The sequence below is a fragment of the Haemorhous mexicanus genome, chromosome 19 (genome assembly GCF_027477595.1).
Source record: "Haemorhous mexicanus isolate bHaeMex1 chromosome 19, bHaeMex1.pri, whole genome shotgun sequence".
NCBI lineage: Eukaryota > Metazoa > Chordata > Aves > Passeriformes > Fringillidae > Haemorhous > Haemorhous mexicanus.
In genome coordinates this window covers 1225743-1347638 of record NC_082359.1, presented here as the reverse complement: position 1 = coordinate 1347638, position 121896 = coordinate 1225743, and the positions used below count along the sequence as shown (strand labels likewise).

The following is a 121896-nucleotide window of genomic DNA, read 5'->3' as shown; positions in this document are numbered from 1 at the left end:
TCGGGATCGGGACCGGGATCGGGACCAGGATCGGGATCGGGACCAGGATCGGGATCGGGACCGGGATCAGAACTGAGTGCGCTGCAGGGGTGGAGGCCGCCTGGGGCCGGCATCCCCCAGTAACCGACTCCTGAGACACCCCGTGCAACCCCCGGGATGCCCAGGGCCGCTGGTCCCACAGACCCCCCGGATCCTCCCGTACCGACCTCGAGCCGCCCGCCCCTCGCACGGGGTCTCCCCACCCGGCATCACCGCCCGACCTCTGACTGTTCCCCAGTCTCTGGATCCTCCTGCTGTCCCACACCCACACCGAGGGGACACTCCACTCCCTGTCCCCATCTCCTCCCCTCCCCTCTCTCCTCCTCTTGCTCTGTCCCTGCCAGTCCTGCCAGATCCCCTCTCCCTCCTCCTCCCTCTGACAGGGACAGCCCTGGAAGGGTAGAGGTTTCCCATAGAGGTTTCCCACTAGGAACCCTACCCTTCCCTCCAGGGTGGCCCCAGGGCTCTCCAAACCCCTCTCCACACCCCTCTGGGGACTGCAGAGCTGCAGCTTGTGCTGCTCTACCTCAGCTGCTACTCAGAAGCTGTTGGGAGCTTTCCCCCCACCACCGTTCAAAGCCAGGAATCTATCACCCCCTTCCCATGGGTGTTTGACAGCTGCTCTGGGACAGAGACCAGCTCTAATCTACAACCCCATGTCCTGACCCCCTGCCCAGACTCAGAGAGAACTCCAGGGTAATCTCAGACTCTCATGTTTTCCCAAATTACATCGTTTCTCTAATGCTGTCACTGTGTTTTCCTTTTAGAGAGAAAATCCAAGAAGGGAGATTATGTGACAGCAGCAGCACAGGGACCTCCATTTTCTCCAGAGTCTCACCCTGTCTAAGAGCTGCCGTGTCTTTGCTCGACCTCAACCAACCCAGGCCACTGGTGTTTAAGTGAATCCATGGCAACAGAGGATCCAGCTACATTCCAAGCATCCTCATGAAGTAAAGAACCTTGGTGAAGGGCATGGCAACTCCAAGGAAGGCAGGGATCCCATTAGGTGTCATGAAGGTGTTAGATCCACGCCAGCTAAAGCCTGATAGCACGGAGACAGAAAGAATCCTAACTGTCTTAGATGAGACCATTGTCAAGCTGGAGATCACCAGGTTGATCCCACGGATTACTAGCTCCCTGGACAGGTATGCAAGGATGCTGGGACCTGAGATCACAAGCAGCCTTTTGGAGCATCAGAAGCTTTCAATGGAAATACAGCACCTGCTCACCAGCCCTGGAAATGCGAAGAGCCTGAGAGCTGCGGAGCAACGCCTGAAATGCTCCCTGAGAAACATCCTGAGGCTCTTCCTGGCCAACCCCTTGCTTTACCACGGGCTGAAATTCGAAGTTCGGGTGAGAGAGTCACCAGTTGATGTGTTCATCAAAGCCTTCATGGAGTTCCGGGACCTCACGCTTGAGAGGCTCCTGACCACTCCTGATGAGGAGAGGGAAATGATTCAATTTATGAAAGACATTTCCCTCCTGGTTGAAAAAAACACAGAAATTATCTCAGCTCTACAGGGAGAGCTGGAAGGAGTCATCCAGACTCGAGATGAAGAGGTATGACCTTGTGGGAATGTGTTTTCCAACCAAGTGGAAACTTGCTTTTTACTGGAGCAAAACCTTGCTAACTATAAACTGATCCCTTTATTGCTGTTCCTAAAGGGCAAGCTCCAGAAATCCTTTCTAAATCAGATCAAAAACTTAATAATAATATTTTAATTGTAAAATATAATGAAAAATGTGTATTGCATGCTTGATTTTTCTAAATTCAATCTTGGCATGTTTTGAAGCTGTTGTCACTAGCCAACTTAAACAACATAAGTCGCTGAGTTCCAGAGGAGTGGCAGGACTGGCACAAACTGCTGTGGTGGTATCCTGGCAGGGTGACAATGGCAGCTGCTTCATTCTCTGCTGCCGAAAGAATGAAAAATCATTACAGGGAGAGATTGCTCTGATTAAAATCCATTTTTAATATTTGCTCTGTCTTCACTCTCGCTTAAAACCAATGTTTCTGTGACTCCCGACTCTAACAGCTGCCTCGGAGCATTTGTGATTAATCAGTGATTATACAAATTACATGAATCTTTAATTTTATCTGCAGCTGAGGTGCAGATAATCGACTGGGCACTTCCCAGGCACTTTCCCAGCTTGTGTACCAAGCCCAGAGCTTCTGACAACAATCCTTTGTTTTCTACCTGGGTTTCTCTTTCTCCTCCCTGCAAGAGGGGTTGGCTGAGAAGGTTTTGTCCTGCTCACTGGTGGCAGAGCCAAGGACCTGCTTTCCCCTTTCCTTCTGCTCCCTGGAGTTTGGGAATCGAGATTTTTATGTGCAATTTGGCAGCTTGTCCAGGACACGGGGAATAAATCTGTTTCACTGATCCCAGCTGGGGATTTCCCTCCCTGAGCTGTGTCCCCTAGACAGTCACTTGGATTCAGCCCTTGAGGGAGTCACAGGGCTACTCCAGGGAATCTGTTTTGGCTGCTACTCAGGTGGCAGTGCCAGTGGGGCTTGGGATGGTTTGTTCTGTGCCTTTACTAACAGGTCCCCAGAGGAGCCAGGGGAAGGTTTCCAAAGCTCCTGGGTAAATCTAACTCTTCCCTCAGCTGGCAGTGGCAGGGTCTTGGTGCTACCTGAGCTGGCCCCTGGGGGTCCCTTCTTGGATCTCCTCCAGCTTCGCAATGTTTTTTCTTCTCCTGCTCACCTTATGCCTCAGGGGCATTTCCCAAAGGTATTTCTCTTGTTTTCTGGTCTAGGTTAGCAGGAAGGACAAAACAATCGAAAACCTCAAAACCACCATGGAAGATCTGGCCAAGAACTGCAAGGCTGACATCCGGCTGATCATGAAGGAAGGGGAAAAGCAGAAAAAAGAGGATGAGGAAGCCTCCCAGGAGAGGTGTGCCAGGATGAAGCAGGACATTCAGCGCCTGGGAACACAGTTCAATGCACTGGTGCTGGAGCACCGAGCCTCAGAGCTGGTTCTCAGGAAGGTAAAGGGGAGGAGAGCCCTGGGCAGGAGGTTAAAGCCTTTTTACAGAGCTGTCAGCTCTGGCTGCTGCCTGCTGCAAGGAGTTCCTTGGTCCCTGCTTGTTCCTGTCAGGATACACATGGTGTTTGTCAGAGCACACCCGCCCTGTCCTCATGCTCTGCTGATTCCAGTGGAAAGCAGCCCTGCAGTGACAGCAGGGACAGAGCTGTCACAGGTCCTGCTCCTGCTGGCTGCCTCGGCTCTGGGAACACCTTCCCACTGAGCTGTGACAGCGGGCAGGGCTCAGGGCAGCCAGGCTGGAGCAGGACACGTGTGAGAGAGTGACAAACCAGGGATCTGCTGTAGGGGCAGCAGAGCAAACAATATTGGCTTGGTAGAAGGAATCTTTTAGAGCTGATTTATTGTTCAAGGTGGAATGGAGCTGATGCTGAGGGCTCATCAGGTCCTGCTCTGCCCAGCTTGGCAGAACATACAAACCAAGGAGTCAGGCTGGGCTGAATGGGGGGGAAATGTAATTTCATAGAATCACCCCAGAATAGTTTGGGTGGGAAGGGACATTAAAGCCCATTCAGTGCCACCCCCTGCCATGGCAGGGACACCTTCCATTATCCCAGGCTGCTCCCAGCCCCAGTGTCCAGCCTGGCCTTGGGCACTGCCAGGGATCCAGGGGCAGCCACAGCTGCTCTGGGCACCCTGTGCCAGGGCCTGCCCACCCTCCCAGGGAACAATCCCTAATTCCCAATATCCCATCCATCCCTGCCCTCTGGCAGTGGGATCCATTCCCTGTGTCCTGTCCCTCCATCCCTTGTCCCCAGTCCCTCTCCAGCTCTCCTGGAGCCCCTTCAGGCCCTGCAAGGGGCTCTGAGCTCTTCCTGGAGCCTTTTCCTCTCCAGGTGAGCACCCCCAGCTCTCCCAGCCTGGCTCCAGTCCCTGGAGAATCTCCATGGCCTCCTCCGGACTCTGTCCAGCAGCTCCAGGTCCCTCCTGTGCTGGCCCCAGGGCGGAGGCAGCTCTGCAGGTGGGGCAGAGGAGCAGAATCCTCCCTTCCCTGCTGTACATGCTGGGGGCTCAGCCCAGGGCTGAGGGGGTTTCAGGGCTGGGTCAGGTGCAGCCCTCACCCAGCAGCACCCCAAAGTCCTTGTCCCCAGGGCTGAGCAGATACAGGAGGAGGAATGGGACCAGCAGGCAGGCTCAGGCCCCTGCAACAACAGCTCTGCCCCGAGCAGAACACACTGGTGACACAGAGAACTGAGAACTGTAAAAAGAGCATTTTCCTTCTCATTTTGCTCTTTTTGAGTATTCTCTCCAAAACAGTGCAGCCTCCCATGGGCAGGAAGCCCACGTGGTGATGGGGCATCTGTCACTCTTGCATTGGGCGGTACAGCTCAAAGGGCTGGGCACTGACAAAACATCAGACCCAAGTTAGAGCTGCAGTACAGGCCCCAAAATCTTTGGCATAGGGGCTGTGTCAGGCAGTTCCTGCTGCAGTTCCTGTCACAGCAGGACTGCTCAGCTCATTCCAGCACCCCAGCAGATGCATTTACTGACCACAGAAGCCTCCTTTCCTCAGCAAGTACAAGTTGTACTTGTGGTCTAAATAGCACAGGTGGGACCTCATGATGGCCTGGGAGCCCTTGGGCCATCCTGGGGTAGTGCCACACAGGAAATGGAGCAGGAATGATTCCACAGAGCACACATCCAGAGCTGGAGGTAAAACTGCCCCAGACTGTACAGGAGTACAGCCACTGTTAAACTGTTTTACAGCCAGAAAGATCTCTTTCTTCTAAAAGGCATCATCTTCTGAGTACTCTCTGTCCCACATTCATGTTTTGCAGTTCTCTTGTGCTTCAGTTTCAAGCTGGTTGCCTCAGTTTGTCGATGACTTGCCACATTCCATCAGACATGTTCATTTCCTCCTACAGAAAGCAACTTCCAGGTGCTGCTCATCCCCCCAGCTCCATGCTGTAAACCCAATAAAGCCCTCTGGAAATGTCCCAGGAGAATCCTTAAATCAGGGCAAACCACGTATGTGTCAGTTGAGGGAAGCTTGTCACAGGGAGGAGGTGAAATATTCAGATATAATGATGCTGTGGCTCAAATACTTAGATATAATGATGCTGTGGCTAAAAGTTTCCCTGTTTTCTCACTCAGGACACTCCTTACCAGGCCTCAGATGTCTGCAAGGATCTGATCTTGTTTTGTCTTTCAGGAAAAGTGCAAAGCAGAGAAGGAAATTCAGATATGGGTCCAGAAATACGACACGGACATGACAGAAAAACAGGTGTTGGTTTTAAGTGCTTTGCTCTGCCATTAAGTGATTTGCTTGGGTAGATTCCTGTCCAAAGGGACGCATGGCTCTTACCCAGGAGACCATGGAACTGAGAGGCAGTTCTGCATCCAGGCAAACCTACAGGAAAGGGATCTTTGTCCTGCCTGTGTGTCCAGGAGTCCTCTGCTGCTTTGGCTTTAGGAGAAGTTGCATCCACTAAATCCCGCAGTAAATCCCACAGTATCTGGGGGCAAATGGGTCACCATGTTCTGTCTGGGATGTCCACCTGATGCCAGGAAACAGGTTTTTCAGTTTTGCTCCAACCCTCAATCCTCATGGCCCTACCTGGTGTCCAAACCCTGCTCCTGTTCCTGCTGAATCTTTGGGGGATGTGCTGGGTGTTATGAAACTCAACAGCCTGCCCCCAGCTGAGCCATAACAGGCTCAGGGTCACACCAGCACCCCCAAAACGTGCCTCTAGGAAGAACCTGGGGGCTTTCCTGTTCTTGCAGTACTTATGGGATTGGACAAAAGCTGCTGGATTCCTTACAGAGCAAAATACAGGGAGGGGCCTGAAAGCTGCTGCTAATTGTAAGGAATGATCCCACGTCAGATGTTTAATAATGGGATTATTTTGGTTTCCTGTCCCTGGAGAGGCAGGAGCCCCATGTTTGGGGCAGAATTTGTCAAGGCAGACCCACCCCCACAATGACAAAACATCAGACCCAAGTTAGAGCTGCAGTACAGGCTCCAAAATCTTTGGCATAGGGGCTGTTCCAGGCTGTTCCTGCTGGAGTTCCTGCCACAGCAGGGCTGCTTTGGAGAGCTCAGCTCATTCCAGCACCCCAGCAGATGCATTGCTGGTTCTCCAAATCTTCCATTGTGCGTGGGAGCATTTTTCAGGGGAGCATCAAGGGGCCCAGCATGTCATGAAACTCCCTGGGTACTGGGCACATGCCTTCCTTTTGAGTCCCTTTGGAAAGGGTCCAACCAGTTGTGATTCCATGGCTTTGGGATGGGTTTCAGAACCCTCACCTGGGGATGTGGGGAGGAGCTGCTGCCAGGCTGTCCCTGATCCCTGCTGTCCTGCCAGACCACATATGATGAGCTCCAGACTGTCTACAACGAGGAGAAGGAGCAGTTGTCCCTGCTGATGGAGAAACACGCCATGCTGCTCCAGGAGTACACCCAGATTGAGGAGGAGCGCAGGATGCTCAAGGAGAAGGAGGAGGAAGCTGCACGGGAAGAGGCCAGGAGGAACAAAGCTGCCACCTGCATCCAGGCCTTCTGGAAAGGCTATTTGGTGCGGTCCATCTACAAGTCAATACTGAAGAAGGGAAAGGGCAAGGGCAAAGGCAAGAAATAAAGCCCTAAATCCATTTTCTCTCCCTCGCAAAGCTGCTGTGTCTGAGCTCTTCCAGATAAAGGCATTGACAATTGTTAAGGTTGGAAAAAGACTTTTAAGATCATCCAGTCAAGCCAGTACCACCATGTTCACCAGTAACCCTTGTCCTCAAGCGTCACATCCACATGTTTTATGAACACTTCCAGGGATGATGACTCTACCAGTTCACTTGGCAGTCTGTCCCACGGCTTTAGGACCCTTTCCATGAAAAAAAAGTTTTGTTAATATTTAATTTAAACATCTCGTGGCACAACTTGAGGCCATTTCCCCTCATCCTGTCACGTCCTGCTTGTGTGGATTTGATAGCTCACTCCTGACTTTAGGGCCCTTCCTTGCAGCCTCCCTTCCCTGGAGAGAGCAGTGGCACTGGTGAGGCCCCTCTTCAGACACGGCCAAGGAAGGTGTGTTCCCTTCTTGGCAGTCACAAGACATACTGGGATCCATTAGACTTTGAGAAGTTGGCAGCCATGTGGATAGTTTGGGGTGTAGTTACATCAAGAAGGACATTCCCTGTCCAGATAGACTTCAGTTCCCAAAAACCTATTGGGAGTTAGGAATTCCTCCCTGGGAGGGTGGGCAGGCCCTGGCACAGGGTGCCCAGAGCAGCTGTGGCTGCCCCTGGATCCCTGGCAGTGCCCAAGGCCAGGTTGGATGGGGCTTGGAGCAGCCTGGGACAGTGGAAGGTGTCCCTGCCCATGGCAGGGGGTGGAACTGGGATGAATTTTAAGGTCCCTTTCACCCTAACCCATTCCATGGCTCTCTGAAAAGCAGCCTTTGGAGTCCAAAGCCCTCTCAGGCTGTTGCAGACCCAGGAGTGGCCCCACAGGCTGCCTCAGTGTCCCTGGTGCTCCTGCCTGAAGGACTCTCCGGGGAGGAATGGCTCACCCAGCTGCAGAGGGGCCGGAGCTCAGCCCAGAGCAGCACGTGGAGTGTCCTTCACCTTCGGAGCTGCCCAGCCCAGATCCCGAGACTTGGAGCCCAGTGCACTCTCTTGAGAATTCCCAGGGCTGTGGGAGCCTCCTGAGCCCCTGGCACAGCTGTGGCAGTGTGTGAAGGTGATGGCTGAGGATAATGGGATCAGGGGGATCAGAGAGGATCAGGGAGATGAATGAGACGTGATCTATGATGGGGGGGAGAATGAAGAGGAGAGGATAAAGGGGAAGAAGAAAGGGAAAAGGAAAGAAATAATGAAGAAGGAGGAAAAAAGCTGGGAAGAGAAAGGGGAAAGGGAAGAACCCTCAACAGACATGGGAACATCCGGCCAGGTGGCACCTGCCACAGGCCTCCACACCCTGTGGACAGGCACCTCCTCAGGCACAAAATTCAGGCCCGTGTGCTGCTGGAGGGAGCAGGTGAGAGGGACAGTAGCATGGGGCTTCTCCTCCTAGCAGGGGAGGCAGCATTCGGGAGGATTATTTACGGGAAGATTTACATGGAAGAGTTTTTACCGTCCCCCCCGCCCCAGCCCCCTGGCATGAAATGGCGGCGGGGGGCCAAAATGGCGGGGGCGGGGTGAGGGTGGGGGTGGGGGCGGTGCCGCCGTTCCCGCCCCGCCGCCGGGGGGCGCGCGCCTCCGCTCCCCTCCCCGTGGGGCGGTCACGTGGCGGCGGTACCGCCCCCGCTCGGTGCGGACGGGCCGGGGCCGCCCCGGGAGCGGCGGAGCCTCGGCCGGGCCCCGCGGGGTCTATGGGGAAGGCGGCCGCGCTCTGCGGCGGCGGCACCCGCGGGCTGGTCTCGCTCCTCAGCGCCGTCCCCTGCCTGGCCTGCCACGAGCTGCCGGCCATGAGCACCGAGCCGGGCGGCCGCGGCGGCGGGGGCCCGGCGGGGGGAGCGCCCGCCGCCCCCCCGGGTTCCGACACCTACAAGGGTTGGCTCTTCAAGTGGACCAACTACCTGAAGGGCTACCAGCGTCGCTGGTTCGTGCTCAGCAATGGGCTGCTCAGCTACTACAGGTACCGGGGCCGGGGGGCCGGGCAGGGGCCGCCGGGAGCCGGGGACGGACCGCGGGGACTGCGCTGTTGCATAGCGAAAATCGCCTCGTACTGTTTAGTTTGGGCTTTTTTTCCTCTTTTAAAGCCAAACTCGGGTTTGATCCTGCAGCGTCGCGGGGGTCCGGTGGGGGCAGTGGGGCCCCGGGATAATGGAACGCCCTGGATCTCCCATCCTTCTCTCTCTCCATCCCTCCGCTCCTGCTGCAGCAGCTCCGGCTCCTACAGCTGCCCAAATCGCAGCCTTCTATCCAAACACCCCAAACCCTCCTCCCTTAGCTGTGTAACCTGCTCCTGCCGTACCCTGCCAGAGCCTGCGAGTCCTTCCCGCAGCGGTGCCCGTGGCTGCGGTGGCAGGGTGGCCTGGGCTGCTGTGCTGGGAGTGTTGGGCTTGGGGCGTCAGCCCCGGCTGGGGCTGCGCTCCTGGGGCACGGCAGGAAGCTCCAGCAGCTGCTCCCGGCCGTGCCTGGCTCCCGGCGCTGTCTGACGCGCTGGGTTTGTGCAGACGGGCTGTGGGCTCAGCGAGGAGCGTGTCAGACACCCCGAGGCTGAATCCAAAGTGGTGTCATCTTCGTAGCTTCTCTTGTACTGCTTGTCTCACTTGAGTGGTGAAAATACAAATGTGGATGTTGGTGTTTTTATCCTCCAGGAACGTGTGCCTGTGTATGGTAGGAGGTGGAACGACGGGAGCTTTAAGGTCCCTTCCCACCCAGACCATTCAGGGATTCTGTAATTTGGATCATGTTTGTTCTTGTCACTTGGAACACAAGTGCTCTTGTCATCCTCAGTGTTGTGCAGCAGATGTTGGCTATACTTCAGACATGGACCCAATCCTGAATATTAAAGGTTAAAAGCTTTATAAAATAGTAAGTCTTTAAAAGTGCCAAACCCCCCGAGACCAGAATTCTCTATAAAGGTTATGCCAAAGCTGTTTTTCCTCCCGACATAAAGTTCATCAGCTGATTTCCTCTCAGCTCCAGCTGCTGACACATAGGCTGAAGCAGATTGCAGAGCTCCAGCTCCCTGTCAGATGTGAATATAAACTCTTCCAGCTCTAAGAGAGACCTGGAACTTGGGTCCCGGGGTCAGACTACAGCAGGTAACAGTGCAGAAGATAAATGATGTGGTTATCTACTTAGAGGTGTTGAAAACTCTCAAAGAACTTAAGCCAAACAACCTCCCCCCCAAAAAATGTAATTACCTCTCAGTAATTCAGCTAATTTACTGTAATCCTTTCTGGAATGCCTTAACTCTGTTCAAGAAGGCCGTTGGAGTTTAACACCCCATTTGTAACCATGTCAGAATCTTATTTTTGTGTGTTGATGCCAAGTCTGTCATGAGTTAACAAGTGGTTTTCTTCAACAATTATTTTAGATGGGAACAACCAGGTTTATTTCGAGACCATTTGATCTGTTTTAGGCTGAAACAACAAACAGAAACACCCAAGGAAATTATTTTGAGCTGCATGTGAAGGAGTTGAAACTTTGTGAAGCTTTCAGGCAGGGCAGACCTTCAGCAGCTGCTTGGGGAAAAGGATGCTGGAGGATTTTGTGCTTCTTTTCATCTCTGGGCTTGATGACAACTGAATTAATTTGGTTGTGAGTCAGGAGTACAAAAATACAGTGCAGAACACGTGGTGAAGTCTTTCTTAAGTGGAGAAAAGCTTCCATGGTACTCTTCAAAACCAGCGCTCTGAAATAGTGGCTGTGTCAGCTTGAATTGCTTATCTGGGAGCACTCCTGGGAGACAGTCTGGGGTGAAAACTGGCAGTTCTGTTTTGATAGGAATTCTAGCTCCATGACAGGAGCCAGGCAGGTGTCAGGCTGCTGCCTGTTCACTGAGAAAGAGCATATATCTATATTTGTCTATCTACATATATTCTATAGAGGTCTCTGGCATTCTGAGAGTCACGGGTCCTGCTTTCTGCTGGCTCTTTGTGCTCAGCCCAGCTTAGCAGGTCCACACCAGAAGTCTCCTTTCCTGCCCTTGCAGGTGAATTGCTGTGCTCTTCTTGTGTTGTCACCTTTGTAGCTGCACAGTCCACCTGATTTAGCTGTGGCTGCTCAGGAGTAGCTTTGTAGAAGCTTCATTTTGCTTGTCTGCTAAAATCATCTAAAGTGGGAAGGCTGCCCTGTGGTGCCCAAGCTGCCTCCTTGAGTGGATTGATTTTGTTCCAGGTTGAAGCTTTCTGTTGCATTTGGATTTCCTGCCTCTCGCTCTTTAGCTTTAAAGCCCAGCCTGTCACGTTGCCTGGAGGATTTTGGTTTGCAGAGCTGAGCTGCTGAAATCCCGGGTGTCCCCTTGGTGTCCCTGGAGGTGCTGGTGTGTGGGTGGGTGCTGGGCCATCCTTTGGAGCTGTTCTGATGGGTTTGCTCCAGCAGCCAAGTGTGATGCCTGTTTGCTGCCCAGTTGGTTTCACAGGGACAGTTTGCTGAATTAAAGCTTCTAATTACAACATTTTTTCCCAAATGGAGCATTTAAAGCCTCCTGTAGCTTTGCTACATCGATGAAGACATCAAGTCTTGCTGCCAGGGAAACTTCATGTGCCTTTGCTTTGTATTCCCTCCTCTGAACCTGTGAAAAATAACAACTGCTGAGGAATTCTGGAGGAGTTCCTGTGCAGTACCCTCCTCTGGAGGGAGATGTGTGGGTTTAGGAAGTTCCTAAAGCCACAGCAATATGGTTGGACCATTTTACTTGCCCTTGATTGGTCCTCCTTGGTTGTTTTTGACCAAGTGTTTTGGCTGATTCAGTGATGCTGGCGTGGGAAGGCAGTTTGGGGATGCAGGACTAGTCTGCTTGACTTGCTAATGATCCAAACTCTCTCTCTGAACTCCTCTTGCAGGCTGCCACTCAGATTTATCATTATCTATAATTAGCGGCTCTGTATGGGAGAATCTAATCACCTTGAACAGATAAGTGTTTTCAAGGAGATTAGAGAGGATCTTCAGGTGAGTATTAATTCATTGAAGACTGGCGTTGGCTCATGTGACCATGGATGCTCCCGAGTGTTGTGTTCTTCCAGCAGCTCCTTGACCTTTCTAAGAGCTCTGGGATGTGTTGGCTCCTCTGTGGGATGGGCTGGAGCTGGGTTCCTGTGGGTTGGGTGTCTGGAGGGCCTTCAGCAGTGCTTTGTGTGGGCACGGGGTGTAATGATGAAAGCAATGACAAATGGAGAGGGGAAAACCGTGTTATTGTTGGGAAGGGAAAGGCTTCTCCATCAGGCAGCATTAACTCCCTTCTTTGAGCAGTGATGGGTGCCTAGGGCACTTTAGCTGTCTTGTCTGGGTTATCCTGCAGCTCATTTCCCTGGAAAAGCTGTGTTTCACAGAGCAGCATTCTTCACCAGCTCTGTTTATCCAGCAGTTAACTGGTTGGCATCATGAGGGCTTGAGCACAACCCAGAGGTATTTTCCCTGTTTCTTGTGCTGAGACTTCACTGAAAGCTGAGGAGGGGAGTTCAGAAAGGAGCTTGAAAACCACTGCTGATGATAGAGATGTGGGGGGTTGAGGGAGCCCAGGTGAGAGCTCTGGGAGCCTCTGATCCGAGTGTTCCCCCAGCACTGCCAAGGCCACCACTGACCCATGTTCCCAGGTGCCACATCTACGTGGCTTTTAAGTTGCTCCAGGGATGGGGACTCCAACACTGCCCTGGGCAGTTGTGCCACCCTGACCACCCTTTCCAGAAAGAAATGTTCCCAGTATCCACCCTGAGCCTCCCTGGCACAGCTTGAGGCTGTTCCCTCTCTTCCTGTCCCTGTTCCCTGGGACCAGAGCCTGACCCCCCTGGCTGTCCCCTCCTGTCAGGAGTTGTGCAGAGCCACAAGGTCCTGTTGACCACCTCCAGCTCCCTCAGCCGCCTCTCATCACACTTTTGCTTCGGCCTCTGAAATCTCCAAGGTGTGAGCTTGCAGAGCCTCTCCAGGCCCCTCTTCCAGTGTTGGACCACCCTTGGAGGGGAAAACTTTTCCTTACATTTAGCTTGTACATGAGAAAATGAGGCAACATGCTCTCCTGGAATGATTTCTGTGACACCCTGTCCCTGTGCAGACAAGTCCTGGAGTGTCTGTGTCTCTTTGGGTGCTGGAGCGTGCAGGTTTCCAGGGCAGCTCTGCAGCTCCTGGTGACTTTGAGCTACTTGTTTTTAAACAGTGATGAATAATTGGTGTTCCCAGTCAGCTTGTTTTCCCATGGCACTCTCTGGATCCATATGGTGCTTTGCTGTTGTTCCTTCTTATTTGCCCATTCTGGAGGCAGCTCCTTGCTGTGCTTTGTCCCCCTGGATACTGTGCTGCCACAGCTCCCTGGGGACACTGCATATCCGCATGGCGCTTGAGGGGTGCCATGGGGTGGGGGGGAACGATGCTCTTTGGGCTGCTGGTTCCAGGCTGGGTTGCTCTGCTCCCAGTTAGTGCTGTGGGGGAGGTCGGGCTCACTTCAGTCCAAACAGCAACTGCTGCTGACTCTGCAGGAGGGTGTGAGACAGGGATCTTATCCTTAGGGATGTATCCATCATGGCTTGGTAATTAGTGCTGGCTGAGGGGATTTACAGCTGTTGCCTGGTTCTGTTTGCTGGTTGCAAACTGTGACAAGAGCCATGAACCATCTTTCTTCTTTATTTCTATACATATAATCTTCATTTGAGTAGATGGGATGGTTGTCATCCCTCATCCCATCCCTGCAGGTGTTCCAGGCCATCCTGGACAGGGCTTGGAGCAGCCTGGTCTTATGGATGGTGTCCCTGCCTACGGCAGGGGAGTGGAACCTTTAAGACCCCTTCCTACCCAAACCATTCCATGATTCTGTACTGGCCAAGTACTTAATTTGATGTAATTGTAGAAGAAATAACTGGTTTGTCTTGCACAGAGCTAAACTGTGAGGGGGCAGAGCACTCTGGGTTTGTGTGGAAGTACAGCAGCCTGTGCTGCTGTCTCCATGTGGGCACGTGGGGATCCCTCAGGTAGCTTGGCTCCCACGGCAGTTTTCACTCCTGGAGCTGTTGGCAGGTGGGAGGGCGTTTATGGGCTCAGCTGCCTGGCTCCTTACCTGAGTGAGGTGCCTGTTAGTCCTTTCTGGTGTTCCCTGGTCCAGCTTCCATTGCTGGAGCACACAGTGGTGTAGTTCTGCTTTGCTGTCCCAGGCAAGGGCAGGGGGTCTCTGTCCAGCCCTGCATCTCTCCCCCACAGTGCTGGAGCTCCCTCAGCTCTGCTGGAGTAGGACAGCAGGGGCTGTGCTGACCTTTAGGAGCAGAAATTGGCGTGGACTGGCCCCTGCTCCAGGACATCCCTGGCTGTGCTCAGCCCTGGAAAACCCTTGCCAGCCCTTGGTCTAACTGCTGTCATGTTGCTCCAGGAGCATGATGGCTGTCCTTTGCCTGCAGAGGTGACTGGCATCACCTGCCTCTTCCTGCAGCTCCACTGCCTGTCTTTTTTCCAGGGAAATATGTATTCAGCTCTGACTTGGCTTGCTCCAATTACAGGTTTAAGTTGGTGCTTGTATGGCCTGTCATCCTCTGTACCCACAGTGAGTCATTGAGGAAGGAGCTAATCCTTCTTGTCAGGAGTATTGTGAGGAACCTGCTGTGCTTTTCCATGCAGCATCCCTTGTATCCTGCCTCATTTTTCCCTGAAAAGGAATTTTCAATCAGTGCAATGTGCTCTGAACTCATCTCTGAGCGACGATGATGTTCGTTATCTGTAGGTTGAGTTATGCTGCAGCAGGTCAGACTACTGAGCTTCTCTATATTTTGTGCTTGTGTATCAGTTGTTGTAGCTGAGTAACTCAGCCTGGTAATTTTAGGTGCCTGAAGTGTTATCGGTGATATCAGAGCCCTCTGCTCCCTGTAGGTCTGTTCAGCTGATGGCAAACAGCTCAGGTTGTCACCCTGAAATGTGACTTGTCTCAGCCTGCTGTGAGGAGGGCAGGCAGCATCCTGGAGATTTATCCCTGCATAAGATAGTGCTTCCAAACCTGAGCTAGCTGGGGGTGTTAAATATCCCTTCAGGTCCTCATTATACTGTTCAATTGTTGTAGCAGTTCCTACAGCACCATGGCAGGGATCTTTCTACACTTTGCATCAGCCTTTGTTTGGTTTCGCTCAAAAAGCTTGTTTAATAATTAATGACACAACATTCCCGTGTCTGCTGGCTGGGGCTGGGCTGGAGGAGGGCAGAGCTGGATGTGAGCGTGGTGCTGGGGCAGTGGTGCTGACTCACAGCCCTGAGTGTGAGCGTGGTGCAGGGCTGGTGCTGAGCCTTGGGCTGCAAACGGATCAACGCTGCAATTAAACATGCAGATGGAAGTGTGGGACTGCGTGTCAGTGGAGCTCTGCCATGAAAGCAGAACAAATGGGAGCAATCTCCTCTTTTGTCCCCTTCCAGGCACTTGGGATTTGCTTCCCCCTCTGCAAGCCAGGGCTCCTGGCAGGGCTGTTTTGTACCTGCCTGTGCTGTCCCCAGATGATGCTGCTCCTCGCTGTGAGCATCGCTGCAGGCATGGAGCTGCTCACGGGTCACATTGTGACACGGCTCTGATGGAGCTGCTGCTGTGTCAGCGCTGTTGACTGTGGCCAAACCCTTTGTCACCCCTGTTTTCCCTGCCCTTCCTTTCACACCAAGCTGTGTTAGTATCCACTCTTTCTTGCTTTTTTTTATTTTTATCTAACTCTTCAAGGCTATTTCTGCTTTGAATCACGACCGGATAGATGTATGTCCCTGCAGTGACTCAGGGGGAGGTGCTTCACTCCCTAAAAATAGTCTTAATCCTCCAAATCTTTCTGGATGAGAGCAATGGCTGGGCACGCGTGGCTGTTTAAAGCAGCTTCTGCAATGCATGTGGGGGTAAATATGGTGAAGTGGGAGTCAGTGCCTTTCTCTTTTCCTTCTTTAACACAAAGCAGTGATTCTTAATCTGTTGTTAATAGCTAGAGCAGGTTTCTTCTAGGAACTTTATAAGAAACAGAGCAGGAAAGTGTTGTCCTTGGGGCCTGCTGGTTGTGTATTGCTGTCGTAAGATCTTCTCACTTCAGGCTGGTTGGTTGGCACAGGCACCTAAACACCGTGGCTGGGTGGGCTCTCAAAAACAGTGAACTCTCCTTCCCATGGCACAGCCATGGATGTGACAGCCGGGCTGGGTAGCCTGGATGGGAGCAAAGCTCCTTTGGGGAGTCCTGTGGCCTCCTGGTGCTGGTGCTGTTGAGGTCCATGGTTGGTTTCCTCAGGGATGCTCCCAGAGACGTGGGGCTGTGTGTGCTGTGTTCCAGTGCGCCGTGTTGCTGTTCCCAGCTGACTTGGTGCTTTGTGCCTGTCACTCACCCCAGCACAGAATTAGAGTATTTGTCACAGCAGCAAATATCCATGGCAACTAATTCCTTAGCTCTGGAAATTTTGATTTTTGAAGTTTCTTTTTTCCTGTGAAATGCACAGGGGTGGTTCCACAAACTTTTTTTTTCAGGTCTTCTGCAACTGTCAGGAGTGGTGGCTCTTCTTGGAAGCGCTTGAAAAATACACCGGTCCCAGTTCGGAAGATGGGGTGAGTTTGGGTGGATTTGGCTGGAGCTTGGACATGGATGACTGGGATGTACTCATGGCAGTGGGACACAGACATGCCCCTCCTCTCCAGGACTATGCAAGAGTGGAGACCACAAGATTAAAGAAGCAGATTTTTGTCTTTGAGATGTGCAGCAGGTGGGGGTGGCAGCTGTGCCGGCAGCTTGTGAAGAGCCAGTGAAGGTGTGTCAGGGGAATTTTAGGTTGGACTTTAGGAAAAGGCTCTTCCCCCAGAGGGTGCTGGGCACTGCCCAGGCTCCCCAGGGAATGGGCACGGCCCCGAGGCTGCCAGAGCTCCAGGAGCCTTTGGACAGTGCTGCCAGGGATGCCCAGGGTGAGATTGTTGGGGGGTCTGGGCAGAGACATGTGGTATTGTCTACAAGGGTCCCAGGATGAGGGAAGAGAGGAGAAAGTTGACTCCATGTATCAGAAGGCTTGATTTATTATTTTATGATAGAGAATATATTAAAACTATACTAAAAGAATAGAGAAGAGGATTTCATTAGAAGGCTAAGCTAAGAATAGAAAAGGAATGAATAACAAAGGTTTGTCTCTGACCGAGACAGTCTGGGCAGGTGAACTGTGATTGGCCATTAATTAGAAACAACTGGATGAGACCAATCACAGATCCACCTGGTGCATTCCACAGCAGCAGATAAGAATTGTTTACAGTTTGTTCTTGAGGCCTCTCAGCTTCTCAGGAGGGAAAAATCCTAAGGAAAGGATTTTTCATAAAACATGTCGGTGACAGGGACAGAAGTTGGACTGGATGATCCTTGTGGGTCCCTTCCTACTCAGGGGATTCCATAATTCTGTGTTAAGTGTCAGCCTTTTGTTTGAAGCCCTTTTTTGGAGGAGTCCAGGAATGCTTCGGTGGTGCCTGGTGTCAGGGCTGTGTTCTCCAGCAGCCCCATCCTTTGTTCTTGGAAGACTTGAGACCTTCCATCTTTTTTGTTTCCAAGCATGCACGTTCCTGTGACTGATGCTGGGTGCTGTTTATCCCCTGTTTATTATTCCCAAGTTGCTGCTGTGGTGTTTCCCAGCAGGGCTTGTGCAGCAGAAGGTGCTTCAGGTTTATAGTGTGTGGTCAGGTGGAACTACTCTATGGCTTTGTTTTATCCCAGCAGAGTTTTCCATTCCTTGTCAGCTGGGTCTCTGTGGTCTGTGCTGGGGAGAGTCTGCTTGAGGCTCCCTGGCTTTGCATCTCTGCTGGGATGGAATTTTATAAGCAGGAGGAAGAGAGTGCTCAAACTAAAAGTCATTTTGTGATGGTACAAAGGTGACAATCATCTTAATACTGCATCATTTACATTTGGCACACAGGACACACTGTCAGCTCCCACTTGGAATTGTACACAACGTGCAGGGCTTCCCAGGAGCTGGGGTGGTGGTGGTGCTCTGGTTAAGCTGTATTGTCTTGGGCATTGATTAGGAGTACGTATAATTTGATTGGTTTTGGTAGCTGTGATAAGATCACAGTTCATTAGTCACAGTATTTGCTGTGTAATGTGGTTATTAATGGGTGAGTGCCCTCGCAGCCTGGCTCTGGGTGATGCCAAGTGGAGCAGAGAGGTCACAGGTCTGGAGTTCAGAGGGACTGTGTCAGGCTGGAGCAGCAGGGTGATGGGAGCTCTGTGATGCTCAGCAGAGGCATTGCTGCTGGAGGTAGCTTTGCAGAGGAGCCCTTGGGGACAAAAAGGTGACCAGAGGTCGTTGGTGGCTTTGGTTGTGTTAGCAGAAGTGTTGAGGGAAGAGACTGTCCCCTCTGCGCAGCAGAGGAGTGACCTGGGGTGCCCTGTCTGGGCCATCAGTCTGGTTTGGGGCCTGCCAGGATGGGGCTGGAGCAGAGGAGACAGGGAGACCCACAGCTCCATGGTGGAGGGTGTGAGAGGGGACAGAGCCTGTCTCTGCTTATGGCAGGGTGAGGCACAGGGCTAGGAGAGCACGTGGGAAATCCTGCATGGACACATGGAAGCATGCTGGCTTTGGAGTGAGGACTGAATACTGGGACAGGGATCTGGAGAGGTGCAGGAAACTCATGGCTGTTCCAGCTGTGGATGAGCAGGGTCCTGAGCAGCCTTGTCTGGAGGCAGACGCTCAGAGCAGGGGACTGGACCTGAGGCCTCCTGAGGTGCCTCCCAGACACATTTCTTGAACCATTCTATGATTATTTGTGGCACTTTTTTGTGAGTTTGCCTTCAGCTTTCTGGATGCTGATGGGGGATGAGGAAAAGCCATGTCCTATCTATGGCTTGTCCTGTCAGTGCCAGGGGAGCCCTGGTGATTTCTGTGTCTGAGCCCTTCAGGCTGTTTCACAGAACACCCTGCACTTCCATGGCACTCTGAATTGGTGGAGGAGCTGCCTGACACTGGGACAGCCTGAGGATTGGCAAGCCAAATGTATGGGATTATCTGTGCTTTACTCCTCTATCAGGCTTTTATCTGTTAAAGCTTATTATAAGTACAGTGTTTTGCTGCAACACTTGGGGAGGCAAGGACCTGGTGGTGTTTCTGATCCTTTTAGGATCAGGGCTTGGCTTAGGAGCTGATGGACAGGAATTTTCCTATTTTTTTGCCTGTGCAGTCCCTGGGATGTCCCAGTTGGGTGCTGCCCTGGAACTGTTTTCCCAGGAATCTGCATTTTTTTGTGGGTAAACATTGAGTGTGCACTGGGTGAGGCATCTGCCTCTCCTTCTCTGTCCTCTTCCTTTTCACCACCAGGAAAGAAGTAAAAATTTCTGCTTCAGAGTGGAAAAACCTATGCATGCAAGCTCCTTGGAAATGTAGTTTTAAATTTGAAAGTTGACTTGTAGAGGTCTGGAAATTTGTGCTTTGTTGCTCTGTAACAGGCCTCCTTACAGCTGCAGACATCCAGCCTGGAATTGTCTCTTGTAAGTGCCTTGAGAGGCTGCAGCTCTGTATCTCAGCACAGATAAGGTTTGTCATTACTGGATTGGATTGAATTCTGCTGCACAACTGCAGCCCTAAGGTGCCTTTGCAGTGCAGGAATGAAACCTCTGGCTCCCCATAGCTGATACTCCCCATTTTTGGAATATTGTAGCTTAATTTAAGCACAGAGCCCATGCAGTGAGAACGGGATTGATCCCATCAGGGTTTGTACAGTTGATTTCCAAGTGCACAATGCCTGAACTGGCTTAGTGGTTGTGAGAGTCACGTTCTGCAGGCAGGGGAGGCTGAGAGCTTTACTGAGGAATCCCTGTGGATGCTTCAGGGAAGCAGTGACGCATTGAAGGAAGCAGTGGGATCGTGGTGAGGAGCTTCTGTGGTGCCAGGCCTAGGGTGTCACAGGGTCAGGCTGGGGGGGGGGGGAACAAAATCTTCAATCATAGAATCATGGAATGGCCTGGGTGGGAAAGGACCTTAAAACCCATCCAGTCCCACTCCACCTCCCACTGTCCCAGGCTGCTCCAAGCCCTGTCCAGCCTGGCCTTGGGCACTGCCAGGGATCCAGGGGCAGCCACAGCTGCCCTGGGCACCCTGTGCCAGGGCCTGCCCACCCTCCCAGAGAACAATTCCTGCCCAGTATCCCATCCAGCCCTGCCCTCTGGCAGTGGAAGCCATTCCCTGTGTCTCGTCCCTCCAGCCCTTGTCCCCAGTCCCTCTCCAGCTCTTCTGGAGCCCCTTTAGGCCCTGCAAGGGGCTCTGAGCTCTCCCTGGAGCCTTTTCTCCTCCAGGCTGAACAATCCTAAATATTTCAGCTCTAATGTAGTGAGGTTAATGTTGGCAATTTGGTCCAAGGTGTTTCCCTGAAGATTTACAGTTTCTGTAGTTTTAGGAAGGACAAATTTGTAAAGTAGCTAAAACACCAATATTAAGTCAGGCATTGCCCTGAAGTGAGGCATCCTCATGGGTACAGAGGGAATTAGAGTTTTCTGTTTGTAAAGGGAATAAGTAGTGAGCCCTTTGTCCCATGGGGCAGGGACACAAACTCCACTATTAGCATTAGTGTAGCTTTAATTTCCAAGTTCCAAATATATCATTGCCATTCTACCATATAATAGACCATTATACCATTAGATGTAGTCTTAATTTACAAATTGGTTTATTTATGGAACTGCTGATTTGATGTAAACCCAGCAGAGGCACTTGGGACGTGCCTGTGTGGGATTAGTGCAGTCCTGTGGTGGCAGTTTGTGGGGACACATCCTGCTGCTGCACCTCTGTCCCTTAACAGGACCTCATGAGAAGTGTTTGTGCCATGCCAGGTCTCTATAAAAAGAATCTGCTCCCTTGTGCAAGTGTTGGAGTCAGAACAGCTTAGCTTAAGTGAGCCTGGATGTGATGTGATCCTGCTCCCTCACTTGGGAAAAGGGCATTGTGCTGCTTTTCACTGCTCTGTGCTCCTTCATATCACAGAGTCATGGAATATCCTGACTTGGAAGGGACCCACAGGGATCATCCAAGTCCAGCTCCTGGAATATGTTCCTATGGGAGAATTCCCTTCAGTGGTCTGGCTTCTGTCCCCTCTTACACCATTTTTTAAATCTCTGATAACATAAAAATAGATATAAAATTGAAGGTTTAAACCTGCTTTTCTTTCCGCAGAAGACTGAGGAAATAAAATTGGGTAAAAAAAAACAAAACCAGAGAGTTTTCAATCAGTTTGGTGGATCCTGAGAAGAAAGGAGGAGGATGGTCGCAGCTTTATTTGTCCCCTGCATGAAGTCCTGCTCAGGAAAGCAGCTGAGCACTGGGCTCCGTTCCTCTGCAGCTCAGCTGGCATCTTCCTTCTCTCTTGGGACACTTCCCATGTCCTCCCTTGTGTGCTTTGGGCTCCTTTGGTGGAGTCCTTCCAGCTCCTGAACCTGCCAGGGTGAGACCCCCAGGGCTGAGGGTCCTGCTGGAGAGACAGGCCATGAGCCACTGCTTGGAGTCATTCATGGATGCAGAGAGTGGCTTCTAGGCCAAGACTGACTGGCCTTTTATCTGTGTAAAAATTTGTATAAATAGGTGCTCTTCACCACGTGGGAGTTTAAAATTGGAGAGCAGCATTCATCTGCCTGCTGTTGGCTGGAGAAGATGAAAAGCTCTGTAAAAGCCCTGGATTGCTTGTGGTGCTGGCTGCACTTGTGGTGTTTGTTTGTTGTCTCACACCTCACTGGGAGTGTGGATCACTGCACGGATCCTGCTGGCACACATGGCACATGTCTCTGCTTCTCCTGTTTTCCTGCACTGGCAAAGCAGCCAGCCTGTGTGTGGTACCTCTGCTTCCCTCCTCGGGTGGCCTTTGTCCTGAAGAGCAGCCAGAGCCCTGCATTCTGTCCCAGCAGTCTGCTTTTGCGGTGTTGGAGATGCAGGGGAGGAGGTGTCCTGTGGAAGCGAGCATTGCATGCGGCTCCTACGGAAATGAAAGATGCTGAGGGCTAAAAATAAACCATTCCCAGCCCTGTCCCTTTGACAGGAACTGCTGGACACAAGCTCTCGGGAATGGAGGCTTCTCATGTCCTCTAAGAAGCACCAGGGCCTGGGCTGCAGTGGGGTTTTGGGATCTGCTGGCACAATCCTGCTGCTTCCCAGGAGCCTGAGCAGCTGAGGGGGTTGTGGAGTTGTGTGGCCAAGCAATGTATAAAATTGGTGTTTTTCTCATGAAAAAACAACAGCTACAGAGGCTCGAAAAGAACTGGAGAGGGAGTTCAGACAAGGTTCTGGTGTGACAGGACAAGGGGGAATGGCTTAAAGTTGAAAGAGAGTAGATTTAGATTGGATAGTAAAAGGAATTGTTCCTTGTGAGGTGGGGAGACCCTGGCACAGGCAGCCCAGAGCAGCTGTGGCTGCCCCTGGGTCCCTGGAAGTGTCCAAGGACGGGGCTTGGAACACCCTTGGCTAGTGGAAGGTGACCCTGTCCATGGCAGGGCTGGCACTGGATGGGCTTTAATGTCCCTTCACACCCAAACCATTCCATGCTTCTGTTAAATGCTTTGTTCCAGATATCAATCCTGTGCCTTTGAGAGCCCTAAACCTGCTCACTCTTTGCTTTTTCCATACTCTTCCTCACTCCTGCTGCTCTCTGACTTCTCCAGTTTTTTCCAACCCATTCCATGATTCTGTGGATTGCTTGTTTGCCTTTGTGTGTGCAGCAGGAGCCCCTTGGCTTCCCTGAGTGGCTGCTGGAACGAGAAGGAGTGACTTTGGATGAAGTGCTGGTGCTGCTTTTGCGGATGTGAACCTTTCCTGCGTGGAGCAGAGGGGTGGGATGGCAGATGGCTGTTGTGGGGGGTGTGAAGGGGTCCTGTGCAGGGAGATGATGGCCTGGCTTGGCTGCAGCCAGGGCAGCACAGAGAGGTGAGAGTGAAGGGCAGGACTCGGATTGTGCTGAAACAACTGAAATGTTTCTGCATTGAAACCTCTGAGCATTTATTGCACCACACAACTTGTCTTGCAACACAATGCACTGAAATAACACAGAGAGTCTGGGCTGAGCAGTTGGGAAATTAGCTGAAAGCTGCAACTCATCCTTGTCTACGTGTGAGAGCTGTCCCTTGTGAAGGTCAGTGACTTTGCCTTCCCTCTTGGCTGTTCCTGGTAACCCACAGTCAATATCTGGAGGGTTTTTGCAGAAGATGTGCAGCCCTGAATGATCCCAGAGCGTGTCTTGGATGAGAGATTTATGGAATGGTTTAGATTGGAAAGGAGTTGAAATAGCATCTTGTCCACTCCTACCATGGGACACCTTCCACTGTCCCAGGTGCTCCAAGCCCCGATGCCCAGCCTGGCCTTGGACATGGCCAGGGATCCAGGGGCAGCCACAGCTGCTCTGGGCACCCTGTGCCAGGGCCTGCCCACCGTGCCAGGGAGCAATTCCTGCCCAATATCCCATCCATCCCTGCCCTCTGGCAGTGGGAAGCCATTCCCCCTTATCCTGGCACTGAGACTCAGTGCAGGAGGACGTTGGGTCTCCTGTGAAGCAGCTGGGATGTGCCAGGCCTGTCCCCAAGCTGTTGGCCAAGGTCGCTTGGGCACCTGCAGGATTTGATCCAAAAACACCCTGAGCCCCAGTCATGGCCCAGTAAATGGTTAACTCTTGATTTCTGTTTTAAATAAAGCTCTTGGCATCTTCAGCATCTGGAATGCCAGCTGCCAGCATTTTTTATTTTATGGGTGGTGTTGTAAGGGATGGGAAAGGTCTTGCACTGTGCCACACTGCCCCTTGCACTCACGCTGCTGCCATGGTTTGCTGTGCTGCTTGCATTTCCCTCTGTTTCCTCAGTTCTTACAGGAATCCTGCTCTTCCCAGGATTGCTGACCTCCACACTCCTCAGGAGCGTGTCCTGCAAGGATCAGCTGATGGTTTCCTGGGTAGTGGAGGTCATGGAGGCACCTTGTATGTCGTAGTCAAGTTCATTCTCCCTCCTGCTCTCAAGCAGTGATTTCCTGGAAGCAGGCAGCTGCCTGCACTGCTCACTGCCCCAGGGGTGACTGCTCCCAGAAGCACGATATGCTGATTGTGGAGCTGAGCATGGATTTATCACAGAATAAACTTGTGGGTGGTCACAGGAGGCTGCAGGAGTTGCTGCTGTTGGGTGTTTGCCTTGAGCAGAGGCAGCTGTGTGTCGTGTTCAGGGAGAAGATGGAACTGGAGGAACCTCTCTCCATATCTGCACTGGACACACACCTGGAACCTGCCTCCACATAAACCTGTAGCAAAGTGGTTGTTGAACTGAGGATTTCATAGTCAAGGGCTAAGAAGCAACAGTTCAGCTTTTAAATATGAAGTTTTATCTTTTTTCTCATGCCTTAAAATAGAGGAAAATACGTATTTATGCAGCCATGTGGGCTTTGCATCCAGATATCTATCCTCAAGGAATATTTCATCCAGAAGGAGATTCTGCATCTAGATATGTATCCCTAAGAAATATCTCATCCACACAGAGATCCTGGGCTAGAATTGAGTGTTGTTTGAAAACTGGCAAGAAGTCAGGAGCATGATGATTTTAGAGTGATGTTTGAGGTCACAGACTCTATCTCATATGCTGTCTCTGAGGGAAATTTATTGGCTACTGAAAACATTAACATTGACAGTAACTTGCAGAAAAGAGAGATGCTTACAGCATGGAAAAATTCTTGGAAGTGAGCTTTTCTACCCACCCTCAATCTCTGAAAGATGGGATAAGTCTTGTACTTGAAGCAAATACATCCCTAAAGTCTGTAGTCTGGAAAACCAGGATTTTTTAACCAGTCTGAATATTGTAAATGAGACAGGAATTGATGGTATAGGAATAGAAATTGGGTTTTAGTGTTGACTCTGTGTGCCCTGTGTGCTATTATGTCCTTGGCTGTGGTGGTGAGAAAAAACAAACATGAGTTGACTGTGGCTGATCTTTATGCTGATCATTTAACATAATTCCCAAGGGCTGAAGCACCAGTACAAACGTGAAAGCAGAGGCTGTAATGAGAAAAATGACTGCTTGAGGCTCTCATCTGCTGCAGTGCATTTGTTTCTTGTGTAGTAAAGAGCATTTGTCAAATGAACCTTGTGTGTGGTCACTCCTTTTTCTTGCTTAAAAATGAGCCACCGAGCTCGTGAGTCAGGCCTGGCCTAGGTCTTGGATTATCCTGCTGGCTGTGGAGGTGATGAGATCTGGACCAGACCTTCCATGACTGATGTGATATCACTGATGTGATAAGCTCAGCAGAAGCTGAAAGTCTTTATGGGAATTTAAATCTCCAGCTCTTTGGCATTTTAGTTTGGAAACTAAAGAAAATAAAAAACTGGGGTGACTGGGGGGTTTCCTCTGGCATTTTTGGAAGCTCCATGCCCAGAGCCTGGCTCTAGGAGCCATTCCCAGCTCCATGCCCAGAGCCTGGCTCTCGGAGCCATTCCCAGCTCCATGCCCAGAGCCTGGCTCTAGGAGCCATTCCCAGCTCCATGCCCAGAGCCTGGCTCTAGGAGCCATTCCCAGCTCCATGCCCAGAGCCTGGCTCTGGGAGCCATTCCCAGCTCCATGCCCAGAGCCTGGCACTAGGAGCCATTCCCAGCTCCATGCCCAGAGCCTGGCTCTCGGAGCCATTCCCAGCTCCATGCCCAGAGCCTGGCTCTCCCAGCCATTCCCAGCTCCATGGTCAGAGCCTGGCTCTAGGAGCCATTCCCAGCTCCATGCCCAGAGCCTGGCTCTGGGAGCCATTCCCAGCTCCATGCCCAGAGCCTGGCTCTAGGAGCCATTCCCAGCTCCATGCCCAGAGCCTGGCTCTAGGAGCCATTCCCAGCTCCATGCCCAGAGCCTGGCTCTAGGAGCCATTCCCAGCTCCATGCCCAGAGCCTGGCTCTAGGAGCCATTCCCAGCTCCATGCCCAGAGCCTGGCTCTCGGAGCCATTCCCAGCTCCATGTCCAGAGCCTGGCTCTCGGAGCCATTCCCAGCTCCATGCCCAGAGCCAGGCTCTCAGAGCCATTCCCAGCTCCATGCCCAGAGCCTGGCTCTCGGAGCCGTTCCCAGCTCCATGCCCAGAGCCTGGCTCTAGGAGCCATTCCCAGCTCCATGCCCAGAGCCTGGCTCTCGGAGCCATTCCCAGCTCCATGCCCAGAGCCTGGCTCTCGGAGCCATTCCCAGCTCCATGTCCAGAGCCTGGCTCTAGGAGCCATTCCCAGCTCCATGTCCAGAGCCTGGCTCTAGGAGCCGTTCCCAGCTCCATGCCCAGAGCCTGGCTCTGGGAGCCATTCCCAGCTCCATGGACAGAGCCTGGCTCTAGGAGCCATTCCCAGCTCCATGCCCAGAGCCTGGCTCTCAGAGCCATTCCCAGCTCCATGCCCAGAGCCTGGCTCTCAGAGCCATTCCCAGCTCCATGTCCAGAGCCTGGCTCTCGGAGCCATTCCCAGCTCCATGCCCAGAGCCTGGCTCTCGGAGCCATTCCCAGCTCCATGCCCAGAGTCTGGCTCTCCGAGCCATTCCCAGCTCCATGCTCAGAGCCTGGCTCTAGGAGCCATTCCCAGCTCCATGCCCAGAGCCTGGCTCTCGGAGCCATTCCCAGCTCCATGGTCAGAGCCTGGCTCTAGGAGCCATTCCCAGCTCCATGCCCAGAGCGTGGCTCTAGGAGCCATTCCCAGCTCCATGCCCAGAGCCTGGCTCTAGGAGCCATTCCCAGCTCCATGCCCAGAGCCTGGCTCTGGGAGCCATTCCCAGCTCCATGCCCAGAGCCTGGCTCTAGGAGCCATTCCCAGCTCCATGCCCAGAGCCTGGCTCTCGGAGCCATTCCCAGCTCCATGCCCAGAGCCTGGCTCTAGGAGCCATTCCCAGCTCCATGTCCAGAGCCTGGCTCTAGGAGCCATTCCCAGCTCCATGCCCAGAGTCTGGCTCTAGGAGCCATTCCCAGCTCCATGCCCAGAGCCTGGCTCTCAGAGCCATTCCCAGCTCCATGCCCAGAGCCTGGCTCTCAGAGCCATTCCCAGCTCCATGTCCAGAGCCTGGCTCTCGGAGCCATTCCCAGCTCCATGCCCAGAGCCTGGCTCTCGGAGCCATTCCCAGCTCCATGCCCAGAGCCTGGCTCTCCGAGCCATTCCCAGCTCCATGCTCAGAGCCTGGCTCTAGGAGCCATTCCCAGCTCCATGCCCAGAGCCTGGCTCTCGGAGCCATTCCCAGCTCCATGGTCAGAGCCTGGCTCTAGGAGCCATTCCCAGCTCCATGCCCAGAGCGTGGCTCTAGGAGCCATTCCCAGCTCCATGCCCAGAGCCTGGCTCTAGGAGCCATTCCCAGCTCCATGCCCAGAGCCTGGCTCTGGGAGCCATTCCCAGCTCCATGCCCAGAGCCTGGCTCTAGGAGCCATTCCCAGCTCCATGCCCAGAGCCTGGCTCTCGGAGCCATTCCCAGCTCCATGCCCAGAGCCTGGCTCTCGGAGCCTTTCCCAGCTCCATGTCCAGAGCCTGGCTCTAGGAGCCATTCCCAGCTCCATGCCCAGAGTCTGGCTCTAGGAGCCATTCCCAGCTCCATGCCCAGAGCCTGGCTCTCAGAGCCATTCCCAGCTCCATGCCCAGAGCCTGGCTCTCAGAGCCATTCCCAGCTCCATGTCCAGAGCCTGGCTCTCGGAGCCATTCCCAGCTCCATGCCCAGAGCCTGGCTCTCGGAGCCATTCCCAGCTCCATGCCCAGAGCCTGGCTCTCCGAGCCATTCCCAGCTCCATGCTCAGAGCCTGGCTCTAGGAGCCATTCCCAGCTCCATGCCCAGAGCCTGGCTCTCGGAGCCATTCCCAGCTCCATGGTCAGAGCCTGGCTCTAGGAGCCATTCCCAGCTCCATGCCCAGAGCGTGGCTCTAGGAGCCATTCCCAGCTCCATGCCCAGAGCCTGGCTCTAGGAGCCATTCCCAGCTCCATGCCCAGAGCCTGGCTCTGGGAGCCATTCCCAGCTCCATGCCCAGAGCCTGGCTCTAGGAGCCATTCCCAGCTCCATGCCCAGAGCCTGGCTCTCGGAGCCATTCCCAGCTCCATGCCCAGAGCCTGGCTCTCGGAGCCATTCCCAGCTCCATGTCCAGAGCCTGGCTCTAGGAGCCATTCCCAGCTCCATGCCCAGAGTCTGGCTCTAGGAGCCATTCCCAGCTCCATGCCCAGAGCCTGGCTCTAGGAGCCGTTCCCAGCTCCATGCCCAGAGCCTGGCTCTCAGAGCCATTCCCAGCTCCATGCCCAGAGCCTGGCTCTCGGAGCCATTCCCAGCTCCATGCCCAGAGCCTGGCTCTGGGAGCCATTCCCAGCTCCATGCCCAGAGTCTGGCTCTAGGAGCCATTCCCAGCTCCATGCCCAGAGCCTGGCTCTAGGAGCCGTTCCCAGCTCCATGCCCAGAGCCTGGCTCTCAGAGCCATTCCCAGCTCCATGCCCAGAGCCTAGCTCTCGGAGCCATTCCCAGCTCCATGCCCAGAGCCTGGCTCTAGGAGCCATTCCCAGCTCCATGCCCAGAGCCTGGCTCTCGGAGCCATTCCCAGCTCCATGCCCAGAGCCTGGCTCTGGGAGCCATTCCCAGCTCCATGCCCAGAGCCTGGCTCTAGGAGCCATTCCCAGCTCCATGCCCAGAGCCTAGCTCTCGGAGCCATTCCCAGCTCCATGCCCAGAGCCTGGCTCTAGGAGCCATTCCCAGCTCCATGCCCAGAGCCTGGCTCTGGGAGCCATTCCCAGCTCCATGCCCAGAGCCTGGCTCTAGGAGCCATTCCCAGCTCCATGTCCAGAGCCTGGCTCTAGGAGCCATTCCCAGCTCCATGCCCAGAGCCTGGCTCTCGGAGCCATTCCCAGCTCCATGTCCAGAGCCTGGCTCTAGGAGCCGTTCCCAGCTCCATGCCCAGAGCCTGGCTCTGGGAGCCATTCCCAGCTCCATGGTCAGAGCCTGGCTCTAGGAGCCATTCCCAGCTCCATGCCCAGAGCCTGGCTCTAGGAGCCATTCCCAGCTCCATGCCCAGAGCCTGGCTCTCAGAGCCATTCCCAGCTCCATGCCCAGAGCCTGGCTCTAGGAGCCATTTCCAGCTCCATGCCCAGAGCCTGGCTCTAGGAGCCATTCCCAGCTCCATGCCCAGAGCCTGGCTCTGCAGCCGTGCTCAGGGGCTTTGCTGAAGCTGCTGAGCTTGTGGTTTGGTTTCTGGGCTGTGAGGGACACCAGTGTCCCTGTGCTGTGTCAGCTGCAGGCCAGCTGCCACCAAGGACACGCTCTTAGAGCGTTTCCTTCTGGTCACGTCCTGAGATACTTTTCCCACGCTGAGTTCCTTTCATTCTGCTCTGCAGGAAGGGGAGGAGTGAGAGCCCTTTTTGGAGAGCTGCAGCAGCGTTGGGTGGGAGCTGGGCTGGGGTCACACCAGCTCAGGGAGCTGCCTGTCCCCTGCAGAGCTGAGGGATGGTGGAGCAGGTGAAGCCCCAAACCAGTGCCTCCAGGAGCTTCTTGGGTGCCTGTGTTTGCAGGGCTGATATCCTTATCAGCCAGGGCCACAGCAGCCTCTCCAGAGGTGCAGAGGAGATACCATGGTGTGCTGGGAGAAGTGGGAGTGGTTGCTAGTAATTTTTGTAACATTAGTTTTATCTTTTTTGTTTGTTTGGGTTGTTTTGTTTTGTTTTGTTTTCATAAAAACTCCAACACAAACTCTTTGCCAACCATATCTGCTGACCTGCGCTATGGCTTAGTTTATCTCCTGGCTACTGCTGAGGTGTCCTGGCAGAAAACTTGCAGCATGCACATGAGAGAGGCAGAAATGTGGTATAAAAGGCAATCCCAGAGGTGTGCAGCAGGATGGGCTGGCTTCAGAGTATCTTTGTATTTGGGGTGGGAGTCTTGTCAGTGGGAGCGCTGCAGAAACAGCATTGAGGAACCAGGGGAAGGGAACTGTGCCTTTTGCTGTGATTCTGATCTTGGCAGGGAAAGCATTTTGAGGTCTGAGTGGATTTTTGCAGGTTTTAGACAGGTTTTCAGGAAATGAGCCCCTGTGCTTGGCACCCAGCTCAGCTATGTTGTATATTGGGAGGAGCTTGCTCTGTGCTCCTCAGCCACCCAGCAGCTCAGCCTCGATTTTGTTTAGGAAAAGAGGTGAGGGGTAGCCTGGGTGTTGTTTGCAGAGCCCTTTCAGCTTGGCTGTGGTGGTTTTCCTGCCCTGAGCACGTTCTTTCACCCGTGCACTCCCCCAGCAGGGAGTGTTCTCATGGAACTCTCTCACATCGGAGATGCTTCCGAGTAGGAAGTGCTGGCGTTGGCAAAGTGTCCCATCCTCGTGGGATGGAACCTTCCTAGCAGGCAGTGCCAGGTCCTGCACTGTAGCTCTGAGGGAATTTGTCTGACAAATTGCCTGTCCTGAGCTCCTCTGGAGTTTTCTTTCCCTCTCTGAAGCACAGAGAGACAAGGGCTGTTTGTGAATGATCTGGAGCAGAAGGATCTTCCAGGCTTCTCCTTGTCCTTTTGCTGGGGTGGGTATTGCAGCCAAATGAAACTGGAGAAAGGAGTGTGAATTCCAGATTGCTGTGCTTATTGCTTGCTTACAGAAGAGCTGTATGGCCAAATCTTCCTTAAATCCTTGCCTGGGTGTTGTTGCTGAAGCTCTCTGGTGTTGGGCTCTTTGGTCCCAGTGTGGGCAGGGATTTGTCCTGGAAACCAGTTCGGGAAGCTGCAGGATAGGTTGTGGGGGATATTCCCGTGATCTGTGGAGGTGGTGAGTACCTGAGCTGCAGACATCCCTGTGGCTGGTGAGGGCTGCAACCAGGATTGCAGCCAGGATTGCAGGCTTTCCCTCAGCCCTGATCATTCCCAATCCGTGCCCATCCTGACTGCAGCCAGTTGCAGATTAGTTGGCCTTTAAATAGATCTAAAATGGTGTGTTTTTACAGCAATCTCAGCCCAACACTTGCCATGTGCTTGTTTGGGGTTGGTTTGTGCTTCCTTGCTTTTGGGGAAGGCAAAAAGAGGAAGCAAAGGGAAAATCTGAGCTGTTTGGCACATGGAGCTTGTGGTTTGTGAGAGCCCTGCTGAACCAGCTGTGGTGTGCTGAACTCACTGGGAAAATACCCCTCGAGCCACTCGCCTGCATCCCCGTGGGTATTTGAGTTCTGAGGGTGAGTTGTCATAAACTCCCTTTTTCCTTGAACCCGAGGAGAGTAATAACCCCAAGAGGCTTGGTTTCAATGTTCCATGCCCTGACTTCAAGCATGTGAGCTCAAATTCAAGTGCTTTTTGGGATTTCTCATGTCTAAAAGGGAAGCTGAGATTTCATTGGCTTTATAGCCCCAAAAACTGAACAAATGGGAAATCTCAGTTTTTTGGGAAATGTGCCTTGGAGCCCTTGTGCAGGGGGGCTCATTGTGTCTAATATTTCAAGGCTGGAGTGTGGGATGGGGGTGACAGGGAATTCAAACACCAGATGTGGGCATGGATGCTCTGGAAGTGGCAGCTGAGCCATGAGGGAGCTGTTGTCCTGGGAGGGGGTGGTGGCACAACAGCCTTTTGTTGGCAGGGAGCAATGGGAAGTGCAGCTCCTGTCCTTGCGGGAACGCTGTGAGGAGTGGGAGAGCTCAGCCCAACCGAGGTGGCTGTGGTAGGCTCTGAATTCTGCATGGAAATCCTTGTGCTGCATCCTGTGGGAAGAGCGAGCTGTGCTGCTCAGGCACAGCAGGGACTCAGGGCTGTGGCGTCTCTTGTGCTGCCTCCCACTCTTGGGAAGGAAATAAAACATGGTCCCAGCTATTGAATTGTCCAATTCTGCCTGCTTTGTTCCCTGTCCTTGATTTCTCTCCTTCCCTCTGCCTGCAGCAGTCCTTGCACCTGACTCCAAAGGGCATTTCCCAGTTGGCCATGGTATAAATATTCCTCTAAGGCTGCAGAGCCCTTAATGTTACAATATTTTCCAGTATGATGAAGAAACAAATTTTACAAACTGGTTTCTACGTAATCCATAAAATAAACAGTAGATAAAACAGGTCTTAATCTCTGAGTCTGGAGAGGACAGTGGTGTAAGAAGCAGCAAGGGTGTCACAGATTGGGGTGGATGGAACTTTAAATATCATCTTGTTCCTCCCCCTGCCCTGGGCAGGGACACCTTCCACTGTCCCAGGCTGCTCCAAGCCCCATCCAGCCTTGGACACTTCCAGGGATCCAGGGGCAGCCACAGCTGCTCTGGGCACCCTGTGCCAGGGCCTCCTCTTTCCTCTCACAGGAGAGAAATTCTTCCCAATATCCCATCTAATCCTGCCCCTGTCCATGGGAAGCCATTCCCCTTTGTCTTTCTGGGCCCTTGTCTGAAGCCCCCCTTTGTCTGTTTATGAAGCTGTTGGGTTTGTGCTGTGGATTGTGCTGTTGGTTGCTCCTGGCTGTGTTGGATTGGGTTTTGGGTGTGATCTGCTGCAGTTCAGGAGCCTGGATTTATAATTCTGTTGAGATCTGGCAGCCAAAAGTGTTTCTGAGCTCCAAATACAGCGTGGTGGTGGAGCTCACTGGGAAAGTTCCTCAGTATGTCTGTCTGCCAGCTCCAGGGATGAACCTGGGACTGGAGTCCAGCTCCATCCCACGTGGGTAGTGACAAATGTTGCTGTGAGGTCTCTGTACCTCTCAAGCAGAGACTCAAAACCCACCCCAAAACCCAACAATTTCACTCTCTTCCCTGAGACTTTGTGCCTTTTCCTTTTCAAACTCTTCAGATGTTTCTTATTTTCTCCTTGAGTGCTGCCTGAGGGAGGAGGAGCTGGAAGCATCCCTGCTGCCTCTGCCCCTGTGCTGGCCCATCCAGCTGAAGGGTGGAACCTGCAAGAACCTCTCTGGTCGTGCAGAGGAGGCTGTTGATGGATCTACACTCACCCCCCAAATTTGGACAGCAAAACTTCCTTGGAAAACAAATGTAAGGCAAGGAAAACCCCCCAAGACTGTGCAGCAACAGCAGGAGATTTTCCTGAAAATGCTGTTTAAATTAGGAAACACTTGCTGGGTGAGCAGTGTCCAGGGAGCTCAGTGGTGCCCTGCACATGGTCCGGTGTGGCTGCTGGTGCCTCCTGCTTGTTCCAGGGCTCCCAGCAGGTCCCTGTTGGAGCACTTGGTGCTGCCTGCCCAGGAGAAGGCTGGGTCAGAGGCTGCTCATGAGCTGTTCTGATTCCTCCTGAGCTGTGCTGGTTCCTGGATAACGCTGGTGAAGTCCCTGGAGTGTGTGGCCTGGGGCTGGGGGTTCAGATGCAACCTCTGAACCCCTCAGTGCCCAGAGTTCACTGGTTGTGGTCTAGCAGCAGGGAGTGAAAGCCCAGGGTGAAGGAGACATTTGGATAAGGAAGACAAAACCTCCTTCAGGAGTCTCTCCTGCTCACCTTGTGCTTCTCTGAGCCTGTCCTAGGGAGGTGGCTGAGTGTGAGCCTGACCTACATTTACAGCAGGAAACAGTGGTAAGATGGGAATTCAGTGAGATCCTATGGACAGGCTGGGAGAGCTGGGAGTGCTCACCTGGAGAAGAGAAGGTTCTATGGAGAGCTCAGAGCCCCTTGCAGGGCCTGAAGGGGCTCCAGGAGAGCTGGAGAGGGACTGGGGACAAGGGCTGGAGGGACAGGACACAAGGAATGGCTCCCACTGCCAGAGGGCAGGGATAGGTGGGATATTGGGAATTAGGAATTGTTCCCTGGGAGGATGGGCAGGCCCTGGCACAGGGTGCCCAGAGCAGCTGTGGCTGCCCCTGGATCTCTGGCAGTGCCCAAGGCTGGACACTGGGGCTGTGAGCACCTGGGACAGTGGAAGGTGTCCCTGCCATGGCAGGGGTGGCGCTGGATGAGCTTTGAGGTTCCTTCCAACCCAAACCATTCCTTGATTCTGTGATGTAGAATCAGGTGTGCTGATTTCTGAGGCTTACAGCAAAGCAAGGGTTTTGAGATGATTAGGAAAATCTGCAGGATGAGAGTGTGACCATATTTCAGGATATAACTTACAGTGTATTTGGATTTCCCAGTGGACGTGCCTTAGAGCACGGGTGATACTGGAGACTGGCCTTGCCAGCTTTGAAGGGGACCCTCAGCTCAGTGTTTGTGTAGCTCCCTGCTGGGTTTCAGGTGGATAATCCAGTTTGGAGACCTGTCCTTCACTACCCTGAGTGTTTCTGGCCCCCTCATGATTCTGGATGCTTCCAGCCAGGACAGAATGTCACAATGTCACCTGTCCCTCCAGTTGTCACTCCTGCCCTGCTTGGCTGAACTGGGGCAGCTGTTGGGTTTCCAGGGTTGCAGGAATGCTCTGGTCCCAGGGCTGGGCTGCTGGGAGCTCCCTGAGCCCCTGTGGATGCTCAGGCTGGAATTCTGCTGTGCCTGGGACATGGGGATGGTCTCAGTTCCCTGCTGCATTCCTCTGTCTGATGCTGTTGGAGCTGTCAGACAAGAAGTTGAGTTTTAGAAGGGACAAGGCTACCCAGAGTGGTGCAGAGCTTTGTTGGTAGAAAGAAAATTCTTAAGAGAAATGCTACGGGCATCCTTTGTGCTTGTTAAGTGTTGGGAGCAGAGTGTGAGCTTGGCTTGTTCATTCCTTGCTGTGTCCTGTTAACTTCCAGCAGAGCCACACAGTTTTAATTACTGATCCTGTGTAAGCAGCATCTTCCCAGCATCCAGAGCTCAGCCTTTGGCTGTTGGGATATCACCAAAACCACAACTGTGGAGCTGGCAGCAAAAAGCATTTTTTTATCTCCTTTTTCACTTTCTTCTTTTTGCTCTGTAGATAAACCTGTCCTGTGAGCCCTTGCAGGGAGATTTGTTGTTTTAATCCAGGGAGATTTGGTACAGTTGTTAAAAACTGGGAGCATTTTTCTCTTGCACAGCACTGGTATGCTGAGCAGCCTTCTGGAGCTCAAGTGTCCCTTCAGAAGTAGGAAGCAGGTCTTTAAATTATAATTTGCTGCTCTTTTATGGCACTGCAGTGTGTAGCTGCTCTGTCAGGCTGTAGAATCCAAGTCACTGAAAATCAGACTCCAGGAGTTGTTTTAGACTGAAGCCCTTTTAAGGAACTAATGCTGCAAATTGTCTTGTCAAACTCTCTGTGTTTAGATTTGTGGTATTAAGGAGCTGAAGCAGCTTTTTCAGTCAACAAAAGGGAGAAATGCTATAAATAATATTTTAAAAAGAAAATCTTTCAAGATTTTTGCAAAACCTGTCATTGTGAGTGGCTGTGATACAAGAGCTGTGCTGGGCTGGTGAGTGGGGTGGGTGATGGAGATGCCAGAATTTTCACCAGTCTGAAATTCCTATTATTCTGTTGAAATAAAAAAGGAAAATACATATTCAGAGCAGCAACATCTGCTGGCTTGGACAAAATCCATGTGGGAATTAGAACCTCTGCATCCAGAGGAGATTGGACAGCTGAGAGAGGGTCTTGCTGGCATCATGGTAAAAATATCACTGGTTTTAGAGTAAGGATTCTCCTCTCTGATGATCCTAGCACATCCACAACAGCACTGGTGTTGCCACAAGCCTGATTTTGGGGTAAGCCATGACATCTGTCTGTGGTTCCTGTCCTGCTCTCTCTGGAGCTGGGTGCCTGGGCTGGGCAGGGTTGCCTTGGGCTGATCACTCAGGGCTTCCATGGAGTGTGTCCTGGTGCTTTGGGATCCTGTTGCTGGGAAAAGGGACATATTGATGTTGATATGATGATGTTTGCCATCCTCTGGCTGGGTGGGTGGGTGCTTTAGTCCTCCCTGTGGTGTTCTGGGATATTTTTTCTCTCTGGTGTGTCCTGGCCAGGACTCTACAAGGCTGTCATTCCCCCCAGCCTCCCATGCACAGCTCTAATTCTGGCGCTCCGAGGGCGAATCCCAGCGGTTTTTGCTCCCTCGCAGACTGAAAAATCCCAGAGGCTCGGCTGCCTCCACCTCTGGGTGCTCCGTGCCCAGGTTTAACCCCCCAGCCAGGTGCTCTCCAAATGCAGTGCTCCCAGTGCTGCAGGAAGGGCAGAGCCCGGGATCTGCCGGGATCACGTTACCCAAGAGCCCAGTGCCAGCCCTGAATTAGCAGCTCCTGCTGACCACGAGGGCTCTGAAGGGCACCTCTCTGCTCCTTTCCCAATCTCTGGACACAGGAGGTTGCTGTTGGCTCCAGGCTGGGTCAGGTGCCTGCCTCGTGTGTGGGTGCTGATTGATAGGAATTGATTTCCCATGCAGATTGGCAGGGGAGGGGAGCTGGGAGAGCAAACGTCTCTGTTTCCTTGGGTGGGAGAGCAAGGCTGTTTGAATGTCTGCAGATGATTTAGTGCAGTTCCTTGGGGACCTTTGCTTTGAGGAGAAGAGAAGATGATTTTAGCAGCTCTCTCAAGGTGGGAAGGGATCCCTCCTGGGAGTACAGTATGTGCTGCAGCGTGAAGGGATGACTTGGGAATGAAAACTGGGGCTTGATTCCTTTGAGGCCAACTCATCCCTTGCAAAAAGTGTAACCACATAGTGCACTGGGTCTGAACTTGCCCTGTGGTGCTGAGAGACATGAACTGTAGGTCTTAAGGAGGCACCAGGAGGGTTTAATGTCCTCATGTCAGGCTTGGATATGGCCCTGGCATAAATCTGTCCCACAAAGCAGTGTCAGGGCTGAGCAGGTGAGAGATGTCCTTGAGATGTTTGGGGGTTTGGAGATTTTAAGTTCCTGGTCAGGCAGAGTGGCCTCCTTCTGTGTAAGTAGCAACCTCAGGAATCAGCTTGGCAGTGGGTATCCCTGGATTGCTGCCCATTCTTCCCTGGCAGGGCCCGTATCTCTGTCCTGTAGTGAACTTGATCACCAACACTTTCTGAGAGCAGCTCTAGGCTGTGGCTCTAAGGCCTCCCTGCTCTGATGTTCTTGTGGAATTACAGAGTCACTGAGGTTGGAAAAACCCTCTGAGATCATTGAGGTCAACCATTAACCTGCCACTGGCAAGGCCACCACTAATCCTTGTCCCCAAGTGCCACATCCACATGGCTGTTAAATCCTCCAGGGATGGGCACTCCAAACCTCCTTGGGCAGCTGTGCCAGGGCCTGACCACCCTTTCCATGAAGAAATTATCCCAATATCCACCCTGAGCCTGCCCTGGCCCAGCCTGAGGCCGTTCCCTCTCCTCCTGTCCCTGTTCCCTGGGAGCAGAGCCCGACCCCCCCAGCTGTCCCCTCCTGGCAGGAGCTGTGCAGAGCCCCAAGGTCCCCCCTGAGCCTCCTCTGCTCCAGGCTGAGCCCCTTCCCAGCTCCCTCAACCCCTCCTGGGTCTCCAGCCCCTTCCCAGCCCTGGACAGGCTCCAGCCCCTCCAGGTCTCTCCTGGCAGGAGGGTCCCAGAGCTGCCCCAGCACTGGAGGTGCCCCAGCAGTGCCAGCTCAGGGGACGGGCACTGCCCTGCTTCTGCTGCCACCCCAGGGCTGGGACATACAAGGTCTGACCACACTTGGACAAAAACAATTATGGAAGGGAGAGGATATAAAGAGGCACAGAGTGCTGGATTCTGGAGGTGGGACAGCTGGGGGAAGGGAAAAAAGCAGCAGTGGAAATGAGATGAGAAGTCCAGTGTTGTGTAGTTGGAGCTTTGCTTTTAGAGCAGCCAGAAGCAGTGGATATGGTGGGATGTGAATGTGTAAGGAATGATAGGGTGTTGCTCCTCCAAGGGAACAACCTCCATCTAAACACCTCAGCCTGTCCTTGTTCCTCTGTCTGAGGGCATTTTCTGTCGGGTGCTTTGAAGATCCCCTGACACAGGGAAGAATGATGCACAGAACTCCATGTCAGCAGAAGGCTAATTAATTACTTTATTATACTATATTTATACGATAACTATATTACACTAACAAGAACTATCACTAACTAACTAACAAGAAAACCTGTGACTCTCTGCCTGAGAGTCCTGACACACACACACATGGATCCAATTGGTCAGTGAATCCAAAACACCACCACCAGAATCCAATCAAGCAATCACCTCAGGTAAACAATCTCCAGAACACCTTCCACATGGGCACAAACACCAGAGCAACAAATGAGTTAAGAATTGTTTTGATCATTCTTTTCTCTGCTTCTCTCACAGCTTCTCTCAGGAGAATCCTGAGAAAGCTAAATCTCTCTGTTCAGAGGGCATGTGAATACCAAACCTTTTCCAGCTTTAGTGGATTGCATGTGCGTGCTGCCAGCTTGAGATGTCTCCACAGGTCTGTGCTGGGCAGGAGGGTGCCTTGGAGGTCTTTGAGGTTGGGTACAGCAGCACTGACCCTTCCTTGTCCCTCTGTTCCCATGCAGGACACAGGCAGAGATGGCCCACACGTGCCGGGGCACCATCAACCTGTCCACGGCCCACATCGACACGGAGGACTCGTGCAACATCGTGCTGTCCAACGGGGGCAGGACCTACCACCTGAAAGCCAACTCAGAGGTGGAGAGGCAGCGCTGGGTCACCGCCCTGGAGCTAGCCAAGGCCAAGGCCATCCGCATGCGGAACAACCAGTCAGGTACGGGGCTTTAACCAGACAGGTATTGGGCTTTAACCAGTCAGGTACAGGGGCTTAACCAGTGAGGGAAGGGCTTTAACCAGTCAGGTACGGGGGTTTAACCAGTGAGGGAAGGGCTTTAACCGGTCGGGTACGGGGGCTTTAACTGGACAGGTATTGGGCTTTAACCAGTCAGGTACGGGGATTTAACCAGTGAGGGAAGGGCTTTAACCGGTCAGGTACGAGGGTTTAGCCGGTCAGGTACGGGGGTTTAACTGATCGGGTACGGGGGTTTAACCAGTGAGGGAAGGGCTTTAACCGGTCGGGTACGGGGGTTTAACCGGTCGGGTACGGGGGTTTAACCGGTCGGGTACGGGGGTTTAACCGGTCGGGTACGGGGGTTTAACCGGTCGGGTATGGGGGTTTAACTGGTCGGGTATGGGGGTTTAGCCGGTTGGGTACAGGGGTTTAGCCAGTCAGGTACGGGGGTTTAACTGGTTGGGTACGGGGGTTTAGCCGGTCAGGTACGGTGGTTTAGCCAGTCAGGTACGGGGGTTTAACCGGTCGGGTACGGGGTTTAAGCAGCTGGGTACGGGCACCCTGGGCAGCCAGAGCCCTCCAGCTCTGTGGGAGTGATGGGGGTAGGACAGTGGGGATGGATGGAGATGAGAGATCTCAGAAGCCAGGTTGTGGAACTTGGGGTTTATTGCAAAGGGCCCGGGTGCAGGGCCCTGCTGGGAGCTGCCAGCTGCAGCTCGGAGCAGGCCCAGAGAAGTAAAGAGAGTGGGAAAGAGAAAAAGGGCAAGAGAGTGGTAAAGTGGATGAGAGCGAGGTTCCCATTGCAATACAATAAATCTTCTTCTCTGCTGAATATTCTAATTCTCACTAACCAATCTAGTACAAGATACAAATCCTGTAGCATTTACATACAGCCTATAAGAATCATTACATTCCCATACTGTGTTACATTTTAAACCCTAAAAACTCCTCTTTGGACCCCTTCTGCCAAGCTAGTAGGGTCTGCGCTGACCCTTAGACCTGCCTGCAAGCAGAGGGTGTTGTTCCATCAAAAGGGGATTGCCTTCAGCCAGACATGCCATTGTTTTCCAGTTGTTCAGTAGCTAAGGTATCTCCAAGGTTGCTTTCATTTCAATCTCGCTTACAGTTTCCATATTCTCAAAATCTTTTGCCAGGCAATCATATTTATAAGGCTTTCCTGTTTCATCTTCCCTAACACAGCTCCTGCTGCTCTGCTCAGCTCACACAGCTCTTCTGGGCTGGTTAAATGGTGCAGAACCCACCGAGGGAGGGTTTCCTGCAGAGCTGGAGGTTGCTGATGGTCTCCCAGGGACACAAAGAGTTGGACAGCCCTGCTGCATCTCATCTCAGCTGCCTTCCAGCTCTGAGCAGGTCTTCAGAGGCGCGAGAATGGCTGAGAACTGTGGAGAGCCAGTAACAATGAGCTAATGATGCTACTTCTGGAAGGCAGAATGAGGTGTTTTTCTCCTGGAGACTTTGTGCTGGGAATGCTGTAAAGGCTGTGCTCTGAGGGCTGAGCACCACAAGGGTGGTGTTCCATAGCCTGGGGAGGTTTGGTGGATGAGTGACACAGATATTTAGTTGAGCTGTTTCTGTGTGCATCTCTGCTTCTGCCCCTTTGTGGTGGTGTTCATTGGAGTAGGTTTGGGACAGTTACACTTTGTAAAGCTGTCAGAGCCCTGTGCCCGGTGCACAGCTCCTCCCCAGGGTGACATTGTTCTGCTCTGTAATGGTCAGTTAGGCTTGGCAAACAGAATATTTTAGAATTATTTCAGTGATTCTGTTAGTCTGTATTTCAATGTCTATAACTCTTCTGGGATTAACATTGGGTTTTCTTCTACAAGCAAGCACAGCTTCAAGCTGCAGTAAAGAAACCTCAGAAATGGAAAAGAGAAGGCTCCAGGGAGACCTTAAAGCACCTTCCAGTGCCTAAAGGAGCTCTAAGAGAGATGGAGAGGGACTTGGGACAGGACACAGGGAATGCTGGTCCTGGCTGCACTGAGCTGGCTCTGGGGGCTGTCCAGTCCTTCAGCTGGCTGGGTGTGGGAAGGATCCCCTGGACAGATGGGTGTGGGAAAGGATCTCCTGCAGAGGTGGTGGGTGTGTGGGAAAGGCTCTCCTGCAGAGGTGGTGGGGGTGTGGGAAAGGCTCTCCTGCAGAGGTGGTGGGTGTGTGGGAAAGGATCTCCTGCAGAGGTGGTGTTACCTTCCCTTTGGGACCGTGGGGCTGTGGCAGTGCTGGGTGAGGGTGGAGCAGTCCCAGGCCTGTCAGCCACGCTGCCTCCCGAGTCGGGCACAGCTATTTTGGTTTGTGTCTGCCCATAAAAATAGCAAATGCAGAGGCTGGCTGTGCTGGGGCTGCAGCCCTGCTGAGCTCTGGGCTGAGGGCAGTGCTGTAGATGTGGCTGTGCTGCCCCAGGCTCTGCTGACTCAGCTGTGATCCAGGCCACAGAGCTGATGGAACAGAAAATCCACAGCAGACTCCTGCTTTTCCAGACTTTCCTGATCTGATCAAGGGGATAAGACACTCTGTAAATGGGTGCTGAATCCTGAGCACATCAGTGAATTACTTTACGCCTTAATGCTCACCTGGCTGATGGTTTGTGCCAACTAGAGCTCTTTTAATTATAGTAAAGAGTGACTGTGGGTTTGGCTTGAATCAAAATAGAATTCCTGATGTTGTGTCCCTAATAGGCACTGGGGTGGATGTTTACAAGAAAAGGGAAGAGGTTCTGGATTTGGTGTAGAAGTCCCTAGTCCTTCAAGTCTGCTCATGTGCAGAATTGTCTGAGTTGCCTCCTGAGGGATCCCCAGAAGCTGTGTGTTCCCCAAGGGCTGTTCTGCAGAGCCCAGCTGGGCTCCAGTGAGTGCAAAGGGTGGTGAGCAGCTGAAGGGATTTGTGCCCTCAAGGAGGAGCATCCGTGGCTCTGGGAGGCCAGGAGGTGGGGAGGGGGTGGCAGAGGGGACAGGTAGGGTGGGCAGAGGTCTGGGAAGGGACACAAAAACATCCTTGTGGCCCTCTGTGCTCATGGGCACTGCCTGCTGCCCCACCTGCTTCAGAGGCCATTGCCTCACCACCTTTCCAGGGAACAATTCCTGCCCAATCTCCCACCTAGCCCTGCCCTCTGGCAGTGGAAGCCATTCCCTGTGTCCTGTCCCTCCATCCCTTGTCCCCAGTCCCTCTCCAGCTCTCCTGGAGCCCCTTTAGGCCCTGCAAGGGGCTCTGAGCTCTCCCTGGAGCCTTCTCCTCTCCAGGTGAGCACCCCCAGCTCTCCCAGCCTGGCTCCAGAGCAGAGGGGCTCCAGCCCTTGGAGCATCTCCGTGGCCTCCTCTGGACGCTCTCCAGCAGCTCCAGGTCCCTCCTGTGCTGGGCCCAGGGCTGGGGCAGCTCTGCAGGTGGGGCAGAGGAGCAGAATCCCCCCTTCACTGCTGCCCATGCTGGGGCTCAGCCCAGGCTTGGGGGTTTCAGGGTTGGGTCAGGTGCAGCCTCTGACCCAGCAGCACCCCAAATCCTCCTGCCAGGGCTGCTCTCAAGGAGTTCCTCTCCCAGTCTGTGCTCATGGCTGGGATTGCCCTGACCTGGGTGCAGGACCTGGCACCTGGACTTGTTGAACCCTGTGAAGATCTCCTGGGCCCTCCCCAGCTTTCCACCCCCTGGATGTCTCCATCCTTCTGTTGTGTCAGCTGCACTGCTCAGCCTTGAATCACCCCCAGACCTACTGGAGCCTGGGCTGGGATTCCATTCACTGTTTCTGCAGGAGTCAGTGGTCCCTCAGTGCTGCCAGGGTGTTTGAGATTTGATGGGAAATTTGATGGGTAGCAGTACTGGCAAGTTTCTGCCCATATTTTCACTGCTGGGTCACATTTTTGTGGTGGATGAAAAGGGTCTTTCCCCCAGCAGTCCTCCTGAATTGAACAGCTGTGGAAGTGTTTTTAACTCTGTTTTTAACTTGGCTGCTGGCTGGAGCTGTGCACCCACAGGGGCCATTTCACAGGACTGCTTTTCATGTCTGTTTTTAACAGCAAAAGCTGTCCCCAAACCAAGTATGGGATGGGAGACTTTGCTGTTCTGTGCATGGGGGAGCTCTGGTTCACCCTCTGCCCGCTGTGGAGTCAGGAGGATTTTGGTAACGAGCTGTGACCTGGGACATTGGTACTGGGAGATGTGACCTGAGCTGCCTGTCCTCATCCTGCTGCCCAGGGATGAGCCTGCCCAGGGGGAAACCTGCTCAGGGATTAGTGGCAGAAAGTGAGAGTGGAGCTGAGCTTAGCTTTCTCCTCAATTGCCACATGTGCTTAATTCCTCTAAAACACATGTAGAGTGTGACAGGAGGACAGGACAGTCCCAGACCAAGCTCTGCTCAGCCAAACGTGGCATTCCTGTTTCTAGGTGGGATTGCAAAGTGTTGGTAAAGTTGTAGTAAACTCGATTTGTCCTCATTCATCACCTGCTTTTATCAGTACTGGCTGTGGCCTTGTGCTGTTACCTGGCCTGAAAATCAGATTTCTGTATTCACCCTCTGTATTTGGTGACTGTGGCTGGTGGATTTTCTTTAAACAAATACAAAAACAGATATAAAACTATCCTTTCTTTTTAGAGCAGTATCATGACATCCAGGAATCTGATGAGTGCTGAATATATGATTGTTTTCTTGGCTCTGTAATAAGGGAAGAGTGGAATTCCGTTCCTGGTATTTTAAACACTAGGAAAACTCCCCAGGATGGACTTGGGCTGCTTGGAGAGGGAGTTGGTGACTCCTTTTGGTTCCCTGCTCGGGGATCCCCAGCAGCAGAGAGGGTGAAAGCTGTGTTGTGATGCCAGTGATCACCTGATGAGGAGCAGATTCTGGGCTGACAGAAAGGGAGTTTGGTGTTCGTGGTGCTGAAATCCAGGAGTTCACTGGACAGGTCAGTGCTGGTGTCTGAGCCAAGAACAACTCACCTGCCAGCCACTCTCAAAGGTGTCTGCTTCCTTTGGCTGAGTGCAGAAAAACTGGGAGTTGATAATCAGAGTTTAAAAGAAGGAATGCAGGTTGGCTCTGGGTGCTGCTGAGATCTCTCCCCTGGAGATGCCCTGCCAATGACTCACAGGGTTTTCAGCAGAACTTGAAAAGAAAACCCAAATAACCAAACAGGCACGAGATTAACCAGAGAGATAAAATCTCCTCTGGCAAGGGAAGGAGGGTGATGGAAAGTAAATTTTTCATCTGGGGGAAGGACAGCTGAAGGTGCCACATGGATGATGGTCAGTGGTACAGGAAATGTGCTGGAGCCCCAGGAGAGGCTGAGGGAGCTGGGAAGGGGCTCAGCCTGGAGCAGAGGAGGCTCAGGGGGGACCTTGGGGCTCTGCACAGCTCCTGCCAGGAGGGGACAGCTGGGGGGGTCGGGCTCTGCTCCCAGGGAACAGGGACAGGAGGAGAGGGAACGGCCTCAGGCTGGGCCGGGGGTGGATATTGGAAACATTTCTTCCTGAAAAGGGTTTTCCAGCCCTGGCTCAGCTGCCCAGGGCAGTGCTGGAGTCCCTGTCCCTGTAGGGATTTAACAGCCCTGTGGATGTGGCACTTGGGGACATGGGTTATTGGTGGCCTTGGCAGGGCTGGATTAATTGTTAGACTTGATCTTAAAGGTCTTTTCCAACCTCAACAATTCTGTGACTGTCTGAGTCTAGGAAAAGTTGGGGACAAGTGATGATAACAAGAAAAAGGAGGGAATTATCAGCTCATAGGTGTAAATGGAGCAGGAATAATTAATATTTTGTACAACATCCAATTAAATGGTGGCACTTGCTGCCGGGAGCCAGAAAATCCAGGGAGACAGAGCAGATTTGGGCTCAGTTTCATCCCTTGGGGTACAGGCTGTGACTGGCTCTGTATGGAATGTGACCTGGGGGCTCTGACAGTGAAGGATCAGTGCCCAGAGGCACAAGAGCCTGTGCCCTGTCCCAGTATCCTGTTTCCAAAATACCAATTGCAGTTTGCTTGCTGGGGAAGAGATGGAATTTCCTGGGGTTTTAGGCTGACCTTGTGTGACCATTCTGGGGAGGATTCACTTTGAAACCAACACCCTGTGGTGTGGGTCAGTGATCTGGGATAGCGGGGGTTGATTACTTGGGTTACCTGGTTATCCTTCTGGCATTAATCCATTGTTTTCTTCTTGAAAAACAGGGAGGGATTGCCTTTGGGGGCTTTCTGTGGGCTGCAGGAGGGTGGGAGCTCTGAGCAGATAGGGGGAAGAGTGGAAGAGGGCTGGTGATGCCCTCTGCTCTGGTCCTGGGGTGAATCCCTGTTGCAGGAGAGTGGAAAGGGGCAATCCAGCTCTGGACAGGGACCCTGGAGCCATAGGGATCCCACTTCAGGGCTGGGGTGCAGTTGGGTGGGTGGAACCAAGGGCAGCTCAGGCCAGCAAGGAGTTCCCCTTCAGCATCCCAGATGCAGCCTTCACGGCAGCATTAAAAACTAGCCATAATTAATTCTTCCTCAGCTTTCCCTTTAATCACTCCACTGATATTGTCACTTATGTTACTCTACTCATTTTGGCTGTTTTTTGTCCTTTTTCCAAGGCAGGGGTTTGTTTGCAAAAGCCATTTTGAGTTGGGCCTGTGACACTGCAAAGCATCTGGCACCTTCCCTGCCCTATTCCATGAATTATGCCCTTGTTGCTCCCCCTGGCCTCACAGAAGCTCCTGGCCAGGTGGCCTTGGCTTGTGGCTCTGCTGGGGTTGTGGCAGGACAGCACAATTCCCGTCATTGTTGTCCCAGCTCATGTCTGGCTGTAACAGTCCAGCCATTCCCAGCTCTTTTGACAGCAGCATTCCCTTTTCCCCTCCTCCCTGTGAGTTTCCCCATCACTGTGAGCTGTTTTCCTGTGCTGCAGGGCTCGTGCCTGGCTGTCACCTTGCTCTTCTAATTGTCTTTTTATCCTTGGAGTCTGGATTTTCCCAGGACAGCCAGCTGTTGTTAACTGTGCCCGGAGCTGCTGCTGTGGGAAATGGAACTGACAGGGCTGCTGATGGACTTGTTTGCTTGGATTTCCCATTCCTAATGATTCCTGCCTCCTCTCAGTGCCTTCTGCTCTCACTTGTGTTCCCTCCTGCAGTTGGCAGGATGCTCTGGCCCCAGTCTCCTGATGGATTGGGGTGGGTTGGTCCATCTCAGCCACCCCCAGGGAGCTGCAGCCAGTGCTTCAGCCCCTCCTGCCACAGCCTCAGGGATGCTGGAGGGCAGGAAGGGTTTGCAGAGTGATCTGGATAGGCTGGATCTATGGGAACCTGTGCCAGGGAGAGGGACTATGGACAGAGGCCAGGAGTGACAGTTTTAGGTGGGATACTGGGAAGAAATTGTTCCCTGTAAGTGTGCTGAGGTCCTGGCACAGGGTGCCCAGAGCAGCTGTGGCTGTTCCTGGATCCCTGGAAGTGTCCAAGGCCAGGCTGGATGGAGCTTGGAGCAGCCTGGGACAGTGTCCCTGCCCATGGCAGGGAGTGGGAATGGATGAGCTTTAAGGTCCCTTCCACCCCAAACCAGTGAAGGTTCTCTTATCTACACAGCCTCCAACTGCTCCCTTCTCCTGGCTGCTGCTTGGTGCTGCAAACACGAGGAGGATGGGAGGAATCTTTGGATTTTTCTATTTCACAAGCCAGGAACCACTTCCCTCCCCTCCCTCCCCCGCCTTGTTATTTTTCTAATCTGTTTTTAATTCCCTTGCTGCTGTTTTCCCCTCCCCTTGCATGTGGGGATGGAGCAGCCCCAGGACTGAGCTCCCCTCCTGGTGTGGTGCTGCTGTCCCCTGATCCCAGGTACCACAGCACGTTCGCTGCTGTTGTTGTGCAGATGTAATCCATGATAATCACTGCCAGCCAAGGAACCCAGAAAACAGTACTTACATAACAGCAGGAATTAAACATTCCAGCAGGGGCTCAGAGCAGCCAGCAGTATTTAGGCCATGCCTGCTGCTCCTGCCTCCTCCTCTGGAGTGAGCACAGGAGCTGTGGCTGCTCCTCAGCTCTGCCTGCTGTCCATGGTCAGTGGAAGCTGTCCCTGCCCATGCAGGGGCTGGAACAAGATGAGCGTTAAGGTCCTTTCCAACCTAAACTATTCCATGATTCTATGACAGGACACAGGGAATGGCTTCCACTGCCAGAGGGCAGGGATGGGTGGGATATTGGGAATTAGGAATTGTTCCCTGGGAGGGTGGGCAGGCCCTGGCACAGGGTGCCCAGAGCAGCTGTGGCTGCCCCTGGATCCCTGGCAGTGCCCAAGGCCAGGCTGGACAGGGCTGGGAGCAGCCTGGGACAGTGGGAGGTGTCCCTGCCATGGCAGGGGTGGCACTGGATGGGCTTTGAGTCCCTTTTCTACCCAAACTATTCTGGGATTCTGTAATTCTGAAGTGGGATGGGAATTGATGTCACTCCTACTGTTCCAGTGCTGCTCTTACCCCTGCCCAAGGGCTGAGGCACATCCTCCCTGCCCCCCCTGCCCTGTGCCACTGCCTAGGGAATCCTGGTGCTCCCTCCTCTGCAGTCACCCCATCCTGTCGCACTCTTGGCAGCCTCTTGGAATGTCCATGGGCTCCTGAAGTCCCTCAGCAGGGCTGGCACTCAGCTCTGTGTAGCGAGCCGGGCCCTGGGGCAGTTTCTCAGTGGAGTTTTTTGGGTTCCTGTGTTTTCAGCATTCCAAGTGAGGCTGCAGCAGTAACCCCCTGGAAATAACCACAGGAACGTGACAGAGCAGAGCAGTGCTGGGGGAGGCTCTGGGAAGGGCTGGCCCAACAGGAGCAGAGCGGGGGTGGGCAGGAGGCTCCGTGCCCACGCCGGAGCTGGGAAAACGCTCCTGCCGGAGGAGGGGGTGGATGTGCAGCACGAGGATTCTGGGGGAGGTTTACATTGGATACTGGGGAAAATTCCTTCAGGAAAAGGCTGCTCAGGCTTTGGAACGGGCTGCCCAGATGGTGGAGTCCCCATTCCTGGGGGGATTTAGCAGCAGTGGGCATGTGGCACTTGGGTATGTGGGTGGCCTTGGCAGTGCTGGGGACAGCTGGACTCGAGGACCTCAGAGGGCTTTTCCAGCCTGAGTGATTCCATGATTCTCTGAGCTCTGCTGGCACACCTGGGCCCTTCTTTCCTCACCAGGGTGACCTGGGACAGCTGTGATGAAGGAAAGGCCCTGTTTTGGCAGAGCTGCTGCGAGAGGACTTTGGTGCAGGAACATTAGGAGGAGAAGTCCTCCTGGGTCCTTGCTGAGTCCTGCCTGTGGGAGCTGGGAGGGGGGGCAAAACCCAGGGGCTAATGTGCCCTGTTGTACACAGAGGCCTCAGTTCACTCCTTGTCAAGTTGGATAGCAGATTCTTCTCCAGCAAAAATGGGAGGGAGAGGGATAAATTCCTATGGTGAGGATTATGCTGCTGCTGGAGTTGATGAATAGCAGGGAAAAACTGGTTATAAATTGATAAATACCAGGGCAGAATGGTCTCTGCTGTGCCATGTTTGTAGGTACCACAGATCCATTCTTCTTTCCAAAAATGCTGTGGATTGTGTTACGGGATTGTGTTTCTCCCATGCCCATCTCCTGTGTTTCTTTAAATCTGTTTTTTTTCTCCTCATTTCATTATTTATGGCCCTTTCTCCCTGTACCATGGACAAACACTGTGAGTGTGTGGCCTCACTGAGGGGATTTCCATCATTCCATGTTTTCCACTATTTGTCAGTGTTTCTTTCATTCTCAGTGCCTTTTTTTTGTTTTGTTTTGTTTTTTGTTTTTTGTTGCTCCCACACATCTTTTTGAGCAAAGAATTTCCCAAGGTCACTTGGCAAGGCTGCAAAGCCCAAACCAGTGACCCCTGGGCAGCTGTGGCCACATTTCACCTGAACTCAGGGCTAATTATTTCCCTTGGGGAATTGCAGGTGGTGCTTTGTAACTTCCAGCCAAAGGGGTTGGAGCAGCCTCTGCAGGGGCACAGAACCATGGAATGGTTTGGGTTGAAGGGACCTCAAAGCTCAGCTTGTCCCACCCCTGCCATGGGCAGGGACACCTTTATCCCAAGAGGCAGAGATCCCATTCCCAGTGCCCAGCTGGTGCCCAGCAAGGAGGGACCATCTGCACTGAGTTCATCCCTCCAGTGACAAGTTCCCAAAGTGACAAACCCAGTCAATGTTAGCAAGTGCAGCAGGGAAGGAACAACCAGGATCATCCTTCCCACTTGTGCACCCACACAGGAAGGGGGATTTTTAAGATCCCAGGGAATACACAGTGCTTGCCTGGCAGGGAACCAGGAGACACTCACCCTTGGTGACAGGGTTTTGGTGTTTGAGCAAGAAAACACTTTTATATACTACAAACTTGCTATTTTTCACAACAGCAAAAATTGTGGTTTCCCTAAGTACCAGTGACACACCAGGTTTAGCTTGGGAAGACTTTCAAAAATATTTGTGCTAAAAATAATATCAAAACTTTCAAGCACTTCTAGTGCTGTCTAAAATGGGAGCATGCATTGTATTTATATGCTGGAAAACTTTATTCCCAAATTAAGATTCACAAGTTTCTGGAAAAATGACACATGAAAAGGGACTGGACACAAGATAAAGCAAAACTTTATCCCCTGGGAAAACCAAAGGATGGGAGTACCTGAAGGTAGCCTGCAGGAAAGATGGAGAGGGACTGGGGACAAGGGCTGGAGGGACACAGGGAATGGCTTCCACTGCCAGAGGGCAGGAATGGGTGGGATATTGGGAATGAGGAATTGTTCCCTGTGAGGGTGGGCAGGCCCTGGCACAGGGTGCCCAGAGCAGCTGTGGCTGCCCCTGGATCCCTGGCAGTGCCCAAGGCCAGGCTGGACAGGGCTGGGAGCAGCCTGGGACAGTGGGAGGTGTCCCTGCCCATGGGAGGGACAGTTCCAGCACAGGGGGTGTGGTGTCCTCATGGAGATGGGGCTGCAGGAAGGGAACAGAGCTGGGTCCTTGCTCACCCTGGCTCTTGAGCCCTGACCTCTCTCTCAGTGCTGGAACAGACTCTGCTTACTGACTTTTAAGGCAAATTTCACCTGCAAGTAGTTTTTAATGCCATGTTTAGCAACACAACAGGGATTTTCATACAACTGGGAGCAGCAAGGGGAGGATTCCCAGCTCAAGGAATCAGTTCAGTATCTCACTGTTGCTGTCAGTCATTCAGAATTCCCACGGACTTTTTTCTTTACCTGGCACAGAAAAAGGCTGTTGGAGGTAAATCAGGTTTGAACTCTGGAAACAATATCAGTCCTTGCTAATTAGAAATGAGTCACTGAGTGAAAACTGATCCCTCAGTGGGTCTGAAGGCATCTCTGGAGGGCTGGGCTGGGGCAGAGGGGGAGGTGGCAGGGCTGTTGGGCGCTGAGGAGTGAGGGACTGTCAGGAAACCTTATGATGTTTGTGTCTAATGAAGCCCAACGGCTCCTGCTCCTGGCCACAGAAGGGAAAATGGGATTTGGGTTGGTGGTGGGGTACAGCAGCTCTGTGCAGCCCTGGCAGGGCACAGGGAGCCCCTCAGGGTCTCCCTGCACATGAAGGAATTTGGGTTGGATGTTCATTTGTTACTCAGGTATCAGGGAGTTGCTGGGACTCACAGCCTGAGGGGACACCTGCAGAGCCTTGTGTGCCTTCCATCCCCTAGGGATTTCTGACATCCCTCTGGACAAGGTACTTGGGATATCTGAGCATACTGCAGTCACAGAATCACAGAATTGTGGAGGCTGGGAAAGCCCTCAGAGGTCACCAAAATTCCTCTATTCCCCAGCACTACCAAGGCCACCACTGTCCCCTGTCCCCAGGTGCCACATCCACATAGCTGTTAAATCCTTCCAGGGATGGGTACTTCAAACCTCCCTGGGCAGCTGTGCCAGGGCTGGACAGCTCTTTCCATGAAGAAATGTTCCCAAAATCCACCCTGAGCCTGCCCTGGCCCAGCCTGAGGCCGTTCCCTCTCCTCCTGTCCCTGTTCCCTGGGAGCAGAGCCTGACCCCCCCCGGCTGTCCCCTCCTGGCAGGAGCTGTGCAGAGCCCCAAGGTCCCCCCTGAGCCTCCTTTTCTCCAGGCTGAGCCCCTTCCCAGCTCCCTCAGCCCCTCCTGGGGCTCCAGCCCCTTCCCAGCTCCGTTCCCTGCCCTGGACATGCTCCAGCCCCTCCAGGTCTCTCCTGGCAGGAGGGTCCCAGAGCTGCCCCAGCACTGGAGGTGCCCCAGCAGTGCCAGCTCAGGGGACGGGCACTGCCCTGCTCCTGCTGCCAGCCCAGGGCTGCCACAGCCCAGGTGTCCTTGGCCTCTGGGCCACCTGGGCACGCCTGGGCTGGTGTCCTGCCGCTGTCACCGGCACCCCCAGGGCCTTTCCCGCTGGGCACTGTGCAGGAGTTGTTTGCTCCCTGCTCCCATCCAGGCGCTGCAGCAGGAGCAGGTTGCCCTCTCCTGGCTCGCTGCTTCCGTGCATTCCTGGCTGCCCGGGGAGCTCCGTGTGCTCCCAGCTTTCCCAGCCCTTGCATAAGCCCTGTCCCTGCAGACAGCCGGCTTTGGAGGCACCGAGGTTATTTACTGCCTGTGCTCGACTTTGCAGCTGGCCTTTAATGGATGTCTGGGAAAAGAAGGATTTGCCAGCAGACCTTGCTGGGACACTCCAGTAGGGCAGGAGAGTTGCTTTTCCGTGGGGAAGAGCTGCTCCTCCTGTCCTGGCATCCCAGCCCCAGGCAGAGCCCCCAGGCTGCTCCTAGCGCTCGGGGACCCCAGACTCCCCCTGCCCCGACATTCCCGGCTGGAAGTGGCTCAGCTGGGCTGTGCTGGCACCTTGTGGTGCCTGTGCTCCTTCTGCAGCTCCTCGGCTCCTCCCACTGCTGGAATCTGATGCCAGCAGAGGCTCCACTGGGGCAATTCCCCAGATCTACCTGGGAAATTTAGAATTCTTGTGGAGTTTTAGGAGTTTTTAAGCTAAAGTTTTCACTCTAGGTAGCGAAAATCAACTTGGGGATACAATGCTACTTTCATTCTGCTCAGCTTTTTATTTTATTTGAGGAAATTTTTACTGAGGAGAATCTCTCTTGCCTCCTCCATTGGCTCCATTGGTGAGGGGTGGGATGGGATTCATGGAATATATTTGATGCAGTTTCTGGAAGATGAATGACCTGGTGTTGCTGGGAGATCCAGTCTGGGAGTGTGCTGTGGGATGCTGTGTGTGCCATGAGGGGATGGATGGTCTCCTGCTGGCTCCCCTCATTTTCACTGTGTTTATTTCCCTGTGCCTTTCCCTGGCCCCTCAACAGCCTTGGGTGCTCCACACCCTCACTCCTGTTCCCAGCTGAGTCACCTCCTGAGCTTCAGTTGCTCAGCAAGAAGTAACATCACAATTCCAGCATTTTCCTTGGAAAGAAAGGAGAAAGCTCATCCTGACACAGGGCAGGGATCCTTTCCCAGGCACCTTCTGCTGTTCCTGGGAGCCAGGTAACTCTTGATTTGCAGCAGAACGAGCTAAATCCAGGGTTAAACCTGCAATGTGTTGATTACCAGGGAACTTGAGGAGTGATTCCCAAATGTTCAGAGGAGTGACTGGGGCTGTGACGTAACTATTGTCAGGAGGAGGCTGGGGGCAGCTGGCAGAAAAGTCACAGAGCTTCTGCTTCTGCTGGGAGGTCTGCTGGGGGTCTTGGCTCTGCTGGGCTGAGGATATTTGGTGTCCTGGCTGGGCTCAGCAGCCTGTCCTGGGACAGGTGTGAGCAGGGATCCAGCTCCAGCCTCCCCCAGGAGGTGCTGGAGGTAGAACACAAAGCTAGCATGGAGGGCAGAGCCACTTCTGCAAGGATGGATGCAGCAGCCGAGCTGCCTTTTCCCATGGAAAGTGACTTCTTGTGGTGCTGTAATAGCATCCTGTTGGCAGGCATGCTGCTCCTGGAGATGGATAACCCGGGAGTTTTGACCTCAGTTATTAGATTTGTAGCTTCAACTGAAAATTTAGCTCTAAGGAGTGTTTCCAATTTAAAATGAGTCTCCTCAGGGAGCAGCTCTCCCTCTGGCAGTAACTCATTCACGAGGAACTCAAATATTCATTTGTAGTTAAAGCTGGGCAGGGGAAGGGAAACAAAGAGAGCTGAAAGCATGACAAGATGATAAACACCCAAGTTGAGATTCTCCCTGAAATGTGCTGGTAGGAGCTTAAACTGCTGCCAGAGCCTCACTGAGGGGTGTGGTGGCTGTTGGGTTTAGGAGCACAGTGGTGACAGTGGCACACTGGGTTATCCCGCAGCTCCTGACAGAACGGAGGGAGGAAGGGCTGAACCCTTGGATGGTGGAAGGTGCTGACACTGACTTGGGAGAGGATGGAGGGGTACAAAAGCTGTTAATCCTTTTTAAACAGGGTCCTGGGTGCTGCAGGTGGAGGTTTTCCAGCCATGGAGGTTGCTTTATGAGGAGGAAGTTCAGGCTGCACATCAGGAAAAATTCCCTTCATGGAAAGTATTGTTAAACACTGGCAGGGGCTGCCCAGGGAGGTTTGGAGTCCCCCTCCCTTTAGTGTCCAAGGAGTGACTGGAGGTGGCACTCAGAGCTCTTTGCTGGGGACAGGGTGGGGAGGGGGCACAGCTGGGAATCCGTGGAGGGGGCACTCAGAGCTCTTTGCTGGGGACAGGGTGGGGATGGGGCACAGCTGGGACTCTGTGGAGGTGGCACTCAGTGCTCTTTGCTGGGGACAGGGTGGGGATGGGGCACAGCTGAGACTCGATGGAGGTGGCACTCAGAGCTCTTTGCTGGGGACAGGGTGGGGATGGGGCACAGCTGGGACTCGATGGAGGTGGCACTCAGTGCTCTTTGCTGGGGACAGGGTGGGGATGGGGCACAGCTGGGACTCCGTGGGCTGGGAGGGCTTTTCCAGCCTCAGGGATCCTGGGGTTGTGTGGTGGGGAGGAGGCTGGTGCTCCCAGTGCTGCCAGCTCTGGAGCTGGGACCTGCAGGCAGCCCCTGAGCACAGGCAGCCTCAGTGCTCCCTGTTCCCAGAATGGTGCAGGCTGTGCTTGTTCCTGGCAGGATTCCCTGCTGGTACAGCGTGTTCAGTGGAGAGCCAGGTGGAGCAGGCAGTGCTGCCATCCCAGGGCACTCACTCACCTGGGTGCTGTGTGGGGAGCCTTGGAAAGGGGCTGGATGTAATTCCTGCAGCCTGCAGGGAGTGATGGACTCTGAGGATTTCTGTCCCTGCTCTGTGACTGGCTCTGAAATCCCCAGCTAAGCCACTTCTCTCCTTCTTCAAGACAAGTGGTCCCTCCCTTCTCTGCCCTGGGGAGTCTGACCCAGAGGAGCATTTTCCTGCTCCCTTTCCCTCCTTGGCACCTGGTCAGTGCAGAAGAAATGTGCTGGGGGGTGAATGTCTGGCTTTAAACAAGGAAAGGAGTGAAAAAAACCCCTCAAATTGCCTCCAGGTTCTGCCTCTGCTCTCCAGCCCCTCGAATGAACCAAGTTCCTCCAGTCTGGGAGCAGAACTGCTGGAGTGTGATGGAAAACTCGTGTGTGAGCTCTTCCACCTGCCTGTTTACACTGGTATAAGGATATTGGTTACTCCACTGATCTCCTTTTCGAGGGTGAATTTTGTAACTGAAGAATCCAAGATTTCCATAGCACACAAACCCACCATGGGATTCAGTGTCACCAAGGTGGGGCAGGTGGGGGAGTTTCTTGCACTCCAGCAGCATTTTTGAGAGGAATAAAATACATGGAGTCAGGAGCAAAAAAAAAAAGCTAGTTGTTGGGCTAGCTGTTGAGGACCCTCTGGGGAGCTGTCTGGAGACAGCCTTTGTGGTTGGCCTTGGAGCATGCTGGATTCTGGGCATCCTTGGGTTGAGATTTCCAGCCTGGAGATGGGGCTTGAACTGCTCAGGACCTGCAGTGGTGTTTCCTGTGATATCCAGGGGCTGGAGTTCTTCTCAGTCAGGAAGGAAAATCTCCCCAGTATAACTGGTAGGTTTTTTTCTTTACTTTTTACTATGTAAATAATATTTTCTTTGACTCACACAGGGCAAAAGAGAAGATCCAATGTTATCTCCTTGCCCAAAGAAGGTTTAAAGTTGAATTGTTTGCTTTAGGAAGTCCTAAAAGTTTTCTGACAGTGTAGGCACAGGGAGATTGGCTTTTCCTGGGAGGGAGGAGAGGACCAGGAAGGGTTGGAGAAGAGGCCCTGGCACAGGGTGCCCAGGGAGTTTGTGGATTCCCCTGGATCCCTGGCAGTGCCCAAGGCCAGGCTGGACAGGGCTGGGAGCAGCCTGGGACAGTGGAAGGTGTCCCTGTCCATGGCTGGGGTGGCACTGGATGAGCTTTAAGGTCCCTTCCCACCCCAAACCATGATTCTGTGATATTTCAGACATGTTCACTTCACTCCTGTGTGTGTGAATTTGTGTGGGGTGGTTCTGGGCATCGTACTTCAAACAGGCAGCAGGACTTTGGGGACTTGAGGGACACCCACCCCTCTAGAAACCACTGAAAAGAATCCAATCTTATTAAAAGCCCCAAAAGCAGCAGAGGATGAGGATGTGTTGAGTATTTCCCAATACAATGAAGGGTTTTGCAGAGGGAAGTGGCCACTTCTCCTTTGTGTCTGCAGGGGGCAGAGACAATCCCTGCAGTTGGAGCAGGGAGATAATTTGAGGGTTGGGAATAACTGTTTAAAAACCACAACAATCCCAAAGCAGGAACACCTGGAATCAGCACGAATGTTTTATTTTGGAATATTTGGGCATTTCTGGAAAGAGTGTTTCAAGGCAATACTGAAAAGAGTATTTCAAGGCACTATTAGATTATATACAGTAAATTACTATATTTAGTATCTCATAATTAGTGTATTATAAGGTATCTCAGTGCAGGCACAAGTCCCCAGAATTTTTTTAGGTGGTTTTATCACCATAAGATTTGAAGCAAGGACTTGAAATTGGGCAAGGAATGTCTGTGTCACTCTTGACATGCACCTCTGCCCTGATGTGCTCCAGAAGGGGCTGGTTTTGGGCTTTTCCACTGGAAACTTGTAAAAGGTGAAATTTCCCAAGTTTCTCTTTCTTCTGAGCCTGTTCTCCATGTGCTGGGGCAGCACAGCTGCTGTGGGTGAGGTGAGGAGAGGGAGGAGGAGGAGGAGGAGGAAGAGAAGGAGGAGGAGGCGCTCCCAGCCCTGAGCACGGGGAATGAGAGCTGCGGAGACGGGACGGGAAGGGAAGAAATGAGGATATGGAGCCTGCGGAGAGCAGCCCGGGGGAAGGCTGGCCCGGGCTCGGGGCCATCTGGGGCTGCTCCTGCCCCTCCTGTCCCTGTCCCTGCGGCCCCTCCCGAGCGCTGGATGAGGAAGAGGTGCTGTGGCACACGCAGTATGTAATGCCCTGAACCCGGCCCGGGGGAGGCAGGAGGGAGCTGAGCTCTCTGGGGGCAGGTGTGGGGCTGGGCTCCTTAGGGGTGTGCAGTGTGTTTGGAGGTGTTTGGGACAGCCCCTGGGCTTGGTCAGACACTTGAACTGATTATAAATGGATAAAGTGATGGATTCCCATATGTGAGGGGTTCCTGTGTGGGGCAGCCTTTCATCCCACCCTGCCCCATGTCAGGCTGGAGCAGCCCCACGGGGCTGGAACGAGATGGGATTTAAGGTCCCTTCTAACCCACCCCATTCCATGATTCTGCCTGGTGCAGGGACCAGGGAGAAGTTCTTGTAACTGCTCCAAATAAAGCATTTCCAATCGATTTTAGTGGAGGAGCTGGAGTTTGAGGTGGTTTGGTCCCTCTAATCCTGGCAGGGCTTTGTAACAATCACCTTTGTTTTATCAGTGGGTTTGGGAGGTAGATGGGGCAGAGCTGTAAAGATACCAGAAAATTAGGGGTTATGGAGGCTTTCAAGATTAACTGGATAATGATAAAGGAGATACCAGGCTGAAGAGTGAAGCTGGGAGTTTTGTTGGGAATGGGAAAACAGAATTCTTGAAGTTCTCCAGTTTGTTTTGGACTTCCATCAGACTTGGACGAGAAGTCAGACTAAACCCAAACTGCAGCCATCCTCTAAATTACCCATCTTGTCTTCTTCCAGGCAAAATATTTGGAAGGTAGAAGTTGCATTTTTAAATGGCTCTTTAAATTTGATGCAGTTTCTGGAAGATGAATGACCTGGTGTTGCTGGGAGATCCAGTCTGGGAGTGTGCTGTGGGATGCTGTGTGTGCCATGAGGGGATGGATGGTCTCCTGCTGGCTCCCCTCATTTTCACTGTGTTTATTTCCCTGTGCCTTTCCCTGGCCCCTCAACAGCCTTGGGTGCTCCACACCCTCACTCCTGTTCCCAGCTGAGTCACCTCCTGAGCTTCAGTTGCTCAGCAAGAAGTAACATCACAATTCCAGCATTTCCCTTGGAAAGAAAGGAGAAAGCTCATCCTGACACAGGGCAGGGATCCTTTCCCAGGCACCTTCTGCTGTTCCTGGGAGCCAGGTAACTCTTGATTTGCAGCAGAACGAGCTAAATCCAGGGATAAACCTGCAATGTGTTGATTACCAGGGAACTTGAGGAGTGATTCCCAAATGTTCAGAGGAGTGACTGGGGCTGTGACTTAACTATTGTCAGGAGGAGGCTGGGGGCAGCTGGCAGAAAAGACACAGAGCTGTGTCAGTTTGGGAATGTGATCCTTATGGAGAGGATATTAGGGTTTTTTCCATGATCCTGCCTTGATTTCCTGCAGCAGGAGTGGAGCTGTGTCTCCTCCATCCTTGCTGATCAGGGTTGGGAATTAGGATATAATACAGAATATAAATGTGTGTGTGTCTGTGTATGTATGGCCCTGAATAGGTATTAACTCTGGTCTCAGTGTCAAAACCCAGATCCTGCCTGCAGCTGGTCCTTGGAGCTCATACCAGAGCTGGAAATTTTTGTTTTGAGCTAAATCCTATCAAGACTTTCCTCTTCTCTCCAATTAAATCCAATCTCTTGTGGGAGTTATTTTCCCCTTAAGAACTGCAGATTCTTACCCAAACCATCAATAAATATGCCAATAATATAATGAAATCTTTGTGTGTATGTGCACTGCCAGCATTAGTTTCCCTGGCTTGACTGCACATAGTAAAGGTTGTGTGATCTGAATTTCTCCTTTTTGCACCTGGAATTCTTGCGTAGTCCCTGCCTCTATTTAAATGTGTCCTCAGAAAGTGGTTCCAGCTTAAAAGGTGGAATACAAACCTTTCCTTCTTGCTGTAAAACCTTTGTAATCCAGCTGGAGTGAGAAAGAAATGATCAAACTATTACTCCCTGTGGGTCCTGGAGATTCCCAGTTCCCACTGCTTGCTCTGGGTCCTACTGCACACAGGCAGCAGCTCCTGGCTGCAGCTGCTGGGCTCTGGATTGGGATTTATGCTGCATTTTTCCTCCACATTTTACACATTCCCTCGAGACTGGGCAATTAAAGCTGGGAAAATCCAGTGGTATTGGAATGGAGGGGTGAGAAAGTGGATCTCAGGGAGGACAGGACTGGAGGAGCGTATGCGGTTTGTTACGGAGCTGTTGGGATGTGAAATGTGACCGAGTGACTAAAATGGATAAGGGACTTTCTGATAAAAAAGTAAAGGAATTCTGGTCTTTATTTTAAGCCAATGTCCTAAAAATAACCTCCAGCAGCATTTAAAGGGACAAGCTTTCAAATCTCCCCCTCCCTCCCTCCCCAAAAATGCAGCATCCCTCTGCCTTTGGGGCTGGGTATCCACCAGCACCGCTCCGGAGCCGGTCCCAGCCGAGCCTCTCCGGGCTGGGGCTGCTGCTGCCATGCTCTGTCCCAGATTTGGGGCAGGATGAGGCTGTTTTCCGGCAGGGATGGAGTTAAGGGCTGCTCCGTGGTGCATGCTGGTACGAGGCTGGTTTGACGATGGAGCCGTAGTGCCCTGCTAGCGGCATGTGCTGGGAATGGATGATGGGAAGTGTGGCACTGGGATAAGGACATTGCCCTGGCCGCTCTCTCCATGCCTGTGGGTTTTCCTGCATCCCCAAGCTCGCAGCCATGTAGAAGTCCTGGCAGCCTCGGCAGAGCCATCCCGCGGTGGGGATGAAGGGTAGGGGCTGCTGGGAGACAGGATCGCTCCGCTCCTTCTGCAACGCCGGCTGTCTGAATAAATTCCACAAGGGTTAGTGGCCTTCCCGGCGTTCTGGATGCATCCCTGGGGCTTCCCTGCTGCTCTGCTGGGGTGGGCTGGGGGCCGAGGAGTATTAGGAATGCACGTGTGGAATCTGCCCTGCAGGCGTCATGTGCTACAGCCCTGCTGGGTTTGGTTGGAGATGGACAAAGTGTGGGGCTCCTGCTTTGTCAGGCGTTTAAAAAAATCCAGAATCCAGATTGACTCAGTTTTAATACAAAAAACTCTTTAAATTTGCTGATAATTTGTTCTGTTCAGGTACCTTTAATTGCACAGGGTATTGGGCTGTTTGTCATGGGTAAATCAGTCCCTCTTGGTGTCAGGATGTGTTTTTTAGTTCTAAGCCAAATTCCTTTGAGTGGAGATGGAATGAGAGCATTGCTGTGTTGGTCCTGTGCTGCTCCCTGCCCACGCCGTGGTGAGAGGCAGAGATGTTCTCTGGGAACACTGAGCTGTGTTTAAGGCGTGCACTAAAATGTCCTGTCTCCTACTGCCCTCTGTGTCATTCCAGGTGTTTCCCAGTAGAGCACAGTGCTGGGTGTGCAGGAGCACTGTCATTTATGGGATAAAGGATGCTCTGCCCAAATCTGCTCTGCTTTGGGACAGAAGTCCCCATTTTGGTGTTTTTTCCTGAGTGGGATGAAGCAGGAAGAGGCTGGGGGTGGGTCCTGCCTTTCAGTTCAACTTTTGTGTTGCTTCATGGCAGCGCTGACAGTTCATGGAAGTGTTCCAGGCCAGGCTGGACAGGGCTTGGAGCACCCTGGGACAGTGGAAGGTGTCCCTGCCCATGGCAGGGGGTGGCACTGGATGGGCTCTAAGGTCATTCCCAGCCCAACCCATTCCATGACTCATCAGTGGAGGGGCTGAGCAAAATGCAGTGTCTCACAGTGAAGGCTGATAGTGAGAAATGAGGACTTGCAGGATGTTCTTTGCTTTCCTTGCAGACCAGAGACAGCTCCCCTGGCAGCTCATCACATCCCATGTTTTATTTCTATCCCTGCTGTGTGCTAGGGGTCTGCCTGCAGGGACCTGGGAGCACCTGGTGATTCACACCTGGGCCTTGTGATGGTCAAATCCAAGTGTTACTGCTTTGATGTAGTTTGGGATGAGGGCAGGACACAGGGAATGGCTCCCACTGCCAGAGGGCAGGGATGGATGGGAGATTGGGAATTAGGAATTGTTCCCTGGGAGGGTGGGCAGGCCCTGGCACAGAGTGCCCAGAGCAGCTGTGGCTGCCCCTGGATCCCTGGCAGTGCCCAAGGCCAGGCTGGACAGGGCTTGGAGCAGCCTGGGACAGTGGGAGGTGTCCCTGCCATGGCAGAGGATGGAGCGGATGAGCTTTAAGGTCCCTTCCCACCCAACCCATGTCATGATCCCATGGTCCTGTGTCGCTCTGCTCCCTCCTGTGATCCTGTCCTGCTCTCAAGCATCACTTCACAATAAATTATTTTATCTAAATGCAATTTCCTTCCCCCAGAAAAGGCGAGGAAAGGAGGAATGCAAATAGGTCAAATCAAAATTCAAGCAATTGAGGATTTACAACTAGCTTCAGATGACCAAAAAAAACCAAAAATCTTTTTTATCAAATCCAGATTGTCCTCTTCCCTTTGCTTTCCTTCTCGAGCTGTTTTTCCAGCTGGGTGACGTAAGGACATGCGTGTTCCAGGAGTTCTGCACAGAGCTTTACATAACAAGCCTTCAGTGGAGAATAAAATGCCCCAAACCAGAATTATTCTCATCAAAAGCTGAAACCAGTCTTGTGTGAAAATTTGGGGAAGGTGAGTGGTGAGCACTGGAGAAATGGGGAGCGGGCTTGGGAAGGGCAGGGAAGAACCTGGGGAGAGGTTTCCAAGGGTGTCTGAGGTGAGATTGGGGTATTTCCATGTCTGGCCTGGTCTTTTTCTGCCCCCAAAGCATTTTTCCCCCATTTTATGGTGGTATTTTGGGAGAGCTTTGCAGTGACATGGAAAAATTTTCCCTGTCTGGTGGGGGAACATCCATTTCACACTTGTGGAGCAAATTTGACAAGCCCAGAGGCTTTGGCCCTGGGACATGACAGGCAAATATTTGTCATGTTTTAACAGCAAACTGAACCCCAAAGCTGGGAAAATGTTGGCTTTCAAAACCAATTTACTGTAAAAACTGTGATGTGCAAAGTGTGTCGCTCTGGTAAGCACATTCCCCATTGGAAATGCAATATTTTGGATGGGAAAATACATCCCAAGGAAGCTTTGTTTTTCATTTAGAAGTCCTCTTGCTGTGGATTTTTTTTTTCCTCTGCCAAAATTTTGTCCTTAAATCCACTTATCTCCTCAAAAGGAGCTGTCTGAATTATGTTTAAAATGCTGATGACTTTTAATGAGCAGCCCAGGGAAAAGCTGGGCCTGGCTCTGCTCAGCAGGAGATTCCTTGGGAACACAGGAGCTCAGCCTGGAGGCTTTGGGTGGCTTTAGGAGTTCCTTTTCTGCTTGTAAGATACAACCAATTATTGAATCTTTGGGTTGAGTGATTCAGTATTCCAGAATGATTGGGTTGGAAGGGTCCTTAAAGTGCCACCCCCTGCCATAGGCAGGGACACCTTCCACCATCCCAGGCTGCTCCAAGCCCTGTTCAGGACTTGGACACTGCCAGGGATCCAGGGGATGGCACAAATTGTGCCAGTGCTCTTTTGATTATACAGAGACAAAGGAAGGTGCAGGTGGATTTAAGGAGGTGTTTTGTTCTGTGTTTGTGTGTTAAGGGGCTGGTCTGGTTCAGTCAGGGCTGATGGGATCTTGGGTTTTGGGTTTGTGGCCAAATTAGGGAGGAAGGACTGAGGTGCTGAAGTCTTTAGAGACAGAGCAATGCAGACACTTAACTTGCTGTGCACAGAAAGGTCTGTGGGTAGCTAACAGATTAAGATAATTAGCTTATCATTAGTTAATTTTGAGGATCTCAAAACTCTTGCCAGTAGAAGCAGTGCTGTTGCTGCTTTCAGAGGGCATTTCCATCAGGAATTTCCCTCTCCAGCTCCATGCTGTGTGTTTGGTGCTGGGTTTCTTACCATGCCCAAATGCAGTCTGTCATTAATATTTGGTGGTGACATGGATGATTATCCTCAAGGGAAAGTCAGATCCTGGGCTGCACCTGGCCCACTGCTTCAGCACACAGAGGGGACCATAAAAGAGATGGAAAGATGCATTTCTCTCCCTATAGACATGCAGAGTGTATTTATTCATGGCCCAGCTAGGAACCATTGAAATGAGTGTTTAAAGTCTGCTCAGGAATGAGCTGGCTTAAATTTCCAGGTGGACCAAGCACAGGTGGGGATGGACAGGCTGTATCCTGCTCCCAAAGCAGATATGTTGGTTCAGCCTTTGTCCAGATTTATTTAGAAATTTCTTGAGGTGGGGAGCTCTTTCCTGAGAGTTTTGGCATGAGGAGGTGCTGAATCCATCAGCTGCATCCTGGTTGTTCTGCTGCTGGGTTAAGAGTCTGGAGTTTGGGCTGGGGCTGTGCCTGGCTGAAGCTGCTGAGGAACTGGAGGTGTTTTGTTGCAGCTTTAGCAGTTGTGGCTGCTGATTTATTTGTGAAAAGCACTTAAAATCTGTAATTAGGGCTGGTGGATTCACCTGCTTTAAAATAAAGCCTGGATTCTCCACAGCTGAGTCATGGGTCACTCAGGGTGCATTGACACGGGGCCCAGCCTGCTGTCCTTTGCTGTGGATGGGTTTTCCAGGTGAAATAAGGATGTAAGAATGTCCATGGAGATGTTTGGAGATGTTTCATGTTCTTCATTTCAAGAAGTGGGAGCTTAGGGAGCTCGGTGTGAGCTGGGATGTCCAAGTGAGAAGTGGAAGGAAACCCTCCCCTGGGACTGCCCTTGAGCCCAGGGCTGGGAGAGGTGGGTGTGGAGGTGTCTCTGTGCACTGGGCTGTGCCAGGGGGAATTCAGGCTGGAGAGCAGGGAAAGGCTCTTCCCCTAGAGGGAGCTGGCACGGCCCCGAGGCTGCCAGAGCTCCAGGAGCCTTTGGACAGCACTGCCAGGGATGCCCAGGGTGGGGTTGTTGGGGGTCTGGGCAGGGACAGTGGTGGGCTGGATGGTCCTGGGGGTCAGCTCAGGGGATTCCTTCCATGATTCTGTTCCATGATCTCACTGGGATGAGCTCGTGGGGAAGTGAGTGTCCTTGGGGCCATCAGGGAATGGCACTGCCCAGAGCTGGCCAAGCCCATCCTTCCCAGCAGGGAGCCCTCAACGCTCAGCAGAGCAGCAGATCATGTGCTGAGGGCAGGGAATGTTCATCTTCTTTCCAAAGGTGCCCTCTCTGCCCTGTTCCCTTTCATTTTTAGCAGTTGTGAAGGTGGATTCCTTGCCACAAGCACGTGTGGCTTGGCTGGGAGAGGATGCATCCCAAGGACGTGCAGGTGCCATGGAAATGGTTCAGGGACACGGTTTAGGGTGGGCCTGGAGGTGTTGGAGGTTCACGATTGGACTCAGTGACCTTAAAGGGCTTTTCCAGCCCAAATAATCCTGGCATTCTGTGACATGGATGCCCTGCCTGGGAGCTCCCGGTGCCGGCACAAGGCAGGAGCTGCTCTGCACCTCAGAGCTGATCAGCAGCAATCACTAATAACAGGAGTTTATTAGCTGTATCTTAATTACAAAGCACAGTAATTAGGGAGGAAGTGGCCATCCTGACAGCTTGATGGTGTTAATTAGAGACCAGAAATGCTCTTATAGAATTCAAAGGGAGATGAAGTCCCAGCTCCATCAAGCAGCTCTGCAAATAGAGGCCCTGGCTGCAGCAGGAGTGGATTTCTTTGTCTTTTCCCTTTTTTCCCTGATCTCTCTGCACTGACAGCCAGCACAGCACTTCCTGGGGAGACTGTGCAGCGTGGAGTGCCCTTCTCCCTGTGTGTGCCGAGCTGCTGAGAGATTCCAGGGCTGGATTGGTTGTTCCGAGGAGCTTTTGGCAGTGAATCACTGACAGGACCTGCTGTGCAGGGAGCAGAGCTTGGCCTGGCCTCAGCCCCTCCTGCTCTGTGTTCTGCTGCTGGAGCAGCTGTCGGTGCAGCCAGTGCTGCTGTGCTGGTGCTCCTGCAGGGATCAAACCTGGATTTCCCTGTGCTCCCACAGCAGGCACTAAGCCCAGGAGGGGGCTTGGGGCTGTTCTGGCTGTAAAGGAGGTGGGTGCCAGGCATGGGGCCCATGTGGGATGGTCCATGGCTCACCACAGGCAGTAAACTGTGACTTCCTGCTCTAACCTGGGACATGTGACAGTGCCCTGGCCTCGGGGACAGATCTGTTATCCTGTGACACCCATGAAATCACCTGTCCTTGCAGGGGAGGTGACCTGCTGGTGGGAAAACTCTGGAGGTGCTGGTGACAGTGGCTGGACACGAGCCCAAGTGGGCCCAGGTGGTCCAGAGGCCAAGGACACCTGGGCTGTGGCAGCCCTGGGGTGGCAGCAGGAGCAGGGCAGTGCCCGTCCCCTGAGCTGGCACTGCTGGGGCACCTCCAGTGCTGGGGCAGCTCTGGGACCCTCCTGCCAGGAGAGACCTGGAGGGGCTGGAGCCTGTCCAGGGCAGGGAACAGAGCTGGGAAGGGGCTGGAGCCCCAGGAGGGGCTGAGGGAGCTGGGAAGGGGCTCAGCCTGGAGAAAAGGAGGCTCAGGAGGGACCTTGTGGCTCTGCACAGCTCCTGCCAGGAGGGGACAGCCGGGGGGGTCGGGCTCTGCTCCCAGGGAACAGGGACAGGAGGAGAGGGAACGGCCTCAGGCTGGGCCAGGGCAGGCTCAGGGTGGATTTTGGGAACATTTCTTCATGGAAAGAGCTGTCCAGCCCTGGCACAGCTGCTCAGGGAGGTTTGGAGTGCCCATCCCTGCAGGTGTCCAGGTAGGGCCTGGATGTGGCCCTCAGTGCTCAGGGCTGGGGACAAGGTGGGGATTGGGCACAGCTGGGACTTTATGGGCTTGGAGGCTTTCCCTGCATGTGGGTTCAGAGGGAGCAGGGTGGAATGCAAAGGCAAAAGGGATGGAGGCCAGGAGCCTTTTTGGGGCTGCTGCTGCCCTGCTGCCATCCTCCCCGAGCTTTAGCAGAGCAGGGGGCTGGGAGGCTCCCAGCTCCTGCACGTCTGTGCTGTGTCTTTGGCATGTCCTGACCTTGGGGAATGGAGCAGGGTGGACACCTGACACCCCTGGATCTTCTTACCCCGGGTAAGCTGAGCCCTGCCAGCTCAGGAGGGGTTCAGTGCCCATCAGGAGGTGTCTGTGTCTCCGTGGCCTCTCTGCAGCTCAGCCTGCATGCTCCTCCAAAGCCTGGGATGAGCGGAGCCCTGATTCCTGACCGCTGCTGGATTAGGGAGAAGGGAGGCTCTGGGGCTCTCACTGAGCCTCTCTGGATGGCCCAGCAGCAGTTTGGGTTGGACTGCTTGTGTCCCACCATCCCTGCTGCTGTCCTGCTGCTGCTGGGTTTTGCTGTTCCCCTGTGATCCTGCACAGCCATGGGTGTGACAGGGACAGAGTCAGCCCTGTCCCTTCCCTGCCTCCCTCTCCCTCTGCTCCCCCTCCCTGGGAGTGAGGGCCCTTGTCATCTTCTTGTTCCCAGGGTCAGTGAGCAAGGAGGGAGCTGACAGGAGTGTAGGAGTGTCCTTTGCACATCTCCCACTGCTTTCTGTGAGCTGGAGGAAGCCTAGGGCAGGATCTGTGTTCCCTGCTGATGGGGAGACTTCCAGAAAAAAAACTTAAATGAATCTGGGCCAGATTCACTGTGCTGAACCCCTGGGAGTGGTCCTGGGTACACCAAGGATGATGTTATCCCCAGGGATGGGAGCTCCTGGGAGCTCTCCAAGGCTTCCCAAGTCTCCTTCCCTGATGGATGTCAGGAGGGAGGCCAGCCCATCTGTGAGCTCTCCTCCTCACCCTGCTGACACTGGAGATGGACCTGGGGTGGAAAATGTTTAAGCATCATAAAAAATGGATGTTCAGTGATGCAGGAGGAGACATCCAAGACCTGCCATGGTGTTGGTAGCAGCGTGCCAGGGTTTGCTGTGGTCTGTGGAAGAGCAGGGTGTCACTCCCCAGCTGTGACACTGCTCACTTCTGTGAGTATCTGCACTGAAAATACCTCATTTCCTCCAAAGTGTTGGAATTTGAGTTATTTCTGCCCTTTTCTGGGATTGTTCCTGGCTAAGGTAGCTGCTTGTGCCTGGCTTGGTGTCCTGCTCCCACCTGTCACCCCTTCAGGGACTCTAGGACTTCTTGTCCCCAAGCTCATGGTGCCACCAGGCTGTGGCAGCTGCTCCATTTCATTGTGGGGGAGTGAGGCAGATCCGTAGGAATCACTGGATGCTGAAGGATCCAGTGACTAAAGGAACAGAAACAATTAATGAACAAGTTTTGTACATTTTCTGGCGTGCTTTGGACAAGAACAAGTGACTGAATTATTTATGATGCCACTTGTGTCCCTGGGCTGAATATTCCCTTGGAGATGGCCCTGGAGCTGCAGGCAGGGCAAGTCCTCCCTTCTGGGATGTCTTGGGTCAGGTGTGGGCTGTGAATTCAGGGGGCACAGAGGAATCAGAGCAGGGCTGGTGTGGTGAAGGGCAAATGGGAGATGTTCAGCTGGATGTGGATCTTTCAGAGGCTCAGGAAGGGACACAGAGGTCTGTGCCTCTGTCCTGCTGATATGGATCTATCCAGGGATGAGAAATGCTTTCACAGGCAGCTTTGGAGGGGTGCTGGGGAGGGTAACTGGATATCCAGGCTGACTGCAGGATTTTGGAGTGATGGGGCCTCCTGCAAGGTCACCATAGCTCCCAATCTCCCATCCATCCCTGCCCTCTGGCAGTGGGAGCCATTCCCTGTGTCCTGTCCCTCCATCCCTTGTCCCCAGTCCCTCTCCAGCTCTCCTGGAGCCCCTTTGGGCACTGGCAGGGCCTGCTGGGATCCCTGGACACTTCCTGGGCTCGCAGAGGAAATGAGAAGCTGAAGGTGATGCTGCAGGCACTGTGTGCTTGCCTCCTGCCAGTGGGGCCAGTCCCGGCTTCTCCCGCAGGGATTCCTGGCAGGGGAGCATTTCCCAGGTGTGACAGGAGGCAGTCACTGTCCCCGCCCCAGCTCTGCACCCAGGCTGCTCCTGGAGTTCAGCACTTCGTGTGTCGCTGCTGTTCCGAGCTGGAGAATGAAAAAGTTTCTATTTTTATCGAGCCATTATTTTAATTTTTTTTAAAATTTTCTTTCCTGCCAATGAGCTGTGCTGCCGAGCCCCCAATTATCTGCTAATGAGCCGTTATTTCCCTGTAATCACTCCTTCCCCTCCGTGTTTTTGCTCATTGCTATTCACAAGTGCCCTCAGGGGACAGGACGGACATTTGGCCTGTCCAGCAGCACTAAGTGTGACTCTCCAATGCTCCCACAAAAACATCAGCTGGGTTAATTTGATTTCCTGCTGTGTTGCCTGCCAGCTCTGCCCCTCAGTCTCTGAGATCCCTGTTCAGGAGCTTTCAGGGCTGGGTCTGTACTTTTCCATAGGGCTTCCCAACTCCTTATCCCATTGCAGACAGGGAACAGAGTATTGCAGTCCAAAGGCAGAGCTAAAAAACAACCACCAATCCTCCACCTCCTCCAAAAGCCAGCAACGTGGCATCTTGCAAAGCTTCTTGGCTCCTCCTGAGAGGAGATTTGGAAGGATTGTGAAGAAATCCACTGGAGAGACTCTGGAAGCAGCACTGATGCCTGCCTGTGTTTCAGCCCACATACATATGTATACATGTATATATATGTATTTATAGAATCATAGAATGGTTTTTAGGTTGGAAAAGCCCCCTGAGAGCCTCAAGTCCAAGTGTTCCCCCAGCACTGCCAAGGCCACCACTGGCCCATGTCCCCAAGTGCCACATCCACATGGCTGCTAAGTCCCTGCAGGGATGGGGATCCATCACTGCCCTGGGCAGCTGTGCCAGGGCCTGACCACCCTTCCCGTGTAGGAATTGTCCCAAAATCCACCCTGAGCCTGCCCTGGCCCAGCCTGAGGCCGTTCCCTCTCCTCCTGTCCCTGTTCCCTGGGAGCAGAGCCCGATCCCCCCGGCTGTCCCCTCCTGGCAGGAGTTGTGCAGAGCCACAAGGTCCCTCCTGAGCCTCCTTTTCTCCAGGCTGAGCCCCTTCCCAGCTCCCTCAGCCCCTCCTGGGTCTCCAGCCCCTTCCCAGCTCCGTTCCCTGCCCTGGACACGCTCCAGCCCCTCCAGGTCTCTCCTGCACTCACGGACAGGGACAATGCTCTCCCCCTCAGGGCTCTGTGTCACAGCTGCCCCTCTGTAGCTGCTCCGTTTTCCAGCTTTGTTTCCTGAGTATCTCGAGTTGTTCCTTGTGGATTGTCAAAATGTCTCCAGTTGACTTCTCCCACTTCTGCCCAACCCTGTCCTTCCAGTCACTGTCCCTTTGGGATGTGTTACCCAGCCCTAGTGCCATCAGGGGTGTCCTTTCCTGGGACACTCTGGGAGTGCAGGATCTCAAACTGGCCATGGGCTGGTGAGGCCTTAGCAGAAATCACCTCATGTCTCAAATTTGCCTTCTCTATTTCTATACCCCTGCCCTTCTAGCTTACTTTTCCAGGTTCCACTGGAGTTTGTGTGGTTTCAGGAGCAGCCATGAGCGGCGGCTTCAGGGCTGCCTCTTGGGCTGGGTCTCTCCACTGAGGCCATGTAGAGTCTTGGCTTGATCACATTTCACCTCCATTTCTTAAGTGTGTCCATCCTATTTGTAGTTCAAACCCTGCCTTTTGCTGTGTTTTAAACTCAATCTGTGTGACTCTGTAGCCTCAATTTCATCTTATTGGGGTTGTTTGGGTGTTGGGAAACCCCATTTGTGCTTGGAAGTGCAGGACTGCAGTCCAAAGTGCAGCCTGTGCTGCTCATGATTATTGACCAGGAACATCATCATTTTGTAATTGCAGCAATAAAATGTTCAATTGCCAGGCTGGGAATGCTGCAGTGATGGGAAAGGAGATGCTTTGTGCTTTCTCACTGCCCCTTTTTGTATCCTGCTTATTTTCATAGATCCATGGAATGGTTTGGGCTGGATGGGCTTAAAGCCCATCTCCCTCCACACCTCCCACTGTCCCAGGCTGCTCCCAGCCCTGTCCAGCCTGGCCTTGGGCACTGCCAGGGATCCAGGGGCAGCCACAGCTGCTCTGGGCACCCTGTGCCAGGGCCTGCCCACCCTGCCAGGGAACAATTCCTAATTCCCAATATCCCATCCATCCCTGCCCTCTGGCAGTGGGAAGCCATTCCCTGTGTCCTGTCCCTCCATCCCTTGTCCCCAGTCCCTCTCCAGCTCTCCTGGAGCCCCTTCAGGCCCTGCAAGGGGTTCTGAGCTCTCCCTGGAGCCTTCTCCTCTCCAGGTGAGCACCCCTAGGAGCAGTGACCTTGGAGCTGTGGGTTTGCTCTGTGGAGCCCCATCACCAGGTGGGGCCTCCCCACCTGCTCCCACTGAATGTGACTTCGGGATGTGTCCCAGCTTGTCAGGAGCAGCCAGTTTTCCCTATTTTTAGGCTCCCATTTACCTGCTCCCATTTCCCTTTGCGTTAGTGGGGAGAAGCCACAGCCCTGGCAGGTTGGTGGTAATTGCTGAGCAATTACCCGGATTTGGAATGATTTATGAATGATTATTTTCCCTACTATTTTGTTGATTAATTCTCAGTGTAATTCTTTCTAACCACCAAAATTCCGCCTGTTCCTGCATCTGCAGCTGCTACAAACCTCATCCATCTCCCTGGCAGCCGGGCCATGCTATTAAATATAGATCCCTGCTCCATTTAATATTCATAGCGATTAAAAGTGATGAAAGCAGCTGTGTCTGCCAGAGCCAGGCTGGAAATTGCTCTGCCTCAGGAATGACGGGTGAGCAGCAGATCCCAGAGATCAGGATAATTCCACACAGGAAGGGCTGCTGATTCTGAATCATACCCTTGCTTGGGGTTGGGATAAATGGGGAATCTGGAATGGAGGTGGGATTGATTTCTGTGGGTTTACTGTGAGGAGAAAGAGCTTGGAGTTTTGGCTGGGATGGCTGCAGGATTTGCTGCTGGCTGATCCTCATGGACATCTTCAGTCTGTCTGTGGGAGGAGAAAAGGCTTTTCCCAGTCAGTGGGATACTTTTCATACTTTTAGGTCCTAAACTCCCAGACAAGTGTGGGAAAAGGCAGGAGAAAGTGCACAAGAGGGGGAACTGGGAGTAGGAGCATAACCCGTGCTGTGCTGATGGTGGGACCATCAGGGCATCTGAAGGCAGCTTGTTCCAGGATTGGGAACAGCCAGGGTTGGGACTCTGAGGCTTCCAAGCTCAGCTCCCCTGGTAGATGTGCAGGTCCTGCTGTCAGTAGGGAGATCAGCTGCTGAGATGCCCCATTGTCACTGCCGTGGTCTCTGGTGGCTTTGGAGCAACCCAGGAATGCTGTTTGAATTAATGTCATCAGTGTTTCTTCTATCCCATCAGAGCTTTACGTGTGGACAGCACTCAGGGGGTCTCTGCTCTGGAATCCTTGACTTCACTCCTGCAGTATTGATCCTGCACTTCCAACCCCCCCCATCAGCTCATTCCAGCTGCCTCCAGGAGAAAGCTGGGTTTAATTTCCAGCACAGGGCCAGTCCTGCCTTGGGAGGCTCCAAAGACTGATGCAGTGGTGGGAAAGCAGCTCAGGCTTGCAGGAGGACTGGGGAGAGATTCACAGTGATGTAGGAAGGACAGGGACTGTTGCTGAAAATGAGGATACTTGGAAAGGGAAAGTTTTCCACTCCTGGGGAGAAGGAAGGTGAGGGATGCAGAGTGAGGAGAGCTGTGCTTTACTTGGGGAGGAAGATGAGCAGAGATGAGCTGCCTGGCCCAGGCATGGTGTGGGGCTGAGGAGCTGTGGTTTTTTGGGCTGGAGACATCACAGCCAGACTCTGGATGCAGATTGGGAACTTTGGAATAATTTTGGTCTAATGCTGAACCTTCCAATCCCTTCTCCTCCTGCTGGTTTATCCCTGAAAAGGCTCTTCCCAGCTCTGCTCATCCACAGGCAGCACTGGAGCAGCCCAGCTGTGAGAAGCAGCTCCCTGGGATTGCTCCCTGATGGTTTTGGGGTGGGAGCTCTGCATGGCAGTGCCTCCCGTGGGATCCCTGTCCCTGGGATTCCCGTGGACTGCACTGCAAAGTCCCAGTATGTCCCCAGTGTGTCCCTAAAGCATGGGGACGCTCTGGTGTTGTGTCTCCAGCCAGCAGCTTTCCCACCAGCTCTGGAGAAATTGCAGGCAATGGCAAACATTTATCTGAGGGAAGATTTCAGGATGGAAGAAGGGGTGGAAAGAGAGCTCTCCTTGGTGGCTCTGCTGGGATGCTGCTCCAGGCACTGAGGTTTGTGTTCTCTGGGCTGAGAAACCAGCCCGAGGAGGCTTATGGACGATGGCTGCCGATCCATTCTCCATAGATTAAATTGCATCACAGCTCCAAAAATAATCTGCCCAGCTTATGGTGAGGCTCCTGTTCCTATAGCAACCCTGAGTGCCCGTGCCCTACAAAGCAAACCCAGCCCAAGCTGCTCCTGAGTCCAAACAAAGCAGCAGGGGCTCGGCCTGGGGAGCACTTGGGTTTGGGGGTGGAGGTGTAAAATACCAGCCTGGAGTGTTCCTGGATTTATGAGAAGCTGCTGTGGTTTGTGTCTCTAGGATTTGAGCCTGGGCTTGCAGATATTCCCCGAGTGCATTGTGAGGAGAGCGGGAAGCAGCAGCTGCATTTGTGGAGCCTTCCTGGAGCAAGGGGGAAAGGAGGAGGAGGAGAAGGAGGAGGGTGTTATGTGGGTTACTGCAGTGCCTGGGGCAGCCCTGCTGTGCCACACTTGTGTCGTGGCAAGGGGAAGAAGGTTGGGGTTGGAACTGGGTGGTGATGGCTGCTCGCTCTGCTCAGCCCAAATCCACTGCTCTGGCCCAGGGCCCCAGAGGTGTTGGCACCAGGCCCTGCACAAGTCCAGGGCAAAGCTTGGCTGCAGGATGGAGAGGGGGATGAATTCAAGTCATGAATAGGCCCTCTGTGTCACTGGCAAGCACAGGGAAATCTCCAGAGCACACTGGAGAATCTTAGGAGGATGCTGTGGAGGCTGGGCTTCCTCATCCACAGCACAGGAGCCAGAGGAACCTGGCAATTTGTTGTCAGATTTTTCCTGCCAGCCTTTCATGTTTGTTTTCTTGAGGAGCTTTTGTTCCCTGGGGAAGAGCGACAGGAATTCCTGCTGAATGTCTGCCTTTCATGAGGAGGAGCAGGGTGAGCCGGGGTGAAGCTCCTGAGCTAGGGATGTGCTGCTTCCCGAGGGGATCCAGGGCCACGTGCATCCCAGCATGGGACTGGGAGCCCCCTGCCACCCCCTAAGGGTTTGCTGCTCTAGGGAAGATCTTTGTTCCATGGAGAGCAGATGGCAGAGCTGGAGCACCAGGAGGGATGAGGGTCGGGTGGGAGCACCACTGTCATCCTGCATGGAAAGAGGGGATCCATCCCTGAGCCCTTCCCTCTGCAGGGAGAGGGTGTGCTGGGGGCTGGAAACCGTGGATGGAAGCACTCTGTGTGTCCTTGGAGGAGCTCCCTGTGGGGAGGAGCAGGGAGCCCTTCCTGGCTCCTGCAGGGCCTCCAGGCTTTTTGCTGCTCCTGGACATGGTCCCCATCCACTTTGGCCCTGCCCAGCTGGGGGATGTTGGTTTGAGGTTTAATGGGATTTAGGAGCTGCTGGGAGCTGAGGATCCAAAAGGACCAAACTGGGGGAAAGGAGTGAGGGCAGCATCGAGAGACAAGGTGCACAGAGCATTGGGATAGAACTGCAGAATCATCAAGGTTGGAAAAGTTCTCTGAGATCATCGAGTCCAACCATTCCCCAGCACTGCCAAGGTCACCACTGCCCCATGTCCCCAGGTGCCACATCCACATGGCTGTTAAGTCCCTGCAGGGATGGGGATCCACCACTGCCCTGGGCAGCTGTGCCAGGGCCTGACCACCCTTTCCAGGAAGAAATTTCCCCAAAATCCACCCTGAGCCTGCCCTGGCCCAGCCTGAGGCCGTTCCCTCTCCTCCTGTCCCTGTTCCCTGGGAGCAGAGCCCGATCCCCCTGGCTGTCCCCTCCTGGCAAGAGCTGTGCAGAGCCACAGGGTCCCCCCTGAGCCTCCTTTTCTCCAGGCTGAGCCTCTTCCCAGCTCCCTCAGCCCCTCCTGGGGCTGCAGCCCCTTCCCAGCTCCCTTCCCTGCCCTGGACACACTCCAGCCCCTGAGCATCCTCCACCTCAGCCAGTCCTCGTTTCCCCTGTTTTGGTTCCTGCTCATCCCCTGCATGTTTGGAATCCCCTTCAAAGCCATCACTAAAACTCCTTCTGGGCTGTGCTGGAAAATGTTTCAGCTGGAATCTGCTGGGTCTCCCTCACCATCATCCTGTGGGAGTCGTGTTTCCTCTCTCCCCCTCTTCCCTCTCCTAAATCCTCCCAAGTACTGAGGAATCTGTGTTTTTGCAGCTTCCAGGAGGTTCTGTGACCCTCAGTGCGTGCTGTTAGGACTCCCCCCCCCACCACCCATTCTGGTTGAAGTCCTAGTGCTGTGATCTTGCTGGGCCCACTGCACTTTGGCTTCTTCAAATCCCCTGTGGTCCATCGTCGAATGAGGAGCCCTGGATAGACTGTCTCTGTGGGTATTTCTGACCTTCAGGGTGTTTCCCCAGCCTTAGCAAAGCCAAATCATTTTTTTTCCCTGTCTGAACTGATCTAGAAGCTGGAATAAGGGCAGGATCCCCAAAGCTGTGGTGTTTGGCTGGGGTCCAAGCAGAGACCTCCAGGCAGGGGCTTGTTGCTCTTCCACCTTTCTGCCTGAGTGAATCCTTCATCGTCAGCAATAGGAGAAATATTCCTGCAGCTCTCTCCTCCAGCCCTTCCTGATAATCTCCAGCTGTAACTACAGGAGTTGGTGTTTCATGTGCAAAGGCTGGTCAGAGGTTGGACATGCTGGTCTTGGAGGTCTTTTCCTAAATAATGATCCTGTGATTCAAAGCAGCTTCCCTGAGAACAGCCCTGAGGGGGGAAGGGGGGGATGCCAGAGCTCTGTCCTGTGCTGTGTCATGGCATTCCCATGGCAGTTTGTCCTGCTGGTACAGCTGGGGCGATGCTGGAGAGCTGCTGGGGATGGCCTGGTGGGAGCAGGGCTCCTTCACTGGGATCTGGGGCTGCTGCTCCAAAGCTGGTGCAGATCTGAGTGGCTGCTGCATGCTGCAGGAAACAGAAGGATTCATGTTTCTGTGGATTTGGGATTTGGTCAGCTTTCCTGGGAGCTCCCAGGAGAAAGATGGAAGCACCTTTAGAGCCAGTGTCAGAGCTCCACCTTGGAAATGGCAGTGAGGAGGTTTGGGTGCTCTGTGTGATCATTTCTGCTTTCAGGTACTCTGATTTATTTGACTGGAGCTGTGACATTGGATTTCCTTATTCCCGTGCTTTAATTTGAGATAATTGCAACAAAATATGTCGCTTGAGATACTGAGAGATATATATAATATTATATAATTAATTATATATATCATTAATTGGTTCCTGCTCTAGTGGAAGGTGTCCCTGCCCATGTCAAGAAGATGGAAGGAGGTGAGCTTCAAGGTCCCAACCCAAACCATTCCATGATTCTATGATTGCAGTTGCCCAGGCAGGAGGAGGAGGGTGGTATCCTGCTGCTCACCCTGCCAGCATTCCAGCATCCCACAGCAGCAGCTTTGGGACAGCAGGAGCTGGTGAGGGATGTTCAGCTCAGCCAGCTCAGCTGGAATGAGCAGCGTCACTGGGCTGACCCAGGTTCCTTCCCTCTTTTCCTGGGCTTTGAGGCATTTATATAATTCTGCACAGCGATGAAAAATTGGGCCACGCTGTGTTCCTGCCTCAAGCTGAGCACTTGGGCAGGGACTGTTCCCTCAGCCTCGGTCAATGGGCAGGAAATAATGTCCTGGCAAAGTGCAGAGCCCATCCCTCTCCCTGCTCTGCCATCCCTGTGTTGGCACTGCCCAGGCTCCTCAGGGAATGGGCACGGTCCCGAGGCTGCCAGGGCTCCAGGAGCCTTTGGATAGCACTGCCAGGGACGCCCAGGGTGGGGCTGTTGGGGGGTCTGGGTGATGCTTGTGGGTCCTTCCCAACTCAGGGCATTCTGTGATTCTGGGAAAAATCTCAGGCTGTGATCTGGGATTGTGGGCAAGGTGATGCTGGCTTTGCTCTGGAAATCCCAGAGCACTGACAGCCAGGGCTTTGGGGCAGCATTTTGTGTAAGGCAGGATGGGGGGAAAATTAAAGGGAGGGATTTGGGGGTTAAATGCTGCCTGGAGATAGGCAGAGAGGTACTTTCTCTTGCTTGGCACAAGTTTTGTGGCACTTGTAAGAAGATAAAATGGTCTTTGTGAATTATTTGTGATATTTTTTCTAAAAAGAAAATTGGGAAATTTGGATTGTCCCCTGGAGTCCCTCAGAGATGGGTTTTGCCATGTTCAGCCTCCTATTGGCAGTGACAGCTGAGCCAGTGGGGCTGGCTTCTGCTCCTGGGAGCTTTATAAAACATGGGACTTTGTTATAGACTGGCTGTTAAAGTCCAGCCTCATTCGTGATCAGATCCCAGAGCTGTGGGGAAGAGGTTCTGCCTTCTGGAGTGCAGGCAGCTGGAACAGCCTGCACGGGCTGCTGGGATGCTGTGGGAAGAGCAAAATTTCTCACCTGGAGAGAGAGGTGGTGCAGGAGGCCAGAGAGTGCCCTGGAAAGCCCCAGGGATACAGCTCAGAGCAGCAGGAGCAGCCTGGTGTCCCTCTCCCAGTGGGTGTCTGGGATTTGGAATGCTCTGTCCCTGGAAGCACTGGCTCAGGACAGGTGCAGTGACAATGTCCAAGCCCAGGGAATGTGCCCACCCTGATGGAGATCCTTTGTGTGCCCCAGCCTGGAAGGCACCATGGGAATACTTGAAACTTTTGTATCAGAAGATGGACTTGGAGGAGGTTTTGGTGATTTTCTCTACTGATAGAAAAGTGGCTTTGGTTTTCTTGCCAGATCTTTTGGGGTTGGCCTGTGGTGTGAGCCTGTGCTGTTGCTGTGGTGCCTCTGTGCACCTTCCTGGGATGGAGTCCTTGGAATCCTGCCTGTTCGTGTTCCTGTTCCCCTTCCCCTGCCAGCTGTTCTGGAGACTTTCCTGATTCTGAGTGTATTTTCAAACCTCTGGTCCTGTCCCCTGTGCCTGTCTGTGGGAGCTGCCCAGCTCCCAGCCCCCTCAGCTGCAGCTCACCTTCCTTGGGAAGCTCTCAGCTGCTTTCCCCTGGGTGTCTGATTGTCCTTGGTGGCTGCTTCCTCTCCTGGCTCCGGCAGCTGCTGCTCATGTTTGTGAGCTGGGTTGCAGAGGGGCCGGGTGGTGACACTGGGAGATGCTGTCCTGGTGCTTCATGGGGTTTGCTCCATGCCCTGTTTCCCTTGGATTTTCTCTCCTTGTCCTTGGGCAGTGAGGTTGGTCCTGCTGAGGAGGGTCAGCGCTGTCCCTGAGCTGTGCCTCCTGTCCCATCACATCCACTCTGGGGAGGTTCACCATGAGCCCTGCTGGGACCCTGTGCTGAGCTCTGCTCCTGCTGCCACTCCAGGCTGATGTTGCTGTCACATTTATCCAGATCCTTGACTTTGGATCACAGTCATTGAAGGGTGCTCTTCCTCTGCTTTCCTTCCTGTGCATTCAGTCTGAGCAGTGCCTGAACACCTCTCCCAGTCCCCACAGCATTTGCAGAGCTCCTATCAATGAGCCAGGAATAGCAGCCAAACACCCACCTGCCAGGGAATCACGGGTTTCCTTCTCTCCTCACAGTGCTGAGAGGGAATGTGCTGCTCCCCTGTTACACCAGAGCCTTCCCTGAGCTCTGTGCCTGGATTGTTTGGAGAATGTTCTCACTCCTCAAATCCCCTGGATGGTTTGGAGAATGTTCTCACTCCCCCAATGCCCCCAGACCTGGCAGAGCAGCTGCAGCCAGGTTTTGCTGGTTCCCATCTCTCTGAAATCCTGAAACAGAAGATTGAGGGAGGGGAGGTACAGGAGCAGCTCCCTGCTCTGCTGCCTCACTGGGTTTTGGGAGCACCTGGAAAACCTCTGCCAAACTTTGGAGCATAAGGATGGGGCACAGCCCGTGCCCAGGACCTGCTTTTCTCTCTTTGTGTTTGTTTTGGGTGCTGCTGCCTCTTGGGGCCGATCACCTCCTTCCTGAGGGAGCAGTGGGGTGACAGAAATGCTGTGTTAGTGGATTTGGGTTACTGCTCTTAAGTGTTCTGGAGTTGCAGGAATTTTTGCTGTGGCTGAGGTGCTGATCGTGGAGTTTTCTGCCCTCTGAAGATGTGGTGGTAGTTTTGGATAAAGTGTCACTTTCCTTGGTGCCTGTGTGACCTTTCCCTCAGGTAACACAGTTCTCCCTGCCTCAGGCAGAGCTGGCAGAGCCCCCAGTGCGGGGTGCATCCACCCCGGTGAGCCTGGGAAGGGCAGGTTTGGTGTGTGCACCCCCTGTGCCACCCCAGCACCCAGCCCTGAACCAGATCTCGGTGACAGCGGCTGCTCAGGCTCTGGGTGCCACTCCCACCACGCTGTGCTCCAGGGGGCGTGGTGGCCACGACCCCCAGCCCGGTGCTGGCAGGAGACGCGAGGTCCCTTGTCCCCGTCCCTGTCCCTGCTCCCTGCCCGCAGCGCTGCCGGGCTCAGCGGCCGGGGGTAACCATGGAAACGCTGTTCTCTCCATCCCTCCCTGTGCAGATGACTCGGGTGATGAGGAGCCCGCCTCGCAGTCAGACAAGAGCGAGCTGCACGGCCCCCTGAAGACCCTGTCGAGTAAGCTGGAGGACCTGAGCACCTGCAACGAGCTGATCGCCAAGCACGGCGCGGCCCTGCAGCGCTCGCTCAGCGAGCTGGAGAACCTGCGCCTGCCGGCCGACAGCGGCGAGAAGATCAAGGCGGTGAACGAGCGCGCCACGCTCTTCCGCATCACCTCCAATGCTATGATCAACGTGAGTGCTGCTCCTCTGCCCCTCCTCCTCTTCCTCCTCTTCCTCCTCCATCCTCCTGCCCTCCCTGTTTGCTCCCCGTGCCTTGGCTCGTTACCGCAGGGCTCGGCACGGCTGGGGCTCGGCGCCGCGGTGAGGGCATGGGAAGTTGGGAAGATGCAGCTGGGAAGAGGGCAGGGGTATGGACCCCACTGAGACACAGGTATGGTGCATCCTTCCAGCCTGCTCCATGGAATAGGTCATTTCTGTAAAGCTGGGAGATGGGGATGTTGGCAATGCTGAGGGGCTTTCTCCTGCTCCGTGGGTGGAATCCTGCCTGGCATAGCACTTTAGAGCCCGCTGCGGATTGAGCCCCACATCCCTCACATCCTCATTGCTTCCATGAAGCTGCCGGAGTCCCACATGGCTGTGGGATTTAACCCCCTCGGGGTCTCGTGCTGGCTCTGCTCTCCCAGCTGGGTTGTCGGAGGTCAGGAAGTGCCGGCACCGCCCCGGCTCCTGCCTTATGCAGCCTCACGGTGCTTTCGGTGCTTTTTTGGAGACAGCTCGTGTTTGGAGTGTGGCTCTGCCTCCATGGCAGTGAGACAGCCCTTCCTGGGGAGCCTGGTTTACCCCAGGGAGCTGTGAGAGACAGCAAAACTGAATAAAATATTTAAAGAAAATTTAAAAAAACTATCCCAAGGCTTTACCGGGCTGGAATAATGGATGAAGGCAGAGCTCAGGGAATTGTGAATGGAGCAGTGCTGTTGCTGTGCTGTCCCAGCCTTGAGCAGAAGGAGGTTGGGTGGTGTTTAATGTGGGCTTTAAAAATTAGCAGTAATTCCCAGCAGGAGCTGGAGAGTGCTCAGAGCCCCATGGTCACAGCATCCTCCCCATTCCCACTGCTAGGATTCTGCAGCCACAAGGGGAAAGGGCTTCCTGAGTCTCTCTTTTGTGTTTCTGTGCAGTTTGGGGATGCTTGTGCGGCGCTCTGCCCCACAGAGAGTTTGTCCAAGTTTTGGGAATGGGGTTGGCAGCGTGGTGGGAGGTGCCAGCAGACCCTTGGTGCTGCCCAGGTTTGCTGTCAGGAGGCAGAACAGCAATGGGATGTGGGCAGGGAATTGCCAGAAAGAAGATTCTCCAGCGGCCTTTGGGAAGGGATGAGCAGAGCAGTATTTGCTGTGTCCAGCCCAGAGAGGAGGAGGAGGAAGAGGAGGAGGTTGTGGTGTTTGCAACGTGATAAAAGCTTGGGCAAGGCTGTCTGGAGGGTGGGAAATTCCACAAAAACCATTGTGCTGGGATAAAACAGCAGGAGCGTGGCTTGTCCAAGATCCCACGCAGGTAAGAGGGGCTTGAGGGGTGGCAGGGCACATTCTCACAGCATCCTTTGGTACTTCAGCTTTGGATGGGCATCCTGAGGAGATGCCTGAGGGACAGGCTGTGCCCTGGAAGGGGCAGGACTGGAAGAAGCAGGGTGGGAGCAGGGGGCAGCTCTGGGAGGGGGTTGTGGCTCTCCCAGAGGCCTGCTGAGCTGGTTGTTTTGGGAGGAGGTGACAGAACTGTGGGCAGGGGGACACTTTGAGGTTGGAAAGGCAGGAGAGGGACAAGCAGTGAGGGGGGACCAGGAGGGAGAGGACCAGCCTGACCCCCTGTCACATGGACTGGTGGCAACCAGCCACAGTGTCACCTTTCCAGCATGGATCCCTTTCTGTGCCTTGATTTATCCTTTTAGATGAGCTGATGCCTTCTGGAGCTGCCAGGAGCCTCTCGTCGGGGGATGGGGAGAGCTCTGTGCAGTGCAAAAGTCCCAAAATCTTCTGTGTAGAACAAGAAACATTGCTCTGGGGAAGCATGAGGAGCTTCCTGGTAAAAATACACCGTGCTCGTCCCACCTCCATCCCCAAGCACATTTCCCATGGCAGCACAGGGTGCTTTTGCCAGGCCAGGAGCTGCCTCCAGGAGAAGTTAAAGTGTCCTTGCCTGCCAGGCTTTTCCTGGAGAGATCCCAGCCACAGCACTGGGCTGGTGCTGGCACGTGGATGCTCTGTGTCCAGAGCAGCAGAGCCAAACCTCATGGATCTTCTCTGTGGAAGAGGGAATGGATCTGCGAGGTTTGGTGCTGTGGCTGTGAGCAGAAGGGATGGGTGCTCTGGGGAGGGGTGGATGCTCCAGGGGAGGATTGAGTGTTCCAGGGAAGGAGGGATGAGTGCTTCAGGGAAGGGAGGAGCACTAGGGGAAGAAAGGATGGGTGCTTCAGTGAAGGAATGGGTGCTGTAGGGAAGGGATGGGTTCTCCTGAGAAGAAATGGGTGCTTCTGGGAAGAAGGGATGGGTGCTCTGGGGAAGGAATGGATGCTCCAGGGAAAGAATGATTGCTCCAGGGAAGGAAGGGGTGCTCCAGGAAAAAGAAGGGTGCTCCAGGGAAGAAGGGCTGGGCAATCTGGGGAAGGGCTAGATGCTCCTCTGAAGGATTGGGTGCTCCAGGGAAGGGAAAGGTGCTCCTGGGAAGAAGGGATGGATGCTCCAGGGAAGGACTGGGTGCTCCAGGGAAGGACTGGGTGCTCCAGGGAAGGACTGGGTGCTCCTGGGAAGAAGGGATGCGTGCTCCAGGGAAGGAATGGGTGCTCCAGGGAAGGACTGGGTGCTCCAGGGAAGGACTGGGTGCTCCAGGGAAGGGAAAGGTGCTCCTGGGAAGAAGGGATGCGTGCTCCAGGGAAGGAATGGGTGCTCCAGGGAAGGACTGGGTGCTCCAGGGAGGGGAAAGGTGCTCCTGGGAAGAAGGGCTGGGAGCTCGGGGGCCGGTGCGTGCAGTTCCTGTGCAGCTGCCTCTGATCCGATTATGTAAATGGCCCCAGAGCCGCGGGGAGCGCAGCAAGCACAGGAAATAAATAAATAGAGATGGAAATGCAAGAGCTTTGCTGAGAAGGTGACCTTCCCTCTGTGCTCTGGGTGCTGCCACAGCCAGCACCGGGTACTCCTCTCCAGAGGCTGGGAGCATCACCTGGGCAGGTGGTGCTGGCAGTTATGGGGAAAGGTTTGGACAGAGTGGGATGTGCTGGGCTGTTGGGTACAGGTGAGGATTTCAGATGTGCTGGATTTCAGACTGGCTGTTGCAGGGCTTAAACTGAAGCCCAGAGCTCTGTGAGCCTCCTGTTGGCTCTGCTCCCTGTTGGAATCTCACCAGGCAGAGTCCAGGCTTGCTGGGATGCAGGAGCCCGGTGTCAGCAGGGCTGGGCAGCAGACACGGAGAGCCAAGGCACAGTCTGCACAATCTGCCACGGGGGAGGAGTGGGAGGTGTGTGAAAATAAGAAGCAACAAATTACCAGGATGAGAGGCCCAGAGGATCCGTAGCAGTGAGCCGAGTTGTGTAGACTCATCCAGGAGTGGGGAAAACTCCATCTCATCATTCAGCAGGAGACAGCAGGCAGGAGGGATGTGTGGATGCACTGAGGAAGCCAGTTTGGGCGTTGGGAAGAGCTCACAGGGCTGTGGGTGGTGATGGAAATAGGTTTTTAATGGGAATGGGGATGCTACGGCGGAGCTTTGTGCTTTCTCAAGGAACAGGAGTGTGGGGAGCAGCAGGGCTTGGGCTTGCCTGTGTCATTCCTGGCTTAGTTTGTGTTTTCCGTTTTCCCCTGAGGTTTTGGAGGAGCAGGGGTGGAGGAAGGCTCTGCCAGGCCAGTGCAGCCCAGACAAGGAAGGGTGAGAGGAGGAGGGTTGCGGTGCTGGGTGGGAGATGCTGCTCTGTCAGGATTTGGTGAGAGTGGACCACCTGGAGCAGGCAGTCCCAGGAACAAAGGACACACCTGCCCTTGAGAGGCACTGCTGGCCACCCCAGCCTGTCCTGCAGAGATGCCAGCACCCTCTTTGAGGCAGGCTGATTTCCCACCCAGCTTTTCCATTCCCATGGGAATGAACCTACCTGGAGCAGCAGCACCTGAGACATCAGCACAGAGCGCCCTGGGCTGTGCAGCACAGCCTCCAGCCCAGTGTGTGACTTGTGGCTTTATCCAGTGGTAGATGATGGATACACCCTGTGAGTGTGTCTGTGTCTGCTTGGAAAACTGCTCAAAGCTGGGAGGCTGAGAGTCCCTGGGATCACCTCCTTGGAGTGACCATGGGGCCGGGGTGATGCTGTTGGTCCATACCTTGGACATGTCCCTGTGCTGGAACTGCTTCCTGGTGTGGATGGACATTTGGTCTGTCCCTTGGGGTCCCCAAGCCCATCATGGCCGAGGCAGGATGGACCTGACATCCTCCATCTGGGCAGCAGGGAGGGACCAGCAGGCTGCTGGGCTGTTCCCAGTTTATCCCAGTACAGCCAGTGGGCTGGAGGAGCTCTCCCTGTGCATTCAGGGGTTAATTCCAGCACTGCAGTGAAAAAACTCCATCTTTAACCCCTGGGTTTGCTTCTTCAGGGCAGGGGTTTCTTCTGTGACCACAGGCAGCTGCTCTGCTGCCCAAAACCCCAGCCAGACCCCACAGGGGGCCAGGGCTTGTCCCGTGCCCATGGCGAGGGGGGTGGCACAGGAGCTGTGCTGGCATGTGGCACCGGCTGTGTTAATTATCCGTGCTGCGCTAACGACGCGCACTAATCAGCGCCTCGCAAACCATGTCACCGACCCAGAAAAGCCCCGGCAGTGGGATTAAATCCCTAACCCAGCCCTAATCCCCCTCGGATGAGAGGGCTGCAGCGAGGGCTCCGGGTGTCCTGCATGTTCCTGCTGTGGAGGCACGGTGCTGACCAGGAAATAACTGGTGGGTGCTTTGCTTTTATGGGGGAGAGGGTGACAGTGGCACCGTGGGGTCTGTCCTTGCCTGAGTGGGGCTGGGAGAGTGGGAATAGGGAGATGGCAAGATGGGGAGATGTGGAAATGGGGAGATGTGGAGCCTGGCCCCTGCTCTTGGAGCTCTTGCGCCTTTCCCGGAGCACCCTGTGATGCTTTTAAATGTAGAGGTGTGAGGGTATCTCTGATCAGATCTGTTCAGACAGGCAGTGCCTTCCTCCCACTCCCTCCTCATCATCATTCCCTGAGTGCTTCCAACTGGATTTTATCAGGTGTGTGGGTACTCAGCCCTCGTGTGTGGCCATGGGGCCTCCGTGCTGTCCGGGGCTTTCAGTGGGTGCTGCTGCTCACCCTGCTGCAGGGGTTTTCACCTTTCTTCCCCCTCTTCTCTCTCTTCCTCCTCTTCATTCTGTCCATCTCACCCCCAGGAGGTTTCAGTCTGTCCTGGGGCTCCCCTCAGAACCTTGTGCAAGAGGAGGGAGGATGAATCTGTCCCCAGCACCTGAGGGTGCCTCTTGCAGCTCTTCCCTCCTGGATGTTTTTGGCTGAGAGGGATGACTTTTCCACTGAGGAGAGCTGGGAGTGTTTGTGCTGTGCTGCTGGGTCAGCAGGGCTGTGTTGGTGGGCCCAGCACGGCCCTGCACCGTCAGCATTGCCTGGGCTTGAGCAGCAGCTCTGCTGAGCCAGGAGCCAGCCCAGCCAGGCATCACCTCTGCCATTAACCTGTGCCCAGGGATCCTCCTGGGATCCTCATTCCTGCCTGGAGGCTGGGGCAGGATGGGGCCCTGGGAGGGCAAATATCAAAGCATTGCTGGGTGAATCCCTTTGGGGTCACAAGGGTTGTGTTTGCCTCTTCCCTGGGCTGCTGCCCCGAGATGCTTCATTCCAGCTCCTTCTTCCAGCATGTGTTGTAGGAAAAGGCGCTGGAATGGCCCCTCTGCTCTCCTGTGGATTTACCCAGGAAGAAGTTACAGCCCTGGGAGTTGAGGGGGTTGTGGGGGGCTGCTGCTGCTCCTGTAGCCCCTCTCATACCATGGGGAGGTTTGCACGAGGCTGAATGTGAGGGACAATCCAAGGCAGCTTCCTGCAGATCCCGGGGTCGGAGCCGCCCGTGGGCAGTGCCAGCTGCTCCTGCTGCCGAGCGCTTGGACAGATGCTCCTCCAGCCTGGGATCTGCTCCATCAGGGCATGAGCAAAGCAGCCAGCCAGAGCCTCAGGAAATCTGTCATCCTGGGAGCCGTTGGCAGGACAGAGCTCTCTGGGCACGCCAGCACTGGGACTGGGGCTCTGGGAGCCTGGAAGGAGGGATTGGCTCCTCTCCTCGTATTGGAGGGTCCCCACTGCTGAGGGGGTCTGGGGGCTTGGGCAAGGGAAGGAGAACGAAGAATGTGCAGCAGCCACCTGGAGGTACCTCCCTGCAGGGAAGGAGCCAGTGCTGGGAGCTCCCCAGGGAGAGCATTTTTGGCACGAGTGGCAGCGGAGAGGCCCTGCTGCTGTGCAGGCAGGTGAGAGCACCAGGACAAGCCCGAGGCTTTTTGTGGCTGGAGGAGAGCAGGGAAGCTCTGCAGGGATAGTGGTCTGGGGTGGCCACCCTGCAGCAGGAGGTCCCAGCACAGTCTCAGCTGCCAGAATATCTTTTGTACTGGTCCCAGAGTGCCCTTGGCACCCTCTGGCATGGTCAGTAGAGGCTTGGTGCTGCTCAGTGAGCTTTGGGGTGGAAGGGTTGGCACCTTGGAGTATCCAGCAAATTCCTTCGTTGTTCTCCCTCCAGAAACCAGTCTCAGATCCTTCCCGTGGCACAGCTCCAGGCTGGCACTGCCTTGGACAGTAACCCGAGGGAAGCGTGGGCTCCTTCCCCTTGCCAGAGCCGCACTGACCACGCCCTCCTCTCCTGCCGAGCGCGCTGACTGGGGATCGGTCCCGATTCCTCCTCCACGGAGGCTCCGAGGCTCCGTGGGGTTGGGATTAGCGGCTCTTAGCACAGCCAGCTGGTGGATTTGCCACTATTTCCCACTAATCCCCTCTCTATTGCATGGGGTGGATTCCCCGGCGCTGACGGCGCCGCTGCAGGCGGGGTCTGGATGCTGGGCCAGTCCCAGTGCTTCGGGAGGGGCTTTGGGATGAGCTTAGCTCTGGGGAACCCCTGGGCACAGTGCATCTGATTGGAACACTGGTGTGTCCTTGACCTTTAAACAGGCGGCCCAAAATAACATGGTAAGGTGGGAAAATTCCCAGATTCACAGCCAGGAGATCTGACCCCACACAATGGGGATGTCTCCATCTTGGACATACCTATCCCAGACCTCTCAGTCTTGGACTTCTCTGTCTTGGACATCTCCATCATGGACATCTCTGACTCCCAGGGAATCCATGAACCCCAGAGAGAAGCAGGCACTGCTGGGGTACAAGGTGCCACATGGAATGGGACCGTTGGGGATTTTGGGAGCACCTTGTTCAAGCACTGAGGGTCTGGCTGAGCTGCTGACAGTGGCATCAAGGGGTGGGCTGGAGCCTCCTCCAGTGTCTTCCCATTTCCTGTTGGGTCACTAAGAATCCTTCCCATGTTTGTGCTTTTTTGTAGCACCTATTTCCCCTGGATGCAGAGGGATAATTTTCCATGTTGAACTCACAGGCTTTTATGCAATGTCACCTTGGTTTCTCAGGGTGTCACAATATGCTGAGGCTCAGCCCAGCTCTCCCCACCAGCCCTGCCCCAGGCAGGAGCAGTTCCTGGTGTTTCCACATCCTTCTTTAGACGCTGGCTGAGGGTCACCGCAGTGATTTGGGAAGATTTGCTGTTATTTAAGCAGGCTGGGTTGCTGTGGTGCTGAGCAGCACCTGCCCTTGGGCCCCAGCAGGGCTGTGGGTGACATGGCTGTCGAGCAGATGCTCATACTCCAGACCATGTCTCACTGCCATCTGATACTGTGGGATGATTTGGGATTCAGGTTGGCTCTATCCTTATATTTCCCCTTTGCTTGCTGCTCAGAGTGGTTTTTTGGGGGAGGAAGGACAAATTAACCCTCTCTGGGTGCAGTGGCAGATTGTGACTCTGTGCAGTGAGATCACTGCTCTGAACCCAGATGGCTTCAGCCCCATCCCTGGAAGTGTTCAAGGTTGGACAGGGCTCGGAGCAGCCTAGTGGGAGGTACCCCTGCCCATGGAGGTGGGGGAAGGAGGGAGATGAGCTCCAGAGTTCCTTCCCAGGCAAGCCGTGATGCTGTGATTCTCTGGTTTGTGCTGTGTGCAGAGCCAAACAATGGCCCTTCCCTCGGGGGCTGCTGTGCAGCTCGTAGCAGCCAGCTGTGTCCCAGGCTTTTGATGACTCCAGGAAGGAAGGGAGCACTTATCTCCCAGGCACTCAACGGCAGAGCTTTGTCCCTGCTGAGTGGAGTGATGGCTCCTGCTCTGTAATTCACCCAGGAACAAGAGATGATTGAACGCATCTGGCACTTGCCTCCTCTCCTGTCACTCCTGGGCCATGAAGTGCTCCTTGTCCCATGCTTGAGGAGCAGGAGGTGTTGGTCCCACAACAGCAGGCACTTCTCTGCTGGATTTTTCCTGCCCAGAGGTTGGATTTGTGTGGCTGATGCTTTGGGATGCTGGGACAGGTGGGATTGCAGGTGTGAGCCCATTCCATCACCATCCAGCAGCGTTCTGCTGGAGACTGGGAGTGCTCAGCTGTGCTGGGGCTGCCCCAGAGGCTGTCACCCTGTGGTGACCCCAGAAATGGTTCCCTGGGAGGGTGGGCAGGCCCTGGCCCAGGGTGCCCAGAGCAGCTGTGGCTGCCCCTGGATCCCTGGCAGTGCCCAAGGCCAGGCTGGACAGGGCTTGGAGCAGCCTGGGACAGTGGGAGGTGTCCCTGCCCATGGCAGGGGGATGAGACAAAATAAGCTTTAAGGTCCCTTCCAGCCAAACCATTCTATGATTCTATGAAGTCTGGCAGGCTTTGCTGTGATCATTTACCCTTTCAAGCTAATTAACCTCATCTCTTTGTTCCTTCAATTGGATTTTGACTGTTTGCTCCACTGAGGAAGCCGAGATCCCCGAGGGTGTGTGACACCACCACCTTGGCAGGAGGTGGGTGACCGCGGGTGATTGTTTTCCACTGCATGAATAATCCTGGGGCTGTTAACGACGTTCCCATTAGCCAGCAGCAAGCTGTGAAATCGGGATATTTGCCGTGACAAATGTGTGAAAGGTGCTAAATGTGCCCTTGGCTGGCAGCTGCTGGGCACAGGGAGGGACCACAGAGCTGATGGCACCAAGCGTTGCCTCCTGCTCCCGGCAGGATCTCGATGGCACTTTGCCTCTTCCTCCAGGAATTTGCAGGAGCCTCGGTGGTATTTTTCCATTTCTTTTAGGCACCTTGGCTGTGCCTCCCTGGCTTGGCTGGGATTTACAGTTCCATTGGCCAGTGCTGGATTAGGACCTGCCACAACTTTTTCCAGCCATGGAGAGGAGGAGAAACCGCCTCTGTCCCTCCTGCCACGTGGTTGTAGGTAGCTCTGGGGTTCCCTGAGATCAGGGGCTGCACAGGGATGGAACTTGCTTTTATCTCTGGTCACTGGTGATCTGTCAGCCTGACTGCTGCTCTCCAGCCCCATCTGTGCTGTGATGATGCTGAGGCAGAACAGCCTTCAGAGCTTTAGGATTGGATCCAGCTCTGGCCCTGGGGCAAAATCCTGGTCATGTTCTGTCACCTCCTGTACCTGCTGCCCCTCTTCTAGTGGGAGGCAGCAGTTTGGATGCTGTGAAGGATAAACCCAGTCTCCTGATGGGGTGAGAAGCATGTGGGGATGGGCACAGCATCCTGTGCCCTTTCCTCTTCTCTGCTCTTACAGAGCAACTCTGAGGACGGTGAGTGCCTCTGTCAGAGAGATCTGTACTAGGTGTCAGCTCTCCCCTAGTGCAGTAAGGAAATTCAATGGGGGGGAAGGGCATTCCTACCTGGAACAACAGCACAACGCTCCTCAGTCTGGACTCTAAGCCTAATATCTTTATTTAGGTATAATGAGAGTTAAGTTGCTTAAAAAGAGAGCATGGATCCTGGGAAAGCTTTGAGAAGGGTGGGGCCTCCCAGGGCTGTACCTTCTTGGCCTCAACTCCTCAGCCCCACAGCTCACTGGGGAATCACTTTTCCTGCACTTGCATCCTTCAGCCTGGGCTCTGTGCCCTCCTTTGGGTGCATTCCTCAAGGAGCCTCTTCCTGCTGTCCTGTGTCCCTATGCTAGCTTCTGTGGGTTTGTGGCTGAGTCTTACAGCCCTGGGCAAGTTCAGCTGGAACTAAATTTAGCCACTTCTCCATGAGAATTTTATAAGCTGGATTGTGAGGTGTTGCTCCTGCTCAGTGGCTGGGATTGTTTGTACCTTGGGAACACCAAGGCAGGGGATTAATGCTGGGAATGAGTGATGAGCTGGGATATTCCTGTCTGAGCTCCTCATCCCAGTGCCCTGCAGCCCTTGTTCCATACAGGGATGAGTTTTGGCTCAGGACTGAGCTCAGTCGACAGAGACAGAAAAAATATCCCCTGGTCCCTGTTTGGTGGTGCTCCCACCTTCAGTGAGCATCCCTGTGGAACTTGGCACTGTCTGGTTGTAGGGGGTGTAAACCCAAATTAATCACTTTATTTGCTTGGCTGCTGGTGGCAGCAGTGGGGGCTGAGTTTGGCAGATCCCTCTTGCAGGATATTTTCCCTTCTCCACCCCTGGCATCACTTCTCTCCCAGGAAGCAAACATGATCCTTGTTTGGGTTGATCCAGGTCCTTTGATCTGGGTTTGGATCAAGCCTTTGTCTGAATTACAGAGGAAGAGGCTGCAGAGAGGGGCCCCTAGAGCCTTTCAAAAGCAGGGAATAATCCCTATATGTATCTCAGCTCCTAAATTCACATGGACACCATTGTGGGATGCAGCATGGACTGTGCATTGTCCTGACCTGCTCCATGGAAGCTCCACAGCCCGTGGTGGGATCTGTGGCCTCGTGAGGACCATCCTGCTCATCTTCCCAAAACCTCCCCACGCTCTGCAACACTGACAACCATTCTTCATCACTTGGATTTTTTATATGGCTGTAAATGAAGCCTGCTGGTGCAGGTTTCCCTTTGGGATACTGCATGGAGTCCTCCTTGAAGCTTTGGGATGGGAGATTCTGAGGAGTTACCTGCTGTTTTTCACTAGGATGTTGATTCCCATCAGCTGCTGGAGCAAGTTCTCCTCCCAGCCCTGCCTCCCTGTAGCTCCTCCATAATTACCTCCTTTCCCCCTAATTCCCTGTTCCAGCCCATGGTTAATTGTAGTAGGATAATTACAGGTGATCTCGTTTTAAAGCGCTCAGCCCCTGAGCCTGGAGCAGCTGGCAGTTCCCACCCTCGGTGCCAAACTGGGCATTTCTGTGCCTGCTGCCTGTGAGCTGGACCTTTGGAGCAGATAATGAGCTTTGCTGGGATGGGAAGGTCATGGCCATATCCAATTACTTGCCCTGGTTTCATCCTCTTAGCCCAGTGCATCCGTGGGACACACAGAGCCAGCGGCTGGCCCGGGATGGTGTCACTGGGAAGGGCCAGGGCAGGGTCCCCGTGGGCTTTGGGCCATGGGTGGCTCCCAGAAGGATTTTGGGGTGGGGAGGACCTCAGTTGTTTCTAGAGGAGGAGGTGAAAACCTTGCCCAGAGAATGTGGGGTCTGGTCTGGCCCTCTGAGAGCATCAACCATTCCCCAGCACTGCCAAGGCCACTGCTGACCCCCATCCCCAAGTGCCACATCCACATGGCTGTTTGAGTCCCTGCAGGGATGGGGATCCACCACTGCCCTGGGCAGCTGTGCCAGTGCCTGACCACCCTTCCCATGTAGGAATCATCCCAAAATCCACCCTGAGCCTGCCCTGGCCCAGCCTGAGGCCGTTCCCTCTCCTCCTGTCCCTGTTCCCTGGGAGCAGAGCCCGACCCCCCCGGCTGTCCCCTCCTGGCAGGAGTTGTGCAGAGCCACAAGGTCCCCTCCTGAGCCTCCTTTTCTCCAGGCTGAGCCCCTTCCCAGCTCCCTCAGACTCTCCTGGGGCTGCAGCCCCTTCCCAGCTTCGTTCCCTTCCCTGGAATTGCTCCAGCCCCTCCAGGTCTCTCCTGTCAGGAGGGTCCCAGAGCTGATCCCAGTTTTGAACACGTGAGATGGAAGCATAGCCAGGAGTTTGGGGGGACAGGACCCTGAGCCCTCCCTGCCTTCAGTGGGAAAAGCATCAAAGGGCTGGAGGAGGGGACACATGTAGGGTCTGGTCCCTCCATGTTCCAGGTGTATGTCAAGCAAAACCTTAAAGGAGAAACTTCTTTCCCTGGATACATCTTGAATCCTGCTCCTATCCAAGGGAAACGTTTGATGAAGCACTGATGAATTGGAGCTTTTCTTGGACAAATCCTGGTAAAATCAGAGCAAGTCATGGAAGCTGAAGCCCTGAATTTTCTGCTTGAGGAGTTACCTTGATCATCAGGTGCCATCTGCAGCCCAAATGCTGAGTAACCAAGCCAAGAGCTGGATGAATCATCCGTGGAATCCAAATAGCTGGAAACAGAAAATAAGCAAGGCCTGGGAATGTTGTAGTCTGTCAGACATCCAAAACTCTCTGGATGTCTTTGAATAGGTTTGAGTTTTTCAGCTAGCATTTATCCATTGGATTTCCTTGGTATGACAAGGAGTTGCACAAGCACAGTTAATTTCCCTTCACGCTGCCAGCTCCTGGAGAATTTCCATAAAAATCCTGTTTCTCTACTTTGAAACATAAGAAGAAGTTCAGTGTGTCCCATCTGGCAGGGATTTGGGGCGGGAGGAGCAGCCCTGCCTCCGTGCTCAGCTGCACGTGGTGCTGATGGCAAAAGGAAGCAGCGAGGCCACGGGAACTCAGGATTTCATCCAAAATAGAAAATAACCTAAAAATAGAGCTGTGAGGGCCGGGCTGTCCTGTGAGGCCATTGTCTGGGGTGAGGCAGTGTGGGACAGCCAGCAGTGTCCCCGTGTCCCGGCCCTGGGCGGATGTCCTGCTCCCGGAAAGCTCCTGCTGGGAGTGTGGTAGAGCTGGGCTGGGTGATGCCAGTCCTGGGGGGGCTTTGGGAGGGGGGTTGGTGCCAAGGGGTTCTGCCAGCCTGGATCGTGGTGTCCCAGCTGTCCCCTGCCTGGTGGCACAGGATGGATGCTGTGTGTACTGCAAGACTTCACTTGGAGCACTCCCTTGGAGCACTCCCTGAGCCCTCCTGCCCTGTGCCCTGTGTGTCTGTGGGGTCCCCATGGCTGGGGGGCTCCCCCGGGCTCGTTGGGGAGGGGAATGGGGGTTCTGGCCATGGTGGATGTGTTGTAGGGGCCAGGCCCTGTGCTGTGTCCTGGGCTGTGCAGCTCTGGGGAGGAGCTGGGTATCCTTCCTCTCTGCCTCCCTGGAGCACAGGGATGGCTGGCTCCTGACTTGAGTAGCCCAGAGCAGCTGTGGCTGCTCTTGGATCCCTGGATGTGTCCAAGGCTAGGTTGGATGGGGCTTGGAGCAACCTGTGCTAGTAGACGGTGTCCCTGTCCATGGAACTGGATGATCTTTGGGTCCCTTCAGCCCAAACCATTCCATGATTCTGTGATCCTCTCCTGTCTGTCCCATCCAGCTTCTCCTCATTTGCTGAATTTGGGCATGAAGGTGCCACTCCAAGACCTCTGGGCTTGGCCGAGGGCTGTGAGAGCTCCTGAGGAGCACAGTGGGCTCAGGGATGGGGACAGGGACAGGCTGTGGGCAGGCTGTGGCAGGCCAGGCTGCCATGGCCAGCTGTCCGTGTTGCAGCCACCTCCTTGGGGGTGGTTCAGCTTTGGACGGTTCAGCCAGAGCTGAGCTGTGGATGAGGGGATCGAGCACAGCCCTGGGAGTTGGTAAAACCCCTCTCCTGGGAGAGGAGCAGGAGGGGGTGTCGGGGAGCCAGCCCGGGGTTCCTGCGTGCCGTGACACCTCTGGCTGAGCTGTCCCTTCCTGTGCAGGCCTGCCGCGATTTCCTGGACTTAGCCGAGAGCCACAGCCGGAAATGGCAGCGGCTGCTGCAGCATGAGCGGGAGCAGCGGATCCGCCTGGAGGAGACCATCGAGCAGCTAGCCAAGCAGCACAACAGCTTGGAGCGCGCCTGCCGTGGGGCGCCCGGCCTGGCCGGCGGCTCCGCCAGCACCGCCAGCGCCGCCAAGGGTGAGCGCCAGCCTGGGCTGCTGGGGGGCTGCGAGGGGACAGGGATGGTGGGGCATCCTGGGATGGGACAGGGCCGTTGGGGATCCTTGTGGTGGGATGGGGCTGTTAGGGCATCCTGGGATGGGACAGGGCTGCTCGGGGATCCTGGGATGGGACAGGGCTGCTCAGGGATCCTGGGATGGGACAGGGCTGCTCGGGGATCCTTGTGGTGGGATGGGGCTGTTAGGGGATCCTGGGATGGGATGGAGCTGCTCGGGGATCCTGGGATGGGATGGAGCTGCTCAGGGACTCCCAGGATGAACTGGGGTGTTCCACTCAGGGACCCTCAGGATGAGACAGAGCTGCTTGGGGACCCCTGGGATGGCACAGGGCTGTTCAGGCACCTCTGGGATGGATCAGGGCATTCTGCCTGGCTGCTCCTCATGAGCTGCCAGCCATGGGAAGGGTGCCCAAGGCAATGCCCTGTATCCCCATGGTATTTTTCTAAATGGTTCCCATTATGCCATAATTATTCCTAATTGTCCTTGCTTAGGGACTTGGATGTCCCCAAGATTCAGATGCAGAGAGGGCTGTGTCCCCAGCTCCCTCATGCTATTCCAGGCTGCTTTGGGAGCTTTAACTCGTACTGGTGGGCACATCTGCGGGTGCTGGAGGGCAGCCATGGCACTGGGAAAAGGCTCAGGGTCCCCTGGCACTGCTGAGTGGGCTGCGTGGGATGGCAGTGGAACAGCCAGGACTCGTTTGCAATAAGATCCAACAGCTTTGCAGATTCCTGCCAAATGTCCTTCCCCCAGGGCAGCGTTAGTTACAGCCACAAACACTGCTCATAGTGCCGGGTCTTACTTTTCAAGGAAATACAGACCCGAGGGAGAGAGCAGTGGCTGCTGGAGGTGGGGGAAGATGTTGGTGCCGGGCACTGCCCTCGTTCCCCTGTAGCCTCAGAGGAGGTTTAGTTTGGATATTGGGGAATATTTCTTCATGGAAGGGGTTGTTCAGCCGTGTCCCCGTCCCTGGGGGTATTTAACAGCGGAATGGACGTGGCAGCTGGGGACGCGGGTTGGTGTGGCCTGGGCAGCGCTCGGGAATGGCGGGGCTCGATGTCCTCAGAGGGCCCGAGCAGCCGAAACAATTCTGGGGGGCAGCTGGGGGAAATGGCTGCAGGGACAGGCACAAATCCGCCCGGGGCAGTGACCCTGCTCCTCTGGAGAGCAGCAGTGAGGCTGGGCCAGCGGTAGGGAAGCTGCACCGTGACTCCGCCGGCTCCGGGAGCCGCAGCCATGGATCCGTCCCAGCTCAGCGGAGCGGTGTTTGGGATTGCGGGGCTGGGAAACCTCTCCAGCATCACCTGGGACTTGTGACGTGTTTTTCCTGCTTTCATCCAAACCGGATTTCCCGGCGGACGGGGCAGTGCTGGAGCGGAACCACACCAGGCGGGGGCTGGGCAGGCCCGTGTCACCCTTAGGCGGGCTGGGGACATTTCTGGGGGTGCTCCCGAGCACGGCGGGGTGGCCTTGTGTGCCCGGGCTGGGGAGCAGGGCACATCCTGGCTTCTAGGAGCTGGAAATTGGTACAGCATCCTCGGGGTGTGGAGTGGGATGCAGGGGGGGTCAGGCTGTGGTGGGGGGGGTCTGCAGGGGAGCAGCAGCACGGGATGTCTCAAAGCCTTGTGCCAGCAGGGAGTGTGCAGTCTGCCAAAGGAGAGGCCAGTGATGAAGATGAGGAGACGGAGTACTTCGATGCCATGGAGGACGCACCAGCTTTTATCACAGTAACTGCAGACCCCAAGCACCACAGGTACCACCCCCTGCCTGCCTGGGAATGCGGGAAAAGCTGGGAAGAGCCGGTTTTCCCTCAGCAGCCCCTCCCCCGGGGTCATTCTGAGGGCATGTCCTCCAGACCTTCCCCAGCCTCTGTCCAGAGGTCTGTCCTGCGTCCGGCTGCTCCTGCATTCCTGGAGCAAGGCTGAGGGTGGCCCCCAGTTGTAGTGAAGCAGGTGAGGGTGTCAGGCAGTGCTGTGGGAGAGCTGAGTCCTCTGCCCCTCAGCTGATGGGAGCAGGGACTTGGAAGGAAATCCCTCAGAGTGTTGGACAGAGGCAGGCACCACCTTGCCTTGACAGAATCAGGGAATCATGGGATGGGTAGGGCTGGAAGGGGCCTTAAAGCTCCTCCCATTCCACCCCCTGCCATGGCAGGGACACCTTCCACTATTCCAGGTTGCTCCAAGCCCCATCCAGCCTGGCCTTGGGCACTGCCAGGGATGGGGCAGTCACAGCTTCTGTGAGCACCCTGTGCCTGCACCTCCCCACCCTCACAGGGAAGAATTTGTTCCCAATATCCCATCAAATCCTGCCCTCTGTCTGCTGTCACCTGCTCTTACTCCTCCATGGACCTGGGCTGGAGGAACCTGTGGTCTGACCCATGGTCACATCACTGGGCTTGGTGACAAAAGCAGAATCTCTGTGCCCCCAGGGCTGCAGCTGAGAATCCCTTCCTGAGCATCCTGTCCTTAGAATCCCCTCCTCACACCTGTGCACAGCCTTTGTCACCCCAGTTCCTTCCTGGCAGTGCCCTGGGGGGGTGCAGGAGATGCTCTGGGGGATGCTGCACCAGCCTTGGGTGTTCCCTGCCCTTCCCTGTGCTCCCCAGCTGCTGTTCCTCCCCACAGGCGTTCAGGCAGCAACCTGAGTGGGGCCAGCGAGGGCCACCCCGAGGACTGGAACCTGGAGGACAGTGTGAGTTGGCCGGGCAGGCTGGGAAGGGTGGTCCTGCTGAGGTGAAACCAGGGGAGAGGGGATGGTTGTGTTCATTTGGGTCCAGATGCTCTGCGGTGGTTCCTCTGTGAGTCACAGATGTCAGCAAGCATCAGCATCCTAAGCATTCTCCTAAAGGAAGCAGGAAGGTGTGGGGGAACAGTTGTACCCATATTTCCCTGGAGAACAGGCTTCCAGCAATGCTCCTCAGGTGTCTCCTGGATTGTAGTTGCTGTTCCTGGGAGCTTCTGGGTCTGGTTGGGTCCAGTTTAAACCTGAGTTCTTCTGTTGCTTCCACAGGTGTTTGAGAGCTCCAATCAAAGCAGCTACAATGAGTCCACAGGCAAAGATCTCCTGCCGAGGAAGAGGAGAAGGACTCGAATTCCTGACAAACCCAACTACAGCCTTAACCTCTGGAGCATCATGAAGAACTGCATTGGCAAGGAGCTCTCCAAGATCCCCATGCCCGTGAGTCTGAGTGTCCCTGGCAGCAGGGCTGGCACAGGGCGTGGATTTGGGCAGCTCTTGGCTGTGCAGAGCTTTGGGTTACAGCTCAGGATGGTCCTGCTGATTCTGTGGTGGCACAGCAGCCCCAAGCAGGGACAGGAGGTTGCCACCAGGGACTGGATTTTGTGCTGGCAACTGCTGCATGCTTATGATGGAATTGTGGAATGGTTTGGGTGGGAAGGGACCTTAAAGCTCATCCAGTTCCATGTTCTGCCATGGCAGGGACACTCCCACTGTCCCAGGTGCTCCAAGCCCCAATGTCCAGCCTGGCCTTGGGCACTGCCAGGGATCCAGGAGCAGCCACAGCTGCTCTGGGCACCCTGTGCCAGGGCCTGCCCACCCTGCCAGGGAACAATTCCTAATTCCCAAGATCCCATCCATCCCTGCCCTCTGGCAGTGGGAGCCATTCCCTGTGTCCTGTCCCTCCATCCCTTGTCCCCAGTTCCTCTCCAGCTGTCCTGGAGCCCCTTCAGGCCCTGCCAGGGGCTCTGAGCTCTCCCTGGAGCCTTCTCCTCTCCAGGTGAGCACCCCCAGCTCTCCCAGCCTGGCTCCAGCCCATGGAGCATCTCTGGTGCCTCCTCTGGACTCTCTCCAGCACATCCCTGCTCCTGGGCAAGCTGGAGCAGAGGGGACATTGCCTGAGTGTCCTCTGCATATCCAGCTGCTGCAGAGGCACGGAGGGGAGCAGGACACTGTGAATCCCTGAGGATTCATGAAGAAGGGACCCTGCTGCTGGTGATGTTTTGCCCAGTGTGATCCTGGACAAGACACTCAGGGCTCAGCCCCACCTGCACCAACCACGGCAGGGCTGGGTTCCACCCCAGGGGCTCAGGGAGCCTCTTTTTCCTTACAGAGAGCAGATTTTTGTGAAGGAGGTGCTGGGGGCAGGTTTTGGGTGCTGCTGGTTCAGCCCTGGGGGCAAAGGCTCCCTGTGATGGCCAGAAAGGGTTTGCTGGGGGGTCTGTGTGGAACAGCCCCAACATGGGCTGCACAGAGCCATATTCATGGTCCATCCTCTCTTGTGTAAAGAGCAGGAAGCACATTCCAGGGGCTGGGATGCTGGATTGGTTGTCTTCTGTCTCTTCAAACAGAGCCTGAGTGAGAGCTCAGAGCTCTGCCTGAGAGTGATGAGCTGTCACTTCCTTCTGCTATTTCCAGCTGGGATGGACAGCCCAGCACCATCCAGTTCTGCAGCAGCAGCAGATCAGGGCGTGATGGGCACAGGAATAGGCTCAGGATGTGACATCCCAGCAGCTGCTGGTGCCTGGAGAGAGAAATTTATACTTCTCCTATCAATCAAATTATCCTGGGAGCTGCTAGAGTCCAAACCTGAGGGCAGTGGGGAAGAGAGGAGGTTTAGATTCAATATAAGAAAACATTGTTCCCCATGAGGGTCTGAGGCCCTGGCACAGGGTGCCCCGAGCAGCTGCCCCTGGATCCCTGGCAGTGCCCAAGGCCAGGTTGGATGCGGCTGGGAGCAGCCTGGGACAGTGGGAGGTGTCCCTGCCATGGCAGGGGTGGCACTGGATGGGCTCTAATGTCCCTTCCAGCTCAAACCATTCTCGGATTCTGTGAAATCTTGAAGGAACCCACAGTCCCTATGAAATGAGAAGGAAGATCTGCCAGAGATGCACCAGGATCCACCCCACAAGCTCAGCTGCATGCGGACATTCTTTGGGGAGATTCCTGATGAATTAAGAGCATTTCTGAGGTTCTCTGTGGTTTTCTGAGACCCATCCCCTTCCTGGGGATGTTATGGATTGACAAACCCCTTGTGCAAATAGCTCCTTGATTCTCCTTCTGAGTGAACAAACCTGCAGCACTGAAAAGGAGAATAACAGTTGTAGGAATTTGGAATTTGGGTGGATTCATCTTCTTCCCCCATAAAAGGCTTTTGCTCCCTATTGCTTGAGCAGAGCTGAGGATGCAGCTGCTGGCTTTGTTCTCTGCATCTCTCCCGAGAATTATCCCAAGTGATTGGCTCTTTATGTGGATTTGATGCTGCTCTTTCTCCCCAGCTCCCTCTTTCTCTGATGCTGTAAGATCTCTGCCACTTGCAGGCTAAATCCCTGAGTGGAAAATCTAAAAAAAGCTAAATCCTGGAATCTGGAGTTTGTTTTTTCTACTATGAAATATTTAACTTGGCTTACAGAAGTGGTTCTTCAGCCATCTGCTCCTCTTAAAATATATTTCTTTGTTTTGAAATGAAACTAAAAAGGCAGAAGACCTTTTGTGGCTCTGTCTTGCTTTCAATTATTTTTTAATTTCAGTATTTTCAGAGCGAAAAATAGAGGTGTTGTCTTGGGACTGGAGTCTCAGGAGCATGGAGACCCCAAAATGGGGCTTTTCCAGGTTTTCTGGGCAGCTGGGTCACCTGGCACACAGGGATGGAGGTGATGAGGGCAGGCTGGGGAACAGCACATCCCTGTCCTGTGGCCAGTGGGGTGCTGGCTGGGAGGGGGCTGATCTCATTGTTGAGGCTCATTTTGGGGTCAGGGTGATTACCTGGGCTGATCCCTGATCATCTCACAGGGCCGTTGGCTCCCCCACACCCTGAACCTTAGCGCTGCCTGGCACAGGGCAGGGAGCTGACCACATATTCCCTTTCCTTTGGGCTTGGAGGTACCTCTTGGGGATCTCTCCTACTTTCTTGACCCTGCCTCCTTCCCCTGCAGGTGAACTTCAACGAGCCCCTGTCCATGCTGCAGCGGCTCACAGAGGACCTAGAGTACCACGAGCTGCTGGACAAGGCAGTGAAGTGTGAGAGCTCCACAGAGCAGATGTGCTTTGTGGCCGCCTTCTCCGTGTCCTCCTACTCCACCACTGTCCACCGCACTGCAAAGCCATTCAACCCCCTGCTGGGGGAGACCTTCGAGCTGGACCGCCTGGAGGAGCTGGGCTTCCGCTCCCTCTGCGAGCAGGTGAGCCCTGGGGCTCTGCCATCCTGCTGGGGGGCACCAGCAGCACCTCCCTGAGCCTTCCGTGGGCTCTTCTCCCAGAAATGGGATGGGGACAAGGTGGTTGGTGGAGTCCCCACCCCTGGGGGTGTCCAAGGAAGGACTGGATGTGGCACTCGATGCTCTGGGCTGGGTGACAAGGTAGGGATGTGTCACAGGTTTGACTGGATTGGCTTGGCCCTTTGTCCCCATGTTTGGGGGGGGAACAGTTGGAACAGTTGCTGCAGTGGTGCCAGGCTCTGCCACCAGCTCCTTGCAGGACACCCAGTGGTGGACAAAGCCCTCCCTGGCAGTGCGTACCCAAACTTGTCAGACACCTGTGGAGCGCTGGCTTGAGGCAGGATGGCACCTTCTGTCAAATCCCATCCCATCCCATCCCATCCCATCCCATCCCATCCCATCCCATCCCATCCCATCCCATCCCATCCCATCCCATCCCATCCCATCCCATCCCATCCCATCCCATCCCATCCCATCCCAATCCCATCCCACCTGGCCGTGCTGAGCAGGCTCTGTGGGGTGTGGAAGTGTGACCCAAGGAAGGTCCTGCCGTAGATAATCCCCAGAATTCCTGGCTCTGCTGTCCTTCCACACCCCCAGCTCTGTGGGCCCAATGTCACCCAGCTCTGCATGTCCCCAGATAGTCCATCCCAGCCTGGGAGCCCTCCCAGTGCCTGTGGCTGCAGTGAGGTGGGACACTGCCAGCCACAACCTGAGCCCTCCTGCCTGCCAGGGTCAGAGGTGGCCTCAAGCCTCAGCCACCCTGGCACTGTGTCACAGAGTTGTCACAGAGCTCAGGTTCTCCCACCTCAGCAGTGCCACACCTTCACCTCCCCTTGCCTGGCATCAGTTCCTGGCCTGTCACCTGGTTTAGCCTGGAAGTGGATGGATCCATCCCTTAGCCAGCTGCCACCCTCACCTTCCTGGGGTACAGCTGGAAGTCCTGGGTAGATTTCTCAGCCTCATCCCAGCTGCAGTGCCAAGCCCAGGGCTACCTGTCCCCTCTGGGTACCTCTGACCACATCTCTCCCAATTCTGCCAGTCCAGTACTGCTGGACACCCCTGAGTGCATCATTTCCAAGCATTCCCTGTTCTCATTCTTTCACCCCCCCTTTTCACCACACTCCTTCCTCCATCCCTGTTTCCTCCCAAATAAATAACCTGCCTGGAATTGCTTTCTCCGGTCGGTCCCAGTTTTCCTCTGTTTGTACCCAGATTTGGTATTCCTGACCAATTCCAGCCTTTCCCACTGCTCTGAATTTTCCTTGGTGCTGCCTGTTCTGCTCAGCCTGCCAACGTGCCCAGCCAAGCAGTGATAATCCAGTGCCTGAAATCCAGTTATCCAAATAGGATTTCCTGCTGCTGGTGCCTGGATTTAATGGCGAGGCCTTGGCCCTGCCCGTGTGTGTAATCCCGAGCTCGGGGTGCTCAGCCTGTAATTACAGCAGGGAAATCATCTGAGCTCCGGGGATCCGTGGGTGCCTGTGCCACAGCTGAGAGCCTGCTGAGGACAGGTCTCTCTGCCTGGGATATTCCTGCTCCTGCCTTGCTTTTGGGCAGCTTTTTTTCCAGGGCAGGGTGATGTGAGCACCACCTCTGACAAGTCACTCAGGATTTAGGGTTCTGTGTCCGCTTTTCCAGCCTGGTGTGTGTGTGTGAGGGAAAAGCCAAAGTCTTGCTGTGTGTTCTGGACCAGTTGTGGCCTGTGTCCTCTGGGATTTCCCAGGTGCTGTTCCACTGAGATTATGGGGGTGCCAGCACATCCATGTTTCTCAGCCAGGATCCCAGGAAAGCAGGGCCATGTCCTGGGGTCAGGGAACATCAGCATCTCACAGCGATGGTTGCTCAAGTGAAGATCTCATGAATCATTCTTTGAAATGAGCCTGAGCCAATCCTGGCAGGATCCTGGTGTGTCTCCCTTTGCTGCCAGAGCACTGCATGGGGGTGCCCCTGCTGCCCAGGAGGGGACTGCAGTGTCCAGGGGCACCCTTAGTGCCAAAGCTGATGTGGTGCCCAGGGCCTGGAGCATGCTTAGTGCTGAGCTGGTGTGGGGCTGTCCCCTCTCCGAGCACTCAGCCCGGCTCAGCGGTGGCCGTGTCCTCACGGGCTGTGTGTCCTGTCCCCAGGTGAGCCACCACCCCCCAGCAGCTGCCCACCACGTGTACTCCAGGCGAGGGTGGACGCTGTGGCAGGAGATCACCATCGCCAGCAAGTTCAGGGGCAAATACCTCTCCATCATGCCACTGGGTAGGTGATGGATTCTGCAATTCCCCGGCACTGACTGGCCTTGCACTGCTCATCCAAAACCCAGCAGTTAAAGAAACTGCTGCCTTAGCCTTCAGCAATTCCTTGGGTTCATCTGGGGCTCTGAGAATCCCCTGGGCTCACCTGGGATTTTGGGAATTCCCTGGGCTCACCTGGGGCTCAGTGTGTTCTACCCCCGGCAGTAAGGAGCCCAGGTTTGTGCTCCTAATCCAGTGATCCAACAATAACATGTCTGCCCTGGAAGTGGAAATGATGCCAGCTGCAGAGGCTCCTTTGCTTTGGAAATTCCCTGCTTGCCCAGGAATTGATTTCTCCTTCCATGATATTTAAAGTTAACTTGCTGCCTGTTTTAACCCTCTCCCTGCCAGTCAAGTGCAATAAGCTGCCTCCTTCCAGCATTTTATTTTCCTTTTGTCTGTCCCTGGGCTGGGCAGCATTCCCAGAGTGGTGCCAGTGCCTGAATCAACCAGGCAGCACATTTCTGACCTGCTTTTGGAGTGAGTGCTTTTGGCAGAGGACAGAGGGCCTGGCAGGAGTTGTCCCTCCCTTCCTGGAGCAGACTAAGGGAGGGATGAATCCAGAGCCAGACCTGGTGGGGGGTGCAGGGAGGGGGATGGCCCTGAGGATGAGCACAGTGCTGGGGTCGTGGTGGGCTCTGGGGAACATCTGCCCCTGCTGAGCTCAGATCATTCCTATCTCCACAGGCGCCATCCACCTGGAGTTCCACTCCAGTGGGAACCACTATGTGTGGAGGAAGGTCACCTCCACAGTGCACAACATCATTGTGGGCAAGCTCTGGATCGACCAGGTGGGTAAGGGCACAGTTCTGCCTGGCTCTGGGGGGTGGAGGAGCATTGGGCACGTGCTCCTGCCACGATGGGAAGCTGTGCTTCCCTGCAGGGGTGGGAAAGGCTTCCTGGAGCCTTCCCTGGCTCTGCCCAAGGCCAGCAGGTGCTGGGGGTGGCTGGAGCAGGGGGCAGCCACTGGTGCTGCTGTGCCAAGTGGGGATTGATACCTGCACTACAACTAACACCTCCTCTGTCTCTCCCTGCTGTGGTTCTGTGTCTTTTATCCAGTCTGGTGAAATAGAGATTGTTAACCATAAGTCCAAAGATAAATGCCAGCTGAAATTTACCCCCTACAGCTACTTCTCCAGGGATGTCCCCCGCAAGGTGAGTATCCAGCAGGGACTCTGCTCCTTCAGGGGTCACTCCTGGTTCTTCCAGGCTCCCAGTACCACTGGGATGAGCCCCAGCACGGGGCTGAGGGGTTGGCCAGGCACCTCTAACGTGGGTCACCAGGGAGGGCTGGATGGCACCTCCATGTCCCATGGTTTGGCTCTGATGTGCTGGAGCTGCAGCTCCGAGACTGGGAGGGGTTTGGTGCGTTGGACACCCACCTGCAAGGTCAGGGATGTCCCAGGAGACACAGCACCACATCCAGCTGGGCACCTGGAGGCTGTGGTGTCCCTCTGGGCATTCCCACATGCCACCAGAGCCGTGTCCCCCTGGCAGGTGACAGGGGTGGTGAGCGACGCCGACGGCAAAGCCCACTACGTCATGTCTGGCACGTGGGATGAGAAGATGGAGTGCTCCAAGATCCTCCACAGCAGCCATGGCAGCACCAGCACCGAGGGCAAGCAGAAAACTGTCTATCAGACCCTGTCCCCAAAGGTCCTGTGGAGAAAGTACCCGCTCCCGTGAGTCCCTGGGGGTGGGATGGACAGCAGGATTGGGGTGGGGATGGGATTTCCCTGGGCCTTGTGGAATGGGAGGCTCATGTGCCCAGGCTTGAGGGCATCAGGGACTTGTGGGGCTGAGTGGCTTTTTCTGAGGTGGGTCCCTGCAAGGGGAGGGTGGCTCTGGGGACTCTTGTGGCTGGGTTTGGGGCACTTGTGGGGGCTGGTTGGGTTTTTGGGGCAGTGGGCTCTGGAAGGGAGGGCTGTTGGCCACTTTGCCTTGCTGGTCATTGTGTCCTTGGTCATCGTGTCCCACAAGTCACTTTGTCCCCCTGGAGACCAGTCCTCCCTTGGCCCTCATGACCATGGCAGGGCTGAGTTCAAATCAGTCTCTGAGCCCTGGGAGCACCAACAGACAGTCCCTGCTTTTGGGGATTTTCTTTTGGGATGGGGACCCACTATGCCCTGGGCAGCCTGTTGGAATGCCTGACCACCCTTTCCAGGAAGGAATTTTCCCTAATATCCAATCTAAAACTGCTGTGGTGCTACATGAGGCTATTTCCTCTCATCCCATCCCTTGTTCCCTGGGAGCAGAGCTCACCCCCCCTGGCTGTCCCTTCCTGTCAGGGAGTTGTGCAGAGCCAGAGCCATCACACACCTGGCAACAGCTCAGTCCCTTTTCCAGCCACGTGCATCCATGGGAAACATTCCTGCCACCCAAATCCTAAAGAGCCAAGCTGGATTTATCCACAGGGAGGTTTTATTGAGGGACTGAGGCTTTTAGGAGAAGAATTTGTTGGGAAAACCACCCTTGTGGCTGTAGGCAGACTGGGGTGACTGTCTGCAGCTCAGAATGTCCCCCCTGAGCCTCCTTTTCTCCAAGCTGAGCCCCTTCCCAGCTCCCTCAGCCCCTCCTGGGGCTCCAGCCCCTTCCCAGCTCCGTTCCCAGCCCTGGACACGCTCCAGCCCCTCCAGGTCTCTCCTGGCAGGAGGGTCCCAGAGCTGCCCCAGCACTGGCGGTGCCCCAGCAGTGCCAGCTCAGCAGGAGTGGATCAGTGGGGCTGGGGGCTGTGCCTGAGGCATTCCCCAGCCCCGTCCTGACCAGGCTCTCTGCACTCAGGGAGAATGCTGAGAACATGTATTTCTTCTCGGAGCTGGCGCTGACGCTGAACGAGCCCGAGGAGCGCGTGGCGCCCACGGACAGCCGGCTGCGGCCCGACCAGCGGCTGATGGAGAGTGGCCGCTGGGACGAGGCCAACGTGGAGAAGCAGAGGCTGGAGGAGAAGCAGAGAGCCGTGCGCCGGCGCAGGGAGGCCGAGGCCGCGGAGGCCCTGGAGGAAGGTGAGGAGGTGTTGGGATGGCTCAGGGTGCAGGGACTGCGCTGCCTGTGCTGCTGATGGTTGTGGGGGACACACCCTGAGAGGGGAGGGTGGCTCTGGGGAACTCTTTTGGCTGGGTTTGGGGCACTTGTGGGGGCTGGTTGGGTTTTTGGAGCAGTGGGCTCTGGTGGGGAGGGCTGTTGGCTGCTCTGCCTTGCTGGTCACCATGTCCCTGGCCATCCTGTCCCACCAGTCATTTTATCCCCCTGGAGACCAGTCCTCCCTTGGCCCTCGCAGCAGGGCTGGGCTCAGATAAATCCCCAAGCTCTGGGAGCACCAGCAGACAGTCCCTGCTCTTCTGGGAGCTGTGGGACTGCGGGGTTGCAGGTGCAGAAGCCCCCCTGACCCCCGTTCTGCCCGGCCAGGGAAGGACTACGAGGGGTACCTCCCGCTGTGGTTCGAGCGCAAGGTGGATGCCGTCACCGGGGAGCTGATCTGCGTCTACAAGGGTGGCTACTGGGAGGCCAAGGACAAGCAGGACTGGAGCGTGTGCCCTGACATCTTCTGAGCCCCCCAGAGCTCGGGGGCCACCCCTGGGACAGCGGCACAGCCCGAGGGACAGCGGGGACACGCCGGCAGCGTCCCGCCGGGCCGACAGAGTCAATACATGCAGAGATCCAAACAGGGATTCCAAACTTATTTTTTTATGCACTAATAAATAGCATCTTTTTTTTTTTTTTTTTTAAATGATGGATTTTCCAGCGACTGCTTAGGAGTGAGGACACGTGGAGCTGAGCTGGGTTTAGGATGTTCATTGCTGTCAGGAGTTGCTGCCTATATCCTCCAGCGCCTTGGCTCCGGTGGCCGAGACGTCGACTTCCAAAGATGCCTGGGGTGTGGGAATGCTGTGCTTGTGTGAGCTCTTCTCTTTGCCATTTTTCTCCTTTTTTTGGGACCCCATTTCTGTGTGGACTTTATGGAATTATTTTTTTAAAAAAACAAATCCTGCTCCTGGTTCAGGTTTCCTTCAAAGACGGACACGAACAACTCTGCTTGGAAAACTGTCCCCAGGAGCTGTGGCACTTGATCCCAGAGGCTCTTGGTGGTCCCACAGTGCCCAGTCATCCCAGTAACACCAAGTAGGATATTTCAGCTGGTGACTTTGGGGTTTTTGACCTGTTTTTTTTTTCTCAAGAGCGTTGGAGGTGCTTCCCCACAGTCTGATGTGTTCAGGCAAAGCTTGGGCCTGTCTTTATCGTGTGGGAGTGGTTTGAGTGAGGTTTGCTTTGGTTTTCCTGCAACCACATCCAGAGGGGGAAATGGCCCCAGCAAGGCTGGGAACACCAGGCTGATGCAGTGAAGAGTTTTTGTCCCGGCGATGCTCCTGGCTCCGTGTCCCTGCTCTGTATCCCTGCACATGGGGGCTGCATCTCAATTCCAGCTTTTCCATCGGTGTCTCCCTGTTGAGCTGTGCCTGAGGCTGGATGGGACAGGAGGGAAGAGGTGCCATGGGGAGAGGAGGGGTGAGATGCTGTGGTGCTGCTGGGCTGGAGCCTTGGTTCTGCATCTCCCACCCCGTTCAGCCAGCCAGGCCTGACCACAGGCTGAGGCTGGAGGGTCCCTGCATCCCAGCACCCGCTCCCAACTCCTGTTCCTCCCCTCCCTCATCCTGGGCTCTCCCTGCAGCAGTTTGTCAGGGCAGGGAACCCCTTGTCCCCCTCAGCCCTCCTGGGTGCCATCACCCTGCCTGGCCCTGGATGCACCGGGAGGAGCGGAGCAAGCACTGCTGGTGACAGGTGAGGACTGGGAGCACCGAGGGGAAGCAGGAGGTGGTGGCTCCCCAAAGATGGGATCTGCTGGGCCTGGAACACCTGGAGACCTGCACTGGCCCTGCTGGGTCCCATTTTTGCTGTCTCCTTCTCTGGCTCTCCATCATATCACACTGACCCTGCCCCGGGTCTGCCCCAGCCGGCCTGTCACACCCATGTGAAGTTAATTAGCAATAACGAACCTTGAGGCAATGGTAACTGGAATATCCAGGCTTGCACATGGGACTCTTATGCAATCAGGTTCCTCATCCATCAGTCTCCTCCTGATCAGCTTCCAGCACTTCCATCCCTGTGATCCCCACAGTGTACAGTCCCCACAGCCCTGACGGTGTCACCGTGCTGCGGGGCAGCCCCCACTGCTCTCAGTGCACCCTTTAATCTTATTTATTTGCTTCTAATTTATATACATATATATATATAAATATATATAAAATTATTTTGCTTAAATTTCTATGGTACACAAAAGATGAAAAATGATGAAGACAGAAGTGTCTGTCTGAGTTTTTACAGCACGAGTACGATTCCCCTCGGCTCGTCCCCGAGCTCGGGTGGTGGTGATGGAACAATTCCCATGGCAAGGGAAGTAACGGTTTGCTCCAAAGCTGGATCCTGTAGCATGGAAAAGGTGTTCCCTTCTGGAAATGATGTGTTTGGGGTTTGTGGCACTAGGGATTCCTGGCAGTGGGATGCTCCAGGCTGCTTCCCAGTGTCCTGAGAGTTGCAGCAGCAGCTCCAGAATGTTCACTCCTTCCTGGAGCTTTGCCCTGGCTTGGGAAAGCTGATCTTAAATGCTCCAGCCTGGGATTTGCCCTGTGAGAGCTGCCCCAGGTGTGCTGGCCCCAGGTGCCGCTGCCCTGGCTGTGGCAGTCCTGGGGGTTGTGCCCCTGGGGCTGGGGCTGTAGGAGGGGTGAAATGGAGCTCTTCAGAATGCCTTATTTGCCTTTTTGCTGTGTCAATGCAAGTGTCACCCAGGAGCTTGGAGCAGGGAGGAGCTCTAGCACGGGCTGGTCCCAGGCTGGATTGGGCTGTTCCGGGCAGAGCAGAGCAGGGAGCGGGATGTGCTGGGCTCTGGGGCCCCGCGGGGTCCCCTCTGCTGTGCCCCCATCGCCTCCTCCATCTGGGAACCCCCATCACAGACCCTGCACAGCTCCACGGAGCCTGGGGGAGCACGAGGAGCAATCCCAACCCAGAAATCCCCCAGATTTTAGGCTAATGGAAAAAATGGCTCCATCTTCCAGAGATCATCTTATCAGCAGCACTTAACCAGAGCACCATCTCCTGGTCCTTCTGTTCCTCCTCGAGGATTTTAATGTCATTCCACTGTAAATGCTGTTGAATGTATTTTCTTTTTGAACAATAATATATTGTGAGTGATCCCTCTTCTCCTACACGGAAATAAAACTTGGATTCGGGAGTTTTAAAGGCCATGGTGCTGAAATGGTCACTGGCTCCCCAGGGCTGCAGGTCCTGGAGGAGCTCTGGGTGTGAGAGGGGACATGGACACGGGGTGGGGGACAGGGAGGCATCCTGGAAGGTGGCACAGGAAGGAGAAGATTCAGGGAATGTTGCTCAGAGGACAGGGAAGTGCAGGGAAGTGGTGGTTCAGGGAAGAAGGATCTGGGAGAGAAGGTGCCAAGGGGAGGAGATGGTGCAGGGAAGGTGGTTTGAGGGGCGGGAGGGGAGGTGATGCAGGGGAGGTTGTCCAAGGCAGGAGGTCCAGGGAAGCCGGAACATGGAAGGAGATTATCTGGGAGCTTGACGGAGAAGGAGAAGCACGGCAGGGTTTGCCCAGGAGGGAGATGGGCCGGGAGAGATCATCGGGGCGGAGATGTCCCAGGGGAGTCGGGCCAAGGGGGAAGGTGGGGGTGGCACAGAGGAGGAGGAACAGGGAATGGCGCTCAGGGGAAGGTACCCAGACACGGAGCTTCCCCGGGAGTGGTGGGGAGGAGCTGTCCCAGGGACTCTGTGGGGCAGGAGCTGGCCCGGGGGAGCTGGAGGAGGGTCCGGGCAGGGGCTGCGGAGGCGGCTGGGGAATCCGGGCAGGCTCAGACCGGTCCCTGCGGGATGTTGCCAGGAGACAGGGACACACAGCCCTGCCCGTCCCGCTCCTGCGTCCTCTCTGGCGGCCCCAGGTGAGTCGGGGCTGCGGTGGGGGGACCCCGGCCCTGCGACCCTCCCTGCGCGCCCGGGGGGCTCCGGGGCGCTGCGCACGGCGGTAGCCCTGGGCATTGCAGCTCCCGAGGGCAGCTCCAGTGCCGATGTCCCGGCTTTAAGTGAAAACAGCCCCCGGCCCCACAACCCCTGGCACCGCAGCTCCGGGGCGGCTGGGCCGGGTTGGGCTGTGTCGGTCTCAGCACCTTCACTGAGCCCTGGCCCAGCACACCTGGCCCAGCACACCTTTGCTCCGGCACGGACTTGCCCCATCCCCCCCAGCGTGCGGCAGTTTTGGAGCCCAGGGTGGTTCCTGCCCTGCCGGCCCCGCTGCAGAACCCCCCTGGGGATTTCTGGCCCACGCCCAGGGCTTTGAGACCCTCAGTGCTTCTCTCCTCCTCTCTGCAGCTCTGGAGCCCAGGGCTTTCAGGATCCTGGATGTGGACCCTGCTGATGAAACCTGAAATCCAGGTGTGGGGTGTGGGAGGGGGAGGTTCCTTTGCAGGGCTCAGATGTGGGGGGACAGCTGCAGCCCCAGCCCTGGGGTGCTCCTGCCTTATCCCCCCGGTGAACACATCTGGCAGTGCCCCATTCCCTGTCCCATTCCCTGTCCCGTTCCCTGTCCCGTTCCCTGTCCTATTCCCTGTTCCATTCCTTGTCCCATTCCCTGTCCCGTTCCCTGTCCCGTTCCCTGTCCCTTTCCCTGTCCCATTCCTTGTCCCATTCCGTGTCCCGTTCCCTGTCCCACTCCCTGCAGCACCCGGGTGTGGCTGTGCTGAGCGCTGGTGGCAGCGGGGGCGGTGCCATCCTTCCCATCCTTCCCAGCAGGGTCCTGCCATGGCCGGTGAGTGGGCACGGGGCACTCGGGGCAGTTTCTCAGCTCTGCTTGGGGCCCCAGCCCCCTCTGTCAGCTCTCCTGGAGAGCAGTGCCTGGCTGGGAATGGGGATGGAGCAGAGGTCCGGGGAGCTGGGAAGGGGCTGGAGCCCCAGGAGGGGCTGAGGGAGCTGGGAAGAGGCTCAGCCTGGAGAAAAGGAGGCTCAGTGGGGACCTTGTGGCTCTGCACAACTCCTGCCAGGAGGGGACAGCCGGGGGGGTCGGGCTCTGCTCCCAGGAACAGGGACAGGAGGAGAGGGAACGGCCTCAGGCTGGGCCAGGGGAGGTTTAGATTGGATATTAGAGAAAATTCCTCCCAGGGAGGACCTGAGAGCATCCCTGCCTCTGGATGCTGCCAGCCCTCCCTGGCACTGCCCCCCGGCCAGGCTGTGCCTGTCTTAGGGGCATCAAGGTCAACAATGACCCTGGTTTAAAATGAAGATAAAGATGATATCGTGGCTTCTCCTTCTGGAGACAGCTGAGGATCTTGCAGCAGAGGGTGGGATGTGTTTGTGTCGGTGCTTTGGAGCACCCCGAGTGCTCCCCGATAAGGACAGGCATTGCCAGCCCCTCCCAGGTGGTTCAGATCCAGCAGGATGGGATGGCTCCTTCCCACTGGGGTGGGCTCACGGCTCCGCTGTCCCCCACAGAGCTGGCAGGACGTCGTGCCGGCTGTGCCCGGGGTGGCAGCCCTGTCCCACGGGAAGAGGAGCACTCCTGGGCTCAGCTCCCGGGCTCCCGGCCCCGCCCGGGGCACTGCAGCAGCTCCAGCTCCGTCTGCACCGAGGACTTCGCTGCCAGCTTTTGGGAGGCAATGGTGGAGCCGCTGCTGTGCCAGCAGGAGCCTGCTGGGGATGTCCTCAGGGCAGGAGCTCACCCTGGGCAGGAGCTCACCAGGGCAGAGCCCTTGCTCCCCACAGGGAGAAGCCAGGACAGGGCCATGGAGCCCGGCAGAGCCCCCCGGCAGGACAGCTCTCCATCCCGGAGCAGCCTGGAGTCCCTGGGAGCAAGGATCTCCCGCCTGAGCCAGAGCCATGGGGGGGTGCCCTGGGGGGTGCCCTGGCCCGGCCCCCGTGCCCAGCCAGCCCTGGGCCACGGGGACTCTGCCCGTGGGGAGCTGCTGGCCACGCCTGGACACCCCTGGATCGCTGCCGGGATCGCTGCTGGCAGGAGCGGGGCTGGGGCAAGGGCAGGCTCTCCTGGCAGCAGCGTTCCCGGAGCCAGCAGGGCCACAACCAGGGGACATCCTGCACTGGGACCACCGGCTCTCTGGGGACGTGGAGGGAATGTCACCTTCACTGTGGCTGCCATGGAGAGGGGAGGAGCCGCCAGCAGCAGGAGTGAGTTCGGGCTGGCCCTGGGCCCCGGGGCTGCAGGGCTGTGACAGGCAGGGGAAGGGACATGGCAGGGCCAGGGCCAGGGTGGCAGGGACCAGCCCCGTTGCTGTGGGGTTTCTGTGCATTTGTGGGCTCCTCCCTCCCCAAATGACATTTTCCCCGCAGGTGCTTGCACAGCCGTGGGAGCCCCCGGGCCATGGGGGTCGCTTGTGTCCCCAGGGCTGCGTGGGGACCAGAAAGGGGAACTGCCCTGCAAGGTACAGCCCTGGGGTCTGGGGTTTGGGATCTGTCACGGGCACAGCCCTGCCTGGGACAGGATGCATTGGTGGGGGCAGGGATGGAGGCAGGGATGCTCCTGGCTCTGCTTCCAGCTGGGATCTGGAGAGGAGCAGGACACTGAGTGGCCAGGACACCGAGCTTGGCCCTGGCCCTTGTGTCCCGCGTGGTGGCCACGGGAATGCACGAGGAATGCAATGGAAAAGGGGGCAAATGGGATTGTAACTCAGTGCTGGGTGCCAGGGGCTGGCGGGGCAGCCACTGAGGAGGAGCCAGGAGGGGACACGAGAGCTGGGATCTGGTGCCAGGCCCTGGAGCCAAGGGGACAGAGCCAGGTACGGGGCTCCAGGGATGGCTCCTGCAGCCAGGCTGGAGCAGGAGGTGGCCCTGGAAGCCCAGGAGGGGATGGGCACCCTGAGGGCAGAGCTGGACTGTGGAGTGACTGGGGCTGTGGGTGATGGTGTCTCTGGCACAGGACTGGCCTGGCACTGGGACACACCTGGGACACCCATCACCGGTGCCACATGGACCTGCAGAGCATGGTGAGGTGACCTCGGGGTGGCCCAAGCAGGGGTTGGGCTGGCACTGCTGCAGTGGCAGGGACAGGCTGGGGCAGCTGCTCTGGCTCTGCTTTGCTGCTCCTGGGGTGATGGGGGGGCCAGAGCCGGCTCCTGGAAGAGGCAAAGGTGTGGGAATGGGAAAAGAGGAAGTTTTTGCAGTCTTGGCGGGGGCAGGGAGCCCGTGTGGGCCAGGAGCAGCTGGACAAGGAGAGAAGGAAAACAGCAACTGTACAAGAAGAGAAGCTGGAGCTGCTGGAGGTCAGTGCACTCCTGGTTTTCCAGAGGGGCCAAGATCACACCGGAGGGGCCGTGGGAAGGAGCGGACACATCACACCCTGCCACAGCTCAGTCCCGTTTCCAGCATCCCATGGGAAACATTCCTGCCGCCCAAATTCCTAAAGAGCCAAACTGGATTTATCCACAGGGGGCGTTTATTGAGGAACTGAGGCTTTTGGGAGAAGAATTTGTTGGGAAACCACCCTTGTGGCTGTAGGCAGCCTGGGGTCACTGTCTGCAGCCTGGGGTCCCTGGAGACCCCCGGCAGAGGCAGGAGAGCTAAAATGTTGGGAAGGGCAGAGAAACAGGCAGGGCTGGAGGCCGGGGTGAGAATTCCTGGGCACCGTCCCAGCAAAGCTCAGCCCTTTCCCAATGGGCATCAAGGCTGGGGTCCTGCCCGGACACCGCCCTTGGGAGGAGCCCTCCGGGGCTGCAGGGTGGCCCTGGGCAGCCCGAGGTGACTCCGGTTGTCCCGCAGAGGTTGCGGGAGCTGGAGCGGGGCAGCCGCTCCCTCCTGCGGCAGCGGCTGCGGGTTCTGCACCGCCTGCAGGGGCTGCTCCAGAGGGACCGCGCCGAGAGCCTGCGGCAGCTCCGGGAGGCGCTGGAGCAGGTCAGGGACCGGAGCGGAGCGGAGGGGACACAGCCGGGACACAGCCGGGACACAGCCAGCCCGGAGCCAGGGCTGTGCTGGGGGTCGGCCAGGGGGGCACAGCAGCCCAGGTGTGCTGCTCCTCTGAGGCCACCCGGAGGAGAGGGGCGGCTGGGGACAGTGGTGTCGGGGGCACGGACTGCGCTGGGGGTGGCTCAGGGACACGGGAGGGACCTCGGGGGTCTCTGTGCTTGTTCTGCTCCTTCCAAACCTCTGCGCAGCCCGGGGGCTCCGGATGTTCCTGGGAGCTCTGAGCTGGCTCCGAAGCGTCCCCAGGAGCGGCTGGGGGGCAGAGCTGCCCTGATCCCTCTCTCCTGCCCCTCCAGGAGCGGCCCCGCAGCAGCGCCCGGCGGGAGCATCTCCCGAGCCGCCCGCGGGGCCCGGCGGGGCCGGGGCGGGCCGGGGGCTCCCCGGCCCTGGGGAACCCCCCGGTGGCTCCCCGAGGACACGGCCCCCGCCCCGGCACTGCCCTGGGACCGGGCCCCTCGCAGGCAGCCCTGGGGTGGGTGCCGGGAGCTGCCCAGGGGGACAGGGAGGGTCCCACTCGTGCGACCCTCCCTCCCTCCTGTCCCCTCCCGCTCATCCCTGCCCTCTCCAGCCGCGCTCTCCACGTCCTGCGGGGGCTCCGGCAGCAAATCCAGCGGCGCCTCGGGCAGTGGCAGAGCCTGGAGGGAGCCCTGGGAGCCGCTGGACAGAGGAAGAAGGTGATCTGGGACTGGGAGGAAGGACACGGGGTCCATGACAGCATCAGCCCTTGGAGGAGCCCCCACAGTCATCCCTGGGGCAATGCCAGCCCCTCTGCAGGGCGTGGGGGCAGCCGTGTTTGTGTCCCCGTGCAGGAGGGTGAGCAGAGGCAGCGGCCACAGAAGGTCCCAGCTCCAGGAGCCCCGAGGGAGCCCCTGGTCCAGGTGAATCAGGCCCCAGGTCCTGCCCCGAGGCTGGGCTGGGGTTCAGGGGGCCAGGTCTCAGGGGTTGGGGTCTCAGAGAGCCTTGGGGACGCCCAGATCACCTCCAGAGGCTCCGTGTCCAGCTCAGTCTGGTGAAATGTCCATCAGGTGACACCGTGTGTGTCCTGCCACCTGCAGCTGCCCCTTGTGTCCATGGCTGAGCTCCAAGCCACGAGGAGCCAGGAATGTGTGGGCAGGATCCTCCTGGAGCTTCCAGCCCTGGGCTGACCTGACCTTTCCCTCTCGTGTGCAGGGACAGAGGGAATGTCCCCATCCTGCCTCCTCCCTGTCCCTGAGCTCCATCCCTGGGCTCCCCCAGCCCGGCCGGGGCTCCCTGGGGCTCCTGCAGCACTTCCAGGAGCTGCAGCTGGAGAAGACACAGAGCACAGGGAGCCCCCCTGCCCGGGGGGCAGAGCTGGGCACCAGGGCCAGGCAGGGACAGCCCGGGCTGGGGGCCCCCCCTGTGCCCCAGCCCCGCTGCTGATCCCAGGGGAGCACGAGGGGCAGGGCTCCAGCCTGGAGCACAATTCCTGCTGGGAGCAGCCCTGCAGGGGGGCCGTGGCCTCAGGCAGGTCCCACCACCATCAGTCCGTGCCTCCAGGTGAGCCCAGGGCCGTTTGCTGATCCTCGGGGAATCGGGAGGGATGGCCATGGAATCCCTGGAAGCCTCTGCAGAGCCTGCCTGGATCAGGCTCGGGCTTCCCACATCCTCTTCCCACCCTGCAGCTCCTCCTCTGCTCCCATCTCCCGCTCTGGGATAGAGCAGGGACAGGCTGGAGGTGACATTTCCTTTTCTGCTCCACCAGTTGGGTGTTTGGGAAAAACTCCAAGCAGAAAAGGAGGTGAACCACTGGCCCAGGCTGCCCAGGGCAGTGGGGGAATCACCATCCCTGGAAGTGTCCAAAAAATGGGTCCATGTGGCACTTTGGGATGGGCTTTAGTGGGATTTGGTCAAAGGCTGGACTTGACAACCTTGAATGATTCCATGGCTCTGAGTTTCCTACCTGCACACTGAGGTCCCAGTTAGGGAATTCCAACAGGCAGAACCAAGCTCCTGCAAACCCCTTGAGAAGCACCACGAGGTTGTGAGGGATCTTGGAGCTGCCAAGTGCCCTTGGACCAGTGGGATCTGCCTGGGGAGCCAGGCTGAAATGCTGACCCTGGGACAGAGAGGTTTAGTGGAAAAAACCTGAGGGAATTGCTCTCTTGGATGCTTTAATTTAATTTGGAAAATGAGAAACCCGTTCCTCACTCTGGGCAGATCTCCTTGGGAAATGCTGGCTTTAATTGGCAGGAGAACATCCAAGGGAAGTTTCTCCATGTGAAAAGGGGGAAATGGGAATTTCTTGCAGGATTTTATTGCTGTGCCATGTTCCAGGGGGAGGGGGGGATGAGGATTGAAGTATCTGTGTGCTTCCTTTCCACTGAAAATAAAAGTGAGGTTTTTTATGTTTCTCTGCAATGTGGGATCAGGGGAAATCTGGAATCCTCAGGATGCTCAGTTGGTCCCTGGCTGAAGGTCAGGATTTATTATTTTCCTTTTAAGTTTCACAACCAGAGTAGTGCCACAGACACATTTTTGTACAGAGCTTTTAATGGAACCCCAAATGTTTGCAGGGCTCCAGGAGTGTCTCTGCCAGCCTCAGGGCTCCTGGACATGTGGGTGACACCAAGGGACACAAACCTGATCCTTCAGCAGGAGATTGCTGGAGAAATGGCTCCCAAATCCCAAAATGGCCACAGCCAGGATTTCATCCCGGGGATTTTCCACCTTGTCTGAGTCCCAGGTGCTCCCTTGGGATGTCACAGAACCAGGGAATGCTGGGGGCACCTCTGGGGTGGTGGGGCAGGGACCCAGGGCTGGGCTGCAGGGTCCCCGACAGTGCAGGGACCCAGGGCTGGGCTGCAGGGTCCCAGACAGTGCAGGGACCCAGTTTTGGGGTGCAGGGTCCCAGATAGGGTTGGGTGCCCAATTTTAGGGTGCAGGGTCCTGGTGCTGGTGCCTGGTTCAGGTCCATGTGCAGGGTCCTGGATCCTTTGGGTCTTCCCATTGCCACAAGAACCTGAAATTATTCTCCAGGGAAAAAAGAAGGATAACCATGATGTGATGTAGTGGAGGTCTTTTGTTTGGTTTGATTCTGGGGTGGGATGTGGCCCTTCCAATGGGAAGTGAGCTGGGAATGCTCTTGGGATGGAGATTTACAGCCCTGTGGTGCCTTTGGGATTTTGGAATCAATGGAGCACTTTCCTGAGAGGAGCCTCTGAAAGAGCACGAGGCAGCAGATGGAGTCAGACTTTTACAAATATCCATGAATTCACCTTTTTCCATCCCTATTTTTGACCCTGGGATGCAGCTGGAATGTCTCACATGGACACCTGCAGCCTCTGCTTTGCTCTGGAGCCATCCAGAGGATCCCAGGGATTGCTTTGCTCCCTGGCCAAGGGAGGGGCTGCTGGTGCTGTTAAAGGCTCTGAGGTGCAACAAAACAGCAAAACAGCAAAAGAGGTTGGAATTCCTCACCCTCTGCTCTGGAGCCAGGCTGGGAGAGCTGGGGGTGCTCACCTGGAGAGGAGAAGGCTCCAGGGAGAGCTCAGAGCCCCTTGCAGGGCCTGAAGGGGCTCCAGGAGAGCTGGAGAGGGACTGGGGACAAGGGCTGGAGGGACAGGACACAGGGAATGGCTCCCACTGCCAGAGGACAGGGATGGATGGGAGATTGGGAATTAGGAATTGTTCCCTGGGAGGGTGGGCAGGCCCTGGCACAGGGTGCCCAGAGCAGCTGTGGCTGCCCCTGGATCCCTGGCAGTGCCCAAGGCCAGGCTGGACACTGGGGCTTGGAGCAGCCTCATCAGCTCCAAATGAAAACAAACCTCCCAAATTCCCACTTTTCCTGGGCAATCCTGGTTCATCACCTTGATTCCTTGAGGGTGATGATGAACTCCAGCCATGCCACAGGGAGGGATATTGACCAACTGCTCATTAATTCCTGCCATTCCAAGGCAATATCAGCCTGGAAAAGGCCTTTTTATTCTCCTAGTTAATTATTACCCACAGTAATGAGGGTGCAGCAGTGCTGAACTAATGGTGCATTTGCTGTCTTTTCCTAACTCGAGGAATTCCTGTAGGATGCTCCTCCAGCAGAGCCTTTATTCCCATTTTAAGACATTTTCTAATGAGTATTTTACTCCAGAGGGGAACTCTGCTTGGAAGGGGATTTTGGTGGTCCCACAGCACAAATTCCCACCCAGCCTAGAGAATTCCAGTCCTTCCACTCCTCAGGCTGCCCCTCCCCAGGGAGCCCTGCTCCATAAGGTGTGTGTTTGGTTGAAATCCCATCATTTCCATGGAATGGCTGGGATTGCTGTTCAGCCCTCCACCATCATTGCCCATTAAGCAGGGCCAATTAATGCTCTTAATTTCAGCGTAATTAAATTTATTAGATGCACTTTGTGCTCACACTGAACAACCCCTGTCATCACTTATGGCCCTGGCAGCCAATATTTGGGGTTTTCTTCTCGTTCCCATTCTCCCTGGATGCTCCCAGCTGATTGTGCCCATGGTGAGAAATTCCCACTTTTCCTGGGAAAATTGGGGTGATGAGGGGGGAAAAGGGGGGAATTCCCCATTGGCTGATCCTGGGAGTGCTGCCCATCCCTGGCACTGCCCAAGGCCAGGCTGGACAGGGCTTGGAGCAGCCTGGGATGGTGGAAGGTGTCCCTGCCCATGGCAGGGGGTGGAATGGGGTGGGATTTAGGTCTTCCCCTCAGGAATGTTCTTTCATCCCTTGTGGAAAGAGAGTGAGAGGGAAAAAAGCCCAAAGCAAACCGACCCACCCATGCAGGAGCAAAGAAAATCTTTTTCCACTTGGGTGATGTGAGAAACTGGCTGGAAAATTGAATGGAAAAAGGAAATAAAACCAAAAGGAAACCACTGAAATCTCATGGAAAAAGATGGAAAACGATGGGAAAGAAATAGGAGAAAGAAAAAGCAATATCTGCCACCATTGTGTCGGGGGATAAATGATAAGAAAGGAGATGAAAGTTTTGCTGCCCTGCTGGGATTAAGGATTTTGACAGCCAGGGAGCAGCAGAGCGGGGAAATCACCCCACTTCCCAATCCCAGAGGGAAGGAATAGGGGAAAAATCCCTTGACTTTTCCCCCAGGAAAAAGTAAAGCAAAAAAAAAGGTTAAATCTGGTGAAAAAAGCTTTTCTACACTTTACTGAAAAAAAGGGGGAAAGTCTGAAGAAGTTGAGGGAAAAAAATGGGAGAATAAATTAGAAAAACTGTGGAAATAAGAAAAAATTCATTTCATGGAACTTGGAGAGGAAGATCTCTTTTACAGCAACATTGCCACCAAACCAGAACACACGGCTGGGTGTGAGCAGCACTGGGAGAAATCTGGGAATTAGCCATGGAAAAGCCAGGCAGGGAGGGGCTGGGACCGTGGAAGGGGCTTGGAGCCAACAAATGGAGCAGTGTGGGAGATCCTGGTGCCCTTCCCTTCCCAAAGCAGGGCCTCACAGCTGGTATTTGATGGGCATTCCCCGTGCTCCCGTCCTCCCTCGAGTGAGAGGAAGGAACAGGAGGCCAGCAAGGAGAGGAGCGGCATGAGGACATCGAGGTCAGTCAGGGAGAAGCCCCAGATGGGAGGGATGAGGAGAAGTCTTGATTTTGGGGCTGAAGTCCTCTTGTAAGCAGTGGAGAAAGGATTCTTCTTCCCTATAACACATGGAAGTATGGGGAGATGAAGTGTTCAGATTGTAGATATGAGCAAAGCCTCCGTGCTAGAGTAAGATGTTGGAGTAGCTGTGGTCTCATGAGAAGTTTGAACAGAGAGAGAGAAGTGTGATGAGAACTCTGTGCCCCCAGGGAGAGAAGAAGATCTCTGTTCCCAGGGATGAAGATGGTTTTAGAAATAGATGAAGAGAACCTTTGCCTTTTAGCATCTCATCCCTAAATTAGTGCCCCACAAGCTGCCATGGCCCATTGACCCAGCTGTGGGAAAAGCTGTGACACCGGGAGGGACTCCAGGATTGCAGATTCCCTGGGCAGCTGCTGCTCATGAGAGAGCCATGGGAGAACTGCTTTTTCCTCTGGTGGAGAAGTCTCCATAACGTCTACAAGAGGGACTTCTCTCCCTCAGTGAACTGAAGAAAAACTATTCTAGAGGTGGTGAACTGACTGGAAATTTTAGCTTTTGTTTCTTTACATTGTCAGTGGAAAGGCTGTGGGGGGAGGAGAAGCGTTCTGAAAGTTTTGTTCTAATTCTTATTACTTCTTTCTTTTAGTTATTGTTAATAAAATTTTCTTTATTCCCTTTTAAAGTTTTGAGCCTGCTTTGCCTTTCTCCTAACCCTGTCGCACAGCAGGAAGGGAGTGCACTGGGACTGCCAGCACTGAACCCTTTAGTGCTCTGGCTGGGAAATCTCAATAGTGATGAAATCTCAAGTGGGTGACCCAAAACCACTACATGAAACTGGAAGTTGTCCCTGCCCTTGGCATGGTGGGACTGGGTGGGATTTGAGGTCCCTTCCCACCCAAACCATTCCATGGTTCTGTGAAACCCTGGAGAATTCCTGGTCTGACTGGACAAAAGTCAGTGAATTGTAACATCTTTTCAAAATGTGGGATGCTCATAGAAGGCAGAGCTGTGGGATTCCCATCAGGAGTAGCAGCCTGAGCACCTTTGGGGGTGTTTGAGGGAATTTTGGGGTGTTTAGGGTGGGGTCCCACCCTAAGGCTCAGGGGAGCACTCTTTGTGTGCTGCTGATTTGTAGGAAAAAAAAATGCTTATTACCTTTCTCATTTTTTCTTTTTTTAATCCAATTCCCTGCAGGAGCTGCATCCAATGGGTGCTGGACTCACACAGAGCTCCTGTTTTAATTGGAACCCTGGAAAGTCTGGCAATTAGGGAAGGAGTCAGAACAGCTCTGCAGTCACTGAGTGTTGCACTGGAGCTGCAGCTGCAGCTCAGAGCCCAAACCAAGCCCCAGACAGGCAAAAAATTCCCAGAACAGCATCCCGTGGCTTTTTCCTTCCCATAGCCACACACAGGATCCATCCTGCCTAAAATCAGGGGCATAAAAGCAAGTTTGGGGCTAAAAGCAAGTCTGGGGTTAAAGCTGGGCATTGAATCTCTCTGATAGTAAAAGATTTAAAAATCATGGAAAATTTGGGTAGTTAGAAAGAACCTCTTAGGCTTAGTAGGCCCTGGGAAATGTTAAAGGTGGGCCCTGGGAAATGTTAGGCCCTGTGTTTGCTGGATCATGTGAAACTGCACCTGTGTAAGCAGAACGTGATAAATGATATGATTGTTAGATGTGATGATTGCTTAGTAATGAGATATAATTATTGTTTAATTGTAAGGAAGAACCATTAGAAACTATGCTGAAGGGTTTGAGGGGGATCACAGGAAAGCCATGCTTGGATGAAATCAATGCATACAATAGGACAATGAAATTTAATAATTAATATGTAAGTTATATAACGATAGACTATAAACATATCGTAATATAAATGATATAATACATAATTATATAGATTATATAACGATAGAATATGATTTTAGAATGTCAAGACTGTGTAAAGAAACAAACCCTAAAATTTCAGTCAGTTTACCACCTCTAAAATAGTGTTTCTCCAGTTCACTGAGGGAGAGAAGACTCTCCTGTAACTGTTATGGAGACTTCTCCACAAGAAAACAGTTCTCTCATGTCTTTCTTCACAAACAGAACAAGAACGTGTTCCTCCCGACCCCACGGCGGGTCAGATGTGGGTTTGTGTCCCCTGTCCCCCGAGCTCTCAGGGAAAGCCCCTGCATGTAATCTTTCTGTGATGATGTGCTGGACGCGGGCACCTCCGCGCTTTGCAGCTGGGCAGCGGTGCCGCCTTGGGGGGCTCTGGGCTCGTCCCGAGGGCTCGGTGGGAGCTCTTCCTTCGGGGGAATTCCCGCTGCCGGGCAGGGAGAGCTCTGCAGGGATGCTCTGTCCCACTAGATGGCAACTGCGGTCCGCACAACGTCGGGAATCTGCGCTAAGATAAAACCCCAGCGGCTCCCGCTTCCCTGGAAACCCGGGCTGTCCTCCTGCCCGAGCGGCGGCATCCAGATGTGCGGGCACAGAGACACCGCTGGATGCCGCGGGGTGGCTTTGGGTGGGCACAGCTGGGTCTGATGAGCGTTCCTGGCTGGAGCACATCCCAGAGGGGCGAGCCTCCCTTTCCTCGGGAAAGCTGCTGCTCCCAAACGCTGCCTTTGGGATTTCTGGCAGCCTGAGCCGGGGGAGCTCTGCAGGAGCACGGGGTGGAGGAAGGGCTCCTGCCGGGGCTCGGACCCACGGGATCCTGCCGGGGCTCGGATCCACAGGCTCCTCCCCGGGCTCAGATCCACGGGATCCTTCCACACCCCGTGTCTGAGATCAATACCTTGGTGGAACACCCTGAAGCCAAAGCCTGGGCCTGGGCTTGTCACAGAATCGTGGAATATCCCGAGTTGGAAAGGACCCCCAGGATCACCCAGTCCCACCCCTGTCCCTGCCCAGACCCCCCAACAACCCCACCCTGGGCATCCCTGGCAGTGCTGTCCAAAGGCTCCTGGAGCTCTGGCAGCCTCGGGGCCGTGCCCATTCCCTGGGGAGCCTGGGCAGTGCCCAGCACGGGACATCTGTGACCCCCAAGGAGGGATAAAGAACAATTTTCCCTGGTGTTTCCATGTTTCCAGGTCTCTCCCCATCCACCACTTCCAACAGAGGAGCTTGGCCCTGCTCTCAGGTGGGTTTGAGCAGAGCAGATCTACCCCAGAGCACATCCTCCATCCCAGGGGAACTCCACATGGATCTTCCCCACACAGCCAAAGCAACGTGAGTAAAAATCCCCTCCATAAACCAGGAGATTTCCATGTCCAGCCTCACTGGGAGCTTCAGAGCAGGACACACTCCTGTCCTTCGTGCTCATCCTTGCTGGCACCTCATGGACCACTCCTGCTGGACAGAGGCTGCTTTAACCCGGCTCAATCCTGCTTGGAGTCAAAGCAGCAGGAGGGAATTGTAGCCCAGCCTCTGTGATCCCTGTTCCTACAACACATGGCAGGTGCTTCCCTGAGGTGTTTCCTCTCCCAGAGGCACAGGGCATTGCTGGCTCCTGTGCACCTGGAAAAATGGGAAAATAGGGCTGGGAAAGTGTGAAACAGTGCAGGAATGAATCCTGATCCTCACTGGCACTCAGGGGTGGCTCACATGGAGCCTGAGGCTGCTCTGACCTCCAGAGCACAGGGAGGGAGGCACCAAAGGAGCACTGGCACCTTCAGTGAGGTGACACGGTGACAGGAATGTTAATGCTGGCACAGCTCCCTCTCCCAGGTAAGGAAGTGCTTCCAGCAGCACAGCAAATCCAATTTCTGCTGGATACAAATTCCACCAAACAGCCAAAGCCTCTGTGAAATGCTCAACGAGGCTGGAATTGAATTCCAGCTGTGGGAGACAGGCAGCAGCTCCGAGCTGGGAGGGGCTGGGAGGAAATGGGAGCCTGGGACAGGAGCAGGGAGATTTTGGGAGCACAACTGAGGCTCTTGAAGGAGGAGAAGAGGATGGAGGAGAATATGGATCTGCCTGGGGGAGAGCAAGGGGGCGTGGGGGAAGCTGAAGCTGGGTCTGCCCCTCAATCCCTGGAAGTGGCCAAGGCCAGGGGTCATTTGGCCACTGCTGCCTCCTGCCTTGCCTGGTGAGCAGCACGTGGAATCATAGAAACATGGAATGGTTTGGGTGGGAAGGGACCCTAAAACCCATCCAGTGCCACCCCTGCCATGGCAGGGACACCTCCCACTGTCCCAGGCTGCTCCCAGCCCTGTCCAGCCTGGCCTTGGGCACTGCCAGGGATCCAGGGGCAGCCCCAGCTGCTCTGGGCACCCTGTGCCAGGGCCTGCCCACCCTGCCAGGGAAGAATTCCTAATTCCCAATCTCCCATCCAAATCTCTCCCCTTTTAGTTTAAAACTTTCTCTATCACTCTCTCCCATGTAAAAATTGCTCTTTAATGAAGACTTGGCTGCTGCTCCCAGGATCTGGGTTACCCCAGTGGTTATCCTGGGGAAAAGGAGGCAGCAGAGGAAGGAGGACTGGATGGATCAACACGATTTCAAGTCCTGGACCCTCCATGAGGATCATCTCCCACACCATCCGTAGGACCCTGCATCCCTCCAGTGCCCACTGGAAGTTCAGGCATTGCCTTCCAGGGGAATTTTCTGTCCCAAACCCCCCTGAGTAGGAAGCTGGAATAATCCCAAGGGCAGAATGAAGAGGGTCAAACTGCAGCAGAGAACCAACTGCAGGTTTCCAGGAAAAAGGAGTTTCCAGGAATCCTCAGTGTGGAAACCTTGATGGGGGCCAGGAAATGTGGCTCCAAGGATATCTGGGTGGGTGAAGTTCTAAAACAGCCCGAGACAATAAATGGTAACACCCGGGTGGTGCTCATTGCAGAGCTCCAAAGGAATCCAAGGGTGAAACAGCTGAGCCACTAACAGCATTAACTCTGCTCTGAGAGCTCCCACTCAACAATTCCTCACCATCAGAGGGAAAGGAAGCAGTGAGACCCTGATTGGAAAAAATGCTCCTGAGCAGCTCCAGGAACAGCAGATAATTAAAAGTGATGTGCAAATGAGGTGGAACTGCACTAAGGGAGGGAACTGGGGAGCATGGGAGAGCAGCTCCTGGGAAATTCAACCAGGCTTTTGCCCTGGAGTTTCTGAGGGAGGCAGCAAGGGAGGAGATCAGGTGGCCCAGAGATCCAGTGGGCATAAATCTACTTGACTTTCCTAAAGATTTTTACCAAGTTCTCTAATCAAAGCACCTGTCATAACTTCAAAGACACAGGGGCATGGAGTGCCCAGGACAAGGGAATGGATTTAAGGTGAAGGAAGGAAGGTTTAGACTGAATATTGGGAATAAATTCCTCTCTGTGGGGGTCTGAGGCCCTGGCACAGGGTGCCCAGAGCAGCCGTGGCTGCCCCTGGATCCCTGGCAGTGCCCAAGGCCAGGCTGGACACTGGGGCTGGGAGCACCTGGGACAGTGGGAGGTGTCCCTGCCATGGCAGGGGTGGCACTGGATGGGTTTTAGGGTCCCTTCCCACCCAGACCATTCCACGGATCTGTGAAATCCTGGAGAATCCCAAAGTCCCTATGAAATGAGAAGGAAAGTTCTGCCAGAGGTGATCAGGATAAAGATGGGAAGCAGAGGAGAGGAGAAAGAGTTCAGGCCCCACAGGGATGAGCTCCACAAGACTTGACCTTCATAATGTTTGAAAGTCTGAGCTCCAGACTGAGCCC

The 121896-nt window shown here is 54.8% G+C and overlaps 2 protein-coding genes across 5 annotated transcripts; both read left to right on the top strand.

Moving 5' to 3' along the window:
- Positions 1-631: 631 nt before the first annotated feature.
- On the top strand, positions 632-6766 carry IQCD (IQ motif containing D). The gene is made up of 4 exons (XM_059863466.1): positions 632-1599; positions 2797-3030; positions 5239-5310; positions 6392-6766. Exons 1-4 carry the CDS (start codon positions 1012-1014, stop codon positions 6662-6664), a joined length of 1167 nt encoding a protein of 388 aa, XP_059719449.1. The 5' UTR covers positions 632-1011; the 3' UTR covers positions 6665-6766.
- A 1565-nt stretch (positions 6767-8331) lies between these two features.
- Positions 8332-105934, top strand: OSBP2 (oxysterol binding protein 2). Of its 4 annotated transcripts, none has more exons than XM_059863125.1 (15): positions 8332-8655; positions 16144-16221; positions 37890-38098; positions 77005-77255; positions 91009-91207; positions 92884-93001; positions 93873-93939; positions 94258-94425; positions 97140-97385; positions 99548-99668; positions 100391-100494; positions 100763-100858; positions 101201-101385; positions 102485-102705; positions 103109-105934. In XM_059863125.1, exons 1-15 carry the CDS (start codon positions 8390-8392, stop codon positions 103249-103251), a joined length of 2472 nt encoding a protein of 823 aa, XP_059719108.1. In that variant the 5' UTR covers positions 8332-8389; the 3' UTR covers positions 103252-105934. The 4 variants fall into 4 exon arrangements, with proteins under 4 accessions (XP_059719108.1, XP_059719107.1, XP_059719110.1 ...); XM_059863124.1 differs by having other exon boundaries at positions 92881-93001; XM_059863127.1 differs by lacking the exon at positions 16144-16221 and having other exon boundaries at positions 8333-8655.
- The last annotated feature ends 15962 nt before the right edge of the window (positions 105935-121896 follow it).

What these genes read in the sequence shown, in the direction of transcription:
- OSBP2 (XM_059863124.1), top strand. Translation starts at nt 8,390, where the DNA reads ATGGGGAAGGCGGCCGCGCTCTGCGGCGGCGGCACCCGCGGGCTGGTC. An exon ending in GTCCCAGTTCGGAAGATGGG is followed by an intron (nt 16,222 to 37,889) that starts GTGAGTTTGGGT and finishes GTTCCCATGCAG; the next exon opens with GACACAGGCAGAGATGGCCC. An exon ending in GCAAGCTCTGGATCGACCAG is followed by an intron (nt 100,495 to 100,762) that starts GTGGGTAAGGGC and finishes TCTTTTATCCAG; the next exon opens with TCTGGTGAAATAGAGATTGT.
- IQCD (XM_059863466.1), top strand. Translation starts at nt 1,012, where the DNA reads ATGGCAACTCCAAGGAAGGCAGGGATCCCATTAGGTGTCATGAAGGTG. An exon ending in TCCAGACTCGAGATGAAGAG is followed by an intron (nt 1,600 to 2,796) that starts GTATGACCTTGT and finishes TTTCTGGTCTAG; the next exon opens with GTTAGCAGGAAGGACAAAAC. An exon ending in CAGAGCTGGTTCTCAGGAAG is followed by an intron (nt 3,031 to 5,238) that starts GTAAAGGGGAGG and finishes TTTGTCTTTCAG; the next exon opens with GAAAAGTGCAAAGCAGAGAA.